The 144,179-nt window shown below is 39.0% G+C and overlaps 5 protein-coding genes and 4 gene segments (V, D, J or C); 4 read left to right on the top strand and 5 right to left on the bottom strand.

Annotated features, from left to right (window-relative positions):
* The window catches only part of LOC137198146 (glutamate receptor ionotropic, kainate 5-like), a 107,544-nt gene extending 75,068 nt beyond the window's left edge, over positions 1 to 32,476 (top strand). The window contains exons 13-19 of one of the 2 annotated variants that reach the window (XM_067611805.1): positions 9,147 to 9,256; positions 9,888 to 10,061; positions 14,283 to 14,448; positions 16,059 to 16,284; positions 22,630 to 22,758; positions 26,292 to 26,413; positions 26,626 to 32,476. In XM_067611805.1, the coding sequence (XP_067467906.1) occupies positions 9,147 to 9,256; positions 9,888 to 10,061; positions 14,283 to 14,448; positions 16,059 to 16,284; positions 22,630 to 22,758; positions 26,292 to 26,413; positions 26,626 to 27,381 (1,683 nt within the window). In that variant the 3' untranslated portion in view covers positions 27,382 to 32,476. Of the gene's footprint in view, positions 1 to 9,146; positions 9,257 to 9,887; positions 10,062 to 14,282; positions 14,449 to 16,058; positions 16,285 to 22,629; positions 22,759 to 26,291; positions 26,507 to 26,625 lie in introns of both variants that reach the window. The other variant, XM_067611806.1, reaches the window with a different exon arrangement.
* Positions 32,477 to 44,573: 12,097 nt separating this feature from the next.
* LOC137198912 (carcinoembryonic antigen-related cell adhesion molecule 20-like) lies at positions 44,574 to 126,563 on the bottom strand. Of its 2 annotated transcripts, none has more exons than XM_067612927.1 (10): positions 126,499 to 126,563; positions 80,685 to 81,014; positions 74,642 to 74,802; positions 73,805 to 73,931; positions 71,413 to 71,691; positions 67,293 to 67,571; positions 65,634 to 65,888; positions 64,499 to 64,616; positions 51,250 to 51,289; positions 44,574 to 47,966 (listed from the first exon to the last, which is right to left on the bottom strand). In XM_067612927.1, the coding sequence occupies exons 1-9, from the start codon at positions 126,548 to 126,550 to the stop codon at positions 51,271 to 51,273; spliced, it is 1,620 nt and encodes a 539-aa protein (XP_067469028.1). In that variant the 5' UTR covers positions 126,551 to 126,563; the 3' UTR covers positions 44,574 to 47,966; positions 51,250 to 51,270. The 2 variants fall into 2 exon arrangements, with proteins under 2 accessions (XP_067469028.1, XP_067469029.1); XM_067612928.1 differs by lacking the exon at positions 126,499 to 126,563 and adding an exon at positions 81,344 to 81,476.
* On the bottom strand, positions 85,741 to 88,727 carry LOC137198935 (transcriptional repressor Rhit-like). The gene is made up of 2 exons (XM_067612955.1): positions 87,669 to 88,727; positions 85,741 to 87,178 (listed from the first exon to the last, which is right to left on the bottom strand). Exons 1-2 carry the CDS (start codon positions 87,844 to 87,846, stop codon positions 86,277 to 86,279), a joined length of 1,080 nt encoding a protein of 359 aa, XP_067469056.1. The 5' UTR covers positions 87,847 to 88,727; the 3' UTR covers positions 85,741 to 86,276.
* LOC137198478 (zinc finger protein 721-like) lies at positions 89,901 to 111,306 on the top strand. Its single transcript, XM_067612363.1, has 7 exons — positions 89,901 to 90,515; positions 91,851 to 92,756; positions 95,731 to 95,950; positions 97,148 to 98,052; positions 101,043 to 101,229; positions 103,073 to 103,984; positions 109,082 to 111,306. Exons 1-7 carry the CDS (start codon positions 90,315 to 90,317, stop codon positions 110,338 to 110,340), a joined length of 4,590 nt encoding a protein of 1,529 aa, XP_067468464.1. The 5' UTR covers positions 89,901 to 90,314; the 3' UTR covers positions 110,341 to 111,306.
* Positions 111,459 to 116,456, bottom strand: LOC137198934 (zinc finger protein 583-like). The gene is made up of 2 exons (XM_067612954.1): positions 116,059 to 116,456; positions 111,459 to 113,976 (listed from the first exon to the last, which is right to left on the bottom strand). The coding sequence occupies exons 1-2, from the start codon at positions 116,222 to 116,224 to the stop codon at positions 113,036 to 113,038; spliced, it is 1,107 nt and encodes a 368-aa protein (XP_067469055.1). The 5' UTR covers positions 116,225 to 116,456; the 3' UTR covers positions 111,459 to 113,035.
* LOC137198475 (Ig kappa-b4 chain C region-like) lies at positions 122,040 to 124,795 on the top strand. The segment is given in 3 exon segments: positions 122,040 to 122,108; positions 122,996 to 123,071; positions 124,321 to 124,795. Coding segments are annotated over 3 exon segments (471 nt in total).
* Positions 126,564 to 128,212: 1,649 nt separating the features above from the next.
* On the bottom strand, positions 128,213 to 130,818 carry LOC137198537 (immunoglobulin kappa variable 2-28-like). The segment is given in 4 exon segments: positions 128,213 to 129,252; positions 129,698 to 129,728; positions 130,219 to 130,543; positions 130,760 to 130,818. Coding segments are annotated over 4 exon segments (615 nt in total).
* Positions 130,819 to 136,961: 6,143 nt separating this feature from the next.
* Positions 136,962 to 143,395, bottom strand: LOC137198956 (immunoglobulin kappa variable 3-20-like). The segment is given in 4 exon segments: positions 136,962 to 137,293; positions 137,358 to 137,376; positions 143,011 to 143,105; positions 143,322 to 143,395. Coding segments are annotated over 4 exon segments (375 nt in total).
* LOC137198474 (Ig kappa-b4 chain C region-like) lies at positions 137,763 to 141,628 on the top strand. The segment is given in 3 exon segments: positions 137,763 to 137,766; positions 140,212 to 140,289; positions 141,147 to 141,628. Coding segments are annotated over 3 exon segments (408 nt in total).
* Positions 143,396 to 144,179: the final 784 nt, after the last annotated feature.

The raw sequence follows: 144,179 nt of genomic DNA, 5'->3' as shown, positions 1-144,179 counted from the left end.
GATTAAGTCGAGCGAGAACTCGTTTTTTTTTTTTTTTTACTCACAGTAACAACCTCAGGCGGTGATTTACGCTCTCACACGATCGGGAGGAGAGGAGAACTTCAGCTGAGGAGGATTTGAACCGAGGCGTCGTAAACTCTCCCTCCACTAAACATCAGGCTGCAGTGGTGACCGTTATACACAGTAGAGAGGCTGGTTAACAGGCCGTGCTGATGATGCTCCAACACATAAAACACACATCAAGGACACAAGATCTGCTCCTGCAAAATAAACATGAACAGAAACCATAAAAACTTTGCGGTTTTTGTTTCTGTTTATGGAAACTTGCAGCAGAAATATCATCTTTATCATTCAGCACATTCTGCTAGTAGTAACTAAAAGTACATAAGTATTATGAGCTTGATGTAGTTAAAGTATTGCAGTAAAAGTACATAAGTATTATGAGCTTGATGTAGTTAAAGTATTGCAGTAAAAGTACATAAGTATTATGAGCTTGATGTAGTTAAAGTATTGCATTAAAAGTACATAAGTATTATGAGCTTGATGTAGTTAAAGTATTGCAGTAAAAGTACATAAGTATTATGAGCTTGATGTAGTTAAAGTATTGCAGTAAAAGTACATAAGTATTATGAGCTTGATGTAGTTAAAGTATTGCAGTAAAAGTAGTGGTTTGGTCCCTCTGACTGATATATTATTATATATGACATCATTAGATTATTAATAGTGAAGCATCAGTGTTAGAGCAGCATGTTACTGTTGTAGCTGCTGGAGGTGGAGCTAGTTTACACTACTTTATATACAGTTAGCTAGTTTAGTCCAGTGGTTCCCAACCTAGGGGTCGGGCCCCTCCAAAGGGTCAGCAGATAAATCTGAGGGGTGGTGAGATGATTAATGGGAGAGGAAAGAAGAAAAAACAAAGTTCTGATACACAAATCTGTTCTCAGTTTTTGGACTTTTTCTCTAATCTTTGATTTTTGCTGAAATATTGGATCATTTGAACATTTATTGAAATGAAAGCATGTGAGAAGTTTAGAGGGAAAAATCACTATTTGGTGGAGCTGTTAACAACTCATAGACATGTGAAATGTGACCCCGACTACACACTGCTTTTTGTAAGACGTCAAAAGCCAAAAAGGTTGGAAACCACTGGTTTCATCTTTAACAATGTGTTGTATTTTAAAAGCTTGTTATATTATCCATTGTGTCAAATCTTCATCGGAAAAGTAACTAAAGCTGTCAAATAAATGTAGTGGAGTAGAAAGTACAATATTTCCCTCTGAAATGTAGAAAGTAGCATCACATGGAAATACTCAAGTAAAGTACAAGTACCTCAAGGTTGTACTTGAGTAAATGTACTTTACTTTCCATTGAGGGGCTGCATAAAGGACCAGAAGAAGATAAATAAGGAGTGTTTAACTGTAAATCATGCAGAGATATTCCAGTAGAGCTCCAGAATATTTCCTCTTTTAAAGTTTGCATCCCGCATCGTTTACATCCATCCATGTAAAAAACGACTGAATCAGTCTTTTCAGCAGGTGCTTTGCTCCGTAGTGCTTCCAGTGATCAAAACCTCCCCGGGGTGCCTTTAATTATGTTGTCTGTGTTGCCAGGCAACCCGGTGCCTTCAGGGCCCCTGAGAGTCTGGAGCAGTCGTCCACTTTTCCTGCTTCATAATCCGAACCCTGACGACGGCGACAATACTCACAAACATCCAACTATTCGTAACTCTGCGACTCCCAGAGCAACAACGTAAATGATACAGTGATGTCTGGAAGTAAAGAAACACACACACACACACACACACACGTAGCATCTATCTAAATAGCTTGCAAGCACACTTAAAGATGGTAATCTATTTAATTGCCCAAGCTGTTGACTTATGCACACACATTAGCGGAGAGCCGCGGTGTTTATCAGTGTTCTTGCCTCCTGGTGTTGAACAGTGTAAATTTATGTCTGCTGCTGCTCCCAATTCATTAGTTCTCGATATATCATCACTCTGCTTTTCACTGCGTCTGAGTCTCAACAATTCATTACAGCGTGATGCACACAAGCAGGGTGTGATTTGCTGGGGGGGGGGGCTGCTGGGGATTTTCCCCCCTCTGGTCTGTATATTCCTGCATCTGCTGAGGTATTTTATCCCCAATGGAGACGAAAGTTTATCCCGTCACAGTGATTCATGCTGCTTCACCCGTAGACCATGTGTGTAGACTTGGGTGCACCAGATCCGCCCTGAAGGTATCATCGGCTCCGGAACGTATCCACAAAACGGGTCTGGATTCCACTTGCACAGCAGACCAGATCTGGCCCAGACTCTACCCATAGTGGCTCAATCGTCTCTGGATCCCTTATTCAAAATGGCTCATCTGGCCAAAACTAGCTACAGAAATATCTCAAATCTAGCCAACCAACATCTGGGACCAACAGCAGATCTCACTGAGGAGTTTCTTTATTTGAAGAGGTGCTAATCAGACCTACAGTGTCATGGGGGAGTAGCAGGAATGGACCCAAATGCAGAGACCAGAATGCAGAGTTGCATGCACCAAAAGATTCAACCAGGACTTAAAAAAGTAAGTGAACTGACGAGGAGATGAGGTGCAGGTGGGGAGATGATGGGTGGAGAACTCAGGAGAAGGGAACACAGTAACAAAACCAAAACCCAGAAAACACAATACTCTAAATACAACCCACACCAACCCGTCCAAGAACCACTATGAACCTAAACCCAACACACCAAGCTAAACAACAAAAGGCCAAAAACCCACCACCCAAATATAACAAGAGAAACCAGAAGGACTGAACAGAAGTGCAAACCAGGAAACCCCAAAGAACACAACAACACACAAAGTCCAGGCAGGATGTGACCTACAGACTGTTGGTCCTCGGTGGTCCATGATTGGCCATCAATCGCCTCAACACAAGTATCAATAAAATGCAGTAATACAACACTAGAGGTTTATGAGATTGATCAGTCATTAGTATCAATATGTAAATCCACAGAACTACAACGCAACAGATTGAAAGTGAAGCCAGTTAAAATTAATTATTCCATTTGTTTCTGAAAAGAAAAACTTAGATATCAAGAATTTAATGGAGATTAATTTAAGCCTGAAAACAGCACTTTGCTGGGGGGGGGTGAGTCCTCATGTGCTGGTTGGACCCTGAAATATGATCCAGGAAGGCTGGTTGGAGGGAAAGATGCAGGCGTGTGAGGCTTAATAGATGTCAAAACACTGTAAAACCTTTTATACAATGAGGAAGGATTTTACAACTATGGAAACCAGAAATGTGCACTTGCATGTATTTTGGCAAAACTTGCCAAAAAAATTGCCGAAAACTTCAACTATTTTTTTTTCTCTTGAATTTAATCTTCATGTAGTTCGACGTGTGAAAGTGTGAAACTATGAAAAACACGTAGAACCAGTCATCGTCTATAAATTCACATGATTAGAACAATTTGAGACGTTTTTCCCATAAAAATGACTTTCAGCAACATGTTTATGTTCATGTGACGGCGCCCTCTAGTGGCCGCAGTAATTATTATACATATGGGATCAATGGAGGAATTCAGGTGACTAATTGATTAAAACAGGTTTAGACTGTTGTTCAGACAGAATAAACTATTTGAAGACATTTTTCACTCTATTCTGACATTTTATAGCCCAAAAAATTAATTGATTAATCAAATAAATAACCAACAGATTAATAGATAATGAAAATAATTGTGAGTTGTGACTAAATTATAGTCAAACTTGTCAGATATCAAGAATTTAATGGAGATTAATTTAAGCCTCATGTGCTGGTTGGACCCTGAAATATGATCCAGGAAGGCTGTTTGGAGGGAAAGATGCAGGCGTTTAAGGCTTATTAGATGTCAAAACACTGTAAAACCTTTTATACTATGAGGAAGGATTTTACAGCTATGGAAAGTTGTTACCACAAATGTGCACTTGCATGTATTTTGGCAAAACTTGAGCCTGGTTCATCAGCATGGCTGTGTTTTTTTCATGTAGTGTTAATGTCAGTTTGAACTAAAGCCGCTAAGTAACTTCAAATTGTTTTAAATATTTGTTACGATTACTTATGCAGCAGCAGCGACGTCTTTGATGCCATCTGGCTGAGAGATTAAGCAGCAGCTGCTTCAACTAAGTACAGAACACTTAAATGATCAGTGAAAGCACAAACGGCAGAAAATGAAAGTCCTCTCTCTAATTCATCTGCACCGTTTGGTTTTTTTTTTTGTGTTTACAAGACATAATTTCTCTCCTGCATCAAATATCAGCTACTCCTGCTTCCTCTTTAAATATCACTATATATTCAACACATATTTTGTTATAGAGAGCTGGGAATATGCAGCAGTTTAAAACATGCAGACATGATGCTTTCTACTAATCGCACTTTATTCAGGCAGCAGACAACAAATCAGATTGATGCCACTTGTGAATGTATCTGAAATAAAATACATCTGAGATATAATCGGTTATTAAAAAAAAAACTAAGAGCTGCAACATAAGAACAGTCTGTCATGCAAACAACAATAAAATCAGAAATCACTGTCAGGGCTCATGTGACACTAGAGACGACACAGCGTCTAGTTCATGTGATGACGCAGTAAATGGACCAGAGACGTGGATCCACAGGAAGAAGACAGAAGTTCGTCATAAAAGCAGATGTTTTCTTAGCCTGACAAGTAGGCAAATACTGTAGCCTGTTTATTTTGTAATGGAGGATCATAGGTCAAACTGTAACTGTAGGTAGTTAAGGGGCAGGTGACCACTGCGGTGCATTGGCAAGAATGCAGGGATGCTGGGATGCTGGGATGCTGGGATGCTGGGATACTGGGATGCTGGGATGCAGGGATGCTGGGATGCAGGGATACTGGGATGCTGGGATGCAGGGATGCTGGGATGCTGGGATGCTGGGATGCAGGGATGCTGGGATGCAGGGATGCTGGGATGCTGGGATGCTGGGATACTGGGATGCTGGGATGCAGGGATGCAGGGATGCTGGGATGCTGGGATGCTGGGATACTGGGATGCTGGGATGCTGGGATACTGGGATGCTGGGATGCAGGGATGCAGGGGTGCTGGGATGCTGGGATGCTCTCTTCAATGGTTTATTAATACCAACAGGTAGGTATATACAGGTGTGTGTGTGCAGTTATATTTCTGAACACACACATGCGAGGATAGCTCATCAGTGGCCACTATTTACAATATATATACTCCACTGTAGTATCTCTCTCTCGTCCGATCTCCATGGCAACTATGACCAAAACAAAACATAGCAACCGGCAGTGTTTGCATTGCTAATAACAAGGGAGCTGATTGGCTGATCCTGCTACCCGACTGATCGACTAAACTACTATTATACACAAACAAACGAGTTCTTCATCACAAACATTGAAGTTTGTTGCATAGAGCGGACCAAAGTCCAACTTTGCATGCAGATGATGCACCGATTTAACGCAGCATTTCTAACCTTTTCCGTGTCTCATTTAACACCGTTGGTTGGGTTTAGAGAAAGATCACAGTTTGGATTAAACAGCAGAATGTTGTAAAAATGTCCCGACGTGATGTTAAAGATCTCAAACAATGCTCTCTGGCTGCTTTTGCAACTTCTTGTCAACAAACTATCAACCTGCCTCCTCCTAATCAGCCAAAAATCACTTTATAAAATAAAAGAAAGTCTCATTATATTGACGTCACTTCCCTGGGAATGATCAGTGCATCACCTGCACGCAAAACTGGACTTTGGTGTGTTTGCTGCACACAGTTTGAGAGTGTAAAGTCGTGATATTTGTACTCAGATTGAAGAGACCGAGCTGATTAAACAGTGACTTGCAAGAATGACATTAAGTGTATTTGCACATCTGGAAAGTATCTACAGTACTGGAAGGAGCGTCTAAATGTTAAATTAACATTTAACCTTTTGTTTTGTTGTATATGATCACATCTCCTGTGAACTTGACATCACACTGCTGAGAGTGAAAATATCAAACTAAAAAAAAAAAGATTTAAATATTCCTGCAAATGCAGCAGTCAAATTTATGTTACTGTAGCAGCTGCAAGAAATAGACTAATAGTCATAGATGGACTTCATAGTTCGCTCACTGTGGTTCTGATTTATTATCATAGTAATTATAATTAATAACTTTATTTATATAGCACCTTTTAAAAACAGAGTTGAGTGCTTTGACAGACAAAGCAAAAGCAAAGACATGAGACAGAAGACAATAACAGATCTGACCTTAAAAAGATGGCGGCCAAAGGCAAAGAAAGACAATAAAGAGATGATAAAAAGTTTAAAAGAAAGATGATCTAAAGACAACATTACATCAAAGCAAGTCTGTAGAAATGGGTTTTAAGAAGTGATTTACTGATTCTGCGAGCCTTATCTCCTCAGGCAGGTCGTTCCAAAGTCGAGGGGCCCTGATGGAAAAAGCACAGTCACCTTTAGATTTAAGCCTCGACTTTGGAACAGCCAGAAGGGCGCCACCTCAACATATCTGTTATGTAGCTCGGAGCTTCAGACCCAGACGTGCTTTAAAAGTGAGTAAAATCTTAAAATCGATTCTAAAATGAACAGGGAACCAACGGAGAGAAGCCAGAATCGAGGTGATGTGATGTTGTCTGTTAAAACCAGTAAGAAGCCGAGTTGCTGCGTTCTGAACCAGTTGGAGGCGGAACAGGGATTTTTGTGTTTTATACCGGAAAGGAGGGAGTTGCAGTAATCTAGTCTAGAGAAAATGAAAGCATGGATGATTTTTTTCAAGGTGGGAATGGTGGAGCATCGGCTTAATTCTGGAGATGGTTCTGATTTGGAGGAAGCAGGACTGGACAAGTTTGTCAGTGTGTAACATTGATGTTCCCTGACGAGATGCTTTCCTTCCCCACTGTTCACGATGCCTCCATGAATAAAAACGTTTCATACTTTCACATCCAGACTTGACTTTATACTAAAGTTCTTTGAGACGTTTATAATGTAGCACAACAAGCTAGTAAAGCTGTAAACACATGCTCAGTAGCGTCTGCATTACACAGAACTACTCTCCGGAGACTGAAAACATGACGCTGTTATTAGTCTTTGGAGTCGTTTCTTAACAATCTAACATGTGACTCACTGATGTGTTTTATCATTATATATCAGGTTTTGATACACACACGATACTTGTTAATGCTGTAAGTAAAATATAGAAAATCACCAAACTGATCCTTCAACATGTGATATAGGTTTCTATACAGGACGTCTAGTCACAGACTCACATCAGATTATAGTTTCAGCCTCATTTTGTGTTTTTAAAGGAGCCAAAATGGACAAAAAACAAAAAACAGAGCTGATTGCCTCCATCACAGCTCCAGTCATCTGCTTTAATTGAGTCCATTCAGGGAGTTCGTTGACTCTCTTCGCTGCCAAACTCTTTCTCCAGGAGGCGGGAGGACGGATCGGCATCGTGATGGGAAGCATCTCATCAGGGAACATCAACTGACCGTCGTTACCGCTCGAGTTTATCTTGTTTCTGTCGTTTTATTTGAATTGCAGGTTTTTTACGTGCGGAGAAAAGGAAAAGAAAGAGTGTAATTTAGCTAAATGCATGTCTGTCAGTGTGGGAGTGAAGGTTGTGTTTCTGTGTCTGGCAGCCTTCTGTGTTCGCTGACTGGCAGACGGTCATTATCACAATTCACTGCTGCCAGCTGGAGACGTTTCAAACTTCAACTATGTTTTTTTCTCTTGAAGTTAATGTTCATGTAGTTCGACGTGTGAAAGTGTGAAACTATGAAAAACACGTAAAACTCGTCTATAAATACACACGATTAGAACAATTTGAGACATTAAAAATGACTTTCAGCAACATGTTTATGTTCATGTGACGGCGCCCTCTAGTGGCCGCAGTAATTATTATACATATGGGATCAAAGCAGGAAGTCAGGTGACTAATTGATTAATCATTAAAGTTGTTTTTTTCCAGCAAAAATGCAGCCGTAACAGGTTTAGACTGTTTGTCGGACAAAATAAACTATTTGAAGACATTTTTCACTCTATTCTGACATTTTATATCACAAAAAATTAATAACTTATAGTCAGAATGGTGGATGGATGAGTCAACAAGACATCACTGTTCACTTCCTGTTTCCAACCGACTGTCAATATTGATTCTTTTTTAATGTTACTGCTGCACAACACTGGTCAATACTCAACATTCATGTTTGTTTAAATATGTCTGTCAGGCATAATGTTGGAGAAACATTTATCCAAAAAAAACCTTTTAAAAGTCTCAGATTCTAACTCTGTTTCCATCTGCCTGTTTTTATTTGCATTTTTAATTTGCTCATAAAAATAAAAATAAAAACCAGAGTGAAACTGCCGAAAACTCAAAAACATCTCGAAATATCACAAAAAAATGTTTCCCGCCGTCTGAGGTGTAACAGCAGCTGTGTGGATAAATGATGACATCATGAATCTGTGTGGAGCGATGATGATGATGAGGCGACTGTAACCTTCCTCACGTCAACACATGAAACTAACAGAAACGTCATATTTCCGTCATGTTTTCTGTTGTTTGAGCTTTGACTGTTTTAATGATGTCATCATGTTGTCTCTTCTTCTTCTGCGGCGGTTTAATTAGCGCCACCTGCTGTTTATCTGCAGCAGGATGGAAACAAACATTCACTACATTTTCTTTTGCAGACTTTCCGGAAATTTGGTTAAAATTTGCTACTTTGGATGGAAACCTGCTGGAATATTTATTAGTTTATGACATTTATCAAGTTTATGCACATCTCTAAATATTAGAGCAGGAAGCGAGAAGAAATTTGTATAAAAAGACATCAAAACTATTTCTATTATTTAGTTCAGTTTTATTTATTCAGGATTTTCATTGAGATGAAGATCTGTTGTACAAGAGAAATCTAATTAAAAAACATAAAAACACATCAGTGTTTGGTTTCAATATTTCACTCAGTAAACTTCTCGTAGTTTGTTTTTCTGACTTTAAAGCAAATCTACAGATAAAATCATGACTCATCGCTTTTATTTCAGAATATTGGAAACAGCTCTAATGGAGAAAACTAATTAACAGGGATGTGTGTGTGTGTGTGTGTGTGTGTGTGTGTGTGTGTGTGTGTGTGTGTGTGTGTGTGTTTCAGGGTCGTAAACCAGGTTACTTCTCCTTCCTGGATCCTTTCTCTCCGGCTGTCTGGCTCTTCATGCTGTTGGCCTATCTCGCCGTCAGCTGCGTCCTCTTCCTCGCCGCCAGGTAACACACACACCTGCCTCTGTGTGTGTGTGTGTGTGTGCGTGTGTTCATATTAGCTCCAGCTGAACTTTAGACATAAACGTACAACAACATACAGCTTGATAGACTTGAAATACCAAACCTATCTTTAAAACAGCTATAATCTATATTTTATAATAAATATTCATATATATCTTCATAGCTCCACAGTCTGATCTATACAGTGAGTAATGTGTTGGTTGTGGCTCGTAGTGATGAACCTACAGAGAATTATCAGTGACTCTGCAGCTCCTCTCGGCTTTACGGAGCTTTATAGTGAGTTTCAGCTCATTGTTTATCTGTCCGGCTGCAACTTTACTGTTCTGCTTCACTCTCAGCGTCTCATAGCGTCGTTTTGGGCTGCAGCAGGCAGCTGTTTGCAGAGAAAAAGCTGTAAAAAGCCGCTGTACACTACCTGAAAGGTGATGATATGTCAGTGTTGTACTTGTTTCTGATGAAAACTAGCGGACAAGTTAATGCAGATTTACAATTTAGTTGTGTGTTAAATACTTTCAGTCTCAGTCCAGGTGTGTTAATAAACCTCTCTCTCTCTCTCTCTCTCTCTCTCTCTCTCTCTCTCTCTCTCTCTCTCTCTCTCTCTCTCCCTCTGCAGGCTCAGCCCCTACGAGTGGTACAACCCTCACCCGTGTCTGCGGGAGCGGCGGGACGTCCTGGAGAACCAGTACACGCTGGGGAACAGTCTGTGGTTCCCAGTAGGCGGCTTCATGCAGCAGGGCTCAGAGATCATGCCCCGAGCTCTGTCCACCCGCTGTGTCAGCGGAGTCTGGTCCGTCCCTTTATTACTATTATTATTATTATTATTATTATTATTATTATTGTTATGGAGAGGAAGAGAAACATGTGTGTCTTGATTGTCTACAAGTGTTCAGACAGTGGTCCTCTACTTTTACAACGTGGATTTATGTTGACAAGTTGTAATCTTGTACAGTCAGACCTCCGTCTTATGAAATGAAAAAAAAACAAACAAAAACAAATTATAGACAGAATCTGTTGTTTCAGCAAATGCTCCAAACAGTCTGTTTACCAGACAGTGACGGCGCCCTCTAGCGGTCGCAGTAATGATGATGGAGCAAAGGAGGACGTTATTATAGAGCAACGAAGTTCACGTAGGGAGGAAGTCGTTAACAAAACATCAGACTGAAACAGGAGAGATCAATGTTCACTTCCTGTTAACACTTCCTGTTCTTTCCCTGAACCTGACCAGACCTGAACCACAGCACTGTCGTAACGTATTTTGTCATTTAATTAAAGGACTTTGGGGAAAAATACAAAACTCTCAGCAGCAGCTGTAAACTGCTGAGTGCTGAGATGTTTACAGTTAAAGCCATGATGCATCAAATACAGTCCGTCCTCACAACAAGTCAAGTCAAATGTATTTATAAAGCACATTTCATACAGCAAGTGTAAACTCAAGGTGCTTAAAAACAAATAAAGATCATACATAATGAAATACAATATTAGATACAAAAGGAAAAAAGCTACATCTAAGGGATGTAAATGTAATTTGTAGCCGACTGATCAGTGTTTTATGTTTATTAATGCAAACATCCTGTCAGATATTGATCTGCTCCCAGTGGATGAACTAGTTAATCCTCCAGGTACAGACAGGTGAACAACGCTGCTCCTCTACACGCTGTTAAATTCTTCTCCTTTACTCCCCTCGTCTCTCTCTCTCTCTTCTTCTTCTTCTTCTCCATCCCTCCTTCCTCGGGAACATTAGCTGAAGGTGAACAGATGGTGAACCGGCTCTCATGTGAGAATGATGATGTCGGTTTCTGTTCTCGTTTTATTTCTGCTCCTCTGCCCCTCAGCTCCTCTCTCCTCTCTCCCCTCAGCTCCTCTTTCTTTTCTATTAGTACGAATGTCTTTTCCTCACACAAAAAGATTTAACAGCAGCTTTTAACTGAGTTTTTGTATTTTCTAAAGTGTCTGTTTTATTATTTGAATGTAGGGCTGCAAGTAACTAGTTTATTTTCATGATGGATTCATCTTCTGATCCATTTTCTGCTTATTTGATTAATCGTTTTGGTCTATAAAACATCAAAAAACTGTGAAAAACACCACTCACAGTTTCCTGGAGCCCACGGTGACGTCAAGAGATGTCTTAATTTGTCCGACCGACAATCCAAAACTTAAAGATATTCACTTTATTATCATATAAGACAATGAAAAGCAGCTAATTCTCAAAGTTGAAAGGCTGTTTTTGCTAAAAAAAAAAAAAAAGACTTAATCGATCATCCAAATAGTTGCAGATTAATTTATTGTCAGTTGACTAATTGATTAATCTACTAATCGTGGCAGCTCCGTTTGAATATTTCTGCTTTACTTTTGAAGTTTTTGCTGGGTTTAAGTCATTATTTGGTCTTTTTTATTGTTTGAATGTCGTTTATTTCCATGATCAAATCATCTTCGGATTATTTTTCAATTATTCAATTCAATAATTTAATTGTTTTGGTCTATAAAACATCAAAAAACTGTGAAAAACACCACTCACAGTTTCCTGGAGCCCACGGTGACGTCATCAGATGTCTTAATTTGTCCGACCGACAATCCAAAACTTAAAGATATTCACTTTATTATCATATAAGATGATGAAAAGCAGCTAATTCTCAGATTTGAGAAGCTGAAACATCAAATATTTGGTGTTTTTGCTATAAAATTTTTTTAAAAAGACTTAATCGATCATCCAAATAGTTGCAGATTAATTTTTTGTCAGTTGACTAATTGATTAATCCATCCAATCGTTGCAGCAGTTCATTATTTGGTTAAAAGATCAGACCTTTGTTGTTTGTTTGTTCATATTTTAAGTGCAACCAGCAGAAAACTTTCATAACTACGTCGACAAATATTCATAATAACTAGAAGAACATTCAGAGCAAACCTCCGACCTCCTGCTGCTGAGTGTGGAGATACAAATTACAATTACAGTCGTCTCTCAATTAGTCCTCTCTCTCCTGCTTTCCTTCCCCTTCCTCCTCCTCCTCCTCCTCCTCCTCCCCTTCCTCCTGTTTCCTCTTCCTCCCTCAGTCCCAGTAGCTGCAGTCAGACAGATGGTGGGGTGATACTGGAGGGACTGGATGGGCCATCAGCATCTCTTCTCTGACAGCTCTCAGCCTCAGCAGCACTTAGCCCCATAAAAAACTCATGATGACTGTGGCACAAACTGCAGCGTCCTGTCTGTGTGTTTGACATTAACACCAGTGTGCAGTAAATCAAAGAAACGCTTTGAATCAATCAGACAGCAGCAATAATGTTGCACAAGCAGGTGGGGAAGTTCAGACCAGCAGACAAACAAACTTTGACTTTAACAACAAAAAAAACTTAAGGTCCACTTAATAGCTTTCCCAGAGCTTTCAACAAAATCTCCTGGATTTTTGTACTGTATATGTCAAGAATGAACCTCAGACAGTGACTTTTTTAGGGTTTGACACACAAATAAGGCAAAACAATCTCAACGCAATTGTCCACAAGATCTTACATGGTTTTCCCAAAGCTTTCAACCACATCTCATGACCTTCCTCAGTAGGTAGAGCTGCTCAGTTGTCACTTTTTCTAACTGCTTTTTGGTTGAACTCTTTCTATCTGTCTCGCTACTTTTTGTGCAAACCTCCTTTTAGCATTTAGCCAAGTTTAGTCCAAATGCTTTGAGGAGACAGTTAGCTTAGCTTAGCTTAACAATTTCTTAACATTATTTTCTTCCCTCCTGCTACCATTAGTTGATTTGGTTGTGCAGATTCATGCTAATATGAAACACATTTAAATTACATTTTTGCTGTTTTCACTAAGAAGCTATTTATCAGTGACACAAATCACACCAACTCTGAGCTCTTTATCTAAGTCTCTCTGTTACTGTCTAAACCAAACTCCAAACAAACACCTGCATCGTAGATATCCAACTGCTAAAAGTTAATTAACACTGTCCAGCCAATCAGAATTGAGCATTTTCACTGGCAGTGGTATAAAGTGAGGATAACAGGGGTTCAGTTACATTTAATCTAAACTGAGTCACTGTGTCGTCTGGTTCTTGCAAACTTTGACTCCCAAGTTCAAACTACCAAAAAACAAGAGTTTAAACCTTAAACTTTGTATTGAGAAATGACTTTTTCTCACATTTATTTATATGTAACTCCATCTTGGAAAACTTGTCAGGACCAAACTAAAGGAGCAGCAACAGTCATGTCATTTTATTGCAGGATTGTCAGATTGTAGGAAACGTTTACAAAGTGCACTCACACTTCACTTCATTATGTATTCTGATATATTAAACTGTAGCGCTGCAACAATTAGCCTCATCAACAGCAAATAAATCAACAACTATTTTGATAATTGATTAATCGTTTTGAGTCTTTTTTTTTTTTTTTAAGAAAAAATGTCCAAATTCTCCGATTCCAGCTTCTTAAATGTGAATATTTTCTGGTTTCTTTTGTCCTTGATGATCTTTGGGTTGTGGACTGTTGGTCAGGACAAAAACAGACTCTTGAGGATGTCATCATGGACTTTGGGAAGACAGTGTTCAACATTTTTCACCATCTTCTGATATTTCATAGGCCAAACAATTAATTGATTACTTGAGAACAATGAGAACAATCACAATGAGATCTAGAATTACCCCTCGTTTCTCTCACGATTGTCAACTTTTGCTCAAAAAATCACAGAGTGATGACTCCTTATGTCCAGTTTTTTGTCTCCTCTCCCTCCCTCTCTTTATTTGCCTCCATCTCTCCTTCCTAATCCCCTCGCTCATCACTTCCGTCTCATTTCCTCTGCAGCGGAGGCGTCCTGCTCGTCTCTGCTGCAGCCGGAGTTCATGTTTAGGTTGATGATTTTTACCTAAAAATCCTGACGTTTCCTGCAGTGCTCTCCATCTGTCTCTCTGCTGCTCTCTGCTCCCGATGAAAAAAGAAGAAGAGGGAAAAAAAAAGTGAGGGAGGGATTTGAAACTTCTGCAGGGTAAATAAAGGTTAAAACTCTTCTCTGGTCCTCTCAGGTGGGCGTTCACTCTCATCATCATCTCATCCTACACGGCCAACCTGGCGGCGTTTCTGACCGTTCAGAGGATGGAGGTTCCCATCGAGTCTCCGGATGACCTGGCCGACCAAACCAACATCCAGTACGGGACCATCCACGGAGGATCCACCATGACCTTCTTCATGGTGAGACTGGCTCAGCTTACTCACTTTATTGTGATTTTTGAGTGTTAATGCCAACGTTGGTCTGTTATCTTGATGCTTGTTTAAATGTCAAACGAGACAGTGGATTGACAGGAAAGCAGGAGGGAGGAAGAAATAAGATACCCTTAAAAATGCAGCAATGTCTGCAAGTTATGAGCTTAATGTGGATGTGAGTGAAGCGCAGTTCAACCAACCAAAGAAAAACCTGAAATATCGCAAAAAAGGTGTAAAAGTTGGTGAAACAGTTGGCAAATAAATGATAACATACATGAATTATGTGACTTAAACGTCACTGAAGAGCTGAAAACATCAGATCTGTGTGGAGCGACGATGAGGAGACTGTAAGTAAATAATAAAGCAGGACATGGGAACAAGAAGGGGGGTCTATAGAAAGGCTTGACGATATAAATGGGTTTTGAGGCGTCGTTTAAAACAGTCCAAGGATTCAGCAGATCTAACAGATTGTGGAAGATGTTGGGGGCTAAGAATGTGCGGTCACCTTTTGATTTGCTTTTTGTGCGTGGGGAAAGATAGAAGGCCGAGATTTGTGGATCGGAGAGGTCGTGTAGTGGAATGAGGAACAAGGAGCTCAGAAATGTAGCTAAGGGCGAGTTCATGGAGTGTTGTAATCAACAGGATCTTGTAGTTTGTTCTGAGAGGCCAATGGAGGGATGCAAGAACAGAGGTAACGTGGGACCTATGGCTAGTTCTGGTAAGAAGTCTAGCTGCTGTATTTTGGATTAACTGTTGACTGACTGAGGCAGGTGTAGAGGGAGTTACAGTAGATAGGAGCAAAACCTCCTGTCTGAAAAATGCACTTTTTTGTGTTATAAATATTAATGCCTCGCAAAGTGCAGATAGGAGCTTTTGCACTTGGTGCAAGTTGGAAGAGGTTCTACAAAACAATGCTCTAAATTAAGTTAATAATTAAAATTAAATTACAAATGAAATTAAGTTTGTTTTCAGGTAAAAAGATGTCGTAGTATACGAGGGTCAGAATTCCTTAAATTCAGTGTATTTGCTTCCTCGTCTGCTGGAAATGAATGTTCAGTGATTCGTGCTGTAGCCTCTCTACACATCCAGGGACTTTGTGTTGTGTTTTTGTTTTGTTGTGTGACTTTTCTGTCACAACGAAGGGCGGGATTATCTCGCAGACTGAATATGAGCAGCCTTCATTGTTCTCATCATCCACAGTGAAATCCGCCAATCAGAGAATTCTGCAGATAGGAGGTTTTGCGCTTTGGCCATCGATATAATGGTCGAAGATGATACCAAGATTCTTAGCAGTGGATTTAATGTTCGGTTGAAGTGGGCCAATAAACTGAGTAGCAGCAGTGACAAAGATTTCAAGACCAATTAAAATCTTCCTCACATCAATACATGAAACTAACAGAAATGTCATATTTCCATGTTTTCCATCATTTGAGCTTTGACTGTCGTTCTTTTAATGACGTCATCTTGTTGTGTCGTCTTCTTTTGAAATGGTTTAACATTGTAATGTTACACTAAAAAAAACAAGTACACTGTAAAAGAAAACAACCACCACCTCAGAACAACGGCGATATGTTAACTGTAATAATGAATCTCTCTAGAACTCGCGGTACCAGACGTACCAGCGGATGTGGAACTACATGTACTCCAAACAGCCCAGCGTGTTCGTGAAGAGCACGGAGGAAGGCATCGCCCGCGTCCTCAACTCCAAGTATGCCTTCCTCATGGAGAGCACCATGAACGAGTACTACCGCAGCCTCAACTGCAACCTGACGCAGATCGGAGGCCTGCTGGACACCAAAGGATACGGCATCGGCATGCCTCTGGGTGAGTCCAGTGGACACGGAGAGAAAGTAGGAGCCTGCTGGTGTTGTGTGATTATGATTATATGTGCTGTCACTCTGCATATTTTCTGTAATATATTGAAGCTTTGTTATGTTTTGTTGGGCACCTTGTGGGTCAGGTCTTAGCTGCGTAAATCTGTTTCATCGGTTAACCAGATCATATTCTTTGTGCAGCTGCTGTTCTTGGCAAATTAAAGCCATCCTGATTCCAATTTGGCTCTGGTCTGGCCTTGCCGCGGCGTCCTCAGACTTGTTTCTGGTGATAAGTGTTAGCGCACAGATTAGCATAGTTAATGGAGGAAGGAAGAACAGATGTGGAGAGAGGAGACGGAGCAGCGGGAAGAAAGCAGCACAGAAAAAGACGAGGCATTTTCAGGAGACCGGCCTGTCAGTCATGCTGCCCGTTTAAGTGATGGAAATAAAAGCAGCAGAATGACCCAGAATGATATGAATGAATGAACCAGGTTATATTCCCTCCAGGGTGTTGTGGTCTGCCCTGAGGTCTCCTCCCCATGAGACGGTCCAGAATACATCCTGGATCCTAAATAACCCACAAGATTTACTTCTGATCACAGAAGGATTTAGACTACTTTTCACCTGGAAACACACCAGAAAATCTGCAGAGTTCCCCTTTAATGGTGCCCTTACAATCAGTGTTTCTCATCAAAACACATTTGGCAAAAACATCCAATCAAATTTAAGTGAAAACATTTTGGATATGAGCTTTTTTTTTTTGCTTGAAACAAGCACATTTGGCTGCCTGTGCAGGAAGAGATTTTCTCTTGATAAGATTTCTTAAAATAAGTCAGGATGCCCAGAAGTCTTTAAAAAAAGATCAAATTACTGAAAATAAGATTAGAGCTATTCTTGTTTCTAGACAACAAAACTTCACACAGGGGATACCTGTATGGAGCTCTGCCACAACTGGGTTTTGAACCTACAGTCTTCATGTTGGGAGCCACCGTACAACCTCACCACTGGTGCACCAACCGGCTCTAATCATTGAACTGTCAATGACTTTAGTCCAGACTGACATTTCTTAACTATTGGATTGCCATGAAATTTTGTACAAACATTCATGTTCCCCTGATGATGTCTCACAATGACTTTGGTGATCTTACTTTTTCTCTAACACCAACCATGAGGTTGACATTTTTGGTTTTGACTGAAATGTTTTGTCAATTATTGGATGGATTACTATGAAATTTGGTACAGATATAATGTGTGAGTCCTCATACTTGAGTACTATGCATACTCCAAACAAACTGGGGGCAGCATATCACCAGAAAGTTGGGGTGTAAGAAACAACAACTTAGCAAACATATTAACACTGTCAGTAACTTTATACAATTAGCTATCTCTATAAGCTATCGCTAAACAGCCAATGTTAGCATTAATAGCTGTTTACTCACCAGTCAAGAAGAAACGTTGCAAGTTCAGCATCAAACTTCATCCCTTTACTCATCAAGAGTTGTCTCCAGTGGTTGCAACGCCAATGTAAACCCGTGTTTTGCTTCTATTTCTATCACTTCTTTTCTTTACCACCGAACGTGGTTTCTTGCCAGAAGCAGGTGGTGGTGATAATGATCGCTTACCAAGAGTTTCAGCCATCATTGCGTTTACTGTTCCATTCATTGACGAACTGCAGGCAGGACCTTCAACATAAAGAGGTTATAATACGCCCTCAGGGTGGCGCTACTTCTTCATCCTCTCATGTTAGACTGAGAGCAGACTGGATGCACAGTGAGTCACTATCACCTCTTCAGGTACAAAGTGGTTTTACAGGCAGGACAGGCCAGGGCTAGCAGGTTAGCATGCTAACTTCAGTAGATATCTCTGCAGTACAACACAGAGACTTCTTTGACGTATAATCAAAACTGTTCACATTCTGTTGATAATTTTAGTTAATTTCTGAATGTTTTAAACTAAAATTCTTACATGTAGCTCCTTTAAGTAAAAGAAGAAATACTGCAATATAAAGACACTCCGTTACAAGGAAAAGTCCTGGATTAATGAAAATGTCACTGGACAAGTGCTTAAGGTTTTGTAAAAGTAAGTATTGTTAGAAAAATGAACATTTAGTATCAAAAGTGTAAAGTTTTTTCTTTTTAAAGACCAGGGAAAAGAGAAAAGTATTAATAATGTGGGAAAGAAACATTGTTTAAATGACATTGGGGAGGAATAAATGAGAAAAATGGGAAAGAAAAGCAATCATTTCTGAATTGGTTTTGAACCCATTTTAGAAAAAGAAATATTAGGTTCATCATTCTTTTGGAAACTTGCCCAAAAAGATATTTGGCTTCAAAGGGAAGGGTTCTGTTTCCAAAATAAAAAGGCACAATCAATTTTGTTAAGAGAGAAAAAAAAGGAAGTCAAGAGGTGAAACATGAATCATACTGTATCTGTGAAATATGGACTATCTAACCAGTAAAACTGTCATCATTTTGTAAGTCTTAAATTATCTTTTACCTTGAACACACTCTTCCTGCCGTCATCTAGTGAAAGTCAGAATCACTTTTTAATGAAATAAAGAAGAAGATGAGTGAGAGTGACAGAGAGGGAGTGAGGACGGTAATTTATAGCCTTATAGTGAACGTAATATTAGAGACAACTATCAATATAATTCAATCCAGCATCGCTTCAAAAATTTGCATAGAGCTGAATCAGCAGCTTTCTGTGTCAACAATAACTCTCAGTGCTGCTTTATTAAACTCTGGATCCTAAATTCAATTCTGCCATAAACTCTTTACAGGTGACTTTAGTATCCTGATATGTATATCATTCCTTTTTTTTAATACTCTTGGTATCTGCTTATTGACCTGATGGGTTTCAGCAGTAGGTGGGGGGGGGAAATGGGGACATGACATCTGCTGCTTGAGATCAACTTTTGCCTGAGTTAAAGCAAATATCTGATCAGTTTCATACCTTTAAGGCTTGAAGCTTGAAGGAATAACATGGACTGATTATTAGAGCAGCAGCAGGATCAGCTGCTCATGTTACTGTTGTAGTCATGGCGACTGCTCACAGTGTTTAACATCATAACAGTGCTGATATAATGTTTCTTCATTCAAAACACGTTGTACACAATGGAGACTCATTACATATCTATTACATATTAGGGGTGTGCCCGAATACAAATACGCTATTTGGCAAAGCACAAATAGTGGGGTTTTATGAATATTTGTTTCATACAAATATTTTAAAAAACATGTTAAATACCAGCGCACAGGTCGGTTACATCACTATCTCAGTGTCTCTCCTCTGCTCCGCTGTGACGTCTATCAGCAGGTCTCAATGAGGGGAGTCACATCCACCTGCTACATGACGCACATTTCCTCATTTGGACATCACTCCCGGAGTCGGTTGTGTGCTCCCAAGGGAACACTTCATGAACACTTATTGTAACACTTTAATTTTCTAAAATTAAAAGCGTAATAAAAACAAAAACAGGATTTTTAAACCTCTTTCCACTTTTAATTGAATACACATACAAATAATTTTGCTGCCTCAAATACAGATACAAATACAAATACTGGGCCCTCTGCACATCTCTATTACATATCAGCCTTACTTCGCTCCAGTAAGCGATCAGATGTGTGTTTATCCGTCCCTTTTCCACTGAACTGCGTCGAGCAGATCCAGCGGCGTGGTGGAGCGTTTAATCCCGTTGGATCACGTCTCTGTCCAAGTCCAACGTTCGCAGCGATGGACGGGGTGCAGAGAGTCGTCGACATCGGAAATAAAAGGGAATCGATCGCTTTGTATTTCTTTAAACACTGTGTCGCTTGCAGTAAAAATTAACTGGTTGCAAACTAGTAATGACTCAAATAACCGAACAAAGCTCAGTTAATCTCTAACTACACTGTGGCCAATGGTAAGACGAGAAAAACATAGTTTTTCTTGTTCTTTGTTCTTTTATTTTGATCAGAAGTTTATGTCCTTTAGCTGAGAGGTCACAGCTCTTATTGATAAGGTGATGTCATAGGCCACAATGACCTATGATGACCGTAGGTGGAGGGTTCATGGGCGAAGTTTAGGTATAGGTGTGAAACCTGGAGGATTGTGGGAAACTGAGTTCATGGGCTAAGGACCTACATAAATAATGGTAATAAGTTAATATAGTACTTTATGTAATATCATATTGTATTGAGTAATAACCTGCATCATCATACTGATACGGCAGCATCAGGGCTTTTGAAGCAGCTACATAAAGTAATCTGTCTTGTGAATCACCATCAGTCACAGCAGAAATATATCGTTCCAATTCAAAGTCTTCCTCCCAAAAAAGTCTGTTAGTGGAGCTTTGAGTAGAGATAATTGTCTCATACTACAGTCAGGTACAGGTGTTTTGTATAACTGCGTCCTCCTGTCCTCTGGAGTTTGGACTTCTGTGTTCAGTATGCAAGTCTGAACTTGGCGTACTTTGCAAGGATAAAGGCTGAAGGTGTTTTTAGTCTGATATCAGTGATGGATGTGCTGCTGTTAGGTCACATGACCTCCTCAAACGTGGACATGTGTTCCTGCAACTTTTTGTGTTTACTATAGCAGCAATAAGAGACAAAACAGGAGACGGAACAGACAAGAAAATGGACATGAGGTCGATACTAGTCACATTTAATGATTAAAAAGAGAAAACAGTAAGAGGCTGGAAGAGCTGTAGTGACACCATGTTAGCGGTTAGCTCAACAGCTACGTCACAACCTCAATAAAGACTCACAAATGTCACAAAGATGGATGAGTTGTGAGCTGTTTTCCACTTTCTGATCTGGTGGTTTTACTGTTCCCACAAAAACAAACTTGTTGGAAATCATTTTTTTATATAAAGTGATTTTTTTCAGAGACATGCGGGTCGGTGTCTGACACCACGCCGCTGCTGAGTCAGTCTCAACATAATAAACTGTCTCCAAAATCAATGTTCCCGTTCAGAGAGGTCTATATTTAGTTTTAACAGTGTGAACATGAACACCGAGCTCAGGTGCATGTTTGATTTATGTAAAAGATTCAGCCGCCTCTTCATCTCAGTCTCAGTTTATCAGCACATGTGCTCCCAGGAAGGAAAACATCAATATAAAAACCCACAGAGCGGTAAAGGCCACGCTGTGCCTGTTAGTGCAGCTCAACACTTGTACATGTTTAACAAAGCAGAGGTTAGCAGGTGAGCTGTGATTCAATAAAAAAAACACTGAATGTACCGGACAGCAGCTTTCAACACGAGTGATCAACAGAGATGTTAGAAAGTCCTTTGATTAAAGAGAACATTCTGCACATTTCCAGCTCTATCTTTATATTCTGAGGCTCTGCTGGATGATCTTTGCATGATTTCCAGTTAAAAACTCCTTATTTATCTTCTACTGGTCCTTTATGCAGCCCCTCAGTTCAGCCTCTGTCTGAAACAGGCCGTTTTAGCTCCTGTCTCTTTAAGGCCCCGCACCCTGATGAGCCCACTCTGTTCTGATTGGTCAGCTTTCAGGAAGCTTCCTCCGGCTCCGGAGGCTACGTAAACAAACTATAGTAGCAGGATTTCACTTCTTTTTCTCCTTCTTTACTCCAAATGTCAACTTCTCGAATCCATCCGTACATGTTGGAGCTGAACAACACATGGAAACACCTTAGCAACCACCTTAGCAACCACCTTAGCAACCACCTAGCAACCAAGGCCACAGAACAGACGGCCATTTATGGGTATGTGAGACGAGCTGACGTCAGCTCATTAACAAGGTAGAAAAAAAACACCTCAAACGAAGCTTACAGAGCCGGTTGAAGCCCTGAGTTTAGACTTGCAGGCAGCATTTCTACATACGTTCCAGTTTTGGAACTTTGACCACATTTGACATCCGACATCAGAACAGGATATAAATAAAATAAAACCACAAAAAGCAGAATATGTCCCCTTTAAATATAAATAAATCTGAAATCCAGACTCTTGTTACACTTTAATTTCCTTTATTATCACTTCCTGGTGCATAAAAACATACGTTTCATTTGTCAGACCAACATCAGCAGCATGTTTCTCACTGAAATGCACCCTGGGAGTTGTAGTTAACGTCTAGCTTGAAGTTTTTACGTCCACAGGCTTGTAGATTAGACTTTTTACAAACAAACCAGATATTTTCTAATACAGTGATTCATCTTTTGTTCTGATATTTCACCCGGGAGAGTTTCATGTTGATCCAAACTGTAGAAGCTCAAATTGTGAGTCATGTAACATCGTTTATGAGGAAAAATGAACGGAAACTAACTCTCTTCACTTCACTCATCAACTCCATTAAGCTCGAACTTGAGTGTGTTTTTTTTTAACGAATGACTCGGCTCTTTTTATCCTCCGTAGGCTCTCCGTACAGAGACGAGATCACTTTGGGGATTTTACAGCTGCAGGAGAGCAACAGGCTGGAGATCCTGAAGAGACGCTGGTGGGAAGGAGGACAGTGTCCCAAAGAGGAAGACCACCGAGCCAAAGGTGAGCGTCACAGGATCCGTTTTTACTTTTCATTTCCAGCAACTGTGATCTGACGTCGCTTCATAGGCTCAGCTGCCACAGTTTGTTTTTTTTTTTTTCCAGGCGCAGAGAGGGAGGCTGTCATAGCAGTGGAATTAATTTGAACTGGATTGATAGTGTAGCTCCACACGCAGCCTCCTCTTCCTCTTACCAAATGAAAAAATTATAAATCAACACACAGAAAAATCCTCCCAAAAACTCCAGGATTCAAAGTGTCTCTTCACAGCCGTGTTTTAGTCCAGATGAAAGAACATCTGGCTGTATCCATCTTCCTGCAGAGCATGTTGACTGTTTACAGACATGTTAACCGCTAATTGTTGTGCTTTGTAATGATTTCACCATCTGCTCCTGTTAGTTTGTTAGTTCTGGTTCTGAGGGTTTGTTGGAAGGTTTCCTTTAGTTTAGCTTCAAAGATTAACTGATTGATTAGTTAGTCAATCAACAGAGTGATCAATGATAATGTGGATAATCTTTAAGGTCATTTATTCAGTAACAATATTTATTTTATTTTATTTTTTGTTTCAAAATTATAGGGTTGAAACTAGGGATGCACGATATTATCGGCATGTCATTGGTATCAGCTGATAAAAGCTCTAAAATGAAACATTGGTATCGGCAAATTCTGCCGATTATGAGAGGCCGATATGTCGCCGTCCCCTCGACGGACTGTGTCACCCCGACAGACCCGGTGCTTCAGCAGAGGCTAGCTGGTTGTGCTTCCCTCCGGTCATGCTGCGGCTAACGCTCCGCTAGCCTCCCAGCTAACGTTAGCGCCGGCTCTCCGTGTGGATCCAACCGGAGCACCGAGCCCCGGTTTGTTATTCAGGTTAAAGTGGGAAGAAGCAGCGGGTCTGACGGGCGGCTGAGTGAAGTGACCGTCGGCGTGAAACAGTCCATCAAGGAGCTGCTATGTTCGGCTGCACAGATAGGAAACACCTCGACTGACAGGATGTACCACTCTGTTTGAAAAAAAAAACCTTCTTCTTTTTAGTTTATACCGGCGGTTGGCAACCAGCGTATTAGGTGCATTACCGCCACCTTCTGCTCCGGAGTGTGGACCAGAGATTAAATCCTGCACATTAATCCTGTCTGTCTAATAAACTCAATGAAAACTCTACTGCTGCTCCCACTTGGCAGGTTCATTAAAGTTTTAATGCTGAGCTCCTGAACTCCAGTCTTCCTCAGTTCTTCCTTCATATATTGTCTTTCTTGATCATACTTAGTATAATCTATGCTTGCATGTATAATAGTCTCCTCAGCCAGCTGGAAAAAAGTATGTGCATATATCGGCATATCAGATATCGGCAAAAAATCCAATATTGTGCATCCTTAGTTGAAACGATTAGTTAATCGATAGAAAATTAATCAGCAACAATTCTGACAATCAATTAGTCATTTAAGACATTTTTCAAGCAAAAAGTAAAATATTTGCTGCATTTTTGTTTTATTTCTTTGTAAACTGAAAATCTTTGTGTTTTGGATGTTTTGCATTTCTTTTACTATTTGCTGATATTTTATAGACTAAAAGATGAATCGATTACAATGTTTAACATCCGACATCATAACAGGATATAAATAATAGAAAACCACAATAAGCCTGATATGAACCCGTTAAGATATTGAACCAACAGCATCCATGAAGCTGCCCGTCTGGCTTCAAACAATCAGATTTTATTCATCCTCTGAATTTCGTTCTGTTTCATAAAATGAGCCACTAAACAGCCTCAATATCATTTTATCATCTTATACGTCTTGTTTTCCTGTCAGTCTGCGTCCCCTTCGACTCCCCCCCCCCCCCCCCCCCCCCCCCCCCCTCTCTCTATGGATTGATTATGATGACAGATTTTTTCCTTCACGTCCAGACGTTTCCGTTATTGATCCTCACATGTGTTTTTTTTTTCTTCTTCTTCTTTCTGGTTCGACTCAGTTTAACAAGACGAGACAGTTTCTCTCTCAGATCATGTTATTTAGGAGACGATCATGACGGGAATCAGAGACTTGGCTGATTATTGATCCACTTTCTGTTTGTCATCTGTTCATACAGCTTCCTTTATTCCCAGAGAGTGTGTGTGTGTGTGTGTGTGTGTGTGTGTGTGTGTGTGATCTCGTTAAGACCATTAAGACTAATCAAGCCTCTCTTTGTTGTTGATTAAACAGGGTTCATGCAGCTTTTACATTTAGTGATTAACTGAAGGTTGAAGGCAAACAGACGCACATGCAGTTAATTAGTTATTGTGATTTCTATGTTAATGATAATATATCAAACCAAAAGAAGTAGATATGCAATTAGAACTATAATGAACATTTTGAGTCATTTTTTTAAGAACAAATTCTCTGATTTCAGCTTCTCAAATGTGAATATTTTCTGGTTTCTTTAGTTTCTGTGTGACAGTGACTGTATGACGACACATTTCTCAGAGAACTTCAATTCTTTGAATACATTTCTGTTTTATTTATTTATTTATTTATTTTCAGTCTTCTATAATTAAGACTATGATAAACTGAATATCTTATCACAGTAAACAATAATTGAGATTTTTCATTTCCTGACATTTTATGGACTAAAAAACTAATCGATTAATTGAGAAAATAATCGACAGATTAATCAATAATGAGAATGATCATTAGTCGCAGTGCAATATGCAATGTAACTACTTGAAAAATAGATAATAGATAATAAAGCTAAATGTATAGTCTTTTAGTAGAATACTAACTGTTGTTAAAAATAAACTTAAAGTAAGGAAATTTGTGTTTGGTAGATTATTTCTTTGTTGTAACGATGCTTCTTGGAAATAAATCTTATATCTTGATGGAAAACCTGTTTATTTCTCTTTTAAATGGAGCCACATTTGTAAGGAACATGCATTTGTGGGATGAGCAGCAGAGCTGAGTGTGTGGGTTGTGCCAATGAAAAATTTGCCAAATCTTCTCTGCCGATGCCAAACAGCTTATTTTGCTGTTGCTATTGACTCTTGTTTTGAGCTTCTGGTACCCTCAGGAGGGGGGGGGGGGGAGGTGCCTGACCGGTCATGGCATGGTCGTCCGCCTGTGTGTGTACCTGTTGTGCTAAGTTTATGTTTACTCCAAAAACATGCAGAGAAAGAGGGAGAACACTGTTTCAGCCCTGAGTAGCGTCTGCAGGCAACATCTCAGGGCTGAAAAGTCGTTACTGCTCGTTAAGTTTCTTGCTGTAATTCAGGTGAAAATATTAATATTTTGAGCGACTCAGATCTTTTTTCATCTGGATTTTGCTGACCGGACAGTTAAATGACATCAACCTGAAACTGTGAAAGTGAGGAAGACGCTTCTGCTGCCTCGTCAGTTAGGCTTCATCAGAGTTTATAATGTTTGTAATGAAAATAATTTTAAAAAAGTATTGATTATGACTTTTTTAAAGCAGCGGGCTTGTTGAAGCAACGATACGACTTAAACAAAGTATCTTATTATAACTCTCCTCCTCTTCATCACCGTGTGTGTGTGTGTGTGTGTCGCAGGTCTTGGCATGGAGAACATCGGCGGGATCTTTGTGGTCCTGATCTGCGGCCTCATCATCGCCGTCTTCGTGGCCATCATGGAGTTCGTGTGGTCGACGCGCCGCACCGCAGAGACGGACGAGGTAAACCTTCATCCTCATCCTCCTCCTCTTCCTCTCTCGTCCTCCTCCTCCTCCTGCCCCGCCCCCAGCTTCAACCTCAGCCCAGACACCTCAGTAGGTCGTCCGCACACCTGCCGGCCAATCAGAAAAGAGTATTGAGCCAGTCTCTGGTATGATTACAGATGAGTTTGAGCTGCACAGTAACGTGTTCGTCCCTCTGCTCTGTCTCTCAGGTGTCTGTCTGTCAGGAGATGCTCACCGAGTTTCGTAACGCCGTTTCCTGTAAGAAGAGTTCTCGCTCTCGACGCCGTCGTCCTCTGAGCAGCTCTGGAGGCGGAGTCCTGCGTCACCCGTCCCGCCTGGCTCTGGCGGCCCCGCGCCCCATCCGCCTGGTCCGCGAGATGCGTCTGAGCAACGGTAAACTGTACAGCGGCGCCGGCCCACTGACGGGCGGGCTAGGGGCAGGTATGGGCAGAGGTCCTGATTTGGGCCCGGGGCCGCAGAGGCTCCTGGAGGACCCGCTAGGGATCAACGCCACCACCAGCACAACGCCTCCCGTGCCGACCCTGGTGGCTCCGCCCGCCCCGCCGCGCAGCTTCCTGCAGAGCTGCAGCCACGTGCGCATCTGCCAGGAGTGCCGGCGGATCCAGAGCCTGCGGCCGACCGCGCTCACACCCCCTCCGCCTCCTCCCCCCTCCTCCTCCTCCTCCGCCTCCTCCTGCTCCCGGATCCCGCCCTCAGTGACGCCGGGTCACCCTCATCGCCACAACCCCCACCACCACCTCCACTACCACCATGGCTCCATGTCGCTGCCCCGCCTCCCGCCGCCGCCTCCCCCGATCCCGTCCGACAGAGCTGACAGTGACGGGGGCGGGGGGGCAGCGAGCCCGCGGCACGCCAACACCAAACCAACGCCACCGCCCAGACCGGTGCCCCCTGCCAAGACCCCAACACACCCACCGACAGACTTACTGGGGGGGCACGACTGAGCGGAGGGACGCTGCACATGCTGTCATCGGAGGGGTCAAAGGTCGCTTTCTAACTGTGAACTTTGCTCTTTGACCCCGACGACACAGCTGGATCAGTCCAAACTGGCCAATCAGCAGGAGAGGATGAAACCATTTGACCCGTTTGCAGGGTCCCTCATTCAAACGCAGCCACTGAGGCTCATAAAGTAACCTTTACACAGGGGGGGCGGATCAAACCACTCTGACTGTCTGCAGGGAGGACCAAACATTTTGGATTAAACCAACTGAGTGTTCGGACAGACCTGATGGACAAACAGGAAGTGACTGCCGAACGGGCGCCATCCTGGGGTCTTGTTTGTTTGTCGCCCCCACATTCAGTCCTCCACCTCCTGCCTCGGCCAATCATCACGCTCCGTGCCAAGCGAGGAGGACTCAGAGACACTGAAAGACAGTTTATCAGAGGTTTTACTGTTTGAATACTGTTTGTATAGAAGGAAACACACACACACACACACACACACACACACACACACACACACACACACACAGTAGCAGAGCAGCTGTACAGTTTCACAGTCGTCTGTCAGTCATGTGGAGGATGTAGCTCATTAAGACTGTTGGTGCTGTTCACAGTCATGATGTCTGAAAACTGACCGACCGGCGCTGTGATGCTCGTGGCGTTAAACACGCATCAGTAGTCACCTAAAGTCAACACAACGCTGCTCAGGCCGTCCTTCTTCTTCTCCACACGCTGCTGATTTCACCTCGCGAAGGGTTAAAGTGAACAAACTGGGAAACGTTTCCTTTTTTTAGCCTTTTAAAAACCCTCGTTTGACACTCACACAAAACAACAGAAAGATGTCTCCAGAGTTTTCTCAGGAGGCGTGTGCAGTGTGTTAAACACAGTTTGGAGAGTTCAAAGATGGGTTGCATCAGCTTTTCATAAATCCATCACTAAGTTTGTGTGGAAATTCCTTCCCTAAGATCTTAGAAATGTCTAGCGAGTGTCAAACTGGTGACTGGTTGCTCTGAAACATCTGTATCACCATCCCGTCAACAGGAAGTCACTGCAGCATCACCAGCTGTAACAGAATATCCAAGTAACAGTTTAAAAAAAGGGCCAAACGATGAATTATCTGGTCATTAACCTCATTCATTGTAATACTCAAAGACAGGATTTTACAACTCTGCGGCGCCATCAGTTTTATCTGTCGTCACGGCGACCGCGAGATAAACAGCAAAGTAATCCACCTGGAGTATGTTTTTACATGTATGTGATTGGCCAACGCAGCACCTTACCTGATGACATCACGTTTATTGAACCAGTTGAATCAGACTTTTTTTTGCCGGAGCTTCCTGCGTCAGCGTCTCCGCTGGCTGAGACGCCTGTAAAGGCTTCCGGGATGAAGACTCTCTCCTCCTCGTCTTCATAGCATCTCAGGGAAACTTTCCCAACAGGACGAGTGTGGAAGTCTGATATATCTTCAAAAAGTCTTTTTCCAAAAGCAGCTGTTAGAAAATTCTGCGTCAATACAGTAAAAATTGAGAAACAATTCATCTCTATAGAGCTGGTTTCTGTTTAAATTTAGTAATTAAATCTCCACATAAACCTGCGTTAACTGATATTTTGTCAACTAGTTTCCAGAAGAAACAAGTAGTGAACACAACACTGACATATTATCAGCTTTTAAGTTGATATGTTGAACTTATTTCCACATCCAGCAGTTACGGAGCAACATTATCGTTCATTGATAATATAATAATTACTTGTGGCGTTCCTCAGGGTTCTATTCTGGGTCTGTTTATTCTTTCAGTCTGGTTAAAGCTGCTTGACATTATGTTTTTTTTATCCACTTATTTTCAGAAGAATAGTCTGTAAACTCAACTTCTGTCATATTAACAGTTTATAAAGTAGTTGTTGCTAACATGTTAGCAAACATCCAGCAGTTACGGAGCAACATTATCATTCATTTGTAGATTATATTAACTGAATCCAAAAAACACTGACATTTGTCCAAACGCTCAAATCCGAAATTTATCGAATTTATCAGGCTGATTTCAAAAGAAATGTGAATAAAATGATGCTGCAGTCATAAAAACAAACTATTAAACTGTTTAAAGATACATTTACTGGGAAAATAAAAGTTTAAACATTAAACTTAATGATTAAAATCACCAAAATTTGAAGCTTTGATCAAACAACAACATTAAGAGTTAAACCATCATTAACTGATGTTTAGTTTCCATCAGAAACAAACATTGAACATTAACTCTGACTCATAATCAGCTTTTAAGTTGATATGTTGAACTTATTTCCACGTCCAGCAGTTACGGAGCAACATTATCATTCATGTGGAGTCGTGTTTCTGTCCACCTGGTGAATGTAAGTCCAATATTCACTCTCTTTTAGCTTCTGTTTTTACTCTCTACCAACTCCTGAGGGAAATATCTGGCTCTTTAGCTGCTAAATGCTCCACTATGTTCACCAGCTAGTCTACAGCTAACTGTTTGGTGCTGAGCAGGTAGTGTAAAGTGGCTTTTTTACAGCTTTTTCTCTGAAATCAGCCTCCTGCTGCGGCCACACCGACAGCTCAGACTGTGGAGTTATAAAACATATTGATTATAGCTGCTTTAAAAACACTTATCGTATATTATCATTAGGCCGACCTTAAAAACAGCTGATGCAGCTCCAGATCTTAAAACAAGTGAGCTTCTGTTAATCAGATGACAAATGGAGAAGGAGAAGGACTACCTTCCTACAGTTTTGTATATTTTAAGTGAGTATTAATGCTGTTTTTATCCTCGTTTGAAATTTTCCAAACAGTAAGTCAGTGGTGCTCAGTGTGGGAAGTACAGATATATACACACATCCACTAACTACACACTCACAGGTAAAGTTGGAGGGCTGAAAAGATTCAAACCTGGAAAAAAGGGGAAAAACTCAAATTTGTGATTGTAATTTCCTTCCTGTCAGCGTGTCCGACCTGAGTATTTATTCTTGATTTCTTTCCTCTTTTTCATCCTAACCTCGAGTTTGTTTGTTTTTTTTAAAAAAATTGATGTCATGACGGAGTTCAGAGGTCACCTGTCAGCTGCGTCCTCCGTGAACCCCATACATTGACGAACCCTGTCGACCGATCGCACCACATCAGCGCTGATATTGATCCGCCTGTGTTTGCTTTACAGCTGCAGCTTACAAACAAAGGAGACAAATGTACAAAACTCCACATGCACATGATTATTGATTATTATTTTACACCCTTTGGACACATGGTTTTGTTGAAGAGCAGTGCCTGTAGTTTTTAATTTGGTTGTTTTATTTGCATAGAAACTGTTGACATGTTTAGAAAATGAAAAAAAAAAAAGGGGGGTCACACCTGCACACGAACACCAGGCTACAAAAGTTTAACGATGACTTCGTCAGACAAACGTTATCATCGTTAAAGTTTTGTGTCTTGCGGTACGTGTGCAAGCGTAACCGTTTTCTTTATCGATGCTGTTTTCTGATAGCTTTGCACCTACGTGATGTAATTGCTCCTCTTCAACATGTTGAGAAAATGAGCCGAGAGGAAGAGACGGTTTATGGGAAATGATAAAAAAAAACAGCAAGAGGAATGTTGTAAAAATGTGATTTTAAACGTGTGTGTGTGTGAGAGAGTGAGTGTGTGATGAATGAATCCCGTCCCGCGTTTCTTCTTCATCATCTCGTCTGCGGTTTTTATTTTTCTCTGATCTTCCCTCATGTTCGTACCAGCAGTGCTCAGCTGATCAGCAGGACCGAGACCACAGATGGATATTATTATTCTGATGATTCTATTGTTATCATTATTATTGATATTGACGTGTGGGGTGACTGTAGGAGGGAACCAGCCCTCTGATGTTCAATATATAGACACACGTTTGGAATAAAAAAATACAGACAATGTACCAAAAAAAAACCTGCTGCTGTCAGTGAAGCTTCATTTATCAGACCTTTGACCTCCTGTTTGATCCTCTGAACCGTTTTTAACTCGGTTTTCAATCCCATTAATCACTCACTACACGTCTCCGCCAGACTGACGTACGTTGTTGTTGTCATCAGTCTACACTAGTTTCAGAACAGTTTTTTAGAACATATCAGCCTGTTTGGGAACCAATATGACACATTTTTACAGCAGATTTGTTTACATTTAAATCGTCTCCATTAAAAGTCATGAATCAGCTGTTTGTAGTGTAACATGGACGCATCACTGGATCACTGTGATACTGAGGTTAACTTCCTCTGAAGCCTCTTTGTTCTCTGGTTTCTAAGGTTCGGACATCAGAGATGATGATCCTCAGGAAGTCACACTGAATGACATCATCATGTGTTTCATGTCTGTGTTCAGGTTTGACTCGGAGAAGAAGAAGAAGAAGATGATTTTTGACTCTTCTTCACCTCACACAGTATCTTATTCTGTGTCTCAAATCACATACTTCTGTACTTTCACTTCACATTTTGAGTGCATGTATGAGGAAATGCAGCGCACTGTGAGTAAAAGTTGAGTGTGGAACTATGGACGCTTCTCGCCCTCAATGGTCGCCATCTTGGCTACGTAGCGGAAGGGGAGGGACCACTTTTCAAACTGGAAATGGCGGCCGAGTACATTGTAACTACGGTGAACATCACCACATTATACAAATGTAAGTTATTCATGTGTTTTTTAGCACTAAGCACCACTATACTGTTGTCGGATATCAGCCATCAGTGTGTTCTTTGGGTTAATTTAGCAGTCTGTAATGATTTGGTAGCGCGAATGCTAACGCTAGCTAATGCTAATTTGCGATCGTCATTTCCGGTAAGTGCACAACAGCCGTGTTTGATTTGAGACGACATTACGCCAGTAAGTACATATTGTACACAGTGTACTACATGACAGTGTACTAACAGAAGTCTGTGATTTGAGACACAGCTTTAGGTTTTGTCCTGCTGAGTGTTCACGTCTGTTACACATCAGATCTTGTCATTAGTTCAAATGTCGTCATGAGACATAAGTTTAATTACTGAGGAGAATATTTCATTCTCCACCTCCCTCTGTGATGTTCATCCTGCCTGGATGGAGCTTTCATAATGACAAAAAAAAAATGCACATTTTCAATTTACGCATAAAAACATTTGTTTGCATTTGGGTTTTTTTGCTGTTGTTGTTGTTGTTGTTGTTGTTGTGTTAACTTTAAAGGCTCTGATATTCTCTCTCTCTGGTCAAACAGCTTTGGAAACTTCCTTTAAAAACATCAGGAAAAAACACAGCGATCCATAATCAACAGCAAACAGAATGAGCTCATGTATTGATCTTTTAGATCCTCAGAGCGTGTTCAGTATGACAGCAGCGAGCCGACACGTCATGTGATCACCAGGAACCTGACGTACAGGTGAGTGTTTCAAGTAAACAAGTAGCAACATCATAACTTTAAAAACAATACATTCAAACATGTACGCAATATTTTACTCAATACTGAACTATCAAAGTAACTTTAACACATGAAACATGTCACAGCTGCTGTTGATTTAAAAGTGTTTGTAGTTTTTATTGTTTAGTGTTTGTAGTTTTTATTGTTTAGTGTTTGTAGTTTTTTGCAGCTCAGAGATGAAGGAAAACAGAAGCTCCTGATGTAAAACCATCAGCAGCCAGCAGAGGGCAGCACAGACCAACAGAAACATCTGAAGGACATCAGAGAAAGAGATGAGTGTAAAACATAAAGGTTAAATGTGTGAAAAGATTTTTAAATATATAAACTCTGCATCAGAGTAACTAATTAACAAAAACTAACGAGGTAGTTGCTCTTATGAAGGTAGAACAGTAATATGTAAAGTAAAATATACAGTTTATTGCAATATGATTGTATTAATCACACAATACTTCAACATTTCCTTTAAAATCAATCAGTCTGTATGAGTTACATTAAACATTACAGCTGTCAGCTTATATTAAAGGTTAGAATAACCGTTTTTATATGTACACAAATATACATTAAGTAGAATTGTATTTGTATTATCTGATGAATAGAGGATAATACAACAGAAATGTTAACACACAACCAGCTTCTTGTTTTGACAAGTTCATTTGAACTATTTATTCCTGTAAATTATCACTTTACAGCAAGAAAATCCATCATTGTAACATCGAATAAAAGATTTTACAGCTCAATTAAGTCGAATTACAACCACTAATCCTGTTGATTTAGTTTATTTTACAAGAGAAGTCAGAAAATACTGACGGAGGGACAATAAAACAGGAATTACAGATAAAAATGAATCATCTTCAGAGAGAATTACAACATTTTCATTTCTGTAAACCGTCTCAACAATCAGTGACACACGTGTGTGTTCATTTAGGAACAAAATGTTCATGTTCAGTGTTACTGTAAGAAACTGTTCAGAGATGATAAATCTGACGCAAACAGCCAGAAACAGACGGAGGTCATCGATCTAATCCTGACTGTGATCGTTCTGTGGAGACAGAGAAGAAATCTGAAGGCTGAGTGACGTCGTCTGAGACAAGAGAGACAAGAAACAAGAAGAGAAGTGATATGAAGCTAAACTGGGTCACAACACTGACGAGAGTTTAAAAGACAAGTGGGCCTTCATACTGGATATTAAAAGATCCTTCAAATGTGCTTTCAATGGAAGTGATGGAGGCTAAAACCCACAGTGTGTCCACACAGTCATTTAAAAGTCTGTGTGAAGCTTCTATTCAGCTTCTTCAGTCTGAGTTAGTCATATCAAGTGGATATCTGACACATTTACAGTCTGTTTAGCATTAAATTCCCTCTTTGTGTTTCCTCGGACAGTGTTTCCCTGTTGAGCTGCAGGTGGAAGTATAGTAACAAAAAGAGGGACTTTGGCACTAAAAAGACTGTAACATTGAAAGATATCTACTTGATTTGACTCATTTGGACGCTGAAGCTTCATCATCACTTCCATTGTAAGGTCATTATGAAGGGATCTTCTAATGGTCAGTATGAACAGGAGGAATGATTACAGCAAGATAAACAGGTTTTAATGTTCATTTGGGCTCCTGACTGCTGTTTTCTTTAAGACAGGTTAGATTCTTTTTCGCTTCTAACATCTGATCTTTTCACACATTTTTTGGGCCACTTGTGTTCGTGATTCTAGATCTGATTCATATCTGACTGTCTGAACAGTCAAATCGGACTTCATGTAGTTTGTTTTTTCTCTTCTGTGCACATATCATCTGTTGTCATCATTCAGTGTCGGCACCTCACAGCCCGTTAAAAACAAACATGGAGGAGAGCAACAACGGCGACGGGTCGATGGAGAGACGATGACATTTATGGAGAAGCTTCGATTCGAGCCAAACTGGAACAAACATGTCAGTTAAATCTGTGCATGTGTGGCAGTTTAAGAACTCAACTTATAAACATGAAACATCAACACAGACAGATCAGATCTGACTAAATAATCAGAAATGAAACATTAATACCTGGAGAGAAATACAGAAACCAAAACCAAAAGTATATTTCCATGATGACGATGAGCACAAAGCAATAAATCAGACAATAAAACATCATCATCGGACAGAATGAATGAATATTTCTGTTGCTTCCAACATTTCATCACACACACACACACACTCCCTGCGATGATGTCACTCCCTGTTTAATCTTCAGATTACACGCCTGGAAATAAACATGTCGCAAGAATCCAGTAAGTGTCAACTTCATCCTTTTCTTGGTAAAGAGGTGACGTCGATGTGACCCCCCCCCCCCCCCCCCACATGTTTCTCTGCCCTTAACGAAGTGATCGTTTTATCTGATGTGTAACGGTTTTTGGGAAGCACAGACAGATGATGTCATCCTGCTGATTGCTGCCCCATAATGAGTCACATGATCCAACCGTGTATCTGGAGCTTCATCTGGAGGATTTCTTGTTTTATACTCACTCGTAAGTTTAAAGGATAATTCTGGTGATTTACTATATTTTTCTAAAGTCAAGAGGTTGTGACATGTAGCACAACAAGCTAATGAAACTGTAAACAGAACAAGTGTTCCTGCACATGCTCAGTAGCATCCTCATTACACAGAACTACTCTCCAGAGACTGAAAACATGATCAGTTATTAGTCTTTGGAGCCGTTTCTAAATAAACTAACGTGACTCGTGCAGGAAAATGAGAAAACAGCTGCAGGAGTTTCATATCGATGGGAGACGGACAGATGTAGGAGCATTAAAACAGTTCCTAACAGTCTCCATCACAGTTATTTAATAGTTCCAGTCGGTCCGGTCCGTCAGCCTGTGATTCCTCATTTGAATATAAATATCAGACGGATGCAAATTCTCCTCTGTGGAGTTGAAACAGAGTGAAACTACACCCACAACATTATCAGTCTGCAGCAACCTGTTTGTTTTATATCATATATGTTTTGCTGATTGTGACTTTCTTACATATTTTTTTAAATCTTTCTATTTGAAATGTGTTTTCAGCGCCATTAATTTGCATTAAATTCACCGTCTGTATATTTTGCACTAATAACTGTTCAGAGAAAATAAAAAAACAAACCATGACAGAATTAAATGTTGAGTATGAAATGAATCCAGCATGCTTTTTTCCCTTTTCTTGCACAAAAACTGGCGTTTGAACCCGAAGATGAATCATCACACAAATATTTCCAGTCATTGGACCGAACCCGGCAGCAGCTGCAGCGATGCTCCTGCTCACCGTTTCCTCTTTGGTTCCAGAAACCGGTGAAACACATTTATCCCTGCAGATTAACCTCCACCGATGATCCTGTTGCTGCTGTTGTTTCAGCTCCAGGATGTCGTGTCAGGACAGATCGTCGTGTCTCGCTGTGCCAGGTGAGATTTTCACACCCTGGAGATTAAAAAACATTCCTGACATTTTTGTTTTGTTTTATTTTTTTTGATTTCTAAGCTTTTTATATGCTTATTTGCATGTCGAGCAGCAGAGATCTGTTGAAACCTGCAGACGTTAAAGGTTCTGTTTACACATCGTGTTTCCTTTAAACTCCTCCGGAAGTCCAAAAGTTTCCAAAGATACCAAATATGTCGAGGCAGAGCTTGTGTGTGGGAATTGTTTTAATTGTGATTAATTGTGAGTGATTAGTGTCGATTATGATATTTAGGAATGAAAACGGATTCTGTGATGTGGTTTCTTTTTCTAAACAGATCATCGTGTCTCAGGTTGATAATTGTTGGACTTTTTTTTTGATCTTGTTGCTGAGTTGTAACCGTGGTGACTCACTGCCAGCGGTCACATGATTATAATGAGTTTAAACACAGTGATGGAGACAAACTAAGTACTGAAGTGTAATTTTAGGTTGTGAGTTTATAACTTTTTATGCAACTTTATACTTCACAGTGCAGGTTAAAGTAAATGTACCAAAACACATATAATAATACGTAAATAGAAAAAACATCTGTGTATGTAAAAGAAATGTTATCAGCAAAATGTACTTAATAGTAAAAATACAAGTACTGAGACTGATCTGTTATTATAAATGACATCATTGGATTTTTAAAGGATCGTTCTGATGATTGTCTATATTCTTCTGATGTTTGGATCCAAACTAACAATGAACTGATCTACTAACTACTACTTATTGTGTGTGTATCAAAGCTGATATATCTGATTAAAAACACGTCAGTGAGTCACAGCGCTGCACTGGGTCACATGTTCCTTCATCATGAAGAGTTTTGGTCACGTTAGTTTGTTTAGAAACAGCTCCAAAGACTAATAACAGCATCATGTTTTCAGTCTCTGGAGAGTAGTTCTGTGTAAGGCAGACGCTACTGAGCATGTGCAGGAACGTGGTTCTGTTTACAGCTTGTTGTGCTTCATATCACAACCTGTGGACTTTAATCTACATTGTACATCTCTTACCGTTACTCTCTTACGAAAAAAAGCACATGTGAAATTCAGTCTTTCACATGTGAACTGAGACATTTCACATGTGATGTTGTGATTTCACATGTGAACTTAAAATTCACATTTGGAAAAAGACAACATGTTTTTAGCTTTGCATGTGAAAAGTAAAACATTTCACATGTGCCCCTGAATGTATCACATGTCAAAACACGAGTTATCACATGTGAGTTATCACGTGTTTCTTTCGTATAAGGGACTCCTTTGCACTACTTGTGTCCTTGTTTACAATTTAAAGAAACTGTTCAACCAGAATATAAACATTTGTTCATTTGTTGTTTCTATATGTACGTATCTATTTTTTCACGTACTTGCATGCACATCAGTCATATGTTTATGTATCTTTGTTCATCTTTGTTGTCCTTGTTTCGGCTGTATGTTTATCTTCCTGAACATTTAGAGACCGGAGACAAATTCCTTGTATGCATAAACATACTTGACCAATAAAACTGATTCTAATTCTTATTTCTCAAAGAACTTTGTGGTCATTAACCTTAAATCCTTCATCATCTTCGACCCTGTGTGTGTTAGAAGCCCTGTGATTGGCTGAGCTGTGGCTACACATGTGGCTACCGCAGGCTTTAAATTAATCCTGAACATCATTTCATAATAGTTCAAACACTTATTGGCTCTGATGTCTCTGATCTCAACATCATGGAGTCAGTCTGGGATTAACATGAAGAGACAGAAGAAGAACTGCGGCGACCTGCTGACGACCTGCAACACTGTGTGCAGGTGAACCGAGGAGAACTTGATTTACTTCCTGCTGTTTTAGTTCATTTATAAATAAAAACTATTCATGGTGTTATTTTTGAAAGAATCTTAACTTTACTTTTCCTGCCTAAAACCTTTATATCCATTAATCACATCTGAGTTTTGTTTATTGTTTTTGTCCTCAACGAACTTCCATATAAGTGTTTTTTCTGTGAGTTATCTTCAGTCATTCCAGCCAGCAAGGTTGTTATTACGCTACCCTGTAATCTCTCTCTCTCACACACACACATGCACACACACACACACACACACGCACACACACACACACACACACACAGTGTAACCTGCAGCTACAGGCCCACAGGCTGATGTATTTACATGAAATATGGATGCTGCTGCTTTAAGTCAGTCACACACTAACAGGAAACTAACAGCTAACACACACACGCACACACACACACACACACACACACATACACACACACACACACACACACACAGACACACGTCAACCAGCTTCTTTCAAAGTTTATACACTGCTTCACCACCGGGGGGCGCTACACACACTGGATGACTGTGAAGCAGATCTCAGGTGTGTGCAGGTCTGTGTGTCGGTTTCTGTTCCTGATGAATATCAGGTTTAGTTCTGGTTTACTAACAGTTGTGAGTTTCACTCTGAAACACATCTGTGAGTGTTTCCTTTTGTATTTTTCATACAAAAACCTTTATTTTTATCATCTTGATCATTTTCTTTATCCAAATAAAATACTGAGTCTGTGTGTTTCTGTCATGATGCGTTTATTAACTGAGATACTTCGATGTGTTTGTTTTATATCATTTATTATCAGGATTATCTAGAAAGTTACATGTTGTTAAGATGTTTATCTGACGTCTGGATCAGACAGGACAGTTGGTTGGACCATTTTAATAATAATAATAATAATAATACACACAAGAAGTGCAGCTCAAAGTGCTTTACAACAAAATAAATGATATTCACCAAATGCTTCATATGAAAGAAGACATTAAATGAACATAAAAACAAATCATGTAACATAAGATGGAATATAACACACTTGATTATAATAATAAAATGAAATGAAATGAAAATAGAATACATAGAATGTGAGACTTAATTAGCAAAGTATTTCACCATGTTTACACAATCTACAACAGTCTTGATTCAAATAAATGAGCCTCTTTCAGCTTTTAGGACATGCAGCATATTAATAAGTTGTTCATCTGAACATACAGGAGGAATAAAGCTGCAGGATGCACATAAATGTACATAAACCTTAATAGAACAGCTGAATAGACACATTAATGATGATGGTAATGACATATTTCAACGTTGCTGGAACACACAGGAAGGACGTCCAGCTGATGCCGAGTTAAAGTCCTGGACACTCACACAATAACGGGACGTTTTGATTGGACGTTCAGACAAGGGTCATTCAGCGTCTCAGTGGGGATGAGTGGAGGTGTTGAGGAGTTTCTGTCTCCTGGTTTCACCCACCGCCCCCCCCCCCTCCCCCCTTGCCCCTCCTCCCTGCATGGATCAGTGACTCAAACATACATTCCTGACTAAATGCTGCAGGCGTGTTCAGTCCTGTTCACTATAGCTGCCTCACACACACACTGCAGGACAGCAGAGAAGGTTTATTTAAGGTTGGATCTGCAGGTTTGATGCTAACAGGTTTTTTATCTCCACCTGAGTGTGAAACTTTGCACTAATTTGAGTGACATCCACGTACGACGACCATCTCAGACAGACACTCAGCCTACAGCAGGTTGTACAACATGATGATTGACAGCTCACACACGTCAACAAGACGCCTCCTCCTGCAGCTGATTGGACAAACTCTCACTCTCGCTGTCTTCTCATTGGTTCTTGCTTTTTTGAATTTTGAACTTGACAAACATAATATACATCTACACTTTGGATGGACATGGAAGTCTCCTGGTTGAATCATCAGAACAAGTGTGTTAGAAAACAGATGTTAACTACGACTCCCAAGATGCATTTCAACAAGAAACATCCAATCACAGAGCTCACATGCTCGACTTCAGTTAGCTAGTTAGCTGAAGTTGTGGAAAATGATCTTTGGCTTCACTCTTTACATTTATATTTATATTCTCACTTGTTTGTGTCTGGAGCTTCCTGATATTTTTAATAATGTAAATATTTACATATTTATTTAAGTAAAGCAGTTTAAATTAATTCACTTTTACATTCTGGGTCTGTTCTAAATGAATTCAGCAGCTGTGGTTTCATGTTTTGTTCAAAACATCTGTGATTTACGCCTCTGACTGGCCTTGTCTCCATAGCAACGGCGGGTGAGGCTCATGGGAATTGTAGTATTCTCAGCCGTCCGCTAAAATGACGGACGAAACCTGATTTCTTAGAAACAAAGCTGTAATATTTAAAACTGATGATTAAACCTGTAGGATCCCGACGTCGTCCAGGAGAGTTTCTATGTTCAATAATATTGACGAGATTGTTTAAAGGTCATTTCTGAAGTTTGAGTAACGTTCACAACTTCAGAGCTTCTCTCAGTTTAAATCTCTGAACTGATGAACAGCTTCAGGATCAAAATTGATGCAGTAGAACCAGAGATATCGTCTTTTTTATTCCACACATTCTTCTTCCTTATCAACACCTGGCGCCTACATTACCCACAATGCAACTCGAACCACTAACAGTCAGGCGGGAGATTATGAGCTGCTAGCCTCCAGCAGAGATGAGGAGCTGTTGGTCTTCAGCCCCGACCGACGCTGACTCATCTGACTTGAGGTAATTTATGAGATTTCACACACCTGTTTACACACCTGGAAACACACTCTGAGGTGAGCTCACCGTTAAGTGTTGTTGAGGTTGGTTTGTTAAGGTTTCTACTTTTATCTTGCAGATAGAGATCATCAGAGGAAGCAGGTGGAAACTCATCAGGACAAAAAGACTGAGCCAGCTGGGGCGAAGGAGGCGGAGCTAGTGACACATCATCAAAGAAGAAGAGCTGCTTGTTGTTGCTTTGAGAAGCTAAAGTTCACCCTGATGGAAAAAAACTCAAATTTAACACTGAAACATGTTGTGCTCGTTCTGTATGAGGGAGCGTTCGTGTTGTATCTTATTCAATCTGCAGCTTTAAGTCAGAAGATCTGAGCTGCAGGTCAAAGGTCACGTTTCAGCAAGATGTTTGCTGTGTGTTTGCTTTACTGCAGCATTATATATGTTGCCAAAGGAGACAAAAAAATAGCCTTAAGAGACAGTTATAAGAGATGAAACAACAAAAAAGTCACAGGTCAAGTGTATTTACCCTCTTTTACACTTTCTTTGTTTATCAGGTCGGTTTTTACCTCCTGGAGAGATTCTGCAGGTCAAAGGTCACAATTCAGTGAGACGTTTGCCTGTGCATGTTTGTGTGTTTACTAGCATTATATACATATATGTATATATGTTGCATTGTTTTTAAAAAGCCTGAAGAGATGGCGGCACAGTAAGAAAGTGGTTCCCAACCTTTTTCCTCACAGCTCCAGTACGTCTTCATCAACACCGACATTTATGTTCCAAATGTGTTTATTTGAATTCATTTCAAAATGGATGTTATTTCATTATTAATCATATAAAAGTGGATGCTACAATATTTTAATACAACGGAACTGTAAATGTTTAGTTCAGTTTGGTGAAGTTTGCATTTGAACACATGGAGCAGCAAAGTATGAACCAGTTTGAACTATTTCATCTCCTCTGCTTGTTTAATAACTAGTTTTCATGCAATAACAACTAAATGAATTGTTATAGTCGTCTCAATATGCGGATGCAGGTAATTCTGCTGGACTCACTGCAGTAAGACATGAAAATTTAATATTGCAGTAATATATAAAAGCAACATTTTTCAAATAATGAATTAGGTTTGGTGTGTTTGACACTGAAAAAGTGTGTGTGTGTGTGTGTGTGTGTGTGTGTGTGTGTGTGTGTGTGTGTAACCAGTCTCTACGGCTGTGTTGGTGTAAACAGTCGCTGTCTTTGAGTGTGTGTTTCTGCTCTTTCACATGTTTATAGAAACCACAGAACCTCATTCACTCTCATGTGAAACATATTTTCACAGCACAGTCGACCCACTGAGACAAACCTCAAACATGTCACCGACGCGTCACGCCGGGTTTCATAAAAGACATCGGCTTCTTCTGTCACCACGGAAACACAAACAGACACAAAACAATAAAGTTGCTTTGTCTTCGTTCGTTCTTGTCTTTCTTGTGTTTAACAGACTGAGTTTATAAATGATAATATGCATGAATCATGTGACTTTATCGTCACTGGAGAGCTGAAAACATCAGATCTGTGTGGAGCGATGATGAGGAGACTGTAACCTTCCTCACATCAATACATGAAACCGACAGAAATGTCATATTTACATCATGTTTTCCAATTCAAAAAAATAAATTCAGTTCAAATTTGCTCTACATTTGGATGGAAACTTGACTAGTGAGATGATAACATGTAAATATTTATACAAAATTACAGTTTTTTGACTCATTCATTGAATAAATTTATTGAATGTTTGGAATTCTGATTGTGTTTTGGAAATGAAGTCTTTGTGACTTCAGGATGATGTTTCCTACAGATAACAGTGTGAATACCTGCTGGGTGTGTGTGTGTGTGTGTGTGTGTTTATCTCGTGGGTGTTTTGGTGTAAAAGGATTATCAGGAGGTTACGTTGACCTACAGGATTAAAGCAGACAGACACAGTTTGACCTGTTTGATAGTTTTAGACCCTGAGAGAATATTTTTTATCTTCAAAGGTCTGTTTGAACATTAAAACTGATTTTAAGGTTTTAGTCTGTATATCACTGAATCAGCTTCTTCTTATGAGCAATCACGTCCTACAAGAACATACAGTAACATTTTCTGGTTTTGGTCATTTCAAATAACAGATTCCTGTATTTGTGTTTTTTGTTCTGTGTTCTCCTCATAGACTGTATAAAAATATGGACGTAGTTACCGTGACGTCACCCGTTGGTTTCTGAAGAGTGGTTTTTGCTCCGGCCGTCGCCATCTTGGCAGCACGTGACGCTGCCTAACTCCCAGCCAATCAAAAATGGGCAAAGAGGCGGGCCGAACGGCTGAAACAAGCCACCTAGCGGCTGGCGGACCTGTCACTCAAAGCAGCCATGTCCTTCATTATGCATAACTTTACGGCTTAATAAAATTTAAACAGGTGAGTTATAAAAAAATTCCCCCCCCGTACAGTTGTCATGAAAGAGGAAATTAGCTACAGAGACCAAAACCGTTGTTTGTACCAGGCTGTAAACATGTTTATTTCTGCTAAAGTAAAGTTGGACATTTTAACATGGGGGTCTATGGGGATTGACTCACTTTTGGAGCCTCAAGTGGTCGTTCAAGGAACTGCAGTTTTTGACACTTCCACATTGGCTTCATTTTACAGCTCCGGAGGTTGCCGCTTGGTTCTCCTGACTGGTTTGAAGTGGGTGTGGCTCTGCTGGGAAAAGGTGAATTCACATGCTTTCTTTCACCAATCAGGCTTTAGCAACATTTGAATCCAGATGTGACGACAGATCAGTTTTTGATTGTTAAACTCTTAGTGTAGGAGCCAAAATATGTTGTTTTTTCTGTTTATATATTGACGTGGGCGTCACGTATTGCGTCACTTACGTTGCTTGACACATGGGTGTGGTTTCCTATTATTTAACCTGTTCACTTAGGTGGTGGCGGGAGTTTTTGGACAAAGGGAGTTGGTAGAGCTCTGATGTTTTCTGTTGACCATCGCCATTGTTACTATTATCACCATCGTCACCATTGTTACTATCATCACCATCGTCTGTTCATCACCATCGTCTGTTCATCACTTATTTTCACAGTCAGATTGCATTTTTTGTATATTTTTTGTGCAACAGCTGCTTGTCAGACTCTTTCATTTTTGTTTATTTTTTCAATAAAACATCTGTAAAACGTCGTGTGGACTTCAGGATGGTTTTGTATGGACGTGTCACATATAAGAGCCTACTGAGTCTCTTAGTGGCCTTTTTTGTAGTCGCTACACTTAGTAAATAATAATTGTGTTATTTTAAGAGGTTTTCCTCGCTGTAATCATTCCTCCTGTTCATACTGGATATTAAAAGATCCTTCAAATGTGCTTTCAATGGAAGTGATGGAGGCCAAAATCCACAGTGTGTCCACACAGTCATTTAAAGTCTGTGTGAAGCTTATATAAAGAAAAAAAAATTAGAAAAATTGTGGAATGACTTGTCAAGACGGATGATTTTCACCACGAGATGAGGGAGCGGCAGGTGAGGAGAGACAGAAAAACCCCCTCGGCTCACTACGACACACACACACACACACACACACACACACACACACACACACACACACACAGAGCGAGGTATGTGTGCAGACAGTCAGCCAACAATTTGAAAAAACAAACCGTTGCTTCACTCTGTGATTGGACGGTCTGCAGACACACACACACTCTGATTGGTCAGTTTCTTGTTTTGAATGTCATCTTTCAATCATGATGGAAAAAACTAATAAATAAAACACAACATGAAGAGCAAACTTAGGAAAATATTTCCACAACTTTTATGGCTTTACAAAGCTGTTAAAATGTGACATGATTTTTTTTATTTATTTCGGGGACATTTATTTAAAATCTTTGAAGTGTTTTTACAGGAGTTTTTAAAAGGCCAGATCATTTCTGTAAACATTGACAAAACAAAACAAAGCATTTCTTAAAATATTAAATCATAAGGAATAAAAACCCCATATCATTCCAAAAATGTCACAAAATAAAATGTTTACAGTGTAGAACATTATTTACAATGAGGGCAGTTTATCTCGCAGGCTGCGCGCGTCGCTTTGCAACATATAAACGTGTATCGTTTATGACAACAAAGCATCATATCTACATGTTGTTATTAATACATTCTGTCATTTGTGTTATCCCAAATTATAAACATTAATATGTTGAAAACGACACGCTCAGAATGTTAGCTTTCAGTTTGTGCGTCTTCATCAGAAAACGCACAAACAGAAAAAAAAAAAAAACACAAAAAAAAGCTAAACGAGCTTTTGAATGTGTGATCTGCAGAACAGCGATGATCTTCAGCTCCAGTTATCTAAACAAAATAAATACTTTCTCACTGGAGATCAGTGCATGTTGAAGCCTGAGATCAAACACAACCACTAACCACACAAACAACAACAACAACAAAAAATCATCAACCAGCTCAAGAATTTGATAAGAAAATACTCATAAAGATATGTGATCCGTCTAAAAGCAAAACTTCAAATAGAACAAAAACGTTGACATTTTCAGATGAGATCAAGGTTTATTGTTAACCTGCAAAAATATCATTTCATTTAAAACAACTTCTATCCAATTATGGCAAAATAAAGATTTTTATAAAGTCAGTAGCACCGCCCTGAAGTTTCCCTCCAAAACTCAAACGACGTCGCTGCCCACAAACACCTTCCCGCCCTTTTTTTTTCTTCCATTTTTTTCTCTCTCTGTTCTTCACCTTCACCTCGCTGACTCGTCACTGCGTGTCCAAACTTGTCCTTTTACCTCCTACTCTCATGCTTTTCCATAGAAGACGTAGATGTAAGAAGATTTACAGGAACAGAAAGAGGATCCTGGACCGGAGCGCGGGGGAGGGGGGGGGGGGGGAGGAAAAAGGAGGGAAAAGCGAGGAGGGAAAAAAGTTGGACGAAAGCCAGAGTCACAGCAAAGATCATGAGAGAAAACTGGAATAATGTTTTAATTTCATGTTTACAGATCAGTTCTGGTCCCATACATCAGGAATGGACTTAAAAATGTTTCATTCTTGCTTCTGATTGGCTGGCAGACAGCCACTTAAAGGGATAGTTCAGATGTTTTGAAGTGGTTTTGTATGAAGTATTGATCCATAGTCAGTGTTTTACCTGCGGGAGATTTGAGTCGGAATGCTCCCAGTTTGGAGAAGCAGACAGGAATACCGGTACGGAAGTTAAGTGATGAAGTGTTGTGGACGGAAGCAGCAGCAAAACATATTTAAACCACCTGAAAGATCAATATCGGTTTAAATGTTCACTATATTTAGAATATTTTCTCCATCTTACCTTGCCGTCGGCCCTTTCTTTCGGCACTACTGTATTCCTACGAATGCCGCGCACTGTATTACATCACAGATCAGCTGTTTGGGTTAAAACGTGCTGTTGCGGTGTAATACAGCGTGCGGCATATGGAAGTTCTGTGGTGGAGTAAATGTAGCGCCAAAGAAAAGGGTTGACGGCAAGGAAAACAGTGAAAATATTCTAAATATAGTGAAACCTTTAAACTGATATTGATTCTTTCAGGTGGGTAAAGTAGGTTTAGCTGCTGCTCCCATCTACAGCAGCACATTAATCATCTTCCGTACCAGTACTCCTGTCTTCTCTAAACTGGGAGCGTGTCGACACAAATCTACTGCAGGTAAAACACTGATTATGGATAAATAGCTCATACAAAACCACTTTAAAAAATCCAGACTATCCCTTTAAACTCATTCACATCTAAGACAGGTTCACCTCTGTTCTAAATCAGTGCCGTCTGTATATTTAACTGCAGGTACTGTAACTATGGCAACAGTAATGATGCTTTAGGCTCCGTTAGCAGTTAGCTGACTGGTGTTTAAACATGGAAAAATAATACACTCATGTTGTTCTTTCCTGTTTATCTCCATGTATCAAGTTACTTTCATAACTTTTACTTTACTTTTAGTTTTTTGGCAGCAACCACCAACATTTTGAGGTGCAAACACTAACATTAACGATGGTTGAATCCCGTTTAGTTTCCCCAGATTCACGTCCCAGTTATAGTGCACGATGGTTCACCAGTACCATCGTTAATGTTACCAGTTCCACCTGCTATGACGAGTCAAAAATGTCTCCCGTGAATAAAGATCTATTTGCCTTCTGAACTCTGTAACAGACATTTAAAGAGACCATCGCTGCATGAATAAACATCAAATGTGGATTTTGAATAACCAAATAATTAAGCAAATAAAGCCCTAAACAACAGTAGACTTGTTTGTTTTAGCAAAGCCTGAAGCGGAGTCGACTGTTTGTGTTGCACTTTGAGAAACAACCAGAGAAACATGAAGGAAGCAGCCGGACAGAGAGGGGAAGAAACAGAGGAAACGTTAATGAGGAATGAAGTCCTGTAGTTCAAAAAAATAATCTCAACTGGCGACATGTTTCTAACTTTTTAGAAAAAAGTGGTGAGCACTGAAGAAACTGAGGTATTTTGGATCAAAGCTTCCTCTTATAACACTGTCGAGCACAGAGAAGCTTCCAAAAATGCACTCCACCCGCCTGGAGACGACAGTGACATAAATCAAACCATTACAAAAAAAAAAAAAAACTTTTTCAGATATTCATATTTCGATGCTTCTACGTGTGTGGCCTCTGAGCCTGTGATCACTGAGGCTGTGTGTGTGTGTGTGTGTGTGTGTGTGTGTGTGTGTGGTTAAAGAAATCCTCCTCAGGTTTCCAGCAGGATAAAGAAAGTCACTCATCGTGACCGTCAGTCCATCAGCTTTAGTCCAGGAAATGTCTCCGTCGCACACAGTTTCTCCGTGTTTTTCAGTTTCCCAAAGGAAGCGGCAGGTGAGACAAAGGGTGAACGATGACATTTGTTAAAAAAAAAACCAGGTGAAAGAAAAGGAGGGAAGGGCAGGTGATGATCCAGTGATGGTGGAGGGGATGAAAGAAAAAAAAAAGCTAAAAAAAAAAAGCTAAAATCAGATTAACAGTGAAGATTCCAGATAATAATCCAAACTCTGATAGAATCCATCATTCAGGTTAAATCAGGTTTCCAGGAGAGAGAGACAGACGGTTTCACAGGAAACCAGCTGGATCCAACTGCAGCGTCCTCAGGCTGCACAGAGGGATCATGGGAAACAAAACGGTCGGATGTTTGGGCCGGCATCTCCTGGAGAGAGAGAGAAGAAAACGTTGCCAGTTATTTCCATTATGAAGGCAGCAAAATCAATTCGATCTTTATTGTGCATACATGTTTTACTTTCTGTTATTTTTACACAGATTTCCAGAATATCAGCAAAAGAAAATTAGAATTAAAGCTTATTTTCATTTGACAAATATTAGAGAGTTGGTTTATCAAAGTAAACAGACGGTGGCGTTAATTAACCAGCCGAGAACACGACGAGATCATTCAAAGAGCAGCCGAGTGTAAAAATGTTTTTGTGATGTTTCGAGATTTTCTCAAATTTTTTGCGTTTCTTCCAAGCGGCAACCTCCAGCTGTAAAAATGAAGCCAAAACTGCAGTTCCTTGAACGACCACTCGAGGCTCCAAAAGTGAGTCAATCCCCATAGACCTCCATGTTAAAATGTCCAACTTTACAGCAGAAATAAACATGTTTACAGCCTGGTACAAACAACCGTTTTGGTCTCTGTAGCTAATTTCCTCTTTCATGACAACTGTACGGGGGGTGAATTTTTTTATAACTCACCCATTTAAATTTTATTAAGCCGTAAAGTTCTGCATAATGAAGGACATGGCTGCTTTGAGTGACAGGTCCGCCAGCCGCTAGGTGGCTTGTTTCAGCCATTCGACCCGCCTCTTTGCCCATTTTTGATTGGCTGGGAGTTAGGCAGCGTCACGCGCTGCCAAGATGGCGACGGCCGGAGCGGCTCACTTTGAGCCTCAGAAACCAACGGGTGACGTCACGGTAACTACGTCCATATTTTTATACAGTCTATGGTTTCTTCTCTTTGACAATGTGAACTGAATTTACAGCTGTGAGATTTACAGGAAAAGCATTTCTGAAAATGTTTTTTTTTAACTTGATAATTGATTATTACGGAGCCCGGGAGCTAATTTGAGCTCTCAATGTAGTTGTTTGTGCAGAATTCCCCCTCATGCTGTTCTCTCAGCCTGCCGACAGCCTCACTGTGGATCATTTGGATTTAATAAGGTTTTACTTTGATCTTGGAATAAGATATGAGGATATACTTTAAGCACAACACTGTGTTATCTCTGAGATCCCTTAAACGTATTCTACAGGATACTTTTTCGTTGTAAAAACTGTCCTGCTCCTGCGTCCATGCATCCAGCTCATAAAAACTCAGCCTCAGAGTTCAGGACACACATCAGCACATCAAGAACAAACTGAGAGGTGAACAGACAAAACAGATAAATTGAGGACACAATTTTTTTTTTTTTGCTCTCTGGCTCCTTCGAGCCTCCGTAGATTAATGAAATTGTAATGAAAACTCAATTCAGCACCAGATTTTAGTCGCCTCCAACGCTAAGGATGCTCTGTATTCACTGACAAACACATTTCAAAGGCTTCTGATGTTTTGTCGTCCAGGATCACGATGCGTCATCTTGTGAAAACAGAAACAATTTCCCAGAAACACTTTAAGAAGCTGCAGGTTGAAGCTGTGAGTAGATGCTTGTTCCTGCTGCAGGGCTCAGACACACAGACTCTCTGTGACTCCGCTTTAAATCAACAGTCTTATCTCGAAACCACACACACACACACACACGACTGCTCATATAGATACTTCAACACACACACACACACACACACACACACACACACACCCTGCGGGTTTTGTTTGCTCGACCGAGTGGAGACAACCTTGTAGCTGCTGTTTCAACACCGGCTGCCGTATATTGACAAAAACACACACAGACACACAGATAGACACCGTACTGTCCCCGACGACCACAAGCTCCTTCAGAGACCACAAGAGGAAAGAGCTCGAGGTATGTTAAACTGAGGGTAACCATAGCAACGGCCCTCACCGGTGAATCCACCTTTGAAAACACTTCCTGGTTCAAACATGTCTTCTGTTTTCCTTTTTCGTTGTGGTTTGAGAGCCGTCTGTAAGTACAGACTGAGCTGTAACTGAGACGTTGTGATGTGGAGAATAATGACGTTTAATATTCAATAAGTTAGTTTCAGTTCTTTAACTTCTTTCCTTTGTTTCACCTGCAGGACTCTGACACAGAATATGAACATATAAGCAGAGATATTAAAGGAATATTACACAGTACGGCCAAATCTTTCACGGTCTCATGGTTTATATATATATATATAGTATCCAGGGCTGCAACTAACCATTAATCTGCAGATTATTTTCTCGATTAAAGGTATAATATGTAATTATTCCACATTAAAAAGTCTAAAAACAACTAGACCTATGTTATATATGTTGTTGAGTTGTGTACTTACATTATCCCAAATGTTTCCAACAATTTTCAAACCCAGAGAAATCTGTAATTTAATCAAAGTAACGGACCGTTTCATTTGGTCGCCTGTCAATGGCGTCATACCTCCTCTACCAAAGAGTAAACACGCACAAGATGCATACGGCGGCGCTGTGTTTGTCTGCTACAATGGCGTCTACCAAAGAGTAACTTACATACATACAAGTTGTTCCACACAAACTGTTATAAATGGACTTTTATTCAGTTTTAAGACACATTTTCATGATAAATTTAGGTGGTTTTTAACTATATCTTTTAGCCGGAAGAAGGATTTTAGTCATTGGACGTCTGGATCTTAAGTTATCAGAGAAATAAACTGGACAAACGTTAGCAGCAGCTCGGCTAACAGCCCCTCCAGGAAGTCCGGTGGTCAGCAAACATCGTCGGAGAAATATTGATTTTTTAGGTGAAACAGCTTTAATTAGTATTTTAACGATTTTAATCTGCGTGTACGTTTGTTCTGGAGAGGAGGAGACCTCTGCGGGTAAAAACATCCTGAATGATGAACACTGGAGTAATCCTATCCTGGTGAAGCTGGTTATTTAACGACGAAGACAACAACTCCCATGATCCCTTGCTACTTCACGCCGTCATCGCACTCCGTCTTTTGTTATTGTTTTGATTGAGACGCCTAGCGGCTGAAATTACATATTGTGCGTTTAACTGATAAGTTGCAAAAAAAAAATGTGAAAAATGAAACAAAAGACTAAAGAAACAAGAAAATATTCACATCTGGGGGGCTGGAATCAGAGAATTTGGACATTTTCTTCTTTAAAGTGACTCAAAACAATTAATCGAGAATCAAAATAGTTGGCAACTAATCGATTAATCGACTAATCGTTATAGCTAATAGTGACATTAACTGTTCTTGTTAGAACTTGATGGTTGTGAAGTTTCTTGGTATTTTCTGTTATAAATGTTCGTCCCAAACAAACAGAAATGACATTTTAAAGAGTAAAGTCAGTCAGAGAGACTCACCAGCAGAAAGCAGGAACTTCTTTAGTACGGTGACTCGACCCTGAGAACAAAAAACAGAAAACAGCGATTAGTAGAGAACGAGCTTCAGCTGAGTGACATCATTCAGCTGGTACGAACAATTTAAATAAGATTAAATATAAATAAAAAACTGACATGAACTCATAGCAACAAATTGATATTATGACATGTTTTTATTAATGATAGATGGGGTTTGATATCATCACCAACTACAACCTGGACTCACTGCATTATGTTGAAAAGTTAATTTCAGGTGAATACTTTCTAGTTTGGAGATGAACTTTGCTGACACGTCAGTCTGACAGCATCTTGATTTCCTTCACATACTTTCAGCATGATGTAATCTCATCCCACACACACACACACACACACACACATGTTGATTCAGAGCCTCAGTGTTCAAACCATCTCACACCCAAATTCCCTGTTATGAAGTTAAAACAACAAAGGAAATCTGTATAAAGGTCTTACAGGTTGAAGTAATGATTCAAGTATGAAGACGGAGCTGAAAGTTACACAACAGAAACGTTCAAAGAGCTGCTGAGTCTAAAACATCCCGTCAAAATGTTAAGTTCAGCACTTTTTTCAGATATGAAAGAAACTCACACAACTACAGTAGATCAACAACCAAATAACACAGAAAGAAAATGTATTAAAAAAAAACACTAAATCTTGAGAATAAAATGTACATTTGCTCACAGTTTCAACGTCTTCATGTGTAAATACTGAAAGCACTCAGAGTGTAAATATTCATTTCATGGAGAGTAAGAGTGTGCCTGAATACAAATATTCAGCAAAGCACAAATAGTGGGTTTAATACGAATATTTGTTTCATACAAATATTTTAAAAATTATTTGTTTTCTGGAAGAAAAAAAAAAACGTCACATCCACCTGCTACATGACGCACATTTCCTAATTTGGACATCAGTCCTGGAGTCGGTGGTGTTCCCCAGAGATAAAGCTGAGCTACTGACACACGCTAACTACTATCAAGGGACTCTCCATAACCTGTTGTTCCCCTTCTCCTTTCCACAAAGTGCTGTCTCTGTGTCTGTTTGTTCATGAACACTTATTGTAACACTTTAATTTTCTAAAATTAGAGGCGTAATGAAAACAAAAACAGGATTTTTAAGCCTCTGTCCAATTTTATTCGAATACAAATACAAATAATGTTGCTGTCTCAACAAATACAAATACAAATACTGGTCCCTCTGCACATCCCTACTGGAGAGTGCAGGAAGCTAGAGGTTGAAGTGTCAGTTTAGAGATAAATGCAGATGTAATGTCAGTAATAATGAGTACTTTTACTTGTGATACTTTAAGTACATTTTGCTGATAATACTTCTGTACTTTTACTTAAGTAACATTTTGAATGCAGGACTTTTCCTTATGTTGGAGCATTTTTATGACAGTATTTCTACTTTTACTTAAATAAAGGAAGTTAATGAGACAGTTGCTTTGACACATACAGTCAGATTAACTAGAAATACTTGCAGTTTGCCTCCACAAACCAGTCAAGTTTCAGTTTACATCCATGAAGACTTTGAAGGAATTTAATATTAAGTGTATTTTCCTTGTATGTCTTCATGTTTGGCTGATAAAACTGATTCTGATAGAAGATAAAGTTGTCGTCATGACAGCAGACGATGCTTCAGATATTGATGTTGCTGCAGAGAAGCTACAAATTCTGAAATGTGGACGTTTCACAAACATCTTCAACCAGCAGCACAGCAGATCTAAACAACCACCACAGTTAAATGGTGGAACCAGTTCAGTATGTTGGTCACAATATGGTCACAATCTCCCATTCTGGTCCTCAGTTATGGTGTTAAATAACATTATGATGCCACACTTAAGCTGACCTTTGACCTTTTGGATATAAAATGTCATCACTTCATCATTTTATCCTATTAGACATTTGTGTGAAATCTTCTCATAATAAACGTATGAATTCTTGAGTTGTGGTCAAATATGTGTTTTTGCGAGGTCACAGTGACCTTTTAACTTTGACCTTTGACCACATAAATTATAATCAGTGCATCCTTGAGTCTACGTGGATCTTTGTGCCAAATGTGTGGAAAGTCCCTCCGAGCCTTCCTGAGATATCGCGTTCATGGGAGAATGGGACGGACATGAGGTCACAGTGACCTTGAGCTTTGACCTTTTACCACAAAATTATAATCAGTGCATCCTTGAGTCTACGTGGATGTTTGTACCAAATTTGAAGAAATTCCCCTGAAGTAGACATTATGTTCACAAGACAATGAGACTGCTGTCTCCGGCGTGGAGGCGTAAAAAGAAAAATGACACAAAGAACAAAACATCCAAGAAAAATCTTCATAAATAAACGTGAAACTGTGAACATGAATCCTTACTTTCTGTTTTTATATTTCCTGAAGAGGAAACGCTGAATATCTTCCACACTGCAGAGTTTAATCTCAACTTTAACTCACTGACGTATTCGACAGTTACTAAATATTTGTCCTCCTCAGCGTTGACTTTTCTAAAACCCTTCGACTGATTCAGGTTCAGATTGCAAAGTAAATATCAGCATCTTAAAAAAAAAAAAAAAATCCTTTTTGTTGCAGCTCTCAATCTTATCACAGTAACTGTGAAACATACTTCAGCTGCTGATAAGAGCAGCGACAGACAAAACATCAGCCATCGAGAAGTAGATAGTTCAGAGTGTGTATAATAAGGTCAGTTACAGCATAAAGGGGTCAAAGGTCAGACACACAGAGAGAGAGAGAGAGAGAGAGAGAGAGAGAGGTAAAACATAAAGGACACAGAGACTTTGTCATCTCTGACATGTTGCCCTGCAGCTATTTATCTGTTTTACAGCATCGTCAGAGAAGTGTTTACAGAGCGGCGAGAAGACAGAGCAGCCAGAGAGGAGCCATGTTTGTTTGTCTGGAGCTGCTGTTGGAGAAAATAACACGTAGCTGCTATTCTGTTGAGCCCCTGCAGTCTTCCAACACCCTATTTTCTTATTTTTTTTATAGACTATACTCCAACAAAAGCGGAAATAAACTCTGATTTTGTTGCAGCGTCCAACAAAGAGAGAAACTTTCCTCCCGGTTCATTATAGATGCTTTGAAATTCATCTCATTTGGAGGATTTTTTGGGGTTCTGAATATCTTTAAACCTGCAATAACTGATTTCTTGTTCACCAGTTTTCATCAGAAACAAGTAGTGACCACAACTCTGACATATTATCACCTTTTAAATTGAAATGTTGAACTTATTTCCACATCCAGCAGTTATGATGCAACATCATCATTATTAGGAGTCGTGTTTCTGTCCACCTGGTGAATGTAAGTCCAATATTCTCTCTCTTTTAGCTTCTGTTTTTACTCTCTACCAACTCCTGAGGGAAATATCTGGAGCCTTTTCTCTGCAAACAGCTGCTGCAGAACCCAAAAACGACGCTATGAGACGCTGAGAGTGAACCAAGACAGTAAAAGTTGCAGCCGGACAGATAAACAATGAGCTGAAACTCACTATAAAGCTCCGTAAAGCCGAGAGGAGCTGCAGAGTCACTGATAATTCTCTGTAGGTTCATCACTACGAACACCTTACACACTGACAGATCAGACTGTTAAAATATTCATTAGATGCTTTAAGGGGAAATTCCTGGTAAACTGTGACAATAACTACACAGTCATTTCATTTTGCCTCACATTGATCATCAGGAAAGTAAAAGTGATACTTGATTAATTGTTTACTTCTTTACCCTTATATATAATCATTATTTGGAGCCCTTTTTATATTCATAAACAGGGTTTTGCATCATATTATACACATATTATTCATAGTGAGCCTATATAGCAGCTGCTGGTAATTATGAGATCATTTTAAAAGGTTAGTAACGGTAACATAAGCAGGTAAAATGTTATAATGACTTCAGTTAGTCACCAGTCACACGAGAACAAGTGAGGCTGCAGCAGTGTAACGAACAGAGACAGGTGTGTTTTATTGCTTATGAGATCACCTTTATCAAAGAAAGAATGCACCATTTGTTCTCTGACGGTCTCACTTTAATTCCTTTTGATGACACAAAGATCGTCTTTTTCAATCAGCTTTCATTCTTGATTCTGCACCTATTAAACCGCCTTCTTCTTCTCTTATTTTCTTTAAAGCACTTCTTTCTGTCTTTAGTGTTTGGTTACAAACTACAGCAGCATGACAGCGTGAAGAGGATGTGGCCATCGTGGTTTTATAATAGAGAAAGACAGAAATAGAAACGGAATCAGATAAAATGAGAGAAAGTAAAAGAGAAACCGGAGGGTCGAAGAAAGATAAAGAAGCAGCGACACAAACATGAGCCGAAGAAGACGAGTGCAGACATGACAGTGACATTCCTGCCATTCTCTGAGAAACAGGCCTCGCCCTCGCCGCTGCTCAACTTCCTGTCAGACGTCCGTTTTCAGGTACACCGCTGAAACCAAGGCCGAGGTGATAAAATTTTAGCACTTAAATGATCTCAACTGTTTCTAAAACACTTGATCCTGCTTTCAAGAAACTGGAAACTAAGTTTTCACGTTTTACCTCGTTGAAGCAGCCAGAATATTTTTATTTATGACTCTAAAATCAACCAGAAACAAGCTGCAGCAGAAAGTTTCTCATGTTTCACACACATTGGATCACAGTGGCGCGTTTCTCACCTGTTTCTGGAGTTAATGTAATGTTGTGTGAGAGATGTGGAGCCTGCGAATAAAAAAAAACCTCATTATCTAACATGTAATTATCAGTGAGGGGTGTGATGTGAGCGGGTTTTCCCAGCTGGCAGCTTGTTTTCCTGAACATTAAGTGCAGCAGATAGAAGGAGGCGTCACTGATAAGTTTGAATGACTGTGCAGAAGACGTCCGACCGGTTTTCTCTTAAATGTTTGATTAAACTGGATCCTCAAAAAGAACAGCGTGTATTTTAACTCAACGCCTGGTTTTGAAAGATTCAAACAACATGAAAAAACATGGAAATCACCAGCAGTACTCATGTTATATTCAGTTCTTATGTTATATGCAGCATTTCCCTGTAATTATTTCAAAATGAAGCTTTTATCTCTGGAGTCCATTCATTGAATTACAGAACATCACAGAATGAAGACATCAGCTAAATTACAGGGTGAAGCAAGTCGTTTTTCGATTAAACGAAAAGATTAAACTCAAAGTTTGTGTTAAATGTATAAACGTATAAATGTATAAATGTATAAATGTATAACTGTATAACTGTATAAATGTGTAGATGTATAAATGTATGAATGTATATCTGTATAACTGTATAAATGTATAACTGTATAACTGTATAAATGTATAAATGTGTAGATGTATAAATGTATGAATGTATATCTGTATAACTGTATAAATGTATAAGTGTATAAATGTATAAATGTATAACTGTATAACTGTATAAATGTGTAAATGTATGAATGTATAAATGTGTAAATGCATAAATGTGTAAATGTATGAATGTATAAATGTATAAATGTATAAATGTGTAAATGTATGAATGTATAAATGTATAAATGTATAAATGTATAAATGTATAAATGTGTAAATGTATAAATGTGTAAATGTATAAATGTGTAAATGTATAAATGTATAAATGTATAAATGTATAAATGTATAAATGTGTAAATGTATGAATGTGTAAATGTGTAAATGTATAAATGTGTAAATGTATAAATGTATAAATGTATAAATGTATGAATGTATAAATGTATAAATGTATAAATGTGTAAATGTATGAATGTATAAATGTATAAATGTAGCCTATAAATGCATTCTGGGTAACTGATTCGCCTCCAGCTACAAACAAGCAAATATCTCCAACAGTCAAACTGATGAAGGTCGGAGGGTTGATGAGTCTCTCTGCTGATATTAACATGTCTGGGCTGCACCTTAAGACCATGTCCTCTAAGCATTTTAAGGCTCCAGCTGCCACCATCTTTGCTGTGTACAGTTACCATGGTTACATGTAAGCATAAAGGCAGACTGACTCTCCTGAGGAGTGAGGTTCCTTGTGTGTTTTTTGTTGAATATATGAACTTTGTCTTTTTCTTAAATGTATTTTTATATCTGGGGTCGACCTGCCATCCTGCCCTCTGGTCCAGGATGGCAGGTCCCCCCCGGTATGCAGACCCTCGGTCTGCATACCGGGGGGGAGGGCAAAGTTACAACCCTACAAATCGCCTGCATCTTCCATTTTCATTATTATTAGATTTATTTATTATTCTCTCTACCTTCTTTTCCTCTTTCTTTGTTATTACTCATTAGTCTTCCCAACCCTACTGTCCTGCTGTCTGGTCTTAACGTCTGTATGTTCTGTCCTGTCTCATGTTCCTGTGTCTTTTTGTTATGTTGTATTGCACCAATAAAAAACAAATACATTTTTATAAATAAATAATTGTAAGGATGTTTCTAAGTAAGTATATCTGGAGTTGCATTTCCCTAAGGGCACGATACAGTATATCGTATCTTATCTCAAGCAGACTAAATAATGCCCTAGAAACAGGAAGAACTCAAATAAAGATGATTTATCTCTTACGCAGAATTGTCAGGCTCCTCCGTAGTGAAAGTACCTGTCGCTGCAGGTGAGATCACGTTCATCCTAAATCCTGTTAATTATAATGTGCTTGAGATCAAAGCCTGTGATTGATCTCCTAAGAGAATAAGAGTATGAACTGTTTCAGGATTGTGATGTTGAATGAATGAATGCAGCCACACACCTGAACCCCCCCCCCCCCCGGTCACAGAGGGGGAGGTGGAGCTGTGATCGACAGGAGCGGTGAGCGAGGCTGAGAGTGAAGGAATGCAGTCCGACTGTGTTTCCAAAATACTGAAACCCATACAGACCGCTTTAATCCCGGATAACGCAGAACTGAAGACGTAAAGACTTGTTCTACTTCCTCATGTACTCAATATACATTGCTCTCACTTCCTGTCTTGTGTTTTAGCTCAGTGACGTTGAACTGAGATGCTGAGAAGCTGAACACCAGCCTGTTCAGTCTGTTTTATGGATTTTATGGAGGTCGGTCGGCACAAAACTTTGGTTCCGACTGAAATATCTCAGCAAATGTTCATTGGATCTGAGTTGATAAAAATGTTAATATGTTCAACAAGCAGTAGTGAGTGTTTATCGTACCTTTTAGCCCCAGGTTTCACCTCTCTTCTTATCTTATTATCTTAAGTACACTAAACAACTCCCTCAAAACAGGATGGACTTAAACTTGAACCATTCATTCCTGACACTGAATTTACAGGTTCCTTTGTAGTGAAAATACCCTGCAGGTGGGATGATGGGGCCTTTAACCCTGTGTTTGGTCTCTCAGGCTGCTTTACTGCTGGAGGTTGTCGGGGCTGTATGCAGCCTGAAAATGAAACCTGCAGACACAACTCGGGGCTGAAAAAGTATCCTACCTGTTCTGCATGTTTTTGGAGTAAAAACATATTTTTAATACCAGTTAATATTCTACTAAAAAGACACTAGAATGAGCATAAATTATACAATAAGGCAGTAAAGCTCTGTGAAAAGTACAAATACTATATTACTAACGATTATTTTCATTATTGATTATTATTTTCTTGATTAATCGATTAGTTGTTTGTACTATAAAATGTTAGAATATTGTGAAAAATGTCGATCACTGTTTCCCAAAGACCAATATAAAACCTGAAACGTCTTGATTTGTCCCAACCAACAGTCCACAGCCCAAAGATATTCAGTTTACTGTCATAGAGACTAAAGAAACCAGAAAATATTCACATTTAAGAAGCTGGAATCAGAGAATTTGGGCATTTTCTCTTAAAAAAAAGACTCAAAACGATAATTTGATTATCGAAACAGTGGGCAACTACGTTTCTGTCGATTGACTAATCAATACTGTATATATATCTAAAAATAAATGAACTTCATTGCGGCGTCCTTTGTTTTAAGTGCAAGAACGCTCATGTTAGTGAAGAACTTGTGTGTAAATGTTGGATCTTTGATAAACACATGAACTGACGGTTTGCTGATGTTATCAGTTAAAGTCAGTATCAGTTCTCCTTTCTAAGACCTGGACTGGGCAGGTGCTTTTCTCTCTGTCGTACAAGTCCAGACTTTGCTTTTCCTCCAAACTTCCTGTCAGCACCTGCAGCCGCTGCTGAACTTAATAATTCCTTTTTCTTATTTTAAGCATCATACGGGCTCAGGTTGAATTATCAGAGGACGAGATCTTTATTTTGATTTGTGAAACACGTCTGCGTTGCTCTCCCATGCTGCTGTACAGCAGGTGTGTGTGTGTTATTGAACCCTGTGGAGAACCGGTTTCAGCTTCAGACCTTCAGGACAGGAACATTGTCGTGTAATGAGGTCATTTTTTTAAGCCGTGTTTAAGAAATGAAAACCTGTGGCTAGAAGGCTGCTTGTTTCACTTCAGCTTCTCTTACTTGTTACAGGATTCATATTTATTCCCAGTTTGACAAAGACACTCCCTCAAAAACAGAATAAACGAGATTTATATCGAGTGTCCATGATGTAAACAAGATAATCTACTTTGATTGGTGCAGTTATGAACAATAATACACTCTGCAGGGATAAACATCCATGTCGTGTGTTATTTTTCAATAAGTGCACAGTTCACAGTGGATTTACTGAAGTTTAAAACACCTTAAACATTGGTTATTTAACTGTAGAACTAATTTACTTAATATGCTATAACAGCAAATTAAATCTAATGTATTGTTACCTGACTGTACTTTTATCTTTGGAATTGCAGCTGATGATTTCTTGCGTTGTTGGCTGATACTTTGGTCCATAAAAGGACTGCCTGGTGTGGAGCCCTGAGTGATGTCTCCTGAGGTCTTGTTTTGCCCAAAGATACTAGTTTACTGCAGAAGTGTGAGACAACTGGCCATTATTTATATTTGGGGCATGGAGTTAGAGAACATATTTTTGCAGCATTTTTGCAGCATTTTTGCTTTTAAAATGATTCGGACAATCAATCAACCATCAAAATTGTTGCAGATTGATTCTCTGTCGATCTACTGGGCGACTTATTGGCTCACCTCTCTATATATTTGGTCTGTTCTGTTGTTAGTGTTATGTGCAATGAAGTTTTGATAATGAAGTTGTCATGTTTTGCTATTTTTCTGTTTATATTTGGGGGGGGGGGGAATTAATAAAATGTTGCTTTAAAAAAGAAAAAGAGACTGCATCTGTTTTGGAGTATTTTAGTATTTAACTGATCACAACATTCCTGAAAATGAGAGAATTACTCGCTGTAAACGTCCTTGATCACAAAGATCAAATACATATAGTCAAAATAAAATCAGACACACAAAATAACAGCTTCTTGGTGGATTCAAACATTGCAATAATGCAAAACCTACGACTGTGCTTCAACCATCTGTCAGCAGTGTTTTTATCTCTGCTGTGAACACTGCTGATGGCAGTGTGTGTGTGTGTGTGTGTGTGTGTGTGTGTGTGTGTGTTTGTGTGTGTGTGTGTGTGTGCACGTGTTTGTGCGCGCGCAGGTTATCACACCGAAGCATCTTAATGTCTGGAGATAGAGGAAGGATATAGTTACAACTTTATCTTCCTTGTCGTTCCATCTTTGACTGTTGTTCCTCCTGATCTGTTTTCATCTTTTTTCTGTCTGACTCGGTTATTTTGTCTTTAACTCGCTTCTTACTCCTTCACTTCAACTTCAGCCGCACAAAAAACAGCTCTGTTTCATTAGACTGAGAGCATGTTGGTTTAGTGTGTTAGCATTTGCTAATTAGCATTAAACACAAAGTACAGCTGAGGCTGATGGGAATGTCATCAGTTTTGAAGGTATTTGGCCATAAACTAAAGAATTGAACAAAGTGACTTTTTGACCAGATGATAAAGTCAGAGGATCAAAGTTATTACAGTTCATCCTGAGGGGAACATGAATGTGTGAATCAAATTTCACAGCGATCAATCCAATAGCTGTTGAGATGTTTCAATAAAGAAACATCTCATGGTGGCACTAGAGGAACAGCCAGAGGATCACAACAGTCCGCAGGATTCATGCCCGAGGATGTCGAGTGGTAGACCAATAAATCAACATCCATAGAGTCACGATGCTACTGTGGCAAAAAAAAAAGACAATCTAAAAAACTAACTTTTCTTTCAGCTTCCAGTTTGCTTCAAACATCTAAAAACAATCCAGAACCATCGTCTACAGTTCTAAGTGGCACACAGATATCAGTCTAAGAATCTGGGTCATCTCTGGTCCTCTGAAACCTCCAACAACACCAACAACAGGGAAGCCCACCGCTGAACAAAAGCCTCCTGTTATCCCTGTCGACAGCGACGATGAACACAAAATGATGAAGGGACAGACAAGTTGGTCAACCCGAGGCCCCTGGGCCCTGAGAGGCACCTCACAGCTGAACACCTATTCTAACTGGTACCTGATGACCCCTGTCGCATCATATGATCCTCCAACAGCAGGTGAAGAAGTGAGGGGGGGGGGCGGTTTGGTTAAAGGGGAACAGTTAAGGTTCACACCTGCAGAGACAACAGGAGGCAAACAGCGTTTCCTCTTTTCACAAACTACCTGCCTGAAGCAGTTCTGTTGTTCTATTCTGTTGCATTTGGTTAACATTAGAGAAAGTTCAGGATATTGGTCAAATATTGCGGAAACGTTGCAAAAAAGCAGCAACAAAGGAAAAGGTGAGGCTGTCCGCACACTGATTTGCGCAAGTTTTTGTTACTGCAGGGTTTCAATTGTTGTATTTCAGCTCATTTCTTCAGAATAAAGCCAGAAATTTCACAAATGCAACTGAATAACTTGAAAGGTACGGTGTTGCTCAACATGAGCTCCAGGAAAAGAGGAAGGTGAGGAGGAGGAGAAGGTGTAAAAGGGGGTAGAAGAGTAAGAAGGAATTCACTTAACATTTCCCTCACAGGTAGCTTTAAAGGACAAGTTCACAATTCCTAAAGTCTGACTTAAACCAACAGTCAGGAGCCCAAATGAACATGAAACCTGTTTTTCTTGCTGTAATCATTCCTCCTGTTCATACTGACCATTAGAAGATTCCTTCATAATGCACTTACAATGGAAGTGATGGGGGACAAAATCCACAGTCCTCTTTCTGTGCAAAAATGTCTTTAAAAGTGAAGCTTCAGCGTCCAAATGAGTCAAATCAAGTAGATATCTTTCAACGTTACAGTCTTTTTAGTGCCAAAGTCCCTCCTTTTGTTACTATACTTCCACCGCAGCTTAACAGGGAAACACTGTCCGAGGAAACACAAAGAGGGAATTTGATGCTAAAAAGACTGTAAATGTGTCAGATATCCACTTGATTCACTGTTCATATGGACACCTGACTGTTGTTTTAAGACACTTTGAATCTGTCCTTTAAAAGATAATTGTCTGTGGATTTGAATTTCCTGTTTTACCAAGTGTGTGTGAGGGTGGCTAAAGCTTTGGTTTCAAATTCCTGCAGTGAGGAGTGTTGTGTCCTGTCAGAGTCTGTCACTGACTCATCTGTTTGTTCTTTGTTTCAGGATGGCAGCATCCTGTTGTGTTCCAGAGAATGTTGAAATCTCAGGATGTGGCGCAGCGATTACATCACTGCCGCTGTTTGGGAATAATCTGTCATTCAGGTGTGAAAAGATTTAATCTGCTGTAGCTCGTGGCACACTGTTGCTTAATGTGACAATGTGGCAACTGCTGCTTTAAAGGTGAACTCCACTGACCTTTGAAAGTATGTTTCCAGGTGTTCTCTCTGTAAAAAAAGTCGTATAAAACTTTTTTGCGCCTCCAGAGAGAGCGGTGAGAAATCTGATAACCTGCCTCAAGTGATGTCAGTTGAGTCAGTGTCGGTTGGGGCCGAAGACTACAAGACCTCTGTAGCTCCTCATCTCTGCTGGAGGCTAGCAGCTCCAGGCTACATTAGCCACTACTAGCATAACACACCGAAATCTCCAGTTGCATTTTGGGTAATGTAGGCGCAAGGTTTTGGCTTGTAATTAAAAAGGTGATATCTCAGTTCTGCTACATCAATTTTGATCCTTTTCATAAACTCTCCATCATGAGTCACATAATGTTGTGGGAGGGTCATTTTTCTTGATTCAAGTGTGACGATTTGCATCATCACCTCAGTATACTTCAGCTCGAATTTTTGGAATTGTCCAAAATAGTCCACTTCACACAGGTGTGTAAAGGTGTGAATGAAGGTTTGAACATCTTCAAAGGATGACGTTCAGAACTATAAATGCTTTTTAATTCAGATGTGATTCTAGAAAATTCTTAAAACAAGTTGATTTAAGCTGCAAATGAGTAAAAAATATCTAAAAAGACTTTTAGGACTGTCAAAATCAACTTGATAGGAACATGGTTTTTCTTGGCAGTATGTCTATGACCTTCTCCTATCAACAGCATCTGCTTCCTTTCTTTCATAACTTGAATCCAAATCACATCAGTTTCTGACAGCACAAGTTTTATTGATTTAAGAAACACTTCAACTCTCCACAAAAGAATGCAAGCTTGTAATGATAAGACAGACACTGTCAGCACTTGCCTGAGGCATCGTTTTCAGTGCTGCTCGTTTGCAAAAAAAGACACCTTGTAGACTCATGAAACTGGGCTCTGTTTAGAGACATTTTTTTTTTAGACAACAAGCATTTCTAAAGGGGGTAAAGCGGTGAGTTGTGGTAACAGCGTGACGGTTAGTTGCAACAGTGTCGGAGGGTGTGGCAGCCCTACAGAGTGTGTGTGTGTACATTACTCCAACATGTCGCAAGACGCCGAGATGTACAAAGAATGAGGAGAATTTCCTAGAAGGTCATAAAGTGGTTGACAAGACATACAGAGAAAACGAGAGATATGATACAGAAACACACACACGTATAGACTCAGACAAAAAGGGTCAGATAACACACAGATAGAAACCTTAACACTGTAGCATGAAATCAGGGAGAAAACACCTGCAAAGAAACTCTACTAACACTCCTTTCTATCATTTGCCAAAAGTATGTGGAAACTCTTGGTGCTCTTTTCCTCTGGGTCCATATAAGGGAAATCTTAATGCCAGAATCACATGTTAAACATCAAATATGGCTGAAATCTAGACATGAAGAAGGAGCTTGCATTCATAAGCAATTTCAGCCATGAACATACATGGAAGTTGAGCTGAACACAAAAAACCAGACGACATGTTCTGCAATCCAGCAGATGAATGTCTCAGAGAGATATCAAAACGCAGGGTACTTACGGTACTTTCTGTCTGCAGTAAATGATCAAGCCGATAGCGGCCCCCAGGGCGACGAGGACGGCAATGACTATTCCAGCAATGGCTCCATCTGAGAGACCTTCATCCAGCGCTCCCTCCTCTATCAAAACAACATAAACAACATGATTTAATGTGTGTATCTCCTGCTGAGAGGTGTCACATTTATATGAATAAAAAATCATTATCACATCTGAGGAAATCAGAATGGGATTTGCATTCTGGCACACTGTAAATCAACAAAAACAGCAGTTTTTTTAATGTTAATGCAAATAAATAAACAGACCTTGAGACACCATGTGGGAAATGCTGCTATGTGTAAGAGCAACTTTATTTCTCAGAACAGAAACCACAGAGAGGAAATGAACACATGCCCTGATCTGATGGTAGACTGTGGTTTGGTGAGTGAAGCATAGCTGCTGTGAAATGATCACTAACGCTTATACCCACATGACGGGCTATATGATGCATCATTTTAAAGATTCAACACAATAAAAAAGACACATTGCAACATGAAAAAATCACCAGAGGAAAACTAGGACGCCTATACTGCAACTTTTGCTTTCACAGAGACTAAGAAAGGAGTATAAGCTGCCATTTACGGTCATTCATTACTGCATGTTACAGGCAAATAAAGCAAACCTTTATATATATATATATATATATATATATATATATATATATACACACACACATATATATATACATATGATATTAGTGAATCAAAAACACAGTGTATCGCAATTGGTGTTTATGTCAACTGTTAAGTTGCACACATAATTTCCACATATTTTGCTGATTCTTATTAAAAATGCTTGTTAGTATTATGGTTTTATGTTTAAAAAATAAATATCTGATATATTGTTATCAGATTTTTTAAACTTTTAGGTACAATATGAATGTATCAGTCAGGCTGCATTTAGCCCTGACTGTAATAAAAGCGTCTGTATTTAATGTCAGACTACTTCTGTACAGGAAATGACTTTGATGACTTTGGGTCGAGTGATTAATGCATCAAAGCATTTCATTCGGTACATCTTGTCCATGTATTTCTGCGGCTGATAGTCTGGAGCCTTGTTAGACTTTTAAAGGAAACACAGACTAGAGACGTAGTTCTTACCTTTGACGGACAGGTTGTGGGCCTTTGTGGTGGTCTTGCCAGTGACGGAGTTGCGCGCCTCACACGTGTACGTTCCTGTGTTTTTGTAAACGGCCTTCTCAATGACATACTGGGCTGTTGTGACTTTGGTCAATGTGCCGTTAAACTTCCAGGTGTAGGTGGCGGGAGGGACGGAGACAGCGGCGCATTCCATCTTCACTGGATCGTTCACCTCTACGGCATCCTCACCTTTCACCTCCGCTGGTTCAGGACCATCTGGAGACAAAAGGAAAGCTTTTATTTTAAGACAATATAATCAAAGTGACTTTATGTGTCTGCCGGTCTTCTACTTACAACAGCCTATACGCTGCATTTGACATTTACTGCTACTGGAGTCACAATTGTTTCACTAAAAAAACATTGAGTGATGATGATAACAGAAAAAAAAATCATTTTCAGCTGCCTCAAAGACTCATAAGGACAAATTCAAACATAAATTTGGCAACAGGGAACCTGCATTTTCCCCAAAGACACAAGACTCAGTTCTTCTGTAGTCAGGACATGGTTAGCCTAGCTTAGCATAAAGACAGGAAGCAGAGAGAAACAGCTAGCCTGTAAGGAGCTAGGCTAGCGGTCTTTATGCTAAGCTAAGCTTTTCAGTTGCTGGTTGCAGTTTTATATTTAGAGATACAGACGTATGTGGAGGTGGAGCTAGTTTGAACTACTTTATATACAGTTAGCTAGTTTAGTCCAGTGGTTCCCAACCTAGGGGTCAGGCCCCTCAAAAGGGTCAGCAGATAAATCTGAGGGGTCGTGAGATGATTAATGGGAGAGGAAAGAAGAATAAACAAAGTTCTGATACACAAATCTGTTTTCAGTTTTTGGACTTTTTCTCTAATCTTTGATTTTTGCTGAAATATTGGATCATTTGAACATTAATTGAAATGAAAGCATATGAGAAGTTTAGAGGGAAAAATCATTTGGTGGAGCTGTTAACAACTCATAGACATGTGAAATGTGACCCCGAATACACACTGCTTTTTGTAAGATGTCAAAAGCCAAAAAGGTTGGAAACCACTGGTTTCATCTTTAACAATGTGTTGTATTTTAAAAGCTTGTTATATTATCCATTGTGTCAAATCTTCATCTGAAAAGTAACTAAAGCTGTCAAATAAATGTAGTGGAGTAGAAAGTACAATATTTTCCTCTGAAATGTAGAAAGTAGCATCACATGGAAATACTCAAGTAAAGTACAAGTACCTTAAAATTGTACTTAAGTACAGTACTTGAGTAAATGTACTTATCTACTTTCCACCACTCTACTTTTATGCTTATCTGTTTTTGTAAAAAACATTTACATTTGAAATGTACAGTAACAAGATGGATGTAATTCCTCTAACTGTCATTTGGCAATAAAGGATTCTAAATGCAGCTTATCTGAGTGAATTCATATTTGTCTGTTTACCTATTAATTTTTATTACATAGTTACAAAGAAGCTTCTTTCTGTTTATCTGAATTCGGAAGCAGTTTATGGACTTTTGAATGAGTCGCATCAATAAAAGTGCTATAAAACCGAATCAATGCCAAAACAAACACACACGCCTGTAAAGCCTTCACAATGCAGAACCATAAACGCTTACAAATACATATTCAGGTCTCTTAGCAAAATGAACACTCACAGTTGACCACCATCTTGTAGGAGGCTTTCTCAGTGGTGACGCGGTTGGCGAGCTCACAAGTGTACTCTCCGTTGTCCTCCTTCTGCAGAGGTTTGATCATCATGGAGCTCATGTCTGCGGAGAACACCAGGCGGCTGCTGGCAGTCAGAGGCTTGCCGTCTTTCATCCAGGTCCTGGTTGTCACGGTGCCCGCCGTCGCCTGGCAGCTGAGGTTGGCCGTGTTGTTGCCGGCGATGAGAGTAGCGGTCGGACCAGTGATTTTAACTCCTGAGATGGGCTCTGTGAACACGGAGGTGGTAGAGAGACACTTTAATTTCTATTCCACAATATTATACTGTGAACTTAAAGTCTTCTGCACTCGAGAACACGTTTTTTCTTCTCGTTCCTTCAGTTGGATGTTTGAGCTTCACTGTGAAGAGTTTGACAGTAGAGTCTGTTTTCACATTCATCTGTTGAAAAGTGTAAAGTTTCTCTGAACTCATTGAAAATCTGATTTTAAGGGGTGAAACCTACGAGCAGGAATTGTGACAGTGACAATCTGGGTCCAATATTCAACTTACAGAAGTGTGATGTGGAACGCTGAGAATGAACTTTACAGTGAAGGAGGAGAAATCTGGTGACCAACGGTTAAACTTTAGAGATTTTTCATGAGGGAGAAGGATCAGATGTTTTAACAATTTTAACGAGGTAATTGAACTTTTTTTGTAGAAAACCTACATTAGACAAAAATTATCAGTATTTCTTTATAATTTAAAACATGTCTGAAGAGCTTTAAATACTTTCCGTTTAATCATTTTGATCTTATTTGACCTTTTTTGATTCCTACATTGATAACTTTTGATTCAATTTGATTACTTCAACATACTAAATTGTACTTGAAGACAATAATGACTTAAATAGTTCAGAAAGATGAAAGAAGTATGACGTTAAAGGCAGCGGGACAGTTTGAAGTCACGTTCAGACTGACATCAATATACATCGACATAATGGAAGATAATGGAAATGGTGGAAGATATTTAGTTTGTGGTTCTTAAAGATTTGAAAAAAAATCTATTTAAACAACACACTATGAGGCATTTTCCATCATATTTACTAAAGAAATAGTTCCAGTGAAAACCTGATCACATTTAATCAAATCATCACAAACTAATTCAAACTAAACTAAATCTCATCTTTGCTGGTTCCACCATCAAAATTCAAAACACAGAAGTGGAGTCTGATATTATTTTCAAACAGTTAAACCGATATATCAGCCGATATTAGCTTATTGCAGATATTTCTGCATTGATGTTTATGTTGACCGATAAAAAAAACTGCAGTTCAGAAATGCCAACAGAGGTTTGACTTCATTTAGAAACAGTGTTGTCATCAAAGTTTCTGCACCAGAGTTGATTTTTCAGCTGTTAAATGTCACGTGGTCTCAAGAAAAAAAAAAAAAAAAAAATCTGTTTATGTTATAAAACGGCTGATTTATTGTTATCTGTTTGTTTGTTTTTTTTTTATTGACGGATCCTTTAGTTCTGGGAGTAAAACTAGATGATGATAAATAAATCTTAAAGAGAAACTTAACACTGGTTATTATTCACACCAGACCAAACCTGAGTTTTACTGTTTTACACCATCATTTACGCTCTAGATGGTAGTTTAGAGCTGCTACTGTTTAAGATTTTGACATGAATAGATAGGTGTTAATCAAGAGACACCTGGGAACAACTCATTGATCAACAAGATGCCAACTGTGCGTCTTTCCTGCCTTTGACCCCTGCTGAATTAGACCTTTTTGATCCTGTCTGAATGCAGCGCCCCACCCACCCTCCCTACCTTTTGGTTACCAATTGTTTGATCTAACGGTATAAAGTGTTTCCATCCCTTCTGCTCTGGGTCAGTCTACTGTATCAGACCATGCTGACTGTCTGTCTGAATGCTATTAAATCACTTAAATCACTAAAGAACTTGAGTGATTTTCTTCAACAATCTTAAAGATTTATGCCTGAAGTATTAGTAGTAGGCTAGTTGAACTGACGTTAACAGTGTACAGATCATTCACTTACTCAAAAAAAAATGGATTTAGTGTTAAATTTACAGTTCTTGTTTTCAGGTTTGTGTGAAGTTAACGGTTAAGTAAATAAAACTTGCTGATACTGATAGTAAATATAATGTTGGTGACATCACACTGAAAACAAACTGTGTTGTTTCAATGTTCCAAACGCCCTGAGTCATCAAATTAAAACAATCATTCAAATTCCCTCCCTCCCCTTTCCCTCCGCTATCATCCACAACACAGAAACTCTTCAGGGCGTAATGTAAGACCATCCTCCAACCCAGCAGGTTTTACATACACACAAACCAACTTTAAAACAAACATCCTCCAAAGAAGAAGCATTCCTCGGCAGTAATTACAGACACCACAGGACATGAACTTCTTGCCGTGCATTTCACGTTTCAACACCTCACAGGTATAAACGGATGTGTCTGCTACAGCATGTATGTGCTGCGTTGTGTCGCGAGCAGCTAGTGAGACGAATGTTGAGTCTCATGCCTCCGAGGTTCATCACCAGAAACAGGTTTCGGTCTGCGTTCCTTTCAGCTGAAGCTCCAGAGAACTTCTGCCTTCATTCAGACCAACCAGATTATTATGTTTTTATTTCTGAAACTGTCATAACATCCCATAAAGGATCAAACGGATCAAAGATAATCAATTTCTTAAAAATATTCTTTACTCAATCAACTAATCTTTTCAGTAGAGAATTTGAAATGCAGGTAATTGATGTAAGAAATGTTTTTGTTTTCCTCGGCAACTCTTTCAGCTGCTTCAGACGTTTCTGCCAAAGTCAAACCTGAATTTCCAGATTCTGTTCCAGAAGCAGGAAAACCTCATTAAAAATCTCATTAACATGTAACTGATCAGTAAAAACGCAGCTGTGGATCAGAAGCCTTTAACGAACATCATTTCCCATAAGCCCTAGAGGTTTACGGGCTTGAGACGAGTCCATGAGTGAATGGAGGGATGGCGGCGAGTTCAGACAGGTCTGTAATAACAGCAGGACAGATCACAGCTGCTAACAGCAACCGTGATGCAGGAGGAGGTCTAAACGCTGCCTTTCAATGGAAACTGTACGAAAATGTATTTTAACTTACACAGTGGTGTAATTTTCTGACAACAGCTGCTGTAACGGAGCACCGTAACTGTTAAAAATCAGTTACGGTGTGATTTCTTGTATCTCATCACAGTTTTGCAGCTTCAGCAGTTGGTTTTAAAACCACAAGAATTACAGTTTGTATAAAAACTTGAGTAGTTGGATTCTACGTCTTTAACATGCTGCAGAGTTCAAAAGGTTGCAAACAGTCAGGATAACTGATATGACAACATATTGAAAATTCAACCATGCCCGCCTCTATACTTTACAAAATAATAATAATACCCTTTAAAAAAAAAAGATTGAATGCAAGGAAATAATCATTCAATGAGAAGAAAGTGAAGAAGTCATGTTTTATAAGCGGTAAGTAGTGAGTATTTTTTTCTGTTTAGAGAAGTTTAAGTACAGTTTATGTTCAAGTTTATGCTTTTAAACGTGTTTTCAGTAGATGATTAAACAATCTCAACTCAACGTCCACTCACTCGCTGTTTTTCCGGAGCTTTCGGAGCTTTCACACTTGCGGTAAGTCAAGAATGAACGGTCAACACGAGGAGTGATGGAAACTTCCATGACAACTGACCAAACAAGTGGTCGAAAAGCAAGTGGACGTTGAGAGGAGATTGTTTTGTCAGCTGCTGTTTCCAGGGTCAAGAATCAACTGTCAAGTTATTAAGTAGGGTTTTTGATTTTTTTGGAAAGTTTTAAAACTGTCGCAAGATTTCCAACCTGTTGGCACCAAAACTTGATGTAAAGAATTTAAATTTTCTTTATTCAAGAACTGATTTCAGCTGCCAGACACTGCAGAAACAAGTTATATCAATATTACAGTTCTTAGAGCAAATTCATCATGAATTTTTAGAACAATTTGGATAATTTCAAAATTAATTTGCAGGATTAAAAACCCCAAAGTAGTGACAGAGTTTGAATTCAATGAAGAAGAAGGTTAACAACCTGTCAGCTGACAGCTCGGTCAGATCACTCACCCATGGCGACGAAGGAAACGCCGGTCGAGGGGACGGTGCGCCCGGTCTTGGCATTTTTGGCACTGCATGAGTACTCCGCCATTTCCCTCGCTAATCCGAGCTTCTCGATAGTTTCCAGACGTAGGACGGGACCCTCGTTCTCCAACATGGTCTGGTTGCGGTACCAGACGAAGGTGGCGGGCGGGTCGGAGCTGGCTGAGCAGGACAGGCTGAAGTTGGAGCCGACTTTGATGTACTGGGAAGGGTTTGAAGGAGTGACTTTGACTTCATCTGGTCCGTCTGAGGGTCAACAACACATGGAGAGAGGTTAGTTCAGCTTCTGTGCAAAATGTATTTAAAAGTTTATCTGAAGCTAATATGAAGCTTCAGCATCCAAATGAGTCAAATCAAGTAGATATCTTTCAACGTTACAGTCTTTTTAGTGCCAAAGTCCCTCTTTTTGTTACTATACTTCCACCTGCAGCTCAACAGGGAAACACTGTCCGAGGAACCACAAAGAGGGAATTTGATGCTAAAAAGACTGTAAATGTGTCAGATATCCACTTGATATGACTAACTCAGACTGCTGAAGCTGAATAGAAGCTTCACAGAGACTTTTAAATGACTGTGTGGACACACTGTGGATTTCAGCCTCCATCACTTCCATTGAAAACACATTTGAAGGATCTTTTAATATCCAGTATGAACAGGAGGAATGATTACAGCGAGGAAAACCTATTTCACTGTTCATATGGACACCTGACTGCTGGTTTAACACACTTGAAAAATTGTGAACCCGTCCTTTAAGGTCAGAGGACTGTTCAGCCTTTCTAGCTGCTGATTATTTTACTGATGTTGCTGACATGACTTTAGATGGTGTTTTTATTTCTTTATTTAACTGAGAGACAGTTTCAACTCCTAACACACCTGTCGCAGCCGCTCACTGGATTATAAAAGTAGTTAAATTTTTACCAACTTCGCCATACAGTGGGAGTAAATGAAACCCTCCTGCTATGATTAATTAAAAGGGTTAGTCAGCGGTCCGAGCGGTTTCTCTGCCTTTCAGGTTAGTCATGAGGAAGGAGTGGAAGTGCAGGCCGCTGTGTACACAGTCTGGTTCAGTCAGGGAGTCGACCTGCAAACACACACCTCAACTAACCGTCACACGGTTGCAACACTGCTGCCATTTATATCTGAGCGTCCCAGGAGTCAGATCATCGTCATAATTACGGATATAAAAAAAGTTAGCGCATCATCATAAAAGGCCACGTGAAGCAGAGGAAGAAACAATCTACAATAAATGACCTGTCGGGGTGTGAAAGAATGGAAGCCGATGACTCACGTCTGACCTTCTTTGTGACTAGTGGGTGTGGAGCTTGTTCTGAGAAACGCGGCAAACAATGCGAGATTAAGTCCTTGTAAAGTAAACAAAAGGATGTGGGCACTTCTAACTGTCAAACTGGCATAAAGGTGGATTCAGCAGTGTGAAGTCTCATTGGTAGGGCACGAGAGTCCGCAGCAGAAGAGCTAAAAATGTTAAGTTTGTCCTGATGGCGCTAGAGGAAAGGAAACAAGGTTAATTAACACGTTCATCCTCTGGGGAGCAGCAATAATTTCACAATAATCAATTAACTAAATTTTGATTTCTCAAGAAAAAACAATAAAAAGTCATTCAGGGTAACAAACACCTGCAGCATACGATGGAGGTCGACATCCTCGTATTTTAAACTGGATCTCTGCTAATCTGACAGATGGAAACAAGCTAACAGCAACATGTCGGCCTGTTTGGGAACCGATGTGACGACAGAAATGAATCAGATGATCTGTTGTAATGTCAGCTACAGGTAGCCGCTGCTGCAAATAGTCTCCATTAAAGGTCATGTGGATCAGCTGTTAGCAGCTCCTGTTTGCAGTGTAACATGATGTACAGACGACTATCCCTGGATCACTGTGATACTTTTTTCTCTGGTTTCTAAGTGTATTTATGGAGGTTTATTGGCGACGGACATCAGATATAATGATCCTCAGGAAGTGAATGTTATTAATATGTGTTTCATGTCTGTGCGTTCAGATTTGACTGAGTTATGACGTCGAGAAGGACGATTTTTGACGCAGTATCTTTGCCTCACCTTTAACTCTCAGGCTTTTATCTTGTTGAATGTTTTTCTATCTCAACGGTCGCTGATGAGTCACACAGTGTGGGTGTAATAACATCAGCTGTGATGTCATATAATCACCGTGTAGGAAGAGGTAACTAACAGTCAAATTAAGCAGTAGTTAAAAACAGTTTATAGGTGTTCCGGTGAAACAGGTGGCTGCTAATCGCTGCTAATGCTAACTAGCTAGTTCTTCTTCTCTTTCACCCCAAATTTGTCACTTCCTGTGTGGGCGGCGGTGCAGGCGCAATACTCACAGAAGACGGTGAGGTTGAAGGCGGCGCTCTTCTCCGTCTCCAGTTTGTTGGCAGCTGTACAGTAGATGGGACCAACCAGGTCTGACCTGAGGACATCTGTGATGGTCAACGTGCTGGATGTTTCCCCCTGTGATTCAATCCAAAGAAGAAATTACATCACTTATACACAAATTAATGAATAGAGTGAGAAAGTACAAACTAAATCTTTACACGTTGTTTGTATCAGTGTTTGCTAGCTTCTTCTTCCTTCTCCCTGTCTTTCAGTGAAATAATAGAAATACAGTAAAATTGTCAGAAAAACGTGCTCCACGCTGCCACTGGTGGTCAGAAATTACTGTGATTCAATTCAGTGCTTAAACAGTTTGTGTTCCTAAACTTAACTTGAATGTGAATATGGATAAATAAATGAAAATCTCTATTACACGTCATGAAATTTGATATTGATTCAACTCGTTTGAATGAATTAAAAGAAAAAAATAAGAGATAAATGAACGAATTAATGAACTCAGGCTGCAACTAAGAATTATTGTCATTATCAATGAAATCTGGCGATTATTAAGAATTTGGTCTATAAAACATCTGAAAAATACAAAGATATTTAATTTTACTCTCACATTAAAGTAAGAACAGCAGCAAATATTCACAAATGACTGGAAGGCTGGAACATGAATGATAAACGATTATCAAAGTAGTTGCCGATTATTTTTCTGTCAGTGAACTAATAGAACTAATAACTGACTAACTAAAGAGAAAATGTGGTTAAATCTAAATCTACTTCAGTCATTTCCCCAGGCAAAAAAAAACAAAAAAAACTTTAAGAAAAACGTATCAACAAACATCTTTTATCGTGATTCGTGTGTTGGCCACGATGGGTGCGGTCTTGTTTAACCAGCCGAACTTGAGGAAGGAGCCTTTAGCGGTGCAGGTGAGGATCACGGTGCTGTTGTGCTCGATGGCTTCAGGCAGGTTGGATGTGATGGTCGCTTTGGATACCGGCTCTGCGGGGAAACACAAGGAGGGCGTTTTGCATGAGGAACAAATGAAGAGACAGTCAAATTAATAGAATCAAATGTGGGAGAACCAGAGGAGAGGAGGGGATCGATAAATAAATGCATAAAAATATCTCGGACTACTTTAAAGTCTCAACTGGGCCTTTATTTCTAATTTATCCTGTTCCATAAGTATATTTTATAATATTTTAACAAGACACTGAGCTGCTTCTGTTTAAACTGCTTCCAAGTGATACAAACACTGCTGTTCTAACGTTCTATCTCACAACTTTAATAGTAGTTGGTTCAACTTTGCCGTTTTTTTGATCTCTGTTAAGTTACTATCAATGAAACTCAACACTTCCTGTACATATGTTTCATCTTCAAAGCCGTTAGAAAACAGTGGAGCAAGATACAAATACTCAGATGTAAAAATGTGAGGGAATTTAATATCAGATGATGATGCTGCCTGATGAAGAGCGCCAAGCTTGAAACATGTTATAATCCAGAGTAGCTGCTGATCTCATTTAATGCCATTTAGTGTCTGTAATCATGCACATACTGAGCATATTAAATTCATATTAAAGCCTCCAGCACTTCAAAGTGTAAAATCCCTGAGAAACATTTGCAGGAAGTGTTGAGTTTTTGGTGACAGTAGCTTCACGCCGATTGAAAAAACAGCAAAGTAGAAGTGGCCAAAATTAACTAAATGTTTAATTCCACCTGGTCTTTATTAACAACCAGCCTTTATTTGTTTTTGACAACGAGACACGATAGAACTTAAAAGTGGTATGAATTGGTTCACGTTCTCAAAGACACTCCTGGTTCTCCTGGTTGAAACATCAGCACAAAAATCAACAGCTGTGTTAGAAAATTTCTGGTTCCTTGATAAAAAGTCAAAAAGGTACAAGCCTGTGGACATAACAACACAAGGAGAGAATTCAACTACGACTCCCAAGATGCATTTCAGTAAGATACGTCCAATTACAGAGCTTAAAATTTAGTTAAGTGCATCTTTATCAACAGACAGAATACATTTATATTAGCTTGAATGAGTTCACGTCCAACTTCTGGCTTAATTTTGGATGAATTCATAAATTATGGTGCAAAACTTTGTTCCCAACTGCAACAATAAAGCATTTTCAATTCACTACAGCTCTTCTCCGTAGCAGCTGAGGCTCATGGGAATTTTAGTGTATAGAGACATCCACCAAACCTGATTTCTCAGAAACACAGTTGAAATATTTTAACCTACAGTGCTGTTAAATTATCCAGGAGACGAACGCTGACGATAATAATTAAAAGAAATATTTGAAATTGAGAATTCAGGGGGAGGAATAACACTTCAAAACCAGCAGCAACTCACACTTGACAACTCTATCATTTGAGACATCATTTGAATTCCAACTTTTACAGCAAACAGGAAAAGAATGAAGATACAGTAAAGATGTTTTTTTCCGACACCAAAACCTAAAATTTAAGGTTGGTGTTTACGTGTTTTCTTGATTTTGTGCAAAAGTTCCTCCATTTTGTCCACATTTGTCCAGTATATATATAAAAAAAGAAACCAAACAATAAAACTAAATGGATCCAGAAACACAACTAAACTCCCAACTAAACCGCAAAATATGCTACCGCAGTTATGCAGATGATACACAAATTTACATAACCGTATCACCAGGGGACTACGGTCCAATACGAGTCCTCACTAAGACCAAGAAAGTCTTAGTGAGGACTAGTGGCTTCCTGTCTGTCAAAGAATTGACTTTAAGATATTGCTGTTGGTTTATAAAGCACTAAATGGTTTCTGATCTGCTGCTACGTTATGAACCATCCAGACCTCTCAGGCGGTCTGGATCAGGTCTGCTTTCTGTCCCCTAAGTCAAAACTAAACATGGAGAGGCAGCTTTCAGTTTTTATGCTCCACATATCTGGAACAAACTCTCATAAAACTGCAGGTCTGATGCAACTCTCAGTTCTTTAAATCACAACTGAAGATATAGATATATAATATTTTACACTGCACTCTTACTTTTATTCTCCTGTTTTATCTGTCTTATTCCCTTTTTAGCTTCTTTTTATGTCCAACTTTAGCACTTTTTAATTGTTTTTATATGTCTTTTTACTTGTGTTGCTTTTATATTCTGTTTTAATGCCTTTTATGTTCTATGTAAAATTAAATGTGCTATACAAATAAACTTGCCTTGCCTAATTTCACATTTGAGTGTGTTTTTTTTTACAGTGGATTTTTCTTCTGTGATTAAAGCAACCAGCAGTTTTGTTGATGAAATCCTTCCACACTTCCACACAGGAGCAGTGAACGGCAGCATTTATTAAACACGAGGGCGTAAAATTTAACAACCTGCTCAACCGAAGCCGGTTTCTCTTCAGTCAAGCAATAACTGTGCTCTGAAATCACCATTTGCATGGTGCGAATGAAGACGCTGTGAAATCACAGCAACTAGACCTGCTGGACTCGTTCTCAATAATCCTAAATGCACAGGCTGCTTATTGATGATTAGGCAACAGCAGCAGGTGTGATGGAGCAACGTGAGGGAGTGGTAACAAGTTCTGACGGCGGGGCAACAACTGAGGCCTCTAAGAGTTGATTGAGTAACTTAAAACAATGGTTTCTCTGGAGATTTTGGGATCATTTTTCCTTCTTTGTAAACCAAGTTACCTCAAGGATATAAAAGATCTGCTCCTGCCAAAGGAAGACACTAAAGAAACAAACAAACTGAGACACTGGGGATTTTATTTTTTAAGTATTTGCCAATTTGTGGTTTAACTGGGCGACCCAAGGGTGGAAATGAGCGTAACTGCATGAATGACAGTCACAAGGAATGCTGGGAGACTTTATGCTCCATTGCCAACCGTCCTTTGATAAATAAAGATTAAAAAACTGACATGCAAAGATAAGTCAGCGTGATGCAGATGACTGGAGACGTTTACATAATCTAAGATAACTGTAGAGTCAGCTGTTTCCTGAACAGAGTAAACGCTGTGACAGTTAGTTACTTCATTTATTAGTCAAACTTATCCTAAAAATAAAGAAATGTATATCATGAAAACTTATCAATCTGAAACTATTTTGATAATCTATAAATATGCATGATGCTTTTTCTTTGTCATATACAATAATAAACTTAATATCTTTGGCAATTTTTCACTATTTTCTGACATTTCACAGATAAAACAATAAATTGATACTTGAGAAAATAATCATCACATCATCCAATTATCAAAACAATCGTTTAAAGCTGAGCCATAATAAGATGTGCTGGTATTAATACTCTGATTTTGGTTGTAATAGTTAAAAGTATCTAAATGTTTAACTTTTCAAGGCGACTGAAATAAGAAAAAAACAAAAATTAACTGCATGAAAAAATACTGTGACTCAGATCAGTATGATGGTTTATGTAAAAAACATCTGAAGACATTTTGTGACATGTTCCTTTATCAACACACACAACTCTGCTGCCAGAAAGATTCACTAGAGCACCAAATTTGGATTCATCCGCCACTGAAAACAGTCCCCAAATAAATGTTTTATTTACACCTGTTTGTTTGTTGTTAAGGCCTTGAGGAGATCGATATCATTTCGTATCAGATCAGTATTTTAACACTCGTTCAGTGCTTGTGCATGTGGGACTTTCTAAAACAAGAAGCAGAACTCTGATAACATTTTCTGATGAAGCTGATGTGAAACTGCCGGTGGATTCACCGTGAGGATCTGCGGAGCGACGCTCCTTCATTAAGACTTCAACAGCTAAATACGTTTATAGATCTATCAGTGATGCAGCCTGAGAGAGAACTTCTTCCTCTTGTAAAAGGAGCATTAATGTAAAAGTCTTGAATGAGAGAAAGTCGTCACTGTAGCAGAAAGATGAAGCCAGAAATGTTACATATTCCTTGTAAGGAAAGGCTGCAGAACGGGTTCATTCTGGGTCATCGACAGATCTCCAATAAATATGAAATGATTTGGGTATTAGTTAAATTATAATATTAGTGCATCACACTGACAACATACAGAGTTCAGTTTGCAAATTTTTAAAGTTGTTACAGCTGATATGTTTGCAAACGGTTTGCAAACTCTGGTTTGCTCTCCGCCAACTCCTGAGAGGAATATCTGGAATCTGAGCTTCTAAATGTTCCACTTTCTTCACCAGTTGGTCTCTAACTGTGTGTCTGCGCTTTGTACAGTGGGTTTATAACAGACAGGAAATGTGACGCAAAACCAAAAGTGAGAGCGGCTGAGAGGCGTAAAAGCTCTGCAGAGCTGCAGAGATGGTGATAACTCTCTGTGTGTCATCACTACAAGCAATACTTTCTCATTAAATGTTGTCATTCAGGGCTGCAGCTAACAGTTATTCTAATTATTGATTAATTGACTCGTTGATTAGTCCATAAAATGGTGAAAGACGTCAATCACTGGTCTTGTTTTGTCCACAACCCAGAGATATTCAGTTTACTAACCAGAAAACCAGAAAATATTCACATTTTCACTTAAAAAAGATCATGAAAATAGAAAAACTCGACTAATCGTTGAAGCTCTTTGGTCATTTAATTCTTTAATATGAAAGAAAAATTATTAGTGGAGAATTACAGTTTTTATGTGCAGTTTTTACTAGAAAATATAAAATTTTGCAGGATTTTAGCATGAATGACTATAAAATGGCAAAATCTAACCACCAGAGGTCAGCAGGTCACACACAGATAACACCTCCCTGCTATAATCCTGCATATACAGGATATTATGTGGTCTTTTCACTCAGTTATTATCTTTGCATCTGTAAACAAAAAACTCTGGATTTGCTGTGTTGCTTTGCCAGCACTAATATTTACTGTTCTACATGTGTGTGTGTTTTAAAGCTTTGAAGCAGCATTAATATGAGGGTTGTAAAAGTGAGGTCACAGCACACACACACACACACACACACAGAGAGAGAGAACCAAACACTCCTAAATGAACCTAAACACACACAAACACCATCCAAGTACAGTATGAGGAGCCACGCCCTGAAGCAGCACGAGGAGCCAAAAGTTTACTGTCTTTTACGTCTTTGATATGTTGTTTTCCTAAAAAATCAGACTATAAAGTTGATTTGAATCACTTCTCTAACGGGAACAAGTTATTTATTAAAAATCAAGAAATTAAATCCTGGAGGAATTACCCACTTAAGGCACTACTGTGAAATTTTACTAGAACAGTCAGTTGTCGTAACACACTATAATTTAGAAGAAAAAAAACTCATATGCTTAACAGTTGCTTGAATTATTGAAGCAACAAATGGGAAAAAGGAGTATCACTTTCCCTCCGCCACGGAATATAGTCCGCCAGAGTGGTTGCTAAACTACAATTTAACTGCATATTGAAGAGTTTCAGGCAGCGCAGTGATCTCTGCACTACGCCCATAACAGGTGTGGCTCGAAGCTTCAGGCTTCACCAAACCGCGTTAGAAAAACTAGCAATTGTACTTAAAATTGATTAAAGGAGACGCTGTAAACCAAAAACACAACGTCAATTACTTTATTCTGGATCTACAGGAGCCGTTTATTGATTCGGCATAAATATAGTCCGAGAAGCATCTTACTTTAATGGAGTGTCAACTTAAAAATGACCTAATCCTGTAAGACAGGACCGGTAGACCGAACAACACTTTAATATATGTGTAGTTAAAGTGGTGCTTCATAGAAACGTTGCAAACATGTAAGTATATCAATAAAACGATTTTCTGAACCGTTATGAGACACTGTTCAATTCGGCATAGTTGTAATCCAATGCAGGAATTTTTTTTTTTTGGGGGGGGGGGGGGGGGGGGGGGGGTGTCTATTAAAATAGTCAATGGAAAGCAAAAAATGAGGTGTTGTAACAGGTGGAGGTGACTCACCCAGGACTCGGAGCTTGATCTCTGCGGTTTTAGTGGAGCCATCAGTGGTTAAGATGCTAATGCTGTAATCTCCGTTGTCCTCCGACTTCAGGGAGCTCAGGAACAAGTTGCCGTTGGTCCTGTTTATGGACACTCTTCCCTCGTAAGGTGCATTTACCTTCAGCCCTTCTGGCCCCGCGGTAGCAATGTTAGTCTGCTCCTTCCCGTCGTTGAAATTCCAGATTATGAAGGCGTAAACCGGTTTGTCAAGCAGGGTCGCTATAGTCACATTTTTCCCCAAAACTGCGTCCAACGGGCCGTCTGGCAGGATGTCCTGCGCCGCACAGCATCCTAAACGCAACAAGGGGACAAAGTCAGGTTACCTGTGTTGCTTTTAGGGTCACCCTAAAACTCCGTAAAGGTTTCTAACAAGTCGAGAATTTGAGAAAAAGTAAAGTAGAAACATAAAGTCATAAAGTAGACTACAATCATTTTGCATTTGAGGAGAACGTTGGTCATTTTATAATATTTCAGCATGGATTCAAATAGTCTGCGTTACATTTCCTGGCACACACGCAGCAAAAAGCATCAATATAAAAAAGAAAGAAATAATATAAATCGCAGCTCAGTCTGCAGATAACTGATACTCTGAGTCAAGTAGCCTTTTTATTTGTTCTTACCGATGAAAGAGAGCAAAAACAGAAGCGATTTGTAGGCGAACAGATCCATCCCGGACGGTTCAAGTGTTCCCAGCAGAGGCACAGACGAAACTGCGGCGGTAGACTACCTGCTGCTTTTAGAGGGACACACCCAGGCAAGGTGAACACACACACACACACACACACACACACACACACACACGCACACACAGTCACTAGTATGACGAAATGATGTGACCTGTTTTTTTTTTTTTTTTTGAATGAATGAATCACTTGCATTCCTGTAGTTTATAATCTGTCAGTCACAAATTGAAACAAGCACGACCGATAAACGATTGTTGAGGTTGATATTGACATTTGAGACAGTTTACAGTATAATAACACTTTCAGACAATAAAGCAAAGCAAACAAAGTGAGTGAGAACCTTTAACTTCCTGTCAGGGGTCATAAACTGAACTTTTAATACATTTTGAGGTCTTTTTCACATGAATAATCCATTGATATCCAATAATTATGCACAAAAGGCATCAAAACATTTCGTAGTGTCCGTAAATCAACCGATTACTAAAAATTTAACAAATGTTTTTACTTATTCAAGCTTTGGTATTATAAATGGATGGAAAAAGTCCTGATTTAATGAAGACATCAGGGATTTCTAAGAGGTTTATAGTGTCAGTAATAAGTTCTTTTGGTTATGAATGAAGTTCAATAAGACACTGCTGCCGCCCAGTGGACATCTGAGGAAGTGCTTTAATGTATTTGTGGTTTTTGAATTGCAGCACGAGCATCATTTTGAAAATTAAAAAAAATCCTATGTGAAGTATTTTCATATTTCAATGAAAGAATGGGGGAGGGGGGGTCAAAAAAAAAGATTCATATTTGACTATTTAGATTCGAGATTAGACAGTTCTGATTATAAAAACAAAATCAAATCTGCAATTTTAACAGAATTTTATAAGCCTGTTTTTGCAAAGGTGTCATTTTTTACAAAAAATCAGGTTGTCAATATTCTCCATCAGTCAGTTAAGCATCAGCATCCATAATCTTTGCATTTAGTGCATCTTTGTGCTTTTCAGTGCTTAATAAACATCATCATCATCATCAAAACACCAAATGAGAGAATATCTATTGGAAGGATAATGTTCATCCCTCTAGTAGAGTTCAGAGATTGTAGAATCAATGCCAAAGCTGAGGACACTGTTCTTCCAATAGATATTCCCTCCCATGGGGGGGTGGTGGTGTGTCTTCCTCAAGCTCGGGTCCTCTACCAGAGGTCTGGGAGTTTGAGGGTTCTGCGCAGTATCTTAGCTGTTCCTAGGACTGCGCTCTTCTGAACAGAGACCTCAGATGTTGTACCTGGAATCTGCTGGAGCCACTCTCCCGGTTTGTGGGTTACAGCCCCCAGTGCTCCCATTACCACTGGCACCACTGTTGCCTTTACTCACCACATCTTTTCTAGCTCCTCTTTCAGCCCTTGGTATTTTTCGAGCTTCTTGTGTTCCTTCTTCTTGATGTTGCTGTTGCTTGGGATTGCTACGTCTATCACCACTGCCTTCTTCTGTTGTTTGTCGATCAACACGATGTCCGGTTGGTTAGCCATCACCAGTTTGTCAGTCTGGATCTGGAAGTCCCACAGGATCTTGGCTTGGTCATTCTCAACCACCTTAGGAGGTGTCTTCTATTGTGACCTTGGGACCTCCAACCCATACTCAGTGCAGATGTTCCTGTACACTATGCCAGCCACTTGGTTATGGCGTTCCATGTACGCTGTTCCTGCCTTCATCTTACACCCTGCTATTATGTGCTGAACTGTCTCAGGAGCATCTTTGCACAGCCTGCACCTGGGGTCCTGTCTGGTGTGGTAGATCCACGCCTCTCTCTCTCTCTCTCTCTCTCTCTCTCTCTCTCTCTATATATATATATAATTGATTTTAATAGTTTTTAATCAAACAAGACAGACATTTGCTGGAATCAGCTTCTCATATGAGATTATTTAATGTTTTTGTTGGTCATACATGATAGTAAACTGTATATATATATATATTTAGGTTTTGGAAGTCCTTCCTGCTGAACTGGTGATGTGATGGTGGTGTGAAAAAGTTGATGTCACTTCTGTGGGTTAATGGATGGGAGTGTAGACTGTTCTCAGTCCAACAATTCATGGGTTTCTTAACATGACCATGAGCTTTCTCAAACCTTAAACACTATATAGAAATAATATACATTTAAAATAGATTGGCACTGAATGTTCAAGAACATTCTTATTGAACAGGTTTCTTTAATAAAAAGTAATAAAATAAATATTTTTGCAAAACTGTCAAAACACACAACCAAAGTAAACCCTTTAATGATTCTGTATATATAAAAAAAAAAAGCTCCAGGACAGTTTACACCTTCAGGTTTGTGCATGTACTCTGCCAGCAGAAAAAAAGAACAATAAAACCTCCACAAATGGTAAAAAAAAAAAAAAAAATTACATAAAAACTGCATAACTTGCATGATGAAATATTCCCATAACAATAACCTGGCAGAGCTGTTGTATTGGATTGCATTACATTGCACAGGTGTTCCTAATAAAGTGGCTGATGAGTGTTATGTCCAGCAGAAACAACCGACTAGTTTCTGTTGGTCACATATGAGCAGCAAACAGGTAAGGTTTCATCATTTACCTCAACACTGCTCTTTCCCAACAATAAGTCCAAGGATCTAAAACAATTTTTTTTAAGTCCCTTTTTACAACTTCCTGTCTGAGTTCCCATTGTGTTTGAACTGTGAAGATTTGGTAAATTAGCCTATATCAAAAGGGAAGTAAAAGGTTTTTGTTTTTTTTTGCATGCAATGAGAAACCTTCCTGAAATACGGAGGATTTTAAATGCCTAAATTAAAACAAATCAAGCCATAAACTGAAGTGAAATACAATACACACTGACATATGTTTGTATTTCCTTTTTGTGTATTAACTTACTGTCATAATTAAATGAAAACATGTTAAAAAGACAATTATTTATCTTTGTGTCTTTAAAAATGTCATTGTTTTTCATTGTGACATGATTTTTTTTCATGCCACATTAAAATCAAATCACAGCACAGAATAAATAGAAGTTTCATTACGTTTCAGTGTTGACCAGCAGAGGGAAGCACAGAGCTGCCAATAATAAATACAAAGCTGTCTTTAGTCTTGAGAGCTTTTTCTAATTCATGAATTAATGAAAAACAATTAATTCAGTTTTTAAAGACAAAGACATATCACAGTATGTATTGTATGTCTTGTTTTAAATGAGGCATTTTAAATCTTCCATACAGGAATGGCACTGGACTAGTGGTCACACTTTGTCTTGCAACTCGAAGATCATCATGTGAAACACACTGGCCCAAAAAAAAAAGCACGTTCCCTCGTACATGATCATTGGAAAAGGAGCAGCTGGTGAATAAATTTGATCCGTTTGGTTCAATAGCATTTGGAAAGTCTAGAGGAACTGTATGACTGAATAATTTGATCTCATTCACCGGTTCGGCTGGTGGATGCCAGTGTGTATGCAGAAGCATGAAGAAGCAAAGACTTTTTTGGTGTTTGTGCTCAGTGAGCAACTTTCTTTGGAATGATTAGGGTGCAATTTTTGAATCTATGATATCCATAGATTCATTGCATTGCTCCTGGAATTTCCTGCTCTACAAATGTGATGTTTTAATGGAGGTTTGATAAGAGGGGTCTACTTGAAATGTCACTAACATTTCAGGAAATTCTCCACCCTGGCAACCACTGCTTCCTTATGGCATGAATAAATACTGTACACAATGGTCCTGCAATGCAAGAACATTTTCATATTCTTCCCCTGAAATTCTCTGACCTCTCTGTGAGGTCTGCTTATAGCCTGATGAACGTCACCTGTTCATGAGGAGCTGAATGTTCCTGAGATTTAATCGTTAGTATCACCTAACCCTAACCCTAACCCAAACCAACCTTAACCCTAACCCAACCCAACCTTAACCCTAACCCAACCCAACCCTAACCCAACCCAACCTTAACCCTGACCCTAACCCAACCCTAACCCAACCGTAACCCAACCCAACCCTAACCCTAACCCAACCGAACCTTAACCCTAACCGTAACCGTAACCCAACCCAACCCTAACCCAACCCTAACCCTAACCCAACCTTAACCCTAACCGTAACCCAACCCAACCCTAACCCAACCTTAACCCTAACCCAACCCTAACCCAACCCAACCGAACCTTAACCCTAACCGTAACCCAACCCAACCCTAACCCAACCCTAACCCAACCTTAACCCTAACCCTAACCCAACCCTAACCCAACCCAACCTTAACCCTAACCGTAATCCTAACCCAACCCAACCCAACCCAACCCAACCCAACCTTAACCCAACCCAACCCAACCTTAACCCTAACCCAACCCAACCTTAACCCTAACGTCCATATAAGGGGACATGCGGGCAAGTTTCATTCACATATATGTCTTCTTACAACTGATTTCTGTATCATATTTAAACTCCAAATTAATTTAGATTACGATTTCAGGTCACACAAGTGTTTCTCCTCGTGAGAAGAACGTCAGACTGTCTGTTCACGCCTGGTACGACAGCTCTGAACTTGTAAATTTCATTCGTACCTCAGAGAAAATGCTACCAAAACTGATGAACACCACAAATTTTCTGAAATCCCTCGTACCCGCCTCTTAAGAACTTATCTGTTCATACAAGTGCCTCTTGCATGAGGACCATTGTGTAGCAGCCCAGCTGTTTCACCAGCCCAATAACATTCAGCTTTAAAAACTCGACCCTGTAAATCTTAACTCTGGTTCTTCAAGTCAAAATGCAGGTCTTGAGCTCCTATAAAATGTTCCTGAAACGGCTCCAGAAGGTTTTCCTCCTGATTGACACGGTATTATTATGATGTCTCTCAAATTTTGTGTTATTTTACTGCTGCTCTCCATCTTCACCCACTGCTGTCAACAACACACTTATGGTTTTTGACCTGTGAATGCCAAGTGAATCTTTTGTCACATATCCGGCATTTAAACGGTTTCTCCTCAGTATGGAGGGCCATGTGTGTGTTCAAATTAGCCTTTTTTGAAAATCTTTTACTACAAACTGAGCAGCTGAAGGGTTTCTCCCCAGTATGGACTCTCATGTGATTCACCAACGTACAACGCAGACTAAAACTTGTGTTACAAACCGAGCAGGTGAACGGCTTCTCTCCTGTGTGAACTCTTAAATGCGTGGTCAAATTCGAGCGCTTTGTGAATTTTTTACCACAGAATGGGCAAGTAAATGTTTTTTCACCCGTATGACATTTCATGTGGATCTGTAGATGGTCCTTGCTGCCAAATCTTTTACCACACCCTGAGCAGCTGCAAGATTTTTTGGCAGCATTATATCCCACATCGCTTACAGGGACTTGAGTGTTATTCAAAGCATTTAAACTTGACTGAAGTTCCCTGGGTTGCTTCCACCCATCATTACTGTCTTCAGTCTCAGAGGAGTTTGAAGTCTTATTACTAGCTGGTTGTAAATGTCTATCTGGATCTAGGTTCCTGGCTGGTTCTGATCCTCCCCAGTCCTCTCTGTCAGCTTCTGTTTCCATCTGTTCAGTTTGTCTTTGATGAAGCTGTGAAGACTGAGGTTTCTCTCCATCACCTTCACTCTTCAAAGGGAAGGTGAACTCAGTGACGTCAGCCTCCTTCAGCTGCTCTCTCTCTTGACTGGTCCAGAGTTCCTCCTGTTCCTCTTTAATGTGTGGGGAATCTGGGTCCTTCTGGTCCAGACTGGAGCTCCTCTCCTGCTGCTCAGGGGAAACCTCTTTAATCACCGTGAGCTTCTTGACATTTGCAGAATACACTGAAATACACAAATACATATACAATAGTGTTGAAACCTTAGTCTGGTTGCACTGTTAAAGAATGTAAATCAATCAATCAACTATTTTCTCAATCAATCAATTAGTTGTTTGGTCTATAAAAAAATTGGTGAAACAGTGATCAATATTTTTCACCATTTTCTGACATTTTATAGATCAAACGACTAATTGATTAATCTAGAAAATGATTGAAAGATTAATCTATAATGAAAATAATTGTTAGTTGCAGCCCTAGTGATATTGATTTTGTGAGAATTATGTATCAGTTTCTGCAAGAATGGCACCATGCGGTAACAACACTGTCGTCTCACTGCAGTGGCCGAGCAGAAACACTGAGGAAGAAAGGTTTCTGCAACTTAAGGGGAAGTGAAAACACCTTAACTGAGTCCCTGCTGTTCAGTCAGGTAGTTTAAAGACAAGGAGCAACCTTGTTAAATAGTGTTAAACGAGTGAGCTGTCTCTTGTTATCACCTGCTTTGTCAGCCCGGATCTCCGGCTTCCCACCGTGACCGTCCTGCAGCAGTCTGCGCTGGCGGTCTATCTCCTCCTCGTACTCTGCTATCATCCTCTCAAACAGCACTAATATCTCCTCAGCAGCCGCAGTTAGTCGCCGGTTGACAAAAGCTCTCAGCATTTGGACTTTAGACATGTTCAAACAGTTACACTGACTTTTTTTCTGCAGACGAACACCGTCAAAAAATACAGTTTGGTCTCTGTGTTAACAGTCTGACTGAAGCGCCCTGTTGCTAAGGTTACGTCCCCGTCCGTTTACTTCAAGCTAGGCGGCTAAGCTAACTTCATTACAGCTTTGTAGGCTATCGGTAGATGCTTCAATGGTAAAACACTCAGAGGAAGATGAACAGTACAAACTCCATTCAGACATGCATGCAGGGGCGCTGCCTGTTACATGTCAATTAAGTTTTAAAAAAGAAGAACCCAACTGAAGCTTCCTCAGCTAGACGCCATCTTCTTCTTCTTCTTCGGTTTTACGGTTGGCGAAAAAGCAAAAATGGCGCCTTACCGCCACCAACTGGTAAGGGGTGTGGGTAAATACGCTCATGATCAGGACAGGTTCATAATTTTTCCAGTGTGTCTTAAAACACTGTGGAGACAAAGAAGAAATCTGAAGGCTGAGTGACGTCTTCTGAGACAAGAGAGAGAGAGAGAGACGAGAAACAAGAAGAGAAGTGATATGAAACTAAACTGGGTCACAACATTGATGAGGTTGTGAGAGTTTAAAGGACAGGTTCACAGTTTCTTAAGTGTGCTTTCCACTGCCCCCAAGTGGCCAAAAAATTCACCTTCTGAGGTTTAGAGTCATCATTACAAGAAAATATTTCTGAATGTATTTTTTGGTGAATTAATTTTGCTTATATCACTGATCGCTTTACCATAAAATTATGGTAGGACCTATATAGCTTGTAAGCTTATAAATATATTATTTTCTACAAGTTCAGCAGCTGTTGGAGGTTAAAACCAAATGTAGATCAAGAACTACTGAACTTAGACTTGTCGAACCTGAGCTGACATGGAGACTTGTGAGAAAGGTTTTTTATTGAGTCAGTCTTGCGTCACGCACATGAGAAAGCACAGAGGAGAGAGACTATATAGTTGCTCAGTTTGTGGTAAACGTTTCTTTATGGACTGAAACTTAGTTAGTCACATGAAATGTTATTCAAACAATAAGCCGCACAGTTGTCCAGTTTGTAAAGTAAGTTATAAATGGAAAAAAGCTCTTGTGATGCACATGAGAACTCACACAGGAGAGAAAACATATATTTGCAGTGACTGTGGAAAAGCCTTTTGTTTTTGCGGACACAAATGAATCCATACTGGGATGAAACCATACACCTGCTCAATCTGTGATGCAGAGTTTTTTTGGTTGTCAGTTTTGGCCAAACACAGGAAAGTCCACACGGGAGAAACCATTCAGCTGCTGGGTTTGTAAAAGAAAATTCTCTCACTCTTTCCATATCGAAACCCACAAGTGTGCTGTTGAGAGGAGCAATAAATGAAGTGAGTATTGTAGACGTAATATTTAATTGTGGAGAACCAACCTGAATAACAGAGCTGCAATGATTAGTTTGATTAATCGATTAGTCAATCACCAGAAAATTAATCTAGAGGAATTGTTTTAGTCATTTTTTAAAACCAAGAATGCTAAAAATTCCCTCATTCCAGCTTCTCCGACATGGGGATTTACTGCTTTATATCATTGTAAACTGAAATTGACTTTGGGTTTTGGACTGTCAGTTGGACAAAACAAGATATACGATGACAGGGAAAATCTAATAGACAGTTTCTCTCTCAACCCAACCGGTCAGGGCAGATGGCCGCCCACCCAGAGCCGGGTTCTGCTCAAGGTTTCTTCCTGTCAAAGGGGCATTTTTCCTTGCAGCTGTTGCCAAGTGCTTGCTCATGGGGGAATGTTGGGTCTATGTTAAATAAAGAGCACGGTCTAGACCTGCTCTATGTGAAGAGTGCCCTGAGATAACTTCTGTTGTGATATAATTGACTTGATTATCAAAATAGTTGGCAATTAATTTAATAGCTGACAACTAATCAATTAATCAACAAATCAGTGGAGCTGTAAAGTGGATCTAGAAAATAACAAATTAAGCTTTTCCTTTGCAGTAGTATAATAAAAATAGGATGTACACCCAATCCAAGGATATAAATTTCACTAGGGAAAATTACCCCTCCTTCATACACAACATGAAGACTACAGACACTCAGGTCTGACAAAAATTTTAAAAAACTCATTTTTTTAGCTAAATTTTTCTTTAAAAAGCTGGAACTTTTGACACACATGCCAGTAAAGCTTTTGGTCTTTTACTTTGAAGATTTCCTATGACCTTGTACCGGAAACCAGTAGTATAACCCGGAAGTTTACTGCCGTTGTTCCCGCTGGTGCCGGTAAATCTCAATCTGTCGAAGTGTGTCCACGCTGTCTTCTTCATGTTTTGCATCTGATTCAGTCCCCGATAGCCTACAAAGCTATAAAAAAAAAAATAAAAAATAAGAAAAAAAGTAAATTTATTCAGATCAGTCGAAACACAGCAAACCGCGTGTTTCACTGAGTTTGTTTTAATAAAAAGTTGCTGTCTTTGTGTGAAAATGTCTAAAATCCAAATGCTGAGAGCGTCGGTGACGCAGAGACTAACTGCGGCTGCTGAAGAGATATTTGTGCTGTTTGAAAGATCGATAGCAGAGTACGAGGACGAACTTTCTCGATCAAAAGAGGAGAACGAGCGACAACGCAAACTACTGGACGTCTTTGTGATGCCGGAGGTTCGGCTGCAAGAGCAGGTTTGCAAAGTTTCAGCGTTTATTCTCAGCGTCAGTTAAATAGCAGCTAAACCAGCCGCTGCAGTGTTCACATGATTCCAATTTACAGGTGTTTCGGTTAATTGGCGACTTTCAGCCGACGGCGGCTGTTGAAAACACGAACAGATGTCCTCCTAAAAGCCTTAAATTATCTTAAATTGAATGTTAAATACAGTATATGTTCGTCAGGTCCTTTTTGTTTTGCATTATGTAAATTAAATGGTGTCGCAAACAAGCATTCACATTCTCTTATTTTTCTGAAATCAATCTTTTCAAATGTTAGCTTGCATGAGAGTAAACCATTTACTGTATATAGTTTACTGTCTAACTCTTGTTGACTGTATATAAATATACATCTTAGGTTAAACAGGCGATAGGCTGGTCAAACCCGGTGAACACACAGTTTACACAATATTTAGCCACATACTGTACTTTTAGTGTGTAACGTTACACAGTGACCAAGCAGGTTAACTAGTTGAATATGGGACACTTTCCGATTGAGGATAACGGTAAAAATAATAATAATAATAATCCCAAGACAGGCTATAGCTACCAGCTACTATGGTACCATTTGTTTCACACATTATAAGAAATGTTACAAGAGGTGAATCGTCTTGCTGAGCACAATGTTACTTACGTAAATGTTTAGCTAAGATAATAACCACAGATGATTATTGAAGTAGAATTGATAAGGCTTTTAGGAGGGTCTGCTCACTACGAGCGGCCACGACACATTTGGCTGAAAGTCGCTAGTTACCGAAACACTGGTAAACACACTGAAACATCTCAACGTTGATGTCTGCAACGTTGTTTCTCTCTAATTGTATGGAAAGCCGAACGGTCATTATTCGTCTCAACATAATTTATGAACATCAGCTACCGACATAAAACTATACTACAAGAAGTATAAAGAAGAAAGGGAGATAAACCATGACCTTTTCTGCTTTCCTTAATTTTGACTTTCCACAAACAGGTGTTCCACCAAACAATCTTTCACACTGATTACTGTGAGTTATAAACCAACATGTTGTTTTAGTGAAGCTGATGTGCACCGTTTCCAGTGTCTGAAGCCTTGAGGTTAGTTAGAGCGTAAAATACATCGATCTCAAATTAAAAGTACTAAAAGGGAAAGTTCGGGTGAAAATTGTTGTCATTTCTTCTCACTAATATGCAGTAACGTATTCATGAATTACTCTCCCCTACAGCAGAGGAGTGGTTTAATGGGGAATTATGGGAAATGAAGGGTGGTTTCAGACAATAAAATGCCAGTGTTTCAGTGTTGATAAGAAATCTTTTTTTGTGTGTGTGTTTCCTGCAGACGTCCAGCAGCTGTTGGAGAGTAAAGAAGAGGTTCCCCCTGAGCAGCAGGAGAGGAGCTCCAGTCTGGACCAGGAGGACCAAGAGCCCCCACACATTAACCCCACACATTTTATTAAAGAGGAACAGGAGGAACTCTTGACCAGTCAGGAGGGAGAGCATCTTCAAGTGCTAGAGGAGGCTGATATCATCAAGTTCACATTCACTCCTGTCCCTGTGAAGAGTGAAGATGATGAAGAGAAACCTCAGTGCTCACAGATTCATCAAAATCAAATCGAGAAGAACAGAGAGGCAGAGCATTTGAATACAGATGCTGGTGGAGACGACTGTGGAAGATCAGAAGCAGCCGAGAACTCAGATCCAGATAGACATTTACAACCAGTTAGCCATTACGATTCTTTCCAGCTTCATAAACATGTGGCTGAACAGAGCGATAATGAAAAAAGCAATGATTTGAAATGTAATACTGGTAAAAAATCATTTAGCTGCTCCGAGTGTGGAAAAAAATTTGTCCGCAAAGACAATATGAAGAGCCACATGAGATGTCACACTGAAGAGAAATCATTTGGTTGCTTGATTTGTGGGAAAAGATTCAGGAAGAATGCCAATTTGGCCAGACACGTGAAGATTCATGCAGCAGAAAAGCCTTATACTTGCTCAGTTTGTAACAGCGGTTTTATTCAGCGAGGGACATTGGGTCAACACATGAGAATTCACACTGGTGAGAAACCGTTTAGTTGTTCGATTTGTGGTAAAAGATTTACACAGAAAGGATCTGTGACAGAGCATATGACCATCCACACAGGCGAGAAACCGTTCAGTTGCAGTATTTGTGGCAAAGGATTGAACAGGCGGTCGCATATCAAAAGACACAAATGTGTTCATTTCACAGACGCTTATGTTGTGAAACGTAAATGATAGTGTGGTTGAGTTGATTTGAGTCCTCAAAACTCTCCAATGAATTCAGGCAGCAGCAGCACCATAAATCTCCTGTGATGTTCAGAGCACAACAGACATGTCACTAACCTGGAGCTTCACATCAACAACCTGTATGACTCTGGTGCGTTGTTCTGCGCAGCATTTCCACTGTGCTTTACAAGCAGGAATGTTTTGGATATATGTTATTAATAAAGGCAAAAGCTGTGGTTTTAGAAACAAGTGATTGATATGTTATCAACTATGTTAAATATAAAATTTCTTATATTCCCAAGGATGTGCATACCGGGTTTGAGGACTCCACAGTTATCAAAAAAAGTAACAATAACAACAACTTTGGCATTTTTGGTTTGGAAAAGAGTAAAAAGTGCATAAACATAACTGCTTTGCGATAGAAAATTGGCTACAGGAATTTTTTAATATTTTGAGGATGGGACATCTGACTGGTATTTTAGTTGAAGCTAACAATCATTCAGTTCCGTTGGATCAGATTAAAACAACTACTCAACTTGCAGTTACATTTTTTTGTGCATTTCCAGTATTTTTCTTCTCATACAGATGATTGATTTAATTTGATTCAATTAAATACAAAGTGATAAAACGTGCGTCCAGTTCAACTAGACATATTATAGATTCATCATATGATTGTAATGAGACGTAGCCTTCAAAAGTTTATCAAATTTCATCAAATCCAGGCAGACAGAAATAAGCTAATTTTGAGTGGAAAAGTAGCTTTTACACACAATATGTGTGTTTGGAAAAATCACCAATGAACTGGTGTGTAGTTACTCTTAAATTAATTTAATAGCTGGCAACTAACTGACTAATTGTTGCAGCTCTGATATGAATCAAGCAGGTAACAATTTATGCTTTTCCATCGCGGTAATATAACAAAAATTGCTGTCTGCCTGATCCGAGAGTGAATGTTTCACAGGGGGAAATTACCATTCCCTCTGAGTGGGGGGAGGGTGGTTGGGATTATACATAACCTGAAGGCTGCAGACACTTCTCAAGTCTGACGAACCTCACAAGATAAATTAATTAGTTTATACATGGTCTTGCACCAGACTACCACTCAGAAATGCTTTTAGTTTATGAACCAGGAAGATCTTCCAGTTCTTCTCTTTTAGCTGTTAGACCTCTTTTATTTATTATTTATTTATTGACATTTTACTGTGTTATTACCAATAATGTTACCAATACTAAGCTCTGCAGGATGGGGGATCAAGTCTGCTTGTGGAACAGCCTTCCTAACCATTTGAGGGCAGCACAGACTCTAGTCTCTATTAAAAAGGCCTAAAAACCATTTCTTTATTCAGGAAGGTTTTTTCATCTTAACTCTTGTTATTTTCTTTATATTGTGTGCTGTATATTTTTAACATTGTAGCACTTTGAGATTCACTGCCAATGACGTGCATTACAAATTAAATGTATTATGATTTATTTTCTGTAACATTTCATTATTTTATTCTTATTTTTATTGCTTTTATTGTATTATCTTTTATCATTTAAATCTTTTTGCTCATATTTTTTCAGCTAAATCTAAAAAAATCTGGAACTTTTGACTCAAATACAGTAACGCTTTAGGTCTTTTACTTTGAAGTTTCTACGGCCGTGTACCAGAAACGAGCAGTATGACCCGGAAGCTTTCTGCCGTTATTCCCGCTGGTGATGTAAATATTCTGCCAGGATGAACCGTTATAGTCTCTGTGTCTGGACAAATCTGTTGGAGTGGACTCTGTGAAGTTCACTTTGTTTTCTTCATGACCGTCACACCCCTTTATTAGATATCAGTTATTGATCGGACTGATTTAATACATCACAACATCACGGCAGTTTCATACCGCAGTGGAGACAGAATACAGATTAAACTCAAGTGTAGGATATCCCTCCCAAATGTATATGTTTTTGTTTTCTAATTCATTATCTAGTTAAACGTGTTAATTGTCAGTCTGATCAACAAAAGAACCATAAACAAATTTCCTAATTTATTAGAAAGATTTTTCTTTTCATGATCTGTTATTTCCCCCATTGATTTTATTATGGATAAAATTAAAGTCAGGGATAGTTTTTCTGTCAGTAAGAAACACATTTTAAACACATTTATATTTTACATAATTTGTCGTCATTTCCATTCAGCGACATGTAAGGTTGAAAATCCCTGACCGTCAGGTGATATGAGGTACATAATTTCAATTTTCCCTGAAACATTTAGCGAAAAAATAATTTCCATTGTTCAAATTACATCCTGATTATATTCTGGGTTATTAAATAATGAAATTACAATCAGATTATCAATAAATACGGGCTCAAATAATTAATAAATGATATGAACTCACTCTGCCAGGAGAAATGGTTCCTGTGCCTCTGAGCAGGACTGAGTATAAATACAGAATGCAGGTTTTTATTCATGTGCAGGTGTTTGCTAAACAGGCTGCAGAGAGCAAACAGCTGCTGGCAGTGATAACTGTGCACCTTTATTAATTTTAACACAGTGCACATGTGTGTAGAGACACAAACTCCATCAAAAGTCTCTACAGCTGTTAAAGCCGCCTGACAGCTGATCCAGCTGTGATCAGCTGCCGCCGTCATCAGAAATACGTCGCTTCGCGTGACGCTTCAGAGGAGAGGATGTCTCATTTCTCTAAAAAGATTTCTCGTTTCCTCTCTCGCAAGTTTCTCTTCACGCCTCCGCGGTGGGAGGGGCTGCAATGAAAAGACACAAGTGAGAGAAACGGATACGATTGCTTTGGGATGTACCCCACAGTCTGCCGTCCTGCCCGTCAGAGTGTCTGTCTGGACAAACCTGTCTGAGTGGACTTTATGAGGTTTACTTTGTTTTCTTCATGTTTTGCCTTTGATTCAGTCCCCGATAGCCTACAAAGCTAAAGAAGTTAGCTTACTCAGATCAATCGAAACACAGCAAGCCGCGTGTTTCACGGAGTTTGTTTGAATAAACAGTCGCTGTCTTTGTGTGACAATGTCTAAAGTCCAAATGCTGAGAGCGTCGGTGACGCAGCGACTAACTGCGGCTGCTGAAGAGATATTTGTGCTGTTTGAAAGATCGATAGCAGAGTACGAGGACGAACTTTCTCGATCAAAAGAGGAGAACGAGCGACAACGCAAACTACTGGACGCTGTTTTCAACCCTCAACTTCAGCTACACAGAGCAGGTTTGTTCATTAAACATTTATATATATATTTAAATCAGTTTGAGGTCATACTTCAATCAAAAAATACAGCAGCAGCAGTGGAAGAAGTACTCAGATCCTTTATTTCAGTAAAAGTACCAATGCAGCAATGTAAAAATACTCCATCACAAGTAAGTCTGTACTACTGCAGTAAAAGTACATAAGTATTTTGAGCTTGATGTAGTTAAAGTATTGCAGTAAAAGTACATAAGTATTATCAGCTTGATGTCGTTAAAGTAATACAGTAAAAGAAGTGGTTTGGTCCCTCTGACTGATATATTATCATCATTAGATTATTAATATTGAAGCATCAGTGTGTAAGCAGGATGTTACTGTTGTAGCTGCTGGAGTGTGACAGAAGATTAATCAGCAACTATTTTGACAATTGAATAATTGTTGTACTCACTTTTTAAGCAATTAAAAAAATAAGTAGGTTTCAGCTTCTCAAATGTGCTGGAATGGAAACACTGAAACACAAACACACTAATTAATGAAATATATGGATGTGAATTCCTTTTGAGATTTCAGTGGTAGATTTGTTTTTAAGAGCCTGTTTTTTGGATGAGTCAGAGAGTCAACTATCTCAATTTAAAAAATAACTTAAAAAGGTTGTAGTATTGAAAAAGACAACGGGATGCCAGAAAATTTATTTTCTGTTTACTGCAGAGTGGAGGGACCCATGTTACCAAACACTCAATATCAGTGATGGCTGTCGGCATGTAGAGCTGTTTAAAGGGCCAGTGTGTAGGACTTAGTGGCATCTAGCGGTGAGGTTGCAGATTGCAACCAGCTGAATACCCTTCCCCCTCCCCTGCAAACATGTAGGAGAAACTACAGTGGCCGTGAAACTTGCGAAAAACGCAAAAGGCCCTTCTAGAGCCAGTGTTTGGTTTGTCCATTCAGGGCTACTGTAGAAACATGGTGGTGCAACATGGCGGGCTCCGTGGAAGCTGCCTATGTAGATATAAAGGGCCCATTCTAAGGTAACGAAAACACAATGATTTTCACAAATATGCAATAACATATTCATGAATTACTCTGCCCTACAGCAGAGGAGTGGTTTAACTTAATCCATGGGTAATTATAGGGAACGAGGGGGAATCCCGACCACAATGCCAGTGTTTCAGTGTTAATGTGAAATCAGATTTTTATTTAAACCTGTGTTTGTGTTTCCTGCAGATATCCAGCAGCTGTTGCAGAGTAAAGAAGAGGTTCCCCCTGAGCAGCAGGAGAGGAACTCCAGTCAGGACCAGGAGAACCCAGAGCCCCCACACATTAAAGAGGAACAGGAGGAACTCTGGACCAGTCAGGAGGGAGAGCAGCTTCACAGGCTGGAGAAGGCTGATATCACCAAGTTCACATTCACTCCTGTCCCTGTGAAGAGTGAAGATGATGAAAAGAAACCTCAGTCCTCACAGCTTCATCAAAGACAAACTGAACAGATGGAAACAAAAGCTGATGGAGAGGACTGTGGAGGATCAGAACCAGCCAGGAACTCACATCCAGAAGGACATTTACAACCAGTTATTGAGTACGAAACATGTTTGGAGACCAGGGACCGGGGACCAGGGGTTAGCAATTATGAAACTTCACACATTTCTAAACAGGTAGCTGAGCAGAGCAATGATTGCACAGGAAACAGAGGATCTTCTAATATCCCCTCATCATTTAGCTGGTCTTTGTATGGTAAAAAATTTGGCCAGAAAGGAACTCTGCAGAGGCACATGAGATGTCACACTGGAGAAGAACCATTTGGTTGCTCGATTTGTGGGAAAAGATTCAGATATAATTCAAATTTGCTCATACATTTTAGGATTCATACAGCAGAAAAGCCTTTCACCTGCTCAGTTTGTAACAGCAGTTTTAGTCAGCGAGGGACATTGATTCAACACATGAGAATTCACACTGGCGAGAGACCATTTAGTTGTTCGATTTGTGGTAAAAGATTTACACAGAAAGGATCTGTAACAGAGCACATGACCGTCCACACAGGCAAGAAACCATTCAGCTGCTGTATTTGTGGCAAAGGATTTAACAGGCGGTCGCATATCAAAAACCACAAGTGTGTTCATGTCACAGAAGCTTAGGTTAACGTAGATGATCTCATGGTGTGGCCGAGTTGATTTGAGTCCTCAAAACTCTCCAATGAATTCAGGCAGCAGCAGCACCATAAATCTCCTGTGATGTTCAGAGCACAACAGACATGTCACTAACCTGGAGCGTCCCATTAACAACCTGTAAGGCTTTGGTGCTTTGTTCTGCCCTGCATTTCCACTGTGCCTTAAAAACCAGAAAATTTTCTATATACTTAGAGCAGCAGGGCAGGAATTATACCACGGCTAGTGCCCTGGATGCCCCGGAGTGTGGCTGTAATGCCCCTTCTAAAATTAACTACCCACATGGCCAGTTTGGCATGTTTTGAACAGGCCCTTAAAACAAAGTTGCAGATTTCCCCATTTAAAACTACATGTGACGCAGCAAACAAACAGACTCAACATTTCCCAGAGTCTCCATCATCACGCTGGACATCAACAGTAGCGCAAGATTTCTCCCACTCCTGCAAATATATGTGTAATGTTAATGTAAACATTAACAGCAAACCCGCTAGCTAACGTTAGCTAATAGTTAACATTATGTGATAAGCAGCGCAGGCAGCTGAACACTGTACAGTGTAAGTATTGAAACACGTTGTGTTTTAAACTTTACCAGTCACACATTCTCCTGCCAGGCTCTTGGAAGTGGTCAAAATTATCAGTGTGTTCAATGTCTAACATGTAAAAAAGTGTTTTAAGTCATTTTTGTGACTCCTATTATGTCAGACTCAACGGTTGCACGGGTGTTGGAACTTGTTCAGATGAATTTTGATCACCCTTAGCCCATTTATAGACGTTATTTTAGTCATTAAAATATAACAATAAGAATAAAAGGAATTGTTCACATTTTAAAAAAAATCAATCAGACAGCATTTTGTGGAAAAGTCAAACTTTCAGTGTACAGTTTTAATAAACTCGATAGTGTTTCAATACACTTTTTCAATACTGTATAAACTTAGTAGTTACATTCACAACTTTCTAAACTGTGAGGATTTGTTGCTTTTCCCTGTTTTTATATCACTGTAAATTTAAATTCTCTCCTCTTTCATCTGTTGGTCAAATAAAACAAGACATTTGAAGATGTCAACTTGAGCTCTGGGAACTTTTTTCTTTACTTTCTGACATTGACTTGACGAGGATTTTTATTTATAGGCTATTTTAATTTTTGCAAGTAAAAATAATCAGAAAATGTTTTATTGATGACATAAACATTTTTGATCCATTTTTTTTTTTAAAGAATTGTGACAGATGTACTAGAGCGGGAAATGTAAAAGTTGAAAAATAAACTTGTCTGTGCTCTTGCTAACTACTGTTTACTGTTGAACTAAACACCAACACATCGGCAAAGATATATTGGTCTGTCCAATATATCTGTCTAACTCTAGTATAGACTAAACTAAATCACAAACTGGCCGATTATATAAATAATACTTTATTTGAATCTGCAGTTGCACAGTTGACAAAACACTGGTGATTTCTGGAAACATCATACTTGCCAAATCTAATGAATGTAGGCCTGTTTATGGGTCAAGCGTCCATTAGAAGCTTTTAAAAATCTTTCTTTGACCAAATCGAGAACCACCAGCTGATTATAAAAATTCTGCATGATACAGGTCTATATCCAAGAGTATGAACTGTGATCTAAGTACATTTTTAAAAAGATCCTACTTAGGGCAGTAATACACCCAGTAGTGTAAAAACTCCCAAAACCATAGAAGAGGAAGCTTTTCAATGAGAGGAAGAGAGGAAGGGACGGTGGTTTTACAGCATTCAAAGAAAAGTTGGAGAAATGAGATGTACAGGAAAAAAAAGGAGACAATAATATCAAGGTTTCGATTTGGTCATACAGGACTAAATAATACATACTACAAAATAGGGAAACGTGACAGGGGAAGGTATGACTTTTGTGGACAAGAAGAAACAATAGATCATCAATAATATTAAGGAAATTAATTTGATTGAGATAATAAAATCCATAAAGATAATCATTTAAGAAAAAAAAATTAAATGTTTTTGATGGCAAAAATATCTAATTGTCCAGATACATGTAGTTTTATAAAATAATGAATCAAAAAAGTCACAGATGAATAGAGCTTAAATGTCAGGACCAACTCGATAGACAACAACACACTATGATCTCAACACAAGTAAAAATGTCAACCTGCAGTGGCATTAGATGGAAAGTCAGGGAATGAGCAAGGTTTTTTTTTTTTAACTTTTAAACTTTATTAACAACAATAGTATATACAATACATATAAAACACTAGGACATACAAAAGACAACATCAGCAATTTATGTCCCAGGGGTTCAGGCAAATAGTTCAAATCATAGCACCAACTTCAGACAAAGATGTTTCAATATCAGTTCAATATCAGTCCTGTGAAGTGCTTTGCTTTAGAGTTTTCTGAATATCTTATGGAGTTCACAGATTCATTGAGATCATTTATAAAGACTGGAAAGAGTGGTTTAGAACCACTGAACTTGCATTTGTGGATGTGATATTTAGCAAGTAAAAATAAGAAATTTATTATAAAAAATATTTTCCTTCTTACAATCAAACACACCAAAGAAAACATCCTTAAAACATAAAGAAAAATCCGCAATGAAATGTGTTTGGATGAACTCTAGGATGTCTGACCAGATTTCTCTGTATGAGAACAATTTCAAAACAAATGTGAAACATTTTCATCTGAGTTTTTACAAAATAAGCAGGAAGACTCAATATCTCGTTTATATCTGGATTCATCAAGGTTGGTGTGTAGAATTTAAGAAACAGGGTAAAATGACATGATGTTACACACTTTTGTACAGTAGATGGCGGTATGCACGTTAAAGTTGTTTCCGCCAGTAAAGCGAGAGAAGAAGAAGAAGAAGTAGGAAGTGATTGTTCAGGCGTTGCAGCGAGTAAAAGCATCTGCTGAAACAAAATATACATTTTATTAAAAACGCGTCGTTTTTTCTTTTCCTCCGCTGTGACTGAACTCCAGGGGAAATGTCCAGCCTTCAGGGTCTGAAGGTTTTCGTCCAGCAGCGGCTAACTGCGGCTGTGGAGGAGATATTTGGACATTTTGAGAAAACAATAACCGAATATGAAGAGGAGATGAACCGCCGACACCGCAGGCTGCTGGACGAGGTTTCCAAACAGGGTACTGTGCTGAGAGCAGCAGGTTGGAGTTTTATCTTTATACATCTAGGAAATAATTACAGGGTCGGTGATAGATTTGTGTCTCATGTGTTGGTCAGTCGGGTCACAGACGGGTAACGTAAACTGGCGGCTTCTCTAAGAGATAATTCATGTTTAAAACCGCTGAAAGTCGTTTAAATGCACGTAGCGCGGTTCTAAAGAGTCTTTTAACCACCTTGATGAGAAAATTATGCGGCTAACAATTATTTTCATTAACAATAAATCTGTTGATTATTTTTTCAATTAATCGATTAGTTGTTTGGTCTATAAAATGTCAGAAAATGGTGAATAATGTTGTTCATTGTTTCCTGAAGCCCAAGATGGCGTCCTCAAATGTTGTTTTGTCCACAACTCAAATATATTCAGTTTACTGTCATAGAGGACTAAAGAAATCAGAAAATATTGACATCTGTGGTAGAGATGTTCTGATACTTGAACTTGTGTATCGGCCGACACCGAGTACTGATCCTATACCATTACGTTAAAAAAATTAACAGCTCTATACAACTAAGTATGTATGAATGTGATATGATTGCTATCGTTAGCGTTATGCATCTTCAAATGCTTTATAAGATTCTGGGCCGTAAAGTATACCCCCGCAGCCCCCGCCTGTAAAACATCTATCTAACTAACTAAACTAACTTTTTTTTTTTTTTTTTGCCGTAACGTAGGGGTCAGGTCATGATATTGTCTGTATTTTGAACATTAAAATAAAATAATAACTTTACTGGTCGATAGTTTTCTTTGTTTGATATGTCAGGGATTTTTGGTCCAATTAATACATTAAGCGGGAAATTCAAATCAATACAGCTCAGTGACAGCATCGGCACCGCTGAGACACTTAGAAAATGAAAATATCAAAGCGGTGCCCAAAAACGGCTCGACAAAGAAAAACCTGCGGAATTTTCTGCCAAATTTACGAAAATCACGACTATATTTGAAACGGTAAATCCTGTCAGACGTGAAGAAGGATGCAGTATGTTAACAGGTGGGTTCCTGCATAGTTGACAGTGTTTAGCTTAGCAGCTTAGCTTAGCAGCCTTATTGTGTGAAGTAAGTTAGCCTGTATGTTATGCTGAGTTTTTTTCAGAATAATATAATGTTATAAGGCTTTCATAAACGGCTATAGCCCACATACAGAGAAAAATATAGCTAATGCCACACAAGTGTCAGGATAGGATGAGGATAGGCTATTTCAAGGCCAAGCACGGTTACATTGCGGCGCTGATAAGATTGCTGGTGTTGAAATTGGCAACACTAGTGTCAGCCCTCGAGACTAAAGCCTTGCACACTGTACACGTTGCCTCTTTACTGACGGGACTTTCCAGTGTAAAATATTGGCCAAATTGCTGATATTTTGCTAACAGCTAACGTTATACTGTTTATTGGAGATCAGTTCTTCTTCGCCGCTCTACAACAGTAGTTGCCAGTGGTTGCACAGCGCAGCTTGCTCTGTAGGCTGCTGTTTTGAAGCAGTGAAGAAGAATTGATTTCTGGGAAAACTGCTGTTTTATCCGGGTTTATTAATAAATTACATGATATCAGATCAGTGCACAGACTGGCATACTCGCCGATACACAATCCAGCATTTAAGGCTGTATCGGAGGCATTTCTGATATTGATATCAAGATTGGAACTACTCTGATCTGGGGAGCTGGAATCAGGGAATTTTGACATTTTCTTTCTTAAAAATGACTCCAAACAATTTAGCCTATCGATTATCAAAACAGTTGCCGATTAATCGACTAATCATTGCAGCTCTAGTATCAAGCTTATAAACTTTTAATACATATTTTTCTATAACGTGTGTTAATTGTTTCCTGCAGATGTCCAGCAGCTGTTGGAGAATAAAGAAGTTCCCTCTGAGCAGCAGGAGAGGAGCTCCGGTCTGGACCAGGAGGACCCAGAGCCCCCACACATTAAAGAGGAACAGGAGGAACTCTGGACCAGTCAGGAGGGAGAGCAGCTTCAGGGGCTGGAGGAGGCTGATATCATCAGATTCACATACATTCCCGTCCCACGTGAAGATGATGAAGAGAAACCTCAGTCCTTGCAGCTTCAGAGCACCGGAGAGCCTCCAGCCAGCAGCTCAACTGAACAGATGAAGACAGAAGCTGATGAAGACGACTGTGAGGGACCAGAACCAGTCAGCAGCTTCGATCCAGATAGTTATTTACAACCACTCAGTGAAGACGAAACGTGGACGGAGACCAGAGACCCTCTGTCAGGTTTAAAGGCTCTGAATAATAATATTGTTAATGACAATATCGTTCATAAACTCCTTGAAAGCGAGGACGAGCGAACTGATGGTACAAAATCATTTACCTGCCCTCAGTGTGATAAAAGTTTTGACCGCAGGGAAACCCTGAACAGACACATGAGGTGTCACACGGGCGAAAAGCCGTACAGTTGTCTAGTTTGTAAGAGACTTTTTAGATGGAGAGCAGACTTTGTGGCACACTTGAGAACCCACACAGGGGAGAAACCTTTCATGTGCAGCGACTGCGGGAAATGCTTCATCAAACACGGAACTCTCACGCGACACATGAGAACCCATACCGGCGAGAGACCGCACGTGTGCACGGTCTGCGGTAACGGTTTTCATCGCAAAGAAGATCTGACCAAACACACGAGGACCCACACCGGGGAGAAACCCTTCAGCTGCAGAGTTTGTAACAGACAGTTCTCTCGCTTGTTTCGTGTCAAAAACCACAAGTGTGTCGTTGAGAGCAGCGATACATGAAGCTGCCGAGAGAGTTGGATGTTTTAGCTTCCCGTGTTCGATATCTTACCACCTACCTCAGTGTTTGAAATTAGAAAAACTAGTCGTAGTTACAATTTGCTTAGAATCATTCAAGTCAGTTTTTATTTATATAACCCAGTATCACAAAGCAGCAGTACAACATCCTCTATCCTTTGATCCCTCTGTTCAAATCAGGCATTATCTATTAATCTTAATTTTTTTTCTTAAATAGTTGTTTACTCCTGAAAATGGTGAAAAATGTCAATAGATGTTTCCCAAAGCCCAAGATGACGCCCTCAAATGTCTTGTTTGGTCCAGACCAACAGTCCACAACCCAAACATGTTCATAGAGGACTAAAGAAACCAGGAAATAATCACACTTGAGAAGCTGGAATCAGAGGATTTGTGCATTATTATTTCTTAAAAATGACTCAAAATGATTAATTGGTTATCAAAATAGCTGGTGGTAATTTTACTGTTGGTGGACGAATTGATAGATTGTTGCAGCTCAAGATTCAAACTGTCAGGAAAAAAAACCTTTAGTGGAAAAAAATTGGAAGAAGCGTCAGGAAGAGTAACGGAGTAGAAATCCCTTACAGATCTACAGCATGAGAAAATTATATAAGGACTGATAACATATGAAGAAACTGATCAGGAGCTGCCAAAAGACAGATAAGACCTGAGCCCAGCGACCACCATCACCATGGAGACAGTCAAAACTATAAACATAAGATCCTGATTAAACTTTACAAGACTTACATGTATTTAAAAGTGTTGAAAAAGCCCCTTTTTTTATCATTAATCTTCATTGAATTTGTCATATTTGTTTTTCAGCCTGTGATCACATGACATCTGTACTGTATAACTGTCCTGATAAACCAGACATACAAAAAATATGTGCAATTAATAAAGTCTGAAGATTTTTGGAAAAGGACTTTGTATGTGTTGCTTTTCTCTACAGACAGCAGAACATTCTGGAAATGCATATCTGGCATTAAATATAGCCGATCCGTTGCCGTCTTGGTGTTAATATAACTTCACTTTGAGGGCTGCAACTAACCTTTTTTTTTTTTTTTTTTCAATCAATTATCTTGCCTGTTAAATGAACTTGTGGTCATGTCTTCAAATACCTTGTTTTATTTGATCAACAGTCGAAAAACTAAAAGATATTCAGTTCATGTGTGACACAGAAAAGCTTCAAGTCGTCACATTCGAGCAAAACTGCAACCAGAAGATTTTTTGCATTTTTGCATTGAAAAAAAGCATGAAATTACTAAAGCTATTATTTGATTATGAAAATAGTTGCCTCATAGTCTTTGGAGTCGTTTCTAAACAAATTAACCAAACTTCATGATGAAGGAACATGTCACTCAGTGCAGCGATGTGGCTCACTGATGTGTTTTTTTATAGTTTCTGGACAACAACAGAGGAATAAGATATATCAGGCTTTGATACACACACAATACTTGTTAATAGATCAGTTCGTTGTTGGTTTGGATCCAAACATGAAGAAAAATATGGAAAATCGCCAGACTTATCCTTTTATCTGTCTGCATTTCTGTAGATTAACATCAGTAAAGTCAGACAGGAATCACCGCTAGAGGGCAGCAACTTAAAATGATCCTACAGTCTAAAGCGATCAGCCGTCGATGCGGAAGTCAGTCGCTCTGTTTTTTTCCTCTATGGCTGATAGTTGTGCCGTTATCACGGATGTATAACATGATAATAATGATAATAATAATAATATAAGAGAACCAAAGTGCACAGAAAAGTTGTACACTGTTCCCCGTGGTGTCGGCTCATGAGCGGGTCAACCACTTTCTGCCGTCGGTGGAATGAAGGAGAAGAAGCGGCTGAAGTCCCGCCGCGGTTCACCGAGCGGCTGCTGCGGAGATGATCGGTGTGTTGTAGGCAGTGTGGCGGAGTGACGGAGCGCTCAGAGCGGGCAGAGCAGCGGGTCTGCTGCCGGAGGACGAAACCACGATGAAGCCTGAAGACGAGCAGCACGGAGCGGGTCAGTCCAGACAGAACTACTGTTATTTAGTTATTACTTACTCATTTATTCACTGACTGACTGACTGACTGACAGGGGTTGATGGTTGCAGTGGTTTGAAGAGGCAGACTTCAGGAAGTACTTGTTGGCAGCACTATTTACTCCCTCCAGGATTTCACTGAGGTTTTTGTGATTATTGCGGCCAAAAATGGTTGATTTTGCTGCAGCTTTTCACAAAAATTGCGATACAATTTGCGATGTTTTATGTGCTCTCATTGTGGTAAAATTGCGGGAAAATTTGCAAGCAAAGTGATAAATAATGCGATTTTTAAAAAAAAACTATCTCCAATAAAGAGTCATATGTAATCACTTCCTTGATTAAAAAGCTTCCTGCAAAGAAACAACTATATCTCAGGACTAACTATTAATGTATTTTCTGAACATGAGAATCATGGGCTCAAAGTTATGTAAAAAAGAAAATACTGTTCTTGAGTTCTTTTATTAAATAAACTTTCACCTCAATATTGGCACCAAATATGTTGTTTATTGATTGCAGAAAGTTTTCTTATGCTTCCTGATAGAAAAGTGACTGTCTACTGAAGATTTCCTCTTGTTGTTGACCACAATGTTACAAGGAATACGTAACAGTTTCCCTCCACTGTTCACTTATGTTGGCAGGTGAGATTTGTCCATCTTCCACCTGAATGTACCTGAATCTTTGCTGAATGCGCTGCGATGATGAAAAAGACCAAATGAGACAACTGGTCCAAATCACAAGTGTCTGTTGAATTGGACATTTCATGCGGAAAAGTTGCGGAGATTTCTTGAATTTGCATTAAGTATTGCGATCGCAAAATTGCAATTTCCTGGAAGGACTGACGATAGAAAGACTCCAGACAAAGAGTCAGGGAAAGGATTTTATTCTGTAAGTCACAATGACTCATATTTCCATTCTGTAAAGGTGTTGTGGTCTGAAAATAATATAAAATGAACAATATACATATATCAGGAATCACTGAAGTGTTGTAATAAGCTCACTGACAGCTTGATAACTGAATCGGCAAAAATGCATCTCCAAATAACACCAGCGAAAATAACACAGTTTCAAATAAAAGTCTCCCATACTGTGAATTAACTAGTACTGATAATAGTGACTGAAACAGTCCGTCTGTTCAGATAAACATTAGCAGAAGCACAAGATGAAACATGAGCAGCAACGCTGAAGCATCTGACCACTATAGCAGTCACTGATTGGCTCTGGCTTAATTACCAATTAAGAGTGGCTGCAGCACAGGTTTTAATCATAGACTGTATAAAGATATGGACGTTGTTACCGTGACCTCACCCGTTGGTTTCTGAAGAGCGGTTTTGAAGCTCAAAGTGAGCCGCTCCGGCCGTCGCCATCTTGGCAGTGCGTGACGCTGCCTAACTCCCAGCCAATCAAAAATGGGCAAAGAGGCGAAACAAGCCACCTAGCGGCTGGCGGACCTGTCACTCAAAGCAGCCATGTCCTTCATTATGCAGAACTTTACGACTTAATAAAATTTAAACGGGTGAGTTATAAAAAAAATCCCCCCCCCCCCCCCCCCCGTACAGTTGTCATGAAAGGAGAAATTAGCTACAGAGACCAAAACCGTTGTTTGTACCAGGCTGTAAACATGTTTATTTCTGCTGTAAAGTTGGGCATTTTAACATGGGGGTCTATGGGGATTGACTCGCTTTTGGAGCCTCAAGTGGTCATTCAAGGAACTGCAGTTTTTGGCACTTCCGCATTGGCTTCATTTTTCAGCCCCAGAGGTTGCTGCTTGGTTTTACTACAGACAGCAAACATGGTTAGAGATAGAGAGGCGATATGTGTGAGTGTGGGGCTCAAAAGTATTATTCATTCATGAAAAGTGACATTTCCAGACAATATTCAGGTCTTAATTGGTGAATTCTGTTTGTTTAAAAAAAAAAAAAAAACACTTATATGATGCTTTATCAGTATCACATCCTCACCGGTATAGAATATATTGAAATTTGTTTAAATTTATGTTTGTTTCACATTTATGTTTAACTTTTCTGTTGGGTTATACTTACGGTTCATATCAGTTAACTTCATACAAAGTTGAGTTAACAGAAGAAACCTTAATGAAATCAATATCTGCTGTCAGTCGATTCGCCTTAAAAGGACTCCTTGTTCTTCTTGTAGCTGAAGACAGTTCTTCATGACTCTGACTGGATGATGGCTTTGCATTATGGAGAAGAATCTAAACATCAAAACTGCCTAAAACCTTTGTACAATACTGTAATTGTTTTTACAGAATTAGTTTGAATTAGTTACTTTACCTGCTTGTGTTTAACTGTTTGATTTAGGCCCACAACCAACAATTATTTTAATCATTCATTAATCTGCCAATTATTTTCTCAATTAACTGATCATAAAATGTCAGAAAACTGTGAAAAATTCTCAACAAAATTTTGTAAAGCTCCAAGCTGACGTCATCAAATATCTTGTTAAGTCCAGTCAACTGTCTTCAATCAATTTACTAGAATGTTAGCAGAAGGAAAAGCAGCAAATTCTCACATTAACGAGCCGGGACCATCAAATGTTGGGAATTTTTGCTTGAAAACTGACAGAAGAGAATTAATTGTTTATCAAAATAGTTGCAGATTAACGTTCTGACGATTGATTAATCTATTAATCGACCACTCTTTGATTGTACGGTGGATACTGAACCATGACCAGAATGCACACATTTTATTTATTTCGTTTCCACATTACAGAAGATCACGTTAACATGAGTCTGACAGTAAAACATGGAACTTTACATGGAGGCTGTTGATGGTGTGGTGTGCTGGATCTAAGTGTAATTGGACATTTTACCATTTTAACTAGTGTGTATTGATGAAAATGCATCAGAAATAATAGTGCCATGTTTCACCATGATAAATGTGTATTTACTGTCATTCAGCTGCTTTAATACTATAACCATTTTAACTTATTTTTGAATTTAGATACTTGACTCTCTGACTCATCAAAAAACAGACTCTTAGTAACAAATTTACAACTGAAATATCAGAAGAAATTCACAATGTGTGTGTTTGTGTTTCCTGCAGACGTCCAGCAGCTGTTGGAGAGTAAAGAAGAGGTTCCCCCTGAGCAGCAGGAGTGGAGCTCCAGTCTGGACCAGGAGGACCCAGAGCCCCCACACATTAAAGAGGAACAGGAGGAACTCTGGACCAGTCAGGAGGGAGAGCAGCTTCAAGGGCTGGAAGACGCTGATATCACCAAGATCCCATCTACTCCTGTCCCTGTGAAGAGTGAAGATGATGAAGAGAAACCTCAGTCCTCACAGCTTCATCAAAGACAAACTGAGGAGATGGAAAGAGAAGCTGATGGAGAGGACTGTGGAGGATCAGAACCAGTCGGGAACTCACATCCAGATAGACATTTACAACCAGACACCATGAAGACTTCACACTCTTCTGAATCTGAGACTGAGGACAGTGATGGTGATACTTGGAAAGACACCCGTGAACCTCAATCAGATTTAAACATCCTGGACAACAGTGGAGTTAATTTGAATGATATGGGGTGTAATATTGAAACTAAATCATACAGCTGCTCTGAATGTGGTAAAATATTTGGCCAGAAAGGGACTCTGCAGAGACACATGAGATGTCACACAGGTGAGAAACCATTTAGCTGCACAATTTGTGGCAAAAACTTCACACAGAGCGGACCTTTGGTGTACCACCTGAGAGTTCACACAGGAGAGAAACCATTCAGCTGCTCAGTTTGTGGCACAAGTTTCAGTCAGAAGGGGACACTGGAACAGCACATGAGAATCCATACTGGGGAGAAACCATTTACTTGCTCAATTTGTGGTAAAAAGTTGACTCGGTACCAGCATTTAATCGGTCACATGCGTTGTCACTCGGGAGAAAAGCCATTCAGCTGTTCGGTTTGTAATAAACAATTCAGATGGAGTGGAGACGTCGCGTCTCACATGAGAATCCACACAGGGGAGAAACCTCACTGCTGCTCAGTGTGCGGGAGACGATTCAGGCAGCGTTCGTCGTTGTTCACACACTCAAAGAGTCACACCGAAGAGAAACCGCTCAGCTGCTCAGTTTGTAACAGAAGATTTCATCTCAAAACAACATTAGTGAATCACATGCGAACGCACACCGGGGAGAAACCTTACAACTGTAAGGTCTGCGGTAAAGGTTTTAGTCAAATCGGAGCCTTGAACAGACACATAAGAATCCACACCGGAGAGAAACCTTTCAGTTGTGATGCTTGTGGGAAAAGATTTAGACAGCAGACACACGTCAGAAGTCACAAGTGTGTTGTTGAGAGCAGCAGCAGGTAGAGTTGGTTCCAGTAGCTGGTTCCATTCCAAAATACACATATTCGCTTAATATCTCAACAACTACTGGATGGATTGCCATGAAATTTTGTACAAGTATTAATTTTCCACATGGGATGACTCTTACTGGCTTTGATGATCCCCTGACTTTTCATCTAGTGCCACCAGCAGCTTGACATTTTTGACTTTTAGTGAAATACACTTTATTAGGAACACCTGTGTTTAGCGTTATATTGAAAAGTACATTTTGTCCACCTAATTAACAGACATGAGGGGAGCAAAATATTAGGAACACTTTTCAATATAATGAACTCCGGTACACCACCACCACCACCACCACCCGCTACAACGTTGATAATTTAAAAAAAAGTAGAATTCTCACCTTTCTGACAATGTCAACAAAAACATATAAATGTATAAGCTTTGTAAAAGTAGAAGTTATGGCAGAGTTGTTGTATTGGATTGCCTTAGATCGCACAGGTGTTCCTCATTAAATTGGTTTACCATGAAATTGCAATGTTTCACCTCTACAATATTTTTGGTGTCTTTTAAGTTTGCACAAGACACAATAAATAACATAACTAAGTATGTTTATTATCAGGTCTGTCATGTACTGACCTCTCAGATATTCCCTCAGTTAAAGCATGTTAAACAGCCTTAGTATAAACTGTACTTTGACTTTTGACTTGAAGGGTCTCAATACCTGTTCAGGAGGTTCTGCCTTTTTAAAATACATCCCAGCAAGTTCTCCCACGTGCAGCATTTGACTCTCGATGAGCAGAACGTTCTCTGTTTAAATGGACAGTTCTTAATATACTGACAGATACCACCTGTGGGGTTCCTCAGGGTGCAGTTATAAGCCTCATCTTTTTCTGTCTCTTATGTAATGTCTGTATTTCCCCGCCTGTTCTTCCTCTCTTGTAACAGATGGATTATTGTTTTTCATATTTTAATAAAATAAAACCTGTATTTGCATGTGTGTGTTTTTTTTTTAAATGCTGGTATTATAATTCTATAGATCAGCTCCACTGAACTGTCATGTGTTAATGTACTGTCCTCCAGTGTTAGATAGCAACAACTACAGTCTGAGTTTAAGTATTCTTTACTTAAGGAATGAAGAGACTGAATAGCCTTAAAATAACTTTAATTCAGAACACTTGTGTGTACCAGGAGTGTGTGTTAGATTCAGTGCAGAATATTGCATTTGTTCTGCTGCCTGCTGGGAAAAAAACAGCGCTGACAGAGCAGCCGATAGTGAACTCATGCAGGAGGTTGTTGGTTTGACTCCATGCTGAGTGCTGGTTGTGTTGCCATGTGTGACAAAGACACAAACATGGTAAGAAATGTCAACAGAAAATGAGACAAATCAATTTTCCAACTCAAATAACCTTTATTTAAAAACAGGTTTTCAGCAGTCAGCCTGAAACTAGTGAAGTATTGTGTTAGATGATGTAGCTGAGTGAAACGATACTGACAGAAAGAATCGAGCTGATTTTACTCTACATACAGCAGGTTCAACGTTGCCTTGTGTACCCATATTACAAAAATGTGTCCACATATATTAGTAATTCACCTCAAAATTACTTCATTTCTTTCTTCCACTTAGTAATTTGTAAGCACAAAGAATATAAACAATCTATTATCCCATAAAATCAGTGTATGGCAGCAGTTCCCAACCTTTTTTTGTCTTGAAGATTAGAGGAAAGTCTGAAAATAAAGATTTTTGTGTTGCAAAGGATGCCAAAGAGATTTTAACAGTCAAAACTCAAAGTACATCTATACATTTCATCAAAGTATCAGCACTTTTCAGGGAGTTTTTCATTTTCTACAAACAAAACCAGATGCTATCATATGAAAGACACTATAATCACATAATGCATCCATCACATTATGCTTTCACATTGTCCATAACCTCATGACACTGTCTAGAAGCCAAAGCAAAAAATTAAACAAGTAGTGCCAAAATAACAACCAATGTAGCATCAAAACTGTATGACAGAGTGTACGGGGGCAGAAACAAATGGAATAAATGTCGTAATTGGATGCTATCAAACATAGAATCAGTCATTCTCGAGAAAGATTGTTGATATTTGAACTAAACACCCAAACGGTTAACACCCTTCCCTTCATGCTCCTTCAGAAGCTCCGCCCCCCCAAATTCATGGACGTGCATTGCCATGGCAACGACGAAAAGAAGCGGGGAAAAAAAAATTGTCTCATGTGAGCACAAGAGTCCGTCCACACTCTCCTCTATTTGTTGATAATGAGACAAACTTTGAAGCACTTTACAGACACAAATTAAGTGATTCTACGGCACAAATGACTAATTAGACAAACTATTAATTTGACAGTATGAGTCATCAATTCCTGCGGACAATTTTTCCAATTTGAAGATATGGTTTACTGTATTTGTGTGCATAAATGATCAAAGATTTGACCCCTGACTCAAGCTTTATAGTTTGCAGACATGGCTCCACTCATTTGTAAGATTTGTCTTTTCTGTCAATCTTTTACCACAAAGTTGCCAAATTCGCATCAACATGCTGCTCTGCAACAAGCTGCTCCTCTCAACAACACATTTATAATAATAATATCAGTATTTATAAATCAACTGTATGCAGTGTTTTTACATGTACTAAAGCAGGTTCCTCTCCTTTGTCGACTCTCAGGTGTCTTTTTCTTTAGATGGAAACGTTTGCTACAGACTGCTGCTGCTCTCAGCGACACACTTATGATTCTTGACTCGCGACCGTCTGGTGAAGCGTTTCTCACAAACGCCGCAGCTGAACGGTTTCTCCCCCGTGTGGACCGTCATGTGGCCTTTCAAAATCCTCTTTTGCGTGAATCTTTTAGCGCAGACGGAGCAGCTGAACGGTTTCTCCCCCGTGTGGACCGTCATGTGGCATTTCAGATTTCTCTTTTGCGTGAATTTTTTTGCGCAGACGGAGCAGCTGAACGGTTTCTCCCCGGTGTGGATTCTCATGTGTTGCTCTAATGTCACCGCCTGACTAAAATTTCCATTACAGACCGAGCAGGTGAACGGTTTCTCTCTCCTGTGAACTTTTCTCACGTGTCTCCGCAGAGTCCCCTTCTGGCTGAGTCTTTTACCACACTCTGAGCAGCTGTACGATTTTATACCAGTATTACACCTCATATCGTTTATAGTTGCTATACTATTGTTGAGAGTGTTTAAATCTGGTTGAAGTTCTCTGATCTCCACCCAACAGTAAGTCCTGTCTTCAGTCTCGGGTTCAGGAAAGTGAGAGGTCTTCACATGTCTATCCGGTTGTAAATGTCTTTCTGGACACATGTTGCTGGCTGGTTCCTCTCCGTCAGCTTCTGTTTTCATTTCCTCAGTTTGTCTTTGATGAAGCTGTGAGGACGGAGATTTCTCTGCATCATCATCATCATCTTCACTCGTCACAGGGACAGGAGTGAAGGTGAACTTGGTGATATCAGCTTCCTCCAGTCCTTGAAGCTGCTCTCCTTCCTGACTGGTCCAGAGTTCCTCCTGTTCCTCTTTAATGTGTGGGGGATCTTCTGGGTCCTGCTGGTCCAGACCGGAGCTCCACTCCTGCTGCTGCTCAGGGGGAACTTCTTCTTTACTCTCCAACAGCTGCTGGATGTCTGCAGGAAACACTGAAATACAGACAAACAAACATATTCATTTGTTTGTTAACTCAACACTGATACCATGTTTCATTATAGAGCTCAGTGATGTACAGAGGGACATTTTATTCACCAAAGAAAATAAACTCAGAGGAATGTTTTTGTAATAAAAACCTACACAGATCTTCATATTTGCCAATATGTCAAATGATCTCATAATGATGAGAAAGCTAAATCGGAGATTAGCTTTATAATAATCTTTCTTAAATCATAAAATTAGTCCAGGTTCTTGGTCGAGCGCCCCCTAATTCTCTATTAACAGTAAGAAAACACGACTCGATGAAACTTCTGAACCACTAATCTATTTTTCACTCATCAATCAGTCAGTCATCAATAAACGGGTGATGAATCCTTAAATAAACTTGCAGAGAGCAGAGAGAGTATATTCTTTAGGTTTATGGAGAAAAAACATTCACAATCTCACTATATTATGGTCCTGTGTTACCTAAAACAACAGAACATGACAGTCATATAGGTTCCAATTAATGTTATTGATTGTGAAGAATGCAACAACATTTCTGAATGGTGATTTTTTACATTTTTGAATAAATGCAGGTCACATTTAACCCAGAACACCCTCTGTAGTTTGTACAAAAATTAGTCTCAGCTGCACAAAAATGTTTTAAAAAGTTGAAATATTTCAATATATTTGTATATTCTGGGTCACTTTAGGAAAAGTAATCAAATTTCAGGCTAAAATAAAGATGTTCAGCAGTGGTGGAAAGTAACTAAGTACTCAGGTTGATGCTATTTTATACTTCCACTCCACTACATCTCAGAGGGAAATATTGTACTTTCTACTTCACCACATTCATTTGACAGCTGTAGTTACTTTTCAGGTTACATGAAATGATATATAATAAGTGTATGAATAGAAAAAAAATCCTCCTTGTTACAGATGTTTAAGTTGTTCACAGTTCTACCAAATAAATAAATTGTTCGAAGCCCAAAGAGGAAAAACTTTCCAATATTTCACAAAAGAGCAACGTTCAGAGAAAAGTCTGAAAATTAATCAAACTTTGTGTGGCAGAACTTAAACCCGTCTGATTTAATATATCTGTCACAGCGGCCGATTTTCTGCAAAACGAGTACTTTTACTTTTAATATTTCACGTAAATTTAGCTTGTAATTCTACTTTTACTTAAGTATGATCTTAATTGCAGGTATTTAACCCGTAACGGAGTAATTTTAATAAAGCCTGACCCATTTATCTGTCAGCTGATTTTATCGGCTGATATCGGCCTATCACGGATATATCAGTATCGCAGACATGTTGTCCGATATGCGCCAATATGAAACCTTTTTTTGTTTTTTTACAGAGCGTAATGCAGAAAAAAGATGCTTGGGGTAAGTTATAAATGGTGTCATTACATAGTGCTCCGACTCCATTGGTGGTGCAGAGTCAAGCGGTGTCTTCACTCAGAATATTAGCCGATACTCCCTAATATCGGTATCAGCGCCAAAACTCCAGTAGTGGTTGGGCACTAAATTTTACTAAATTTTTTTGTGGTAATATTACTTTTCCTTAAGTAAAGGACCTGAGAACTTCTTCCACCGCTGGTGTTCAGAGTGTTTTTACTGCTGTCAAATATAAAAATGGGTCAAATTTGACCTTAACGGTGTTTAAGTGTTTAAGTAAAAGTACAGAAATATTGGCAGAGAAATGTACAAAAAGGATCAAAATTAAAAGTACTCAGTATGTGAAATGCTCCTATCAGAGTGTTATATTTATCTACTATATTAATGTAATATTAATGAATACAGATTAATTATCGTGTCCATGTAAGCAGCACTGTGATGTTGTCAAGGTAAAGCTAATTCCAACAACTTTAACACTGCATATGTTATGATCACTTTATGTATAAAACATTGATCTGAACAGTATCCAGTTACTACAGTTATTAGGCTAATTAATTAATGTAGTGCAGTAAATAATATCTCCCTCTGAAATGCGGTGCAGTAGAAGGATTAATTATTACCGCTGGTTATAATTGAGTCAGTGCAACATTAGCAGAGAGATAAACATGTTTCGGTCGTAGTAAGACAACAGACCTGCTGTAATTCCAGGTCTGGAAACCTCGTCCAGCAGCCTGCGGTGTCGGCGGTCCATCTCCTCTTCATACTCGGTTATTGTCCTCTCAACATGTCCAAATATCTCCTCCACAGCCGCAGTTAACCGCTGCTGGACGAAAACCTTCAGACCCTGAAAGCTGCACATTTCCCCCCGGAGTTCAGTCACAGCGGAGGAAAAGAAAAAACTAACTAATTAACGACGATCTCTCTCTGGTTGATCTTATTCTTCATCTATTTCTTCTTCTTCTGCGTCTTCTTTCTTCTTCGAGTTTTAATGGCGGTTGGCAAACCAGCTTATAGGCGCATTACCGCCACCTACTGGACTGGGATGTGGAAAAGTACAATGGCAGAAAAAAAGCAACTTAATTAGTGTGAATGCTGAAAGCTACATACTTTGAGCGACAGAAACCATTCAAATATCAAAATGTTCAGCTCTTTATCTTAATCCAGTGATTTTATATATTTTTTAATATTAAAATTCATAATGGAAAGTCTATGGGAGGAATGTTTGAAAGCTAATATCTCAAAAACTAAAAGTACTAAACTGCTCATGTTTTATATACACGTGTCCCATCTGGAAAGGCTTAACATATGAAAACATGGTATCAATAGCGCCACCATGTGGTCAGTAATTAACTGTTTTGCGTTTTGGCTAATGACTCATGAACGATAAGACCTATCAAAAACATATTTGGTCAGGATATTCCTTGAATGATGCTGAGTAGATTGATATAGGCCACGCCCATTTGCGCCTATATAATTTTTCTGCCATTTTGTTTTTTTTTTAATAAACATATGTTTTGCTTCTGTTGGCACATATTTCATACAATCTTCACCAAACTTGGTACATACGATGTTTAGAGGACCCTGAACAAAACACCTTTTCATTTGTTTTCAGATATCATTTCCAGTTTGTCTGTTATTGGTTAGCAAACTTTTGAAGGCGTGGCCTAATGCACTTAATGGTCAATAACTCCTGAATACTGAATCGGATTGCGACCAATTTTGGGAATGTTGTACACAATGTGACCTTACAGAACTGTGTGACATTTCATAAAATTCTGCCCAAGGGGGGCGCTGAAGTAACTTTTTAACATGATATTTCTGCAATTCTGTTATCTTTAATGAAATGAAACTTGGTAGATAAGTTTTCCATGAGAATCTGCACAACATACTGAATCATGGCACCAATAGCCCCACCTTGTGGTCATAAATAAAACACCACCGTACAACTTATTAACTGCCAAATCTGTTAAATGTAACATGCCATGGTAATCAAACTGTATTCGTACAGATTGGGATCCTGAACGAGTCTTTAGTATTTTCAGCAATGCTTTGCGATTTAGTATTCAGCATTCACACGCATTTCCCGCAGGAAATGCATTTCCAGTTCTCTCTAATATTCCTGTTACTCTCAAGCAATTAATTAGAAGATTGATGATGATATATTTCCCAGCATCTTCACCAATGTAATATTGTGTTTTCCATCATTTAGTACTGATATTTATTCCCTTCTTCCTTCATCATATCTGTTGCCATCTATCAGTACACGTCTGACCGTTTCAGGTTTATTATAGTGTGTACATAGTCCAGATGGCTGCTCGCCTGTTCTATGCAGTGTTTGATTGACCTTCTCTTCTCTTGGGCCCCCACCCCGTATTATACCAAAGCCTACATGTTTTTGAATACTGTAAAGACGTCTTCCTGTGTCAATTAAGTTCCAGTATTCCTGTCAGGTTTTTCTCATATAATCCTTTACGGTAGTTTTAACTTACTGGGACCACCTAAAGATGTTTGTGTTGTCCAGTAGAAGAAGAAGAAGTAGTGAGTCATTTTATTTAAATAAAAGGATCAACACCTCACTATGAAAAAAAGTAAAAATTTGTAAAAATCTTGAATTTCATTCAAAATTTTATGGTACAGAAGTTTCACAAGTTCCTTAAAGTCCCCTTCCACTCAAAAACATGTGTTTCTTCTTGTTCCTTCAGCTGGAAGTTGTTCTCTGTGCAGAGTTTGTTTTCATATTCATTTGCTGAAAGTGGCAAATGGAAAATCCAGTTTTAAGGGGCGGGCCTATGAGCATGACTTGTGACATCACAACTACTTTGGAGCCAATTGTGGTCCAGGATGCAACCTACACAAGTGTGATGTGAAAACTTAAAGCCTCCGGTGCACAAACACTGAAAATGAACTTTACGGTGAAGTAGGAAACATCTGGTGTCCAGCAGTTGAATATCTAAAATTAAATCTATATTTGCATATTTATTGATTATAGAGTTTGTAATGAGAGAGAAGGAGGAGATTTTTTTGTGGAAAAAACATATCAGACACACGTTATTGTAATAATGTCTTAAAGGATGGGTTCACAGTTTTTCAAGTGTGTCTTCAAACAACAGTCAAATGAACAGTGAAACCTGTTTTTCTTGCTGTAATCATTCCTCCTGTTCATTCTGACCATTAGAAGATCCCTTCATAATGCACTTACAATGGAAGTGATGGAGGACAAAATCCACAGTCCTCCTTCTGTGCAAAAAATGTATTTCAAAGTTTATCTGAAGCTAATATGAAGCTTCAGTGTCCAAATGAGTCAAATCAAGTAGATATCTTTCAACGTTACAGTCTTTTTAGTGCCAAAGTCCCTCTTTTTGTTACTATACTTCCACCTGCAGCTCAACAGGGAAACACTGTCCGAGGAAACACAAAGAGAGAATTTGATGCTAGAAAGAAAGACTGTAAATGTGTCAGATATCCACTTGATATGACTAACTCAGACTGATGAAGCTGAATATAAGCTTTTTGTGATTCTCCCTCCGAACAGTAGATCCTGTGCAAGATTCTGCATGTGAATTATTGCATTAAATACATCTTTCCACTGATGTATTGATGCTAACGTTACACACAAACACGCTGAATCAAAAGCAGACTAGTAAGGTATCCTCTAAATCCACCACTAAAGGGCAGCACATTAACACAGATCAAACCTGCAGTTCAGTCACATGACTTCAAAACCAGAGACTCCATAGAAAACTGAGTTTGTTTGTTAAATTGTTGATAATGACTGATGAGACCTAAAAAATCATTTAATGCTGGCTCGAAATTTAACCTGAATTTACAGCAATGACTTTCTAAAGAATACATCTTGTGTTATATGTATTTTTCTATGTGTCAACGAATCTCATGAAAGGACCAAATCAGCAATGTGTTAGTCTGTCTCATAATACTTTCTGACTTTCCTAACCTGGATGTGACTCTCGTTCCGAGCCCCACTGGTTTTTTAATAAAGACATAACCATTATAGTTTGTAGTAAACAAACAGGATGAAATGGTGCATTTGTTGGGGTCAGCAGCAGATGACATTTGATGATCTAGTGAGTATTTCTGACAGCAGGATGGTTTGTGTGTGTGTGTGTGTGTGTGTGTGTGTGTGTGTGTGTGTTCAGTGAACTGCTCAGTTCAGTTTCTGTTCAGTCTGACTGAGGGAGGTTTTTGTACGACGCTTTTTCACTGTGTGAACACAGCCTGACTGTTGATATACTGTGTACTCTGACAGTAATAAACTCCTGAATCTTCAGCCTGAACTCCACTGATGGTCAGAGTGAAGTCAGTCTTTGTGCCACTGCCTGTAAAACGATCTGGGGTTCCTGACACGCGATAATTCGTCCAGTAAAAGAGGAGTTCAGGAGTTTCACCATCTCTCTGGTGGTACCAGGATAAGACGAAGTCATTGTACACAGCACGATCAGTTTTACAGCTGATGGAGACGGATCCTCCCAGAGCAGATCTCACTGCTGCAGACTGAGTCACTGTGACCTGGCCTCTGGACTCTGAGGATACAGAGACAAAAACATAAAGCAGCGTCATGGTTTTGATGGTTTTGATGGTTTTGATGGTCTTGTGGGCTTCATTTCAGAGGGACGGATGTTCATAGAGGAGAGGAGTTTGATTCTCTGGACTTTACCTGTGAAGCAGCAGCAGAGGAGAGTCCAGATGAGGACGGAGATCAAAGTCATGTTTTTGATGAGGAGGATTTCTGTGGCTTCTGTTGTGATGAAGGACAGCTGTCAGTCATCCAGTGTTCAACTCTCGGGACTATAAACTCTCCCAGAGCACTGGAGCATGGTGCTGCTGATGCAAAGTGGCTCTCTATGGAAATGCTCTGACTAATTAACATAATCATCACATTCTCAAGTGATATTTTTCTTTGCTTGCAATAATGCTGATATTCTCTTTATGTTAAATTATTAAAGACATAGTCATCAAATCATATGTGTCCAAGGCAACATATAATTTAAAGAATGACTGCTGTCACATGTTACTGTGTTCAGTGAATCTACAGACACTGAGTTTGTCTCTGGGTATATTCACAAGGATTTTATCATTTTTTTGTCACCATTTTACACATAAATGATGATATATTTTTTAAAGCCTGTCAAAGTAAAGGATGAAAGGAGAACATTTTAACAGAAGTATTGAGTCTGTTCTACATGGTGTCTTTCACATCTGTCCAGCTGTGTACTACTACAGGAGACATGGATTACTCTGATGATGCTGTTTGATCAATGGATCAATCAACTTTCAGAGTATTGGTATGGATGTGTTTATATTCATTTTGATGTGATTTGGGCTTTTTTTAGGATGTAATTTCTTCCATCTAAATGTATTACCACAAAATACATCATATCAATTAAATTTAAAATGGATACGGATCAATCAAGTTATGAGGTTAATGTACAGAATGTTTTTATGGTTTCAGCTTCCTCTCACTGAAAGAAAGTTATTTTACAATGTTCCATATTTATTTCAATATATTTCTACAGAAATGAAAATCAAATTCACTTAACAGTAAAATATAGAAAATATAATGACACTCAGTTGATGTCAGAGAGCCATGTCTCTCTACAGTGAGAGGTTTTTGGTGGAGGAACCAGACTGGATGTTGGACATATGTTTCTCTGCAAATATTACATATAATTTTCCATGTAATACATAAATGTGTTTTTGTGTGTTTAAATAACCTTTGCCTTGACTTATATGAAAGATCTTCTGTTTTAATTTTAACACTTTGGTGATTTAGTTTAACTCAGACCACCTTCAATGAACTGGTCTTTACACATTATTGTCAAACTGAAATGTGAACAGCTTGAAATGAAGAAAAGATTAAAGAAAAATAAATACAATTTAAAAATGATTACCAAATTTACTTTTACATTTACACTCAATAGTTAACTATTATTAAGTTAAATTGAAATTAATTTCAACAATGTACATTAAAAATAAAAATGTTTTCATATCTCTGATCCTCTGACTGTAATTAGTTTCTTACTGTAAGATAATATTTAGTGTGATTTATATTTTTTGGTGGTGGGAGCTGTGATTATGAAAGTTTCTGATGCTGATTTGTGTTTTCATAATTTCTCTTAAGGGGACATATTTGAGATAGATGTGATCCAGTATGAGGCCGAGGTCAAAGGTCATGACCAATTAATTTCTAATCAAAAGTCCCCGGCCAGTCTCTCTCCTCATTGGTCGGTAAATGGGTTGATTATCATTTTAAAACATTGGATCAAATTATAATATGGTAAGAATTGATGGAGAGAAGCTGTGATGGAAAACTTAATTGATTTCCCCCGAGACAATCATTGTCCAGAAACTGTTTTCCTTAAAGTGTTCTGACATATTTTCATTTATCTTAAAAGCTGCAATGTGCAAATTATTTAATCTATTTAATGAAATGTGTGTGTGTGTGTGTGTGTGTGTGTGTGTGTGTGTGCGTGTGTTCAGTGAACTGTATCAGTCTCTGCAGTAGCTTCCAGCTGCAGCAGTCAGTTCAGTTTCTGTTCAGTCTGACTGAGGGAGGTTTTTGTACAAAGCTTTTTCAATGTGTGAACACACGCTGACTGTTGATATAGTGTTCACTCTGAAAGTAATAAACTGCTGAATCTTCAGCCTGAACTCCACTGATGGTCAGAGTGAAGTCAGTTTTTGATCCACTGCCTGAAAAACGATCTGGAATCCCTGATGCTCGAGAGGTAGCATCGTAAATTAGTGGTTTAGGAGCTTCTCCATCTTTCTGTTGGTACCAGGCAAAACAGGGGTCGGATGAAGAACTACCACAATATTCATCAACCTCACGACTGACCCTACAGCTGATGGATGTGGATCCTCCCAGAGCAGATGTCACTGCTGCAGGCTGAGTCACTGTGACCTGGCCTCTGGACTCTGAGGATACAGAGACAAAAACATAAAGCAGCGTCATGGTTTTGATGGTTTTGATGGTCTTGTGGGCTTCATTGCAGAGGGACAGATGTTCATAGAGGAGAGGAGGTTGATTCTCTGGACTTTACCTGTGAAGCAGCAGCAGAGGAGAGTCCAGATGAGGACGGAGATCAAAGTCATGTTTTTGATGAGGAGGATTTCTGTGGCTTCTGTTGTGATGAAGGACAGCTGTCAGTCATCCAGTGTTCAACTCTCAGGACTATAAACTCTCCCAGAGCACTGGAGCATGGTGCTGCTGATGCAAAGTGGCTCTCTATGGAAATACTCTGACTGACTCTAACAGGGACTTGGATTACTCTGATGATGCTGTTTAATCAATGAATCAATCAATTTACCAGAGTATTGATTAACTATGTGTCAGTGATCATTTTCTGTGTTTCATTTATGTTCTGTGAACAGATTGTCTTCAGAAATGTTTGTTTTGATTCATTTTACATCTACAACACTCAGTTTTAATTCAAGACATAATTTAAAATACAGTAAACATGAAACTAAATTATTAATTTTACAATAAGAATATAAATTATTGGACTACTGTTATATATTTTCATATCATCCAGCTGTGTTTCACAGATTGAGGCTGTTTTTGTAGAGTTTGTTGTGTTCAAAGTCAGAGAGCCGTGTCTCTCTACAGTGAGAGGTTTTTGTACGACGACTCAGTCAGTTTGTATCACTGTGGTACACGTTCGGTGGAGGAACCAGACTGGATGTTGGAAGTAAGTTAAACTTTTAAAGTATTTTATTAAATCCTGAGTGATATTTAGGTTTTTGCACATATGTTTTCTCTAGAAATTGAAATTTCTGATTTTACATCTTCACTTCTAATTTTTGACCAACAGTTGTCCACCAGCAACAAAAATAAGAGTTTTGTGTTTGAAATTTAAATGATGAATCAATATATTCTAAGTGTTTGGTCCACAGTAGAAATCATGTAATGTTTTAGATTCAGGCTGAAATTTGAGGACTTGTAGTTTTAGTTTAATGTGACAAAGTCAGAGAGCCGTGTCTCTCTACAGTGAGAGGTTTTTGTACAACGACTCAGTCAGTTTGTATCACTGTGGTTGACTTTTGGTGGAGGAACCAGACTGGATGTTGGAAGTAAGTTTCTGCTCAAATATCAAATATCGAATCATCAGTTAAGTTTATAATTTCTGTGTCTGAACATTTGTAGTCGATATAAGTTTCCACTGAGCTGATCTAAAACACTTTAAAGTCTCAATTTTATTGTTCATTCCTCTTTAACCTTGAAGTTGAACTCAAACCAGCTTTACTGAACTTTTCTTTACATGTTCCAGTTAGTTTGTTAAATGTGAACAGCAGAAAGATTAAAGAACAACAATCCTACTTTAAACATGTTTTTAAATTTTAATCTTTAATTCTCAATTTTACGTGAACGTTGAGTTAAAACTATTCTGAACAACGTGGGCGATTATGACGAAAAAATGCTGCATCTCATCATTTAAAGTGTCTAAAATTGTCTTTTAACCTCAGTTTGAAATATTTCTTTGTTCTGAAAGATATTTGTTTCTTTAATATGTCTCAACATGTTGTGTATATTACGTCTGTCTGTTAGTTTTTGCTCATAATGTCCTTTAACACTGAATCTGATTAACTGTTGCTCTTTTGATAGTTTTGTCAGTAAAGTTGTTGGTATAAATTCTAAAATTAAATCAAGGATGTCTAAGATATATTTACAAACTTTATATCTTTATTTTCAGTAACTAGTGTAAAATAAAATGCAGTAAAGAGTCATATGAGGACTCTTTCTGTGCTGATCTGCATGAGAGGTTTCTTAAAGGGAAGTGAAACAATGTGTGAGTGAGTGACTGGTGGAGCAGAAAAAACATCTGACAGAAACTCCTTAAAGGGGAAAATCCACTCTCACACAGTAAAGGTGTCCAAGTGTCTGGTGTTTGATTGACAGATGTGTGGTCCCTGTCCTCTAATCTGATTGGTGTCTCCTAGGTGATGTCCGTCCCACCCTGACGGTGCTGCCCCCCTCCAGTGAGGAGCTGCAGCAGGGGAAGGCCACGCTCATGTGTCTGGCCAACGATGGCTTCCCCTCAGACTGGAGTCTGGCCTGGAAGGTGGACGGCAGGAGCAGCAGCAGCTTGGAGCAGAGCAGGAGCCCCGGGGTGCTGCAGAAGGACGGCCGCTACAGCTGGAGCAGCACCCTGAGGCTCCCTGCAGACCAGTGGAGGAAGGTGGGCTCTGTGACCTGTGAGGCCACCCAGGGCTCCCAGACTCCAGTCTCAGAGACACTGAGGAGAGACCAGTGTTCCCAGTCCTGACCTGACTCACTGCTACTGCTTTTACTCTGCTACTGCTCTCACTCTGATCTCTGCAACTATCTCTCTCTTGTATTTCACATGTTTCAGTAACAATATTTACTTGCTTGTTGTAATGTTTCAATATAATTTCAGTATTTCCAGACAATAAAGATCTGTTCATCAAACCACTTGTTTTCATCTTTATTATTATAAATGTGTCTTAATTATTTTCTCTTAATGGTAACAATAATGATATTAAATCCTGATAAAAACTGAGTTATAAATGTTTCAACTGCTCTATGAAGACTTCAGAAGGAAAATGTAAGATCACATAATGTATTGATTCATATACTGTATATTAGGAAAGTATTTACACTCAAACAACACTCTTAGATATTATGTGATTAATGCTACACAGTCATGGTGGTAGAAAGTCCATAATTTGTTTTCATACTTTACAGTGAAGTCATAATAATTGTAGAAAATGCTTTGCTGGAGTCACTTCAGATTTGTCTGTTATAATTAGTAATTGAGTAATTTTAATGAAAAATCCTCCAATCATCTTATGTTACTGAAGTGTGTCAGTGCAAAGAGTCTAATATTTTTTATTTTTTCAGATGTATTAAAAGCATATACATAATCTTTTAAACAAATTCACAAAACCCTCAGAAATATGTTCTAATTCTGAAATAAAAAGCAAAATATCATCAGCATAAAGAGATATAAAATGAGCGTGATCTGACATTTTAACCCTGGACATTTTTACAAACTGCTTCTGCTGAAGAGTTGAAACACAAAGACAAATGAAAGAGATGAAAAAGGGAAAGAATTCAAGTATTAATTAATTACATAATCAATTAAATGTTTTTTGGTTTATATTATAAATACTTGCTGCTGGAATAAAAACATGCAAAATGACAAATATATGTCACATGACATGATTAGTAATTTTACAACAAAAATGATAATAAATATTATCATGATAACATTTTGTAATTTATTTCTAAAAAAAGTTGGATGTTTGAGTATTTATGAAAAATGGTAAGAGATTAAATAAATAAATAAATAATAATAGTTTTAGTGTTCATGTGTTGTAGTCAGTAGATTAAACTTATTAGAGAATTGAAATCATACTTCAACAGAGGTTAAATTTGATGTTCAGCCAAATGTTTCATATTCTGTATTAATGAAGTATTTAAAATAAATCTTTTTTTTGTAAAATACAATAAATGTTTAGTGTTAAAATGTTCAAATTAAAAGATTAAAACCTCTGTTGTTTTAGTTTGAGTGCAGCTGTTGAGTCAGATCAGTTCCTCTTCAGCTGAGGGAGGTTTTTGTACGACGTTGTATCACTGTGTGATCGGGTAGCTTTGTCTCTGCTGACAGTAATAAACTCCTGAATCTTCAGCCTGAACTCCACTGATGGTCAGAGTGAAGTCAGTCCCAGATCCACTTCCACTAAAACGATCTGAAACTCCAGGCTGAAGGTTTGTAGCATAATAAATCAGGAGTTTAGGAGCTTCTCCAGATTTCTGAAGGTACCAGTCGAGGTTGCTATTAGCATTTGAACTGGTTTTACATCTGATGGAGACAGTCTGTCCTGGAACAATAGACTGAGATCCAGGAGACTGAGTCAGGATGATTTGTCCTGATGAACCTGGAAAACATGAAAAAGAGGAGAAGGGTTATTGAGACAAATCCAGCTTGGAGAAAGATGATCAACATGAAAACAGAAGAGTATCATTTCTTTAACATGGAGAATAGGTGGAAGAAGGTAAATGCTGCTTGTTTCAGTGTTTCTCCATCACAGCAGAACATCATTGTGGTGAACCTGGTTGCATCCTGAAGCAAAGTTTACACAAGAGAGTCTCACCCTGAACAAGGAGCCCCAGGGTGGCCAGCAGTAGAGTCAGTGACATCATCATTGTGCTGCCGGCGTGTCAGTGGCTCTGAAAGGTCTGGACAGCCACTGATCAACACTGGCCTCTTAACGGCTGGGAGCAGAGAGGCAGGACAGATATGCAAACACACAGAGTCAGTGAACTGTAGCTGTCCTCAACATATCATGCTGTTTCCTCCTCACTGCTGGGAGAACTCAACATTTACATCATCCATAACATAAAGGAGTGACAATCTGAGGGAGAGAACTTCATTAAGCAGTTAGAAAGACTGATGTGAAATGTGTAAAGGAAGAATTTTGAGGCTAATTTCACAGAATTGTTTTCAGTTTTTTTTAAACATGGTTGATATTTTGTTTCTCTCAAGTGCAGAATGTGCAACAAGTGATGTGAAAGGCCCCAAATCCAGAGTTTTACAGATAGATGGAGGTGTTTCTTCATTAAATGTGTTTGATTTAACAAATGTGTATTCTATTGAATACACATTTATTTAAGATATGTATCATTTCTTTATGTCCTTTGAGAATATAACTTCTCATCCATATTATTTTCAAACATATTGGAATGATGTGTTTGATACTCCTCTTCCTTGGTTAAACATTTTTAGATGTATTTACTCGTCATCTTGCTCTACTTATTTATGGGCCTTTCAGTTAAAAACGTTTTATACGATGTTACCAACAAGAAAAATGCTTAAGATATGGAGAATGATTGAGGATAATATTTATAGATTTTGTGGTGATGAGGAGGAGGATATTATACATTTATTTTGGTATTGTCCAGTGGTTTCATCCTTTGGGCAGCAGGTGGCAAATTGGTTATCTGAACAAGCAATCCTTTTACCTTTATCCCCTCTCAATATTATTTGGGGTTATCAAGATGATAAAAACATGTTATTGAATATTATTGTGCTGCTTGGCAAGCTTTATATATTTGATTCTCCAAAAAAGCTGGTCTTGAGTTCCTTCATATCACATTTAAAACATTAATATTTGCAGGAAAAGATCATAATTAAATAATAATATATTATTATTAAAGGCAGAGCAAAAAGCTCAGACATAAATAAATGGGAGATCTTGACAATATCAAAAACTTGGGATACAGAACTATGATTATTCTTTGTTATCATAAATTAACTTTATCTCTTTTTTATTTAGTTCCTTCTATAAAATGATGTGTTTAACTTAAATTGCTGTATAAGTGAATGTTTTTGAACCACAATCACATATAGTGCTTGACATGTATGTACATATATGTATGTTTGTATATGTGTATATATATGTATATATGTGGTATGTCTGTTGTTTTTGTTTGTGTGTGTGTGAGTATTGAATATGTGTTTTATGTTTGTGTAAAATAAAACAAGAAAAAAAAGATCTACTGCAAATTTAAAAATAGGAGTGAGAATAGTTAGAACACTTCTTATAACTTCTGATCTGATTAGTAACTGAAAGAAGGAAAAATTACGATTTTGTGATATTTGGTCGGATGTCATCAGCATACAAGCTGATCTTTTTAATGGTGTGAATGAAATGATGCCTGAGATGCCAGCCCATTCTCACTCCCAACTCGTCACATATTGAAGCTTGGTCAGGACCCTGTACTGTCACATTTTAATGCACTGGGTACCCCTTTAGCATCATTTTTCAACGTGCAGGGTAGTCCGATAGACTTCTGTTGAACTCCCACAACGTCTGAAATAGACGCCATGAGACCGATGACATCTACATAAGGTGACAAATTTCAGCCTGGTCACCAGAATAAAACGTTGGCATTGTATGTTTGTGCAAACCACAGATACATTGAATATCTACATTTCAACACCTGTAATACGGAGCATATTAACATTTCAACAATACGTTTCATATCAACATTTCTGAAGTGACGTACTTCACATGACATCTATATAAGCTGACTTTCTTATTAGGAGGTGGAGGGGTTGTAACGTTGTTGGCAGAAAGTTGGAAATCATCACAGAGCACGGTTCCTTGCCGGTTTTATTTTATTATTTATTTTAACTCAAACCATGACCTTTCCCTAACCCTAACCCAGTGGTTTTTGTGCCTAAACCTCACCAGACCTTAACCACCGTGTTGTCACACCATAAAATATAATTATTTTTTAACAGTGACTGCTGTGATACTGCATGTTGAAAAATGATGCTAAAGGGGTACCCAGTGCGTTAAAAAGTGAGGCTACGGGGTCCTGACCAAGCTTCCATATGTGACGAGTTGAGAGTGAGAACGTGTTGGAGATGCTGATGCATTTCCTAACGGAAGAAACCAGGAGTCCAAAAAAATCTAAAGAGGAGAAGAGAAACAAGTCCTCCATGTCTAATAAACATTTGTAATTATATTTGTATTGATATATATTTACATTTATGATGAAAGATAGTGAACGATCTGCATATACTTGTTAAAGAACTACTGGTGTGTGTGTGTGTGTGTGTGTGTGTGTGTTTTCAGTGAACTGTATCAGTCTCTGCAGTAGCTTCCAGCTGCAGCAGTCAGTTCAGTTTCTGTTCAGTCTGACTGAGGGAGATTTTTGTACGACGCTTTTTCACTGTGACTGTTGATTTCATGAACACTCTGACAGTAATAAACTGCTGCATCTTCAGCCTGAACTCCACTGATGGTCAGAGTGAAATCAGAGTTTGATCCACTGCCTGAAAAACGTTCAGGAATCCCTGACTCCACCTGGTCAGCCCAGTAAATGAGAAGTTTACCAGTCTACCAGGCTAAAGTGGTGGAAAGATAAACATCCTGACTGGTCCTACAGCTGATGGTTGTGGAGCCTCCCAGAGCAGATCTCACTGCTGCAGGCTGAGTCACTGTGACCTGGCCTCTGGACTCTGAGGATACAGAGACAAAAACATAAAGCAGCATCATAGTTTTGATGGTTTTGTGGGCTTCATTTCAGAGGGACGGATGTTCATAAAGGAGAGGAGTTTGATTCTCTGGACTTTACCTGTGAAGCAGCAGCAGAGGAGAGTCCAGATGAGGACGGAGATCAAAGTCATGTTTTTGATGAGGAGGATTTCTGTGGCTTCTGTTGTGATGAAGGACAGCTGTCAGTCATCCAGTGTTCAACTCTCAGGACTATAAACTCTCCCAGAGCACTGGAGCATGGTGCTGCTGATGCAAAGTGGCTCTTTATGGAAATGCTCTGACTGACTCCAACAGGGACTTGGATTACTCCGATGATGCTGTTTCATCAATGGGTCAATCAATTTACCAGAGTATTGATTAACTATGTGTCAGTGATCATTTTATGTGTTTCATTTATGTTCTGTGAACAGATTGTCTTCAGAAATGTCTGTTTTGATTCATTTTACATTAATTTTGTAATTTATTTCTTAAAAGTTGTATGTTTGAGTATCTATGAAAAATGGTGAGAGATCAAATTAATAAATAATAATAGTTTTAGTGTTCATGTGTTGTAGTCAGTAGATTAAACTTATTAAAGAATTGAAATCATACTTCAACAGAGGTTAGATTTGATGTTCAGCCAAATGTTTCATATTCTGTATCAATGACAGTATTTAAATAAATCTTTTCTTGTTAAATACAGAATATTTAGTGTTAAAATGTTTCAATTAAATTATTAAAACCTCTGTTGTTTTAGTTTGAGTGCAGCTGTTGAGTCAGATCAGTTCCTCTTCAGCTGAGGGAGGTTTTTGTACGACGTTGTATCACTGTGTGAACGGTGTGTTGACACTCTGCTGACAGTAATAAACTCCTGAATCTTCAGCCTGAACTCCACTGATGGTCAGAGTGAAATCAGTGCCGTATCCACCACCTCCACTAAAACGATCTGAAACTCCAGGCTGACGGGTTTTAACTGCATGAATCAGGAGTTTAGGAGCTTCTCCAGATTTCTGAAGGTACCAGTGGAGCAAGTTGGTACCATAAACAGAACTGTAAACAGTTGTACTGGTTTTACATCTGATGGAGACAGTCTGTCCTGGAACAACAGACTGAGATCCAGGAGACTGAGTCACAGTGATTTGTCCTGATGAACCTGGAAAACATGAAAAAGAGGAGAAGGGTTATTCAGACAAATCCAGCTTGGAGAAAGATGATCAACATGAAAACAGAAGAGTATCATTTCTTTAACATGGAGAATAGATGGAAGAAGGTAAATGCTGCTTGTTTCAGTGTTTCTCCATCACGGCAGAACATCATTGTGATGAACCTGGTTGCATCCTGAAGCAAAGTTTTCACAAGAGAGTCTCACCCTGAACAAGGAGCCCCAGGGTGGCCAGCAGTAGAGTCAGTGACATCATCATTGTGCTGCTGGTGTGTCAGTGGCTCTGAAAGGTCTGGACAGCCACTGATCAACACTGGCCTCTTAACGGCTGGGAGCAGAGAGGCAGGACAGATATGCAAACACACAGAGTCAGTGAACTGTAGCTGTCCTCAACATATCATGCTGTTCCTTCTCACTGCTGGGAGAACTCACTGTAATTTGTAGCCCATACCTCCGATTTTTACATTCTACATACTGTAAATAATTAGATGTAGACATGCTGATGTAATTGAAGGCTTGTTTTGGGACTCACACATGTGTTGAATCAGGTGGAGTTTATATACAGACCTTCTTGGTCAAATGCTGAGTCAGGTCACAACCAACGATCACATTCATTTGATGTGATGGTATGCTGATGATATTATGTTTTTTATTTCTAAGGCTACAACAGTTTTACAAGCTCACATTCATTCAGAAGGTCAAAGACGTCATGTCAAAATGTCCCAGGTGCACTCAATAAAACATTATTGGGAGAATAATTCAGAGGGCTTCCTCTTGATGTTAAAGCACCTGAAATAATATTTTAACACGCAGTATAAACACAACTTTATGGCCTTCAAAAAATTGAAAAAAATGTGGGATTTAACGAGTTTTCAGACCTTGAAAGACATGTTTACAATATCTGACAGTATATCACATGGAATATGTGCACTCACAAGTAACTGTATGTAGACTCTCATTGCTCTGTGTTATTTAAAACATTTTATTCAATCTGAATTTTAATACTTTCAGAGTTTCATTCTTGATGTTTAAACTGGAATTAAAGTCTATTTCCTCTTTGTGAAAGTTACATATTTATCTCAGCCATCATCCCTCCTCTGATGTCTCATTTGAGGTAAAATACAAGAAACATGGAGGTAAAACTTTTCAACCAGTTGTTACGATTTAGAGATGAAAACACAAAAAATCTTAACAGAAGACTTGTGAACTTCTACAGAATCTTGTCTGCACACATTTGGGACTAACAGGTACAAAATGAATCTCAGTTTTTTGAAGGCCTTTTTAAAAACATCTTTATACTTTATATCAAACTACACAAACATTGATAAGTATCAATCTCAGAGATAAAAAGTATCTCTGTATTTACAGTCAGTTGTTATCATGGGCTCATCAGTGTGGAGCGTTTGGTGTCTTTAATGCATTTGGTCCACAAACACAGTTTGTTCAGTGACATGTAATGTATGAATGGCTGAACACAATAAATTATGATCATGATGATCTGCAGATGTTGATGCTACATATATTATGGCTCTGCTAGATGTGATTGACACTTTTAGTACCTTTATTTATGTCATCAGTCAGTGTCATTGAGATACAGATCTGTTGTGACAAGAGAGACCAAGGAGCAAGAAACAATTATGGTCAGAAAACCGAACAACCAGCAAACAAGAACAACATGTCTAAAGTCAGACAACCAACAATAAAGCAACAATTACAATTAATATCAATTATTGCAGGAATCAGGAAAACATCAGATAAAGCTTAAAAATCTTCAAGGGGAATGAAAGAATCTAGCTCGGGGCAGTTTGCACTTCATTTAATTTTAACAGATGAAGAGTATCTGGAGCAAATTCTGCCAAGTTTACTATGTACTTTAGTTTATTAGATTGAAATGAGAGAAGACGTGAGGTAGTTTGGAAGCTTTTACAGTTGACTTTTATGAGTGAACATCATGAGATGATTATTCTATCTTGTCAGTTATGAAGTTCATCCAATTTTTTTATACAGAGAAAGATGATGAGTGTGAGATGTGTCATAACATAATGTGATGAAGAGGATTTAACAGCTGAGGTGATGATGGGGCAGCATGAAAGAACAGAATGTCTCTGTTTGATAGATTTTACATTTTTGAGTCGAGATGAATCTTGAATGATTAAATATTTGTTTGACTCAGTAAGAGGTTGTTGAGGTGGGAGGTGGACTGTTTGACCTTCAGGAGGAAAACTGATAAAGACACTATGAACATCATAAATCATCTGTGTGTGTGTGTGTGTGTGTGTGTTCAGTGAACTGTATCAGTCTCTGCAGTAGCTTCCAGCTGCAGCAGTCAGTTCAGTTTCTGTTCAGTCTGACTGAGGGAGGTTTTTGTACGACGCTATTTCACTGTGTGAACACACCCTGACCGTTGATATGGTGTGCACTCTGACAGTAGTAAACTCCTGAATCTTCACCCTGAACTCCACTGATGGTCAGAGTGAAGTCAACTCCATTCCCTGCTCCACTTCCACTGAATCTGGAGGAGATTCCTGTAATTCTGTCTGATGTTCGTTGGATCAGAAGTTTAGGAGTTTCTCCAGTTTTCTGATGGTGCCAGGACAGATAGTATTGTGAACCAGTGTGGTGAGAAACTTGTCTATTAACTTTACAGTCAATAGAGACAGTTTGACCAAGCTGCACTGATTTGGCTGCTGGCTGAGTCAAGACAACATTTTGTCCAACAGACCCTGAGGAGAGAGAAGAAACACTGGACATGAGATGGTGAAACTCAGCTACACTCCAAATGATTTTCACATGACAGAAAAATGATTTTCCTCACCCTGAGTGAAGCAGAGGAGAGTCCAGATGAGGACGGAGATCAAAGTCATGTTTTTGATGAGGAGGATTTCTGTGGCTTCTGTTGTGATGAAGGACAGCTGTCAGTCATCCAGTGTTCAACTCTCGGGACTATAAACTCTCCCAGAGCACTGGAGCATGGTGCTGCTGATGCAAAGTGGCTCTCTATGGAAATGCTCTGACTAATTAACATAATCATCACATTCTCAAGTGATATTTTTCTTTGCTTGCAATAATGCTGATATTCTCTTTATGTTAAATTATTAAAGACATATTCATCAAATCATATGTGTCCAAGGCAACATATAATTTAAAGAATGATTGCTGTCACATGTTACTGTGTTCAATGAATCTACAGACACTGAGTTTGTCTCTGGGTATATTCACAAGGATTTTATCATTTTTTTGTCACCATTTTACACATAAATGATGATTTTTTTTTTAAAGCCTGTCAAAGTAAAGGATGAAAGGAGAACATTTTAACAGAAGTATTGAGTCTGTTCTACATGGTGTCTTTCACATCTGTCCAGCTGTGTACTACTACAGGAGACATGGATTACTCTGATGATGCTGTTTGATCAATGGATCAATCAACTTTCAGAGTATTGGTATGGATGTGTTTATATTCATTTTGATGTGATTTGGGCTTTTTTTAGGATGTAATTTCTTCCATCTAAATGTATTACCACAAAATACATCATATCAATTAAATTTAAAATGGATACGGATCAATCAAGTTATGAGGTTAATGTACAGAATGTTTTTATGGTTTCAGTTTCCTCTCACTGAAAGAAAGTAACTTTTCAATGTTTCATATTTATTTCAATATATTTCTACAGAAATTAAAATCAAATTCACTTAACACTACAATGTAGAAAATATAATGACACTCAGTTGATGTCAGAGAGCCATGTCTCTCTACAGTGAGAGGTTTTTGGTGGAGGAACCAGACTGGATGTTGGACATATGTTTCTCTGCAAATATTACATATAATTTTCCATGTAATACATTAATGTGTTTTTGTGTGCTTAAAAAACCTTTGCCTTGACTTATATGAAAGATCTTGTTTTAATTTTAACACTTTGGTGATTTAGTTTAACTCAGACCACCTTCAATGAACTGGTCTTTACACATTATTGTCAAACTGAAATGTGAACAGCTTGAAATGAAGAAAAGATTAAAGAAAAATAAATACAATTTAAAAATGATTACCAAAATTACTTTTACATTTACACTCAATAGTTAACTATTATTAAGTTAAATTGAAATTAATTTCAACAATGTACATTAAAAATAAAAATGTTTTCATATCTCTGATCCTCTTACTGTGATTAGTTTCTTACTGTAAGATAATATTTAGTGTGATTGATATTTTTTGGTGGTGGGAGCTGTGATTATGAAAGTTTCTGATGCTGATTTGTGTTTTCATATTTTCTGTTAACAGGATATAATTGAGATAGATGTGATCCAGTAGGAGGCTGAGGTCAAAGGTCATGACCAAGACATTTCTTACCAGTCAGGTCAAGAAATGGGTTCATTATCATTTAAAGACATTGGATCAAACCGTAACAGGCTAAGAATGAATGACGAGAAGCTGTGATGAAGAACTTTGTTGATTTCCACAAAGACAATCATTGTCCAGAAACCGTTTTACTTTATACGTAATACGTTTTTACATATTTTTATTTGTCCTAAATGCTACAATGTGCGAGTTGTTAAATCCATTTAATGAAATGTGTGTGTGTGTTTGTGTGTGTGTGTGTTCAGTGAACTGTATCAGTCTCTGCAGTAGCTTCCAGCTGCAGCAGTCAGTTCAGTTTCTGTTCAGTCTGACTGAGGGAGGTTTTTGTACGATGCTTTTTCACTGTGTGAACACATATCCACTGTGATAACTCTGACAGTAATAAACTCCTGAATCTTCAGCCTGAACTCCACTGATGGTCAGAGTGAAGTCAGTTTTTGATCCACTGCCTGAAAAACGATCTGGAATCCCCGGTGCTCGCTCATTAACCCTGTAAATTAGTGGTTTAGGAGCTTCTACATCTCTTTGGTGGTACCAGTGTAAAAGATCTTTACGGCTACTGCTTCCTATATCCACCTGTGGATTAGTTTTACAGCTGATGGAGACGGATCCTCCCAGAGCAGATCTCACTGCTGCAGGCTGAGTCACTGTGACCTGGCCTCTGGACTCTGAGGATACAGAGACAAAAACATAAAGCAGCGTCATGGTTTTGATGGTTTTGTGGGCTTCATTTCAGAGGGACAGATGTTCATAGAGGAGAGGAGTTTGATTCTCTGGACTTTACCTGTGAAGCAGCAGCAGAGGAGAGTCCAGATGAGGACGGAGATCAAAGTCATGTTTTTGATGAGGAGGATTTCTGTGGCTTCTGTTGTGATGAAGGACAGCTGTCAGTCATCCAGTGTTCAACTCTCGGGACTATAAACTCTCCCAGAGCACTGGAGCATGGTGCTGCTGATGCAAAGTGGCTCTCTATGGAAATGCTCTGACTGAGTCATTAACAAAATGTGTCAATTACAATTACTGTCCCTCAGGTTTCTTCATCTGCACATTTTAAAGCTGCTGATCACACTGATATCATCATATATTGTTTTATATCACAACATTCTTTAGATACAAACATGATGGAATCACTGGTTAATTCACTGACAGACTTCATTCACGTCAGTGTTGCTCTGAGCTCAGTTTGGTCTCACAGAAAGTCACAGTACAAACCTGCTGCTACATGATAAACAGTATATGTAAGGTCTGACCACACAATTCCTTATTCTGTAGTAACTACTTTCTTATCTAGTTCTGTGAAGACTGTAAACATGTGATAGTGCTCAAAAATAAAAATAACAAGAAAAAATGTTTCATTGTTTTCTGTGCAGCCAGTTGATTTAAAAGCATCTTTCTCATATCTCAGTGTGTTACTGCTAATGATTAAAAAAAAACAAAGTTTTGCCTTTATGCAGATGATATAATTTTCTACACTGAAGTAGTTTAATTGATTGACATTTGAATGATCTGTAATTACACTGAGGCTGGTTTTAGTGAAAGCGATGTAAGGTTTGATAAAACTAAGAATATATATTTTTCTGGCTTCTGTTGTCAAAATAGAAAATAAACATACATTCTCTGTATGTGACTTTGTTAAAATCTAATTCCTGCCTCTGTTGCTACAGTATAAATCATGTCTCATTGATTGTTGTATGAATGTAAACTGCTTGAGCTTAGATTTGTAGATTTGTCAGTCTGGGTAATGTCCACAGATGAGTGATGCAGGGATGATAAATAACAGGAGTGAAGTACTGATAAGGTATTGTTCTTTGTCTGTTATTAAAAGTGTCCTTTGCTGAAAGAACCACAGTTTATGTCCTCAAATGAAAATATGGATCTTAAAAAAACAGTTTTTTTCAGTGTAGTGAAAGAGTTAGGGTTAGGCTGTTGGTTGCAATGGTTAAGTTGAGGTTAAGGGGCAGAAGAATGCATTATTTCAATTAATGTCCTCAGTAAGATAGAAATACAAACATGACTGTTCGAACGTCTGTGTGTGTGTGTGTGTGTGTGTGTGTGTGTGTGTGTGTGTGTGTGTGTGTGTTCAGTGAACTGTATCAGTCTCTGCAGTAGCTTCCAGCTGCAGCAGTCAGTTCAGTTTCTTTTCAGTCTGACTGAGGGAGGTTTTTGTATGACGCTTTTTCACTGTGTGAACACATACTGACTGTTGATTTCATGATAACTCTGACAGTAATAAACTGCTGCATCTTCAGCCTGAACTCCACTGATGGTCAGAGTGAAGTCAGTTTTTGATCCACTGCCTGAAAAACGATCTGGAATCCCTGATTCTCGCTGGTCAACATAGTAAATGAGGAGTTTAGGAGCTTCTCCATCTTTCTGTTGGTACCAGGCTAAGGAGTCATAAACAAACAAATATTTATGCACAGCAGGATTAGTTTTACAGTTGATGGAGACAGATCTTCCCAGAGCAGATCTCACTGCTGCAGACTGAGTCACTGTGACCTGGCCTCTGGACTCTGAGGATACAGAGACAAAAACATAAAGCAGCGTCATGGTTTTGATGGTTTTGATGGTTTTGTCAGCTTCATTTCAAAGGGACGGATGTTCATAGAGGAGAGGAGTTTGATTCTCTGGACTTTACCTGTGAAGCAGCAGCAGAGGAGAGTCCAGATGAGGACGGAGATCAAAGTCATGTTTTTGATGAGGAGGATTTCTGTGGCTTCTGTTGTGATGAAGGACAGCTGTCAGTCATCCAGTGTTCAACTCTCAGGACTATAAACTCTCCCAGAGCACTGGAGCATGGTGCTGCTGATGCAAAGTGGCTCTCTATGGAAATGCTCTGACTGAGTTTTTAACAAAATGCGTCAGTGTTCATGTTTATGCTGATTTCTATCAGTTAATTCACGTCTACAAATGTCTACTATCTTATTTAGAACTGTAAAGGCTGTCAGTTTCATTTTACCACTAATTTAACATCATATACGAAACATAATTATTAAGTTTGGAAATTTGTGGGGTTTTGCTTTAGTGAGTTTCCGTATAAACCAGCTGTGTTTTACAAATACATAACGGTTTTAATGAGTTTCTTGACTTCATAACCAGAGAGCCTGCCTTTAAAACACCTCTCTTATTACACTTACTGTCCCTCAGGTTTCTTCATTTGCACATTTTAAAGCTGCTGATCACACTGATATCATCATATATTGTTTTATATCACAACATTCTTTAGATACAAACATGATGGAATCACTGGTTAATTCACTGACAGACTTCATTCATGTCAGTGTTGCTCTGACCTCAGTTTGGTCTCACAGAAAGTCACAGTACAAACCTGCTGCTACATGATAAACAGTATATGTAAGGTCTGACCACACAATTCCTTATTCTGTAGTAACCACTTTCTTATCTAGTTCTGTGAAGACTGTAAACATGCGATAGTGCTCAAAAATAAAAATAATAAGAATCTTTTTCATCGTTTTCTGTGCAGCCAGTTGATTTAAAAGCATCTCTCTCATATCTCAGTGTGTTACTGCTAATGATGAAAAAAACCCAAAGTTTTGCCTTTATGGAGATGATAAAATTTTCTACACTGAAGTAGTTTAATTGATTGACATTTGAATGATCTGTAATTACACTGAGGCTGGTTTTAGTGAAAGTGGTGTAAGGTTTGATAAAACTAAGAATATATATTTTTCTGGCTTCTGTTGTCAAAATAGAAAATAAACATACATTCTCTGTATTTGACTTTGTTGACATCTAGTTCCTGCCTCTGTTGCTACAGTATAAATCATGTCTCATTGATTGTTGTATGAATGTAAACTGCTTGAGCTTAGATTTGTAGATTTGTCAGTCTGGGTAATGTCCACAGATGAGTGATGCAGGGATGATAAATAACAGGAGTGAAGTACTGATAAGGTATTGTTCTTTGTCTGTTATTAAAAGTGTCCTTTGCTGAAAGAACCACAGTTTATGTCCTCAAATGGAAATATGGGTCTTAAAAGAACAGTTTCTTTCAGCGTAGTGAAAGAGTTAGGGTTAGGCTGTTGGTTGCGATGGTTAAGTTGAGGTTAAGGGGCAGAAGAATGCATTATTTCAATTAATGTCCTCAGTGAGATAGAAATACAACCATGACTTTCTTATCGTGTGTGTGTGTGTGTGTGTGTGTGTGTGTGTGTGTGTGTGTGTTCAGTGAACTGTATCAGTCTCTGCAGTAGCTTCCAGCTGCAGCAGTCAGTTCAGTTTCTGTTCAGTCTGACTGAGGGAGGTTTTTGTACGACACTTTTTCACTGTGTGAACACATACTGACTGTTGATATTGTGACGACTCTGACAGTAATAAACTCCTGAATCTTCAGCCTGAACTCCACTGATGGTCAGAGTGAAGTCAGTTTTTGATCCACTGCCTGAAAAACGATCTGGAATCCCCGGTGCTCGCTCATTAACCCTGTAAATTAGTGGTTTAGGAGCTTCTACATCTCTCTGGTGGTACCAGTGTAAAAGATCTTTACGGCTACTGCTTCCTATTTCCACCTGTGGATTAGTTTTACAGCTGATGGAGACGGATCCTCCCAGAGCAGATCTCACTGCTGCAGGCTGAGTCACTGTGACCTGGCCTCTGGACTCTGAGGATACAGAGACAAAAACATAAAGCAGCGTCATGGTTTTGATGGTTTTGATGGTTTTGTGGGCTTCATTTCAGAGGGACAGATGTTCATAGAGGAGAGGAGTTTGATTCTCTGGACTTTACCTGTGAAGCAGCAGCAGAGGAGAGTCCAGATGAGGACGGAGATCAAAGTCATGTTTTTGATGAGGAGGATTTCTGTGGCTTCTGTTGTGATGAAGGACAGCTGTCAGTCATCCAGTGTTCAACTCTCAGGACTATAAACTCTCCCAGAGCACTGGAGCATGGTGCTGCTGATGCAAAGTGACTCTCTATGGAAATGCTCTGACTGACTCCAACAGGGACATGGATTACTCTGATGATGCTGTTTCATCAATGGATCAATCAATTTACCAGATTATTGATTAACTATGTGTCAGTGATCATTTTATGTGTTTCATTTATGTTCTGTGAACAGATTGTCTTCAGAAATGTTTGTTTTGATTCATTTTACATCTACAACACTCAGTTTTAATTCAAGACATAATTTAAAATACAGTAAACATGAAACTAAATTATTAATTTTGGAAGTATGTGGTAATTTATTGTAATATATTTTCATATCATGCAGCTGTGTTTCACAGACTGAGGCTGTTTTTGTAGAGTTTGTTGTGTTCAAAGTCAGAGAGCCGTGTCTCTCTACAGTGAGAGGTTTTTGTACGACGACTCAGTCAGTTTGTATCACTGTGGTACACGTTCGGTGGAGGAACCAGACTGGATGTTGGAAGTAAGTTTCTGCTCAAATATTAAATATCGAATCATCAGTTAAGTTTATAATTTCTGTGTCTGAACATTTGTAGTAGATGTAAGTTTCCACTGAGCTGATCTAAAACACTTTAAAGTCTCAATTTTATTGTTCATTTCTCCTCTTTAACCTTGAAGTTGAACTCAAAGCAGCTTTACTGAACTTTTCTTTACATGTTCCAGTTAGTTTGTTAAATGTGAACAGCAGAAAGATTAAAGAACAGCAATCCTACTTTAAACATGTTTTCAAAATTTAACCTTTAAGTCTCAATTTTAAGTGAACGTTGAGTTAAAACTATTCTGAACAACGTGGGCGATTATGACGAAAAAGTGCTGCATCTCATCATTGCAGCACTTTTTGTCTAAAATTGTCTTTTAACCTCAGTTTGAAATATTTCTTTGTTCTGAAAGATATGTGTTTCTTTAATATGTCTCAACATGTTGTGTATATTACGGCTGTCTCTTAGTTTTTGCTCATAATGTCCTTTAACACTGAATCTGATTAACTGTTGCTCGTTTGATAGTTTTGAAAGTAAATATGTTCAAAATCAATTTATAAGATATATATTCAAACTCTATGTCCTTATTTTAAGTAAATAGTGTAAAATAAAATGCAGTAAAGAGTCATATGAGGACTCTTTCTGTGCTGATCTGCATGAGAGGTTTCTTAAAGGGAAGTGAAACAATGTGTGAGTGAGTGACTGGTGGAGCAGAAAAAACATCTGACAGAAACTCCTTAAAGGGGAAAATCCACTCTCACACAGTAAAGGTGTCCAAGTGTCTGGTGTTTGATTGACAGCTGTGTGGTCCCTGTCCTCTAATGTGATTGGTGTCTCCTAGGTGATGTCCGTCCCACCCTGACGGTGCTGCCCCCCTCCAGCGAGGAGCTGCAGCAGGGGAAGGCCACGCTCATGTGTCTGGCCAACGATGGCTTCCCCTCAGACTGGAGTCTGGCCTGGAAGGTGGACGGCAGCAGCAGCAGCAGCTTGGAGCAGAGCAGGAGCCCCGGGGTGCTGCAGAAGGACGGCCGCTACAGCTGGAGCAGCACCCTGAGGCTCCCTGCAGACCAGTGGAGGAAGGTGGGCTCTGTGACCTGTGAGGCCACCCAGGGCTCCCAGACTCCAGTCTCAGAGACACTGAGGAGAGACCAGTGTTCCCAGTCCTGACCTGACTCACTGCTACTGCTTTTACTCTGCTACTGCTCTCACTCTGATCTCTGCAACTATCTCTCTCTTTTATTTCACATGTTTCAGTAACAATATTTACTTGCTTGTTGTAATGTTTCAATATAATTTCAGTATTTCCAGACAATAAAGATCTGTTCATCAAATCACTTGTGTTCATCTTTATTATTATAAAAGTGTCTTAATTATTTTCTCTTAATGGTAACAGTAATTATATTAAATCCTGATAAAAACTGAGTTATAAATGTTTCAACTGCTCTATGAAGACTTCAGAAGGAAAATGTAAGATCACATAATGTATTGATTCATATACTGTATATTAGGAAAGTATTTACACTCAAACAACACTCTTAGATATTATGTGATTAATGCTACACAGTCATGGTGGTAGTAAGTCCATAATTTGTTTTCATATTTTACAGTAAAGTCATAATAATTGTAGAAAATGCTTTGCTGGAGTCACTTCAGATTAGTCAGTAATAATTAGTAATTGAGTAATTTTAATGAAAAGTCCTCCAATCATCTTATGTTACTCAAGTGTGTCAGTGCAAAGAGTCTAATATTTTTTATTTTTTCAGATGTATTAAAAGCATATACATAATCTTTTAAACAAAATCACAAAACCCTCAGAAATATGTTCTAATTCTGAAATAAAAAGCAAAATATCATCAGCATAAAGAGATATAAAATGAATGTGATCTGACATTTTAACCCTGGACATTTTTACAAACTGCTTCTACTGAAGAGCTGAAACACAAAGACAAATGAAAGAGATGAAAAGGGGAAAGAATTCAAGTATTAATTAATTCCATAATCAATTAAATGTGTTTTGGTTTATATTATAAATACTTGCTGCTGGAAAAAAAACATGCAAAATGACAAATATATGTCACATGACATGATTAGTAATTTTACAACACAAATGATAGTAGATTTTATCATGATAACATTTTGTAATTTATTTCTAAAAAAAATTGAGTTTGAGTATCTATGAAAAATTGTAAGAGATCAAATAAATAATAATAGTTTTAGTGTTCATGTGTTGTAGTCAGTAGATTAAACTTATTAAAGAATTGAAATCATCCTTCAACAGAGGTTAGATTTGATGTTCAGCCAAATGTTTCATATTCTGTATTGATGAAAGTATTAAGAATAAATCTTTTCTTGTTAAATACAGAATATTTAGTGTTAAAATGTTCAAAGTAAATCAGTAAAACCTTTGTTGTTTTAGTTTGAGTGCAGCTGTTGAGTCAGATCAGTTCCTCTTCAGCTGAGGGAGGTTTTTGTACGATGTTGTTTCACTGTGTGAACGGTGTGTAACCCTGCTGACAGTAATAAACTCCTGAATCTTCAGCCTGAACTCCACTGATGGTCAGAATGTAGTCAGTCCCAGATCCACTTCCACTAAAACGATCTGAAACTCCAGAACGACGGTATGTAGCAAAATAAATCAGGAGTTTAGGAGCTTCTCCAGATTTCTGATGGTACCAGCTGAGGAAGCAATAAACTATATTGCAAACACTTAAACTGGTTTTACATCTGATGGAGACAGTCTGTCCTGGAACAACAGACTGAGATCCAGGAGACTGAGTCAGGATGATTTGTCCTGATGAACCTGGAAAACATGAAAAAGAGGAGAAGGGTTATTGAGACAAATCCAGCTTGGAGAAAGATGATCAACATGAAAACAGAAGAGTATCATTTCTTTAACATGGAGAATAGATGGAAGAAGGTAAATGCTGCTTGTTTCAGTGTTTCTCCATCACAGCAGAACATCATTGTGATGAACCTGGTTGCATCCTGAAGCAAAGTTTTCACAAGAGAGTCTCACCCTGAACAAGGAGCCCCAGGGTGGCCAGCAGTAGAGTCAGTGACATCATCATTGTGCTGCTGGCGTGTCAGTGGCTCTGAAAGGTCTGGACAGCCACTGATCAACACTGGCCTCTTAACGGCTGGGAGCAGAGAGGCAGGACAGATATGCAAACACACAGAGTCAGTCAACTGTAGCTGTCCTCAACATATCATGCTGTTTCCTCCTCACTGCTGGGAGAACTCTACATTTAAAACATCCATAACATAAAGGAGTGAAAATCTGAGGGAGAGAATTTCATTAAGCACTTAGAAAGACTGATGTGAAAAGTGTAAAGGAAGGATTTTGAGGCTTAATTCACAGAATTGTTTTCAGTTTTTTTCAACATGGTTGATATTTTGTTTTTTTCTCAAGTACAGAATGTGCAACTAGTGATGTGAAAGGCCCCAAATCCACCAAAGGTTTGTCAATAAATCTAAGCTTGTCCCACGTTAAAATCTATTGAAAACACCTTTCAGAGAGCCAGTCTGAATGTGGAATGGCAGCTGGTGTAGCAAATGAGAAACTGATTCTCAGACGGACATGAAGATTTTTGTAGGTGTTTATCAAGTCAGACATCAGGAAAAATTATTCTGAAATTCCTATTGATCTGCAATGTCTTTAACATCGAGGAAATACTTGAGTTCTAATTCTTTCATGTCAGTTTGGTAAAATGTGGATTTCAAACAATGCAAAAGATTTGCTGCACATTTAAAATAGGATTGAGAATAGTTAGAACACCTGTTGTAATTTCTGATATGATTAGTAACTGAAAGAAGGCAAGATGAGGATTTTGTGATGATTAATAGGATGTCATCAGCATACAAAGTGATCATTTTG

The sequence above is a fragment of the Thunnus thynnus genome, chromosome 15 (genome assembly GCF_963924715.1).
Source record: "Thunnus thynnus chromosome 15, fThuThy2.1, whole genome shotgun sequence".
Classification (NCBI taxonomy): domain Eukaryota; kingdom Metazoa; phylum Chordata; class Actinopteri; order Scombriformes; family Scombridae; genus Thunnus; species Thunnus thynnus.
Note: the sequence above shows the minus strand (reverse complement) of the source record. Positions and strands in the feature narration are given on the sequence as shown.

Bases quoted from the DNA above. Each gene is read 5' to 3' on its own strand.
- LOC137198934 (XM_067612954.1), bottom strand. From the start codon at position 116,224: ATGTGCAGCTTTCAGGGTCTGAAGGTTTTCGTCCAGCAGCGGTTAACT. The intron at 113,977-116,058 runs GTCTGTTGTCTT...TCTGTATTTCAG, and splicing joins CAGACCTGGAATTACAGCAG to TGTTTCCTGCAGACATCCAG.
- LOC137198935 (XM_067612955.1), bottom strand. From the start codon at position 87,846: ATGTCTAAAGTCCAAATGCTGAGAGCTTTTGTCAACCGGCGACTAACT. The intron at 87,179-87,668 runs GTGATAACAAGA...TGTGTATTTCAG, and splicing joins GATCCGGGCTGACAAAGCAG to TGTATTCTGCAAATGTCAAG.
- LOC137198478 (XM_067612363.1), top strand. From the start codon at position 90,315: ATGTCTAAAATCCAAATGCTGAGAGCGTCGGTGACGCAGAGACTAACT. The intron at 90,516-91,850 runs GTTTCAGCGTTT...GCAGACGTCCAG, and splicing joins TGCAAGAGCAGGTTTGCAAA to CAGCTGTTGGAGAGTAAAGA. The intron at 98,053-101,042 runs TAGGTTAACGTA...CGCTGTGACTGA, and splicing joins GTGTTCATGTCACAGAAGCT to ACTCCAGGGGAAATGTCCAG.
- LOC137198912 (XM_067612927.1), bottom strand. From the start codon at position 126,550: ATGATGATGTCACTGACTCTACTGCTGGCCACCCTGGGGCTCCTTGTT. The intron at 71,692-73,804 runs GTGAGTATTGCG...GTTGACCCTCAG, and splicing joins CTTCAACCTCACCGTCTTCT to ACGGACCAGATGAAGTCAAA. The intron at 67,572-71,412 runs GTGAGTGATCTG...CCGTGTTCACAG, and splicing joins CGTTTCCTTCGTCGCCATGG to AGCCCATCTCAGGAGTTAAA.